The 124,132-nt window shown below is 35.7% G+C and overlaps 14 protein-coding genes, 3 long non-coding RNA genes and 1 pseudogene across 25 annotated transcripts in view; 10 read left to right on the top strand and 8 right to left on the bottom strand.

Moving 5' to 3' along the window:
* Positions 1 to 19,857: 19,857 nt before the first annotated feature.
* On the bottom strand, positions 19,858 to 21,908 carry LOC103967584 (putative pentatricopeptide repeat-containing protein At1g02420). Its single transcript, XM_009380857.3, has one exon. The coding sequence runs from the start codon at positions 21,662 to 21,664 to the stop codon at positions 20,144 to 20,146; it is 1,521 nt and encodes a 506-aa protein (XP_009379132.3). The 5' UTR covers positions 21,665 to 21,908; the 3' UTR covers positions 19,858 to 20,143.
* A 1,674-nt stretch (positions 21,909 to 23,582) lies between these two features.
* Positions 23,583 to 27,001, top strand: LOC103967577 (annotated as a pseudogene).
* A 536-nt stretch (positions 27,002 to 27,537) lies between these two features.
* LOC103947389 lies at positions 27,538 to 28,124 on the top strand. The gene is made up of 3 exons (XR_007257416.1): positions 27,538 to 27,668; positions 27,774 to 27,900; positions 28,011 to 28,124. It is a non-coding gene; the product is annotated as an uncharacterized LOC103947389 (long non-coding RNA).
* A 9,553-nt stretch (positions 28,125 to 37,677) lies between these two features.
* LOC103967564 (12-oxophytodienoate reductase 2) lies at positions 37,678 to 40,087 on the top strand. The gene is made up of 5 exons (XM_009380829.3): positions 37,678 to 38,162; positions 38,600 to 38,740; positions 38,851 to 38,981; positions 39,070 to 39,246; positions 39,401 to 40,087. Exons 1-5 carry the CDS (start codon positions 38,086 to 38,088, stop codon positions 39,991 to 39,993), a joined length of 1,119 nt encoding a protein of 372 aa, XP_009379104.2. The 5' UTR covers positions 37,678 to 38,085; the 3' UTR covers positions 39,994 to 40,087.
* A 5,720-nt stretch (positions 40,088 to 45,807) lies between these two features.
* LOC103967552 (agamous-like MADS-box protein AGL12) lies at positions 45,808 to 80,362 on the top strand. Of its 3 annotated transcripts, none has more exons than XM_048581566.1 (7): positions 45,808 to 46,199; positions 46,406 to 46,493; positions 49,057 to 49,118; positions 78,041 to 78,140; positions 78,234 to 78,275; positions 79,376 to 79,417; positions 80,059 to 80,362. In XM_048581566.1, the coding sequence occupies exons 1-7, from the start codon at positions 46,018 to 46,020 to the stop codon at positions 80,149 to 80,151; spliced, it is 609 nt and encodes a 202-aa protein (XP_048437523.1). In that variant the 5' UTR covers positions 45,808 to 46,017; the 3' UTR covers positions 80,152 to 80,362. The 3 variants fall into 3 exon arrangements, with proteins under 3 accessions (XP_048437523.1, XP_048437522.1, XP_048437521.1); XM_048581565.1 differs by lacking the exons at positions 78,041 to 78,140; positions 78,234 to 78,275; positions 79,376 to 79,417; positions 80,059 to 80,362 and adding exons at positions 49,880 to 49,979; positions 50,071 to 50,112; positions 51,369 to 51,410; positions 51,905 to 52,208 and having other exon boundaries at positions 45,814 to 46,199; XM_048581564.1 differs by lacking the exons at positions 78,041 to 78,140; positions 78,234 to 78,275; positions 79,376 to 79,417; positions 80,059 to 80,362 and adding exons at positions 49,874 to 49,979; positions 50,071 to 50,112; positions 51,369 to 51,410; positions 51,905 to 52,208 and having other exon boundaries at positions 45,818 to 46,199.
* LOC103967547 lies at positions 47,533 to 48,398 on the bottom strand. The gene is made up of 2 exons (XR_007257351.1): positions 47,954 to 48,398; positions 47,533 to 47,855 (listed from the first exon to the last, which is right to left on the bottom strand). It is a non-coding gene; the product is annotated as an uncharacterized LOC103967547 (long non-coding RNA).
* On the top strand, positions 52,947 to 55,019 carry LOC125468274 (12-oxophytodienoate reductase 2-like). Its single transcript, XM_048581562.1, has 5 exons — positions 52,947 to 53,139; positions 53,437 to 53,647; positions 53,806 to 53,936; positions 54,025 to 54,201; positions 54,356 to 55,019. The coding sequence occupies exons 2-5, from the start codon at positions 53,580 to 53,582 to the stop codon at positions 54,946 to 54,948; spliced, it is 969 nt and encodes a 322-aa protein (XP_048437519.1). The 5' UTR covers positions 52,947 to 53,139; positions 53,437 to 53,579; the 3' UTR covers positions 54,949 to 55,019.
* Positions 62,466 to 64,589, top strand: LOC125476000. The gene is made up of 5 exons (XM_048581563.1): positions 62,466 to 62,586; positions 63,338 to 63,579; positions 63,796 to 64,034; positions 64,165 to 64,383; positions 64,495 to 64,589. The coding sequence occupies exons 2-5, from the start codon at positions 63,345 to 63,347 to the stop codon at positions 64,549 to 64,551; spliced, it is 750 nt and encodes a 249-aa protein (XP_048437520.1). The 5' UTR covers positions 62,466 to 62,586; positions 63,338 to 63,344; the 3' UTR covers positions 64,552 to 64,589.
* LOC125476001 (cytochrome P450 724B1-like) lies at positions 70,388 to 71,351 on the bottom strand. Its single transcript, XM_048581567.1, has 2 exons — positions 71,075 to 71,351; positions 70,388 to 70,786 (listed from the first exon to the last, which is right to left on the bottom strand). The coding sequence occupies exons 1-2, from the start codon at positions 71,231 to 71,233 to the stop codon at positions 70,451 to 70,453; spliced, it is 495 nt and encodes a 164-aa protein (XP_048437524.1). The 5' UTR covers positions 71,234 to 71,351; the 3' UTR covers positions 70,388 to 70,450.
* LOC125476002 lies at positions 75,568 to 76,574 on the bottom strand. The gene is made up of 2 exons (XR_007257352.1): positions 75,944 to 76,574; positions 75,568 to 75,845 (listed from the first exon to the last, which is right to left on the bottom strand). It is a non-coding gene; the product is annotated as an uncharacterized LOC125476002 (long non-coding RNA).
* A 678-nt stretch (positions 80,363 to 81,040) lies between the features above and the next one.
* LOC103967538 (suppressor of mec-8 and unc-52 protein homolog 1) lies at positions 81,041 to 90,425 on the top strand. Its single transcript, XM_009380787.3, has 16 exons — positions 81,041 to 81,284; positions 81,582 to 81,792; positions 83,134 to 83,286; positions 83,685 to 83,733; positions 84,284 to 84,367; positions 85,125 to 85,228; positions 85,530 to 85,616; positions 85,705 to 85,758; positions 86,244 to 86,339; positions 87,383 to 87,510; positions 87,891 to 88,017; positions 88,108 to 88,167; positions 88,303 to 88,410; positions 88,593 to 88,693; positions 89,083 to 89,134; positions 90,075 to 90,425. The coding sequence occupies exons 1-16, from the start codon at positions 81,256 to 81,258 to the stop codon at positions 90,171 to 90,173; spliced, it is 1,542 nt and encodes a 513-aa protein (XP_009379062.1). The 5' UTR covers positions 81,041 to 81,255; the 3' UTR covers positions 90,174 to 90,425.
* A 3,507-nt stretch (positions 90,426 to 93,932) lies between these two features.
* LOC103926836 (GDSL esterase/lipase At1g71691-like) lies at positions 93,933 to 95,689 on the top strand. Its single transcript, XM_048581263.1, has 4 exons — positions 93,933 to 94,366; positions 94,548 to 94,787; positions 95,016 to 95,265; positions 95,363 to 95,689. The coding sequence occupies exons 1-4, from the start codon at positions 94,172 to 94,174 to the stop codon at positions 95,599 to 95,601; spliced, it is 924 nt and encodes a 307-aa protein (XP_048437220.1). The 5' UTR covers positions 93,933 to 94,171; the 3' UTR covers positions 95,602 to 95,689.
* A 385-nt stretch (positions 95,690 to 96,074) lies between these two features.
* Positions 96,075 to 98,253, bottom strand: LOC103967526 (GDSL esterase/lipase At1g33811). Its single transcript, XM_009380779.3, has 5 exons — positions 97,940 to 98,253; positions 97,676 to 97,800; positions 97,348 to 97,596; positions 96,855 to 97,113; positions 96,075 to 96,574 (listed from the first exon to the last, which is right to left on the bottom strand). The coding sequence occupies exons 1-5, from the start codon at positions 98,211 to 98,213 to the stop codon at positions 96,348 to 96,350; spliced, it is 1,134 nt and encodes a 377-aa protein (XP_009379054.2). The 5' UTR covers positions 98,214 to 98,253; the 3' UTR covers positions 96,075 to 96,347.
* Positions 98,254 to 99,621: 1,368 nt separating this feature from the next.
* Positions 99,622 to 102,243, bottom strand: LOC103967517. Its single transcript, XM_009380770.3, has 3 exons — positions 101,940 to 102,243; positions 100,272 to 100,386; positions 99,622 to 99,872 (listed from the first exon to the last, which is right to left on the bottom strand). Exons 1-3 carry the CDS (start codon positions 102,165 to 102,167, stop codon positions 99,799 to 99,801), a joined length of 417 nt encoding a protein of 138 aa, XP_009379045.2. The 5' UTR covers positions 102,168 to 102,243; the 3' UTR covers positions 99,622 to 99,798.
* Positions 102,244 to 103,972: 1,729 nt separating this feature from the next.
* Positions 103,973 to 108,556, top strand: LOC103967505 (pentatricopeptide repeat-containing protein At4g28010). Of its 3 annotated transcripts, none has more exons than XR_007257349.1 (3): positions 103,974 to 106,362; positions 106,741 to 106,800; positions 108,127 to 108,556. XR_007257349.1 is itself a non-coding variant. In XM_048581561.1 (2 exons), the coding sequence occupies exon 1, from the start codon at positions 104,138 to 104,140 to the stop codon at positions 106,337 to 106,339; it is 2,202 nt and encodes a 733-aa protein (XP_048437518.1). In that variant the 5' UTR covers positions 103,973 to 104,137; the 3' UTR covers positions 106,340 to 106,362; positions 108,127 to 108,556. The 3 variants fall into 3 exon arrangements, 1 of the variants encoding a protein (XP_048437518.1); XR_007257350.1 differs by having other exon boundaries at positions 106,741 to 106,804; XM_048581561.1 differs by lacking the exon at positions 106,741 to 106,800 and having other exon boundaries at positions 103,973 to 106,362.
* A 756-nt stretch (positions 108,557 to 109,312) lies between these two features.
* LOC103967497 (glucuronoxylan 4-O-methyltransferase 3) lies at positions 109,313 to 110,724 on the bottom strand. Its single transcript, XM_009380750.3, has one exon. It carries the CDS (start codon positions 110,593 to 110,595, stop codon positions 109,711 to 109,713), a length of 885 nt encoding a protein of 294 aa, XP_009379025.2. The 5' UTR covers positions 110,596 to 110,724; the 3' UTR covers positions 109,313 to 109,710.
* A 4,106-nt stretch (positions 110,725 to 114,830) lies between these two features.
* LOC103967483 (nuclear pore complex protein NUP96) lies at positions 114,831 to 121,181 on the bottom strand. The gene is made up of 6 exons (XM_009380744.3): positions 120,912 to 121,181; positions 117,975 to 120,563; positions 116,627 to 116,750; positions 116,174 to 116,322; positions 115,442 to 115,539; positions 114,831 to 115,282 (listed from the first exon to the last, which is right to left on the bottom strand). The coding sequence occupies exons 2-6, from the start codon at positions 120,501 to 120,503 to the stop codon at positions 115,087 to 115,089; spliced, it is 3,096 nt and encodes a 1,031-aa protein (XP_009379019.2). The 5' UTR covers positions 120,504 to 120,563; positions 120,912 to 121,181; the 3' UTR covers positions 114,831 to 115,086.
* A 232-nt stretch (positions 121,182 to 121,413) lies between these two features.
* The window catches only part of LOC103967471 (putative methyltransferase At1g22800, mitochondrial), a 6,173-nt gene continuing 3,454 nt past the window's right edge, over positions 121,414 to 124,132 (top strand). For 2 of the 5 annotated variants that reach the window (XR_007257348.1, XM_048581559.1), the window contains exons 1-5: positions 121,414 to 121,710; positions 121,900 to 121,980; positions 122,546 to 122,624; positions 123,219 to 123,360; positions 123,455 to 123,524. Coding sequence is in view for 4 of the 5 variants with exons in the window: in XM_048581559.1 (XP_048437516.1) it covers positions 121,552 to 121,710; positions 121,900 to 121,980; positions 122,546 to 122,624; positions 123,219 to 123,360; positions 123,455 to 123,524 (531 nt within the window). In the remaining variant the exon portion in view is untranslated. The remainder of the gene's footprint in view (positions 121,711 to 121,899; positions 121,981 to 122,545; positions 122,625 to 123,218; positions 123,361 to 123,454; positions 123,525 to 124,132) is intronic. The other 3 variants (XM_048581560.1, XM_048581558.1, XM_009380725.3) reach the window with 3 other exon arrangements.

Below are 124,132 nucleotides of genomic sequence, written 5' to 3'. Positions count from 1 at the left end.
TGACGTACGTCTCGTTTAAATAAAATAATAACATGTGTAAGTTTTCAATACAGAACATTGTATTTTTGAATCCAAACATTACATGACAGTGAATCCGTTATTTATAAGTTGTTCTTGACTATTATCGTAACGTACGTCTCGTTTAAATAAAATAATAACATGTGTAAGTTTTCAATACATAGCATTGTATTTTTGAATCCAAACATTACATGACAGTGAATCCGTTATTTATAAGTTGCTCTTCTTCAAGAATATCTTTCTATCAATCTATCTTAGCTATATATAGCTAGCTAATTAACAACTCATCACTTGTATCTAATGCTTGTGATGATGAGATTAAAGTATTTTCTGGCGATCGAAATATATGTGAGGGATTCCAGAATGTGCCAATGGAAATTTATTACCGTTTGGCAGATTAGGGTATGATGCTTTCCACGTACGTTTGCACTAGGCTTGTCAACAAATAGAAAGGGAAAAAGAAGTCATTTCGAATACCACAGCTTATTATTAATTTTGTCCCAAAAATCTGAAACCTCAAGTTGCGTAGTATTTATCGAGTTCAAATTCATGACAGAATAGTCAATTTCTCTCAACCATTTTGATTTTGTCCTTTATCGAGACTTAGTGGACAAGTTCATCAAATTATGTCTAAGTGTGTGGTAGGGCTATTCTCATTGCCTTCTTGCTATGATTTGCTGCAGGTCTTGGTCAAAACTGTAGGTTCTTGATGAGAATTGAAGATCAAGAAACTAGGGTTTAGATCTGATCAAGGAATTTTGGGTTCAAATTTCACGCAGCGTGACAAAAAAAAAAAAATCAAACGATAATGTTATAGAATAATAAAGTTGTAATCCACTAGAAACTATAGAAAAACCTCAAGGTTAATTGATAGAAATTATGAAAGAAACAAGCCTAGCACCCTAAAAGTGGTATTTTTAATGCATGTCACTCTTAAACATTACAGGAGTTCAAATAGGAAAAACATTATAAAAAATAACAAAATACTGAAACATCCTGATGAAATATTTTGACAAAAAAAATAATCCTAAAATCTTAGAATCCTAATAAAACATTATAAACAATAGAATGCGGCCGAAAAACCCCATGTCATGGCATAGCGCTTTGGGTCTATTTAGTGGGCTAGATGAGATTGAGTTTTTGAAAGAGAATTAATTGGCAGAAATATGTAAGACTGGACTTGTACTCATGTATAAGTATAGGTTAAATAACTCACTTTATTGTGGATTCATAACTCATTATGTCCAATTATATCATTATCTCATGTTGTCACAACAAACAATGGACTAATGATATTCTTCTTCTTAAATTTTGCATTTAATCAATGCAGAAATACTAGTAGTATTCTTATTCACTTGTAAATAAGAAAAATTTAAGTTTAATTACCGTCGAAACTGATTTCGAACCAAATCATTACACTTTGACATTCACTAGAAAATGCGCCGTACACTATGAAATGATTCTCGTGGTTTTTACGTCAAATCTAGTATGATGAGATTGCAGTATAAAACTCCATAATACACACACACACACACACACACACACACACACACACACACCATTTTACTTTGATCTACGAGCGAACACCCATATACCATTTTTGGTCGCAAGCTTCCAATTACTGTGGACTGCCTATATATCATTTTTGTTGAGCAGTTACTAACAGCTAGCTGATATATGCTGATTGGTATAAGATCCCTATCCTCCATAAATGCTGATCATCCATATATAATACATGATTGGTTGGTTTACTGCTCTTGATCATCTGCTTACTTCATACCTTCTAATATTTGATATATTATTATGTACTTTTAATTTCTACTCATACATACATACATATTAATCATTCAAGCACTTCATTTAAAAAAAAAAAAAAAACTATTTGTATGTATAAATTATTAACAAATTCGTGGTAATCAATTTTCACCATCTAATGATATAATGGCATGCGGACACTGAGAAGCCCTCATGATAAAATAGCCACTCGAATTGTCACCATCAAATGATATAATGGCATGCGGATTCTATTAGTCTAATTGACAAACACTTGAGAAAAAGGGGGAGGGTGTCCGTTAAAGGGCATCTGATGCAATGGTGAAGTCAAGAATTATTCAGTGGATGGGCTAAGCTAAAATTATTACTACAAATTAAATGCTCAAATTTTATTTATTTATTTGGAGTAAGAAATTATTTAGAGTAAGAACTTTGTAGTCTGTTTTCTAGGCTTAGAGTCTTCAAACTTTCTAATCAATAAAATGAGGAACCGTCAACCGTGTGTGGTACAGAAGTTTTAATTTATTAGTATTAAAGTTTAGCATTGGTTAATGAGTTTATTTAATACTTATTAACTCTTATTTTTCCTAAAAACAGTTCTAAGTTTCAGACTTTTCATTTGATAGGTGGGTTATGACAATTAAAATAAAATAGTTCAAATAATTAGTTATTTTAAGCTTAAGGAACTAAAACTCTCTCTAACTATAGTCCACTGGAGCCTTGTATTTGGCTCCGCGGGTACTCTGATGCCTAAGTTAGAGATAGTTTGTGAGAAACTAAGAACTTGAGAGTTCTGAACTACGCACGATACTATTTAATAAGAAGTAAAATACTTTATTAGTATTGACAAGTAAAAGGCTGGAGAGCAGTAACCTAACCAGTTATGGAAGGAAGTTCCACTTGCCAAGTGCAGGGCCACGTGAACATCTATACGTTTTAGGAAACCTTCAGCATCTGAATGTATGGAGCTTTCACGACCTTCATTTGTTGCTAGGGGTTCGTTTCTTGTGCCTCTTCTTCTCTCTGTCACTCTCTCGCCAGTTATACTGAAAACGACATGCACTCATATTCATAACATACCATTCGGATATGCGATTTTTCTACCGTGTTCTGGATAATTTGAACTTTTTAACTGTTAAATCTTAATTAAAAATAAAAAATTCAAGATCTAACGTTTATAAAATCCGAATTTTCGAAGCTGGGTATAACTTTTGTTATGTTGTAGATATAACGGAGTTACAAGCCTCTTATACGAATTTTTTTTTTCTTGATTCGGCTTTGGTTATGCTTTCTTCTTCCCTTCTATTTCTCCTTTCAAGTATTCTGATTTTTAAATGGAGAGTGTAACTGACTGAATGTGTCTAGCACCAATAGCCACACTACCAAAAAAAAAAAAAAAAAGGTCATTTGCAGCCAACTTTTTCCGAAGGCCTACAAATGCTCTCGGAAAAACCATGTTTCTGATAAAAAAATTATGCTTCGTCGGAAATATGTCAACAAGAGGTTTACTATTTTCAACACCCAAAATACCCACGAAAAAGAGTTACATCGCCATCGGAAATAGCTATTTTTTTTAGGGAAATTCTGAAAACAACTAAACAAGTGTGTTTTTCAACCACGAGTTGGTGGCCAGTGGTAAAGGTTGAATTACGAGGCCTTCTTAAAACTAAAAACTGGAGGTCTTGGGTTTGAAACCTGCTGCTAGTGTGGAAGCCAAACTTATGAATAGGAGAGGCTGAAATGCCTCTGTGAATCTTCCCAATCTCCTGAAGAAGTGGATAAGCCACCAATTGTCACCTTTAAAAAAAAAAAAAGGATAAAACACAAGTGTGTTTTTCAGGGGTTGATAATTTTTTTTTCATATGTTTATTTAAAAAGAAAAAAGGAATCCAATACTTGATATTGCGAACCCCATCGGTTTTGCTGCTTTATATTTTGGATCAAGTTCTTGCACATCTTCGTCCTCAATTTGTAGAATCAATGGTCAAGATGTACAACAACTTAATCGATCCAAAATTCAGTTTACAAGAGACTAGAGTTTCGGTTCGGTTCGGTTTTACCGATTCTTCGAATATTTGGAACCAATTTCGACTTCCGAAAGGATCGGTTACTAAAATTCTTCTGTTATTGAACTGTCGACTTTGAGCCAACTTAGAGGTGCAAGTTGAAATGGTGCTTCCGATTCCAATATTAAAAATTCCGAATTTGATCCCAAAATTCCAAATCTGAATATTTTCCAAAAATTTGGAATGCATGTAGAGATTCCGAGAATTCCGAATTTTTTATGCGAATTTTTCGAAAGTATTCTGAACTTATTATGATAAAAAAAACTTCCAAAAACTTCCCATTTTTTATAGTTACTTAAAAAAAATTATATATTTTATAATCAATTGTTTAAATTTTATTGTTAATTTTACGTACTAGTATACCTCAAAATTAATTGAATTTATATATAAGTATATATCAAATATTAAGAAAGACCATTAAATTGCACTGGCCTTCATGCCCGCGCTCACACACGTGTAGAAGACATTTTTTGAATCATGACGTACTATGCACGACTTACTCGTTTTAAATGTATTTATATGTGTAAATTGACAAAAGGAAAGTCAAATATTTGAAGTAAATGAATAATTTTAGAACATGTTAGAAGAAACCCCTCATAAACCAATTAAAGTAGCTGAATTCACATAATAAAATTGGTTTCTATAGAATTTACATTAAGAATAGAGAAAATAATATTTAATAAACAATTGATTGAATCACATTATTGCTAGTTCATTGTGAGGCTAAGCTCATCCCCTCCCCTTAGTGTAGATAATATCGTTAGTTAAAAAAAAAATCATTTGACAATTAATTTAATCACATTATTATCTGTGTGCGGAAGACCTTTTTTATAACCGGAATTACACGTTTCTTAAGATGTTTTGAACGTGTTTAAAAATATAGAAAATAATATTTAATGAACAACTTATTGAATCACATTATTGCTAGCCCATTGTGAGGCTAAGCATATGACACACCCCGACCCGAAAAGTCCACTAGGATTCTAAATTGAGCTGTGCTGGCCGACACCTGGAAGGTGACGAAGCCATAGAAGGTGATAATGTGTAAAATGTGAATAAATTTAAACTTAAAAGTGCATATATACACAATATGCGGTGAGTGGGTATGGACTCATTTCACGCGTGATACGGAGCATAAGTAAGCACATTAAGGTAAGATAATGATTATACTATCATAAGGAGCCACCTGAACTGGGAGTGTCACAAGTCCTCATCGATACAAAGCTTTGCTATTAGAACCTGGAGAGGTGCCAAAAATAGAAAACGTGAGTGGTCGAAACAAAGATTTTCAAAATCATTTCTGTTATCAAAGGTAGTAACCACTCGCAGTATAACATGTATAGTTTCCAACTAATCATACTACGCAAAAGTATGAAATTAAAAGTATACTAAAAGTAAACCCGAAAGTACACCACTATCCAACATCTCATTAGCAATATAAATAATCACGTGCTTAATAAACGATACTAGCATGCAAGTCAGAATCACCTATGGTGACTTGTACAACTGTACACATATATCACATCAATCAATGCTAGCACATAAGTTGGAGTCACCTATAGTGACCTGTACGACTTATCTGTATCTCATCACATATCTCATCATTTATAGTTAGCATATAAGTCGGAGTCACCTATATCGAAGTCACCTATAGTGACATGTACGACTTATCCATATCTCATCACATATCTCATCATTTATAGCTAGCATATAAGTCAGAGTCACCTCTTGTGACCTGTATGACTTATCCATATCTCATCACACATCTCATCATTTATAGCTAGCATATAAGTCGGAGTCACCTATAGTGACATGTACGACTTATCCATATCTCATCACATATCATTTATAGCTAGCATATAAGTCAGAGTCACCTATAGTGACATGTACGACTTATCCATATCTCATCACATATCTCATCAATCATGCTGGCTAATAACTCAATAACATGCTAGCCAATAGCTCAATAAGTATACATGCACACGAGTCAGAACCACCTAAAGTGGTCTGTACTACAAAACTGGGTGTAAATAAATACGCTTAAGTGCTACGATCACGTAAAGACTGTGCGAATAATCGCGGGTCACCTACGAGTCGGAACCACCTAAAGTGGTTTCTACGATAGGATTGTACACCTACCTTGGATCCAAGGTGAGCGTAAGGTGCGGGAGGTGAACATCACGTGAAGGACTGTGCCCTGGCTACAGGCGGAAGCACTAACACCGAGGTGCAGGTTTATAAGCTATAATATATCTCAACACAATCATACTCACTACCATCACTATCATCAACATGTACTCACCTGAAGCTTACCTGAGCCGTGGCATCATTTAGCACTTCAAAGCATTCACAATAGTTAGGTTCAGGTAATATACACATGAATATGCCATGATGTAAATCTGAAATTCAACTATATCATAGTACTTCCAGATATATAAACATATATACAAATGACATGAAATGCATAAACTGTAACACCTCCCTCTTGAACTATTTACTTTCAAGAGTAATCATCGATGATAAGTCCAATTAGACACTAGTTAGATTAACTATCATTACTTACCTTTCCTTACTTCAATTTCGTGATTCTTTACATCTTAATTTATGACCAACATTTAACTACCCAAACCCAAGGTTATATCTTGCATTTTCTACCAATCTCCTTCACACTAAACAAGGCTATTGTCTCAATTATTTAATCTCATTGACTGTATGACTGCATTTAACGTCTCGTTAGACTGCCTACATACCCTGAACAGGGATCAAGCCATTCCTAGTTCACATCCATTATTTGTAGGTGACATGCATAAATCAATTTAAAAGCGTTTGTGGAAATATTAATTATATGCCTATGATAAAAGGAAAAGACCCACTCATTTGGAGTCCATGCTATGATTCTCTAGCACGCGCATCGAGGGGTCCCGAATGATTGGCGCCTAGAACAATTATTGAATTATATCTCAGAACTCTTATTAGTAGAATACATAATTCACATAAAACACATCTTCAAGGATATTCTAAAATATTTTGAGACCTATTGATCATAAGTTCACCGTCGATCAAAGACCGACGGTAAGGTCTACAACCCTGCATAACTCGATTCGGAAGATCTGCATATCAGATTTTCAATCCGCAATTTCCAAAGATTCACATTATGCTTCTAGAATAACATATTAAAATTTCATTACAAACCAACAATCGGATCTTCTCCAATTGCCCAAAACCAAGTGGCAGTTAACATTTACTTTATAAACTTACAAATCCAATTTGGGAAGATCCGTACGACGGATTCCCGATCCATAAGTTTCTATGGTGCTCAAATGTTACGTACTATAACATATTAAAGTTTGGTGACGATCCAACGATTGGATCATCGATTCATATGAATACCTATTAACGTATCGTATCGAATTTTGGTTCCAATGATCAAACTACGTCATTCAAATATCAAAACTGAATTCAAGACATTTAATATAGCCTAAAAATAGCATTGGCGGCCCACTGACCATGTGCCACCGCACGTGCAGCCGCCGGTGGCGGTGGCGGTCGACCGCCCCGACTTGCCGGAAAATTCCACTATTTCCAAAATTTACAGAATTGTAGGTCACAGTGAGTATAGTAAACTTTATACCTGTGACCAAGTCTAATTTTGCCGAGAAACACTTCAATTTTACATAATTCCGCCAGAAACCCTAAAGAGGGTGTGCTTCGATTCGACCTCCATGCTCACTCCGACGCCTCCACAAGTGTTTGGGCTTTGTTCCTGAGGTTGAGGGAAACCTGGTTTCCCCCCTTTTCTTTTCTCCCTCCTTTTTCCTCCTTGCTATCTTCCCTGGTTGGTCCCTCAGTTCTTTTCTCTTCCTGATTGGGCAACAGCCCTTCCCTTCTCTCATTTCCTCTTCTCCCCCCATTCTTTTTCTTTTTCTTCCCCATTTCCGTCACATACACACGCACACACTCACACACACACACACCCATTGTCCTCCTTTTTAGCATATATCAAAATAATATAAATAGAATAGTTATTTCTTCAAAATATTTTCGATTCTTAATTCCAAATTCATTTCTACTTGTACTTACTCGTTCATATCGTCACGTACTTCAGGAATATACTAAAAGAATATTTAGTACGTCTCACAGCACGTTGGTCTATGAAAGTCAAAACCTTCACCTCTAGGGCATTTTTGTAAAATCACATTATAAAATAATAAAATTTGGAATGGTTTCTCAAAGCACACCCCATCTCTCTTAGTGTAAATAATATCATTTGTTAAAAAAAAAAAAAACAATCATTTGACAACTTGTTTAATCACATTATTATCCGTGTGCGAAATACCATTTTTATAAGCAGCATTACACACCTCTTAAGATATTTTGAACGTGTTTAAAAATAGAGAAATTGAATCACATTATTGCTAGCCTATTGTGATGTACTAAATATAAAAATAAAAAAAAAGTACCAAAAAAATTATTAAAAAAAACACTGTTAAAATAACAAAAATGCTCCTGACTTATTTGATGCATTATTTTGGAATGCCCTTGAAGTTTTTTGTCTTGGGGGCATTTTTGTTGAGGCTTGGTGACACCAAAATCACTGTTCACCTTTTGTGTTCTCTTTACATATAGATGTGCAAAAATATTAGAGGATATTCAAAATCTTATAAGATAAACAAATTTCTGAATTATATTCCAAAATTACTCCAATTACAAAATTTTCAAACTTGCCGAAAATTCCAAATTTGAAATTTATGATCTGATCCAATCTGGTTTCAAAATTTTGGAACGGAGATTGAACACGTTGTATCAAATCCGATCCTTCCAAAAAACACCCCTAAGCAGTCTAGTTTGGTATGTCAATTTTGGGTTTAAAATTTGTAGCCCTGATAAATACTCTTAGAGCTTGTTTTGAATGTGCTTTTAAAATGACCAAAAGCGTTTTTGGTGAAAATGTTTTTAGAATCAATTTTTAATAAACATGTAAGTAAATTTTGGAAAAGCACTTAAAGTGCTTCCTGGAAGAAGCACATAACTAGTGCTTCTTGCAAAAAGCACTTTAAGTGCTTTTTGAACCTAAAAATATTTTCTCTAAAAACGCTTTCAATCATTTTAAAAGTACATCTAAACGAGTCCTTAATTTTTTGGGTTACCACAGCTAAAGAATTAAAGAGACACAATTAAGCCTCTTTCTGATAAAAATCACAAAAACCGAACGTCCATCAGCTTCATTTGCTTGGCAATACTAATTTCTTGTATACTAGTCCCCGTTAACATTGTTCGAAATGTTCAAGGTACCTAGGCTAGCAATTACTAGTTTTAACAATGTTCTTTCATATCTCTTGCACAGAACAGAAGAATCCGAACATAGCGGAGGTTGAATCGAAAGCCATCTCTACCATCATCCCCACGCAGACCCCCCAACAAGAGCGCCAAATTCTTCGAATACAAACGATTTGAATATCCTTCTGCTCTTGAATCTTTGCAATCAACATCGATAACCAACATATAACATATTTGCTGTTATTCAGCACAGAAAATAGGTAACAGAACAAAAAAAAGACAATAGCCTAGCAAGAAAACTAATAGGTAAGTTGTCAAATTCTGAACAATGGATCGACCTCGAAACTCTATCTCAATACAATCGCGAGACATCAACGCTTCTGCAAAATGACCTCTATGTTAAACGTAACGCATAGTTAATCAACAGTTGACGATATCATATTACATCAATTCAAGCTGCTTTATTCTGCACTTTCAGAAGTACTTGACTCATAAACCTGCACTCCTTTTCTTCTTTTTACGGTGTACCCCAAGAAACTTTTTTTGAACAAATGATATTATTTACGCTAAGGGGAGGGGGTGGGCTTAGAATCACAATGGGCTAGCAATAATGTGGTTCAAAATTCGCCTTTGGTGAGAATCGAACTTAAGACCTCTCGCTCACAAGTGGAGGAATACCATTAGACCTTAGTACTAAGTGGCGTGTACCCCACGAAACTTTGTGATCAGTAATGCACTCAAACCCGAGAAGATGGACTTTGTAACAACCTATGTATTCCCTGTACAGTTTCCTTCTAAATTGAAAACAATATTAACAGTCTCACTCACCACAGTTCTCCCACTCAAGAATCTAAACACCTTCACGATAAAGGTCTCTGGGTATTGTAAAATGTTTTCGATACTCACAATAAAAAGGTCTAATAGAATCTATACATAAGTGTAAAGGAGGATGTTTAACTGATTCCCCTGCTTGCTTACACATGCAACACCAGTTTACAATAACATGCCGTCTCTTGATAAAATTATGAACATTCGAGATTCTCTAATGAGTGTCCAAAAGAAAATGAAAATCTACTCGAACAACCTCTGAACGACTACTCTCCAAAGAATAGTGATCAAGCCCAACAGAGAGACAAATAGTAACAATTGAAACCAAAGTTTAGCTACCCTCAAGATCATTACATCATCATCTCTCCCACATGATCTAGGGGTTCATGAAACCTTACAATAATAACATCTCTCGTCACCAGATCATTCATATTCTGAATGATAATAGGATGCAACTAACGTAATATTAAATCTCCAACCCAAACCCAACATATACAACAACTCACCATCACATGTTTATCAGTAGCCATATTGTAGACCAGATAAATGGACAAGACATTTCAAAAGAACATCAGCATGCAACATGCCAAAAGCAAACCACTCTACAATTACGGCATCACAGATTTTAAAGGCAATAAATCTAGAAAAATCTTCCCATCCCTCTCAAAATTCCATCCTAATGAGGGTCTCTAACCAAATCGTTTAAAACACACGATTGCTGTAACTTCAGTCGAAAAATTAAAACACTGGGAAAAAATAGGAAAGGCTTAGGAAGAGACCATCAACAGCTCCTGAAATCCCAGAGTGCAAAAAAGATACCAGCAACTTAAGTATCACATACGAAACAATTGACAAGAGAAAGAAATAACTTTAATTCACAAAAATACTCCATTGCTGATATTTCATAATGCCAAACATCACCAGTAGCTGCCACTAGAGACTTTTTCTTTACCTAGATTACAACAGTGTATGAGGTTATTATCGCATTCAGACCCAATCAATATTGTTATTACTCCGATTTCAGAAAAAGAGCATACCCCTCTTGATAGCAATTTCTCTACATAGAACACAACAGAATCGATCCACACCAGCTTATTTTCATTTATGTTACCTCTAGATTGAAAAATTACCTTGATTCTGTATTCGAAGACTCACAATCCACGACACCCTCCATTCCTGACATCCTGACCTAGACTTGCTCATTTCATTGACATGTTTTTGAAACACACGAAACGTTGTTTTATCCTTTATTCATACAACATCTATCTAACCTAGGAATAAACATTCTGAATTCTTCTTCACAAATGCAGGTTGACAGAAAAAATAAAAACTTCGTCTCGCATGCTTTAAGATGCTCAATGCTCACCATGCTCAGCTAATACCACAGATCTAAACTTTGAGAGTTAAACGTACAAGTGAAATGGTGTCAAACACATCAAGATCAGATAGATATTCGACATTCGGTCACTCAACGCTGCAATTCACAAGACAAATCCAGATCTAAGACTAGCCATTGTATTTGTGTGATATTATCTTCCTTTCCATATATTAGCAAATGTAAAAAAACAACACAATCAGGGCCGCTACAACACACAATCATATATTGTAAGATTTACAAACCAACCAACCAACCAACCTGGAGGGTGGATTGTGTTCATTGGGATCAATCATCAATCCCTAATGCCAAGCTCAACCTCGAGTTCATCGTCGTCTTCAAAGAGCTTAAGAAGACGGGCGTGTTGCTCTTCTCTCTTCTTCTTCTGCCATATCTTGAACAAGAAGACGCAGAAGCCGATGACGGCCGCCACCCCCAGCAGCCCAATCACTGCCTTGAGCGCCACCGACCCACTTGAAGCTTTGTCTCCGTTCTTGGGAGTGGGAGTTGAGGGCTCGTCTGCCGAACCTAAATCGAATAGGAGGCTAATGGACAAGAGGAGGAGAAATGGGATTTGCAGCTGCAGACATCGTTGGCAATGGCGGCTCCGAAGTCCATTCATGTCGTCTGTCGTGCTTCTCGCGGAACCCAAACAAAACAAAGACGGTGAAGATGAATTTTCAACTGCAATTTGTATTTAGTCGCCGAACCCAAATACAAAGACAACCTTGAATTTTCAACTGCAATTTGGAAGTGGAAGGGGAATGTTCTCCGTTGTTCCCTTCCAACGACTAAACTTCAAACGCTCATTCCAACCTAATGAATGTAACGGGTCACTTGCTGTGGTACAAATTTTCCTTCTACAATTGGGAGATATAAGTGCTAGGTTAGATTCTCATCAAATACGAGTTTTTTTTTTTTTTTTTTTTTTTTTGGATTCAAATTTGGAGGGCTAGAAATAGTGATATTATTCTTTGTTTGTAAGTGAGAAATCTTATATTCAATTCTCGTCAAAGAATAATTTGAACCATATTATTGTTGCCTCATTGTAAGGTTAAGCCCACCTGTAAATAATATCGTTTGTTCCAAAAAAAAAAATTATTGCTGACCCATTATGAGGCTAAACACCATCTTCTAGATAATATCATTTGTTTAAAATAAAACTATACAAATGTTAATATCGAAAATAATAAGAATTACTTGGTAAAGACAAAAAAGAGAAGGGAAAATAAAAAATTGCATCGCATCTAGAGTAAAACCTCTATATGCCTATTGCTAAATGAAATTAATTTATTGATGAATTAATAAATTATTATTATATGCTTATTGCTAATTCGTTGTGAGGTTAAGCTGAATCCCTCTCTTAATGTAGATAATATATTGTTTTTTCAAACAAAACTAAAGAATTAAAATAAAGATGAAAGTGGGGCGCCGAAAGCAAATAATTGGTGGGTGTGCATTATCTCACCTCATTATGTCTTTCAAGTAGGCCTGGCAATTTCTGATACGACCCGATAACCCGACACGACACGACACGAAATTAACAGGTGTTTGGGTCGAAACGATAACGAATCGGGTCGTTATCGGGTAACCCGATAAGCATCTGTTAAGATAACGGGTTGATTCGGGTATACACGTGGCTAACACGATACACGATAAGCAGAATATTATTTTTATAATTTTATAACCCTAAAAAAATACTGTAATAATTATATACATTAATTTTACAATTTTATACCCCTAAAAATTATAATAAATATATATATATATTAAATTAACTATAAAGTTTATAATAATTATAATAATTATATATACTAATAATTATACCCCAAAATATTAACTATCTATAATAATTATATATATATATATTAAATTTTATAAAAACTATAATAATTATTAATTAATAATTTAATATGCATGATGCATTGCATGATTTGCATCCATTGATGTGATTTATTTCCATTCAATTTCTTGCCGTTGCCGCCCTTTTGGAAAAAAAAAATGGAGGGAAAATGAAAATGTTAAGAAAAGTTGAAAATGAAACAAAAAAGTGAGGGAATTGGGGAAAGATGTTGGAGGAAAAAGTGAAAATGATAAGAAAAAGCTGCAAAAGGAAACAAAAAAGAGAGAGAAAAATGAAAATTAATAGAAGTGGTGAGAAATATTTTTCTTTTTTTAAGTTATTAACTTTTTATCACACACATGACATATCTCACTATTTTTAATAATGACACACATGATATATGTACTATTCCGTGTACCAGTCAATTATAATTTATACGTACAAAATAAATAGATTTAAATCTACTTAATAAATATATATATACACACACACACACGGAACTTGATTGATGGCATACGAATTCTCCAAAACTAATTTTAACGATCCCAACCGTCAAACTTGTTTGTATATGCTTTGAGATCACATCAATAAAAAATCGTAAAAAAAAAAATTCAGAGATCAAGAAACGGGACAAAGCTTTTCGACGGTTATAAACGAAAAATCACGACTTAACGGTTATTTTAACTTCGATTTTGATGATTTTTTATAGCTACACTCCTTGACCCTATATGAATACAATGAATGAATTCGATCTTCAATTTAAAATATTTACACAAGTGGATACCACAAAATCTTATGTTATACTTAATGAAAGTATAAATAAACTCTAAGAAGTGTTAGTTAATCTATTATTTTTATGGGATACGAATTCTCTTAAACTAATTTCAACGATCCAAACCATCAAACTTGTTTGTATATGCTTTGAGATCACATCAGTAAAAAATCACAAAAAACAAACATTCAGAGATCAAGTAACGGGACAAAGCTTTTCAACGGTTATAAACGAAAAATCACGATTTAACGGTTATTTTAACTCCTATTTTGATGATTTTTTACAGCTACACTCCTTAACCCTATATGAATATAATGAATGAATTAGATCTTCAATTTAAAATATTTACACAAATGCATACCACAAAATCTTATGTTATACTTAATGAAAATATAAATAAACTCTTAAGTGCTAGTCAATCTATCATTTTGATGGGATACGAATTCTCCAAAACTAATTTCAACGATCCAAACGGTCAAACTTGTTTGTATATGCTTGGAGATCACATCAGTAAAAAATCACAAAAAACAAACATTCAGAGATCAAGTAACAGGACAAAACTTTTCAACGGTTATAAACGAAAAATCATGATTTAACGGTTAGTTTAACTCCGATTTTGATGATTTTTTATAGCTACACTCCTTAACCCTATATGAATACAATGAATGAATTCGATCTTCAATTTAAAATATTTACACAAGTGGATACCACAAAATCTTATGTTATACTTAATGAAAGTATAAATAAACTCTAAGTGTTAGTCAATATATCGTTTTGATGGGATACGAATTCTCCAAAACTAATTTCAACGATCCAAACCGTCAAACTTGTTTGTATATGCTTGGAGATCACATCAGCAAAAAATACAAAAAAAAAAGAACATTCAGAGATAAAGTAATGGGACAAAGCTTTTCAACGGTTATAAACGAAAAATCAAGATTTAACGGTTATTTTAACTCCGATTTTGATGATTTTTTACACCTACACTCCTTGACCCTCTATGAATACAATGAATGAATTCGATCTTCAATTTAAAATATTTACACAAGTGGATACCACAAAATCTTATGTTATACTTAATGAAAGTATAAATAAACTCTAAGTGTTAGTCAATCTATCGTTTTGATGGGATACGAATTCTCCAAAACTAATTTCAACGATCCAAACCATCAAACTTGTTTGTATATGCTTGGAGATCACATCAGTAAAAAATCACAAAAAAAAAAAAAACATTCAGAGATCAAGTAATGGGACAAAACTTTTCAACGGTTATAAACGAAAAATCAAGATTTAACGGTTATTTTAACTCCGATTTTGATGATTTTTTACAGCTGCACTCCTTGACCCTTTATGAATACAATGAATAAATTCGATCTTCAATTTAAAATATTTACACAAGTGGATACCACAAAATCTTATGTTATACTTAATGAACGTATAAATAAACTCTAAGTGTTAGTCAATCTATCGTTTTGATGAGATACGAATTCTCCAAAACTAATTTCAACGATCCAAACCGTAACACTTGTTTGTATATGCTTAGAGATCACATCAGCAAAAAATCACAAAAAACAAATATTCAGAGATCAAGTAACGGGATAAAACTTTTCGACGGTTATAAACGAAAAATCAAGATTTAACGGTTATTTTAACTCCGATTTTGATGATTTTTTTACACCTACACTCCTTGATCCTCTATGAATACAATGAATGAATTCGATCTTCAATTTAAAATATTTACACTAGTGATGTGGATATCACAAAATCTTATGTTATAATTTATATACTTGATAAAAGTACGAATCAACTATAATATTAATAATTATATACATTAAATTAAGAATTTTATATCCCTAAAAAGTAAAAACTATAATAATTATATAATATAATTATATAATAAAAGTATGAATCGGCTGAGATTAAATCTCAGCCGTCCATTTCATAATTATATATATATATATATATATATATTTTTTTTTTTTTATTAAATTTAAAAAATTGATAACCATTGGATCGAATGAGATTTAATCTCAACCGTCCATTGTGTAGGCTATTACTCTTCTCTTCTCTCTCATTAACTCAGCTGAAAATTCAAATCACTCTCTGTCTGTCTCTCTCTCTCTCGAATCCTCGATCGACTTCGTCTTCGACTCCGAGACCCCATGCCGTCACGCGGACGCGGCGCCTCACGGGCCCTCTCACCTCACCTCAGTCTCAGATCAGTGACCTCACTCTCCTCGTCGTCCTTGAGTGTAGATATAGTACTTGAACGAGAAATGTTTTAATGTTTTGAAGTAGTATTTATGTGGCAATGTGTGGTATGTGTAAATTTTAAAAAAATATTTTTTTTTCTTAACGGGTCATAACGGGTCGGGTCACTTTACCTGTTGGGTAAAGTGACACGACCTGTTAAGGACCCGTTAAGATAACGGGTGTGACACGACACGATCTGTTAAAATAACAGATGTTACACGAAAGGGATACGAACACGATAGACACAACCCATTTGCCAGACCTACTTTCAAGTAATATAACTAACTAAATTAGGATCGTAAGTTTGCACCACTTACTAATTTACCAAGATATTTCTTATTTTCTTACATACTGTATATTAATTGGAACCTTTATAAATCCTCTATAATGTATTATCTTATAAACTTAGTGAATTACTAATTTTGCACGTTATCATCAAGTCGGAACCGGTCAAAAATATTATTTAATTAATTTGTCAAGTATTAAATTATCGAGGTTTTATTGTAGCCTAATTAATTGAATGGATTATTATAGAAGGAGGTTTTTTTTCCTTAATTTAAACACATGTAACCACTTAGTACTAAGGTCTAGTGATATTCCTCTTCACTTCACCTGTAAGAGATGTTTTAGGTTCGATTCTCGTCAAAGATAAATTTGAACTATATTATTGCTAATCCTTGTGAGGTTAAGCCCACTCCCTTAGTGGATTCAAAGATAAAAATAAATAAATAAATAACACACAACATTTAAACGACAGACTTGCAAAAAAAAAAAAAAAAAAAAAACATTTATCTGTTCATATGGGTCAAGTTTCCCATCTAGCCTAGCTCTCCCAATTCAGGAAGACGGAAATCACCGGTTGGCTGATGCCGCTCATCCATCCATGAAGGGCACGGGGCATTCCTTGCTCTGTCAGGTTCTAAGTACGTAGTGTCTCGCCCGCTCCCAATGGATGCAGGTACAAGTGCCTCGGCGACTCAGACACGCGGAAAGTCGTCTCACTGAGCTTTTGTACTGCTTCAATCATCACAGAAGAGCAGTTTTAGAAAATGACGCATAGCGAATGGGACAGAGGACCAGGCAGCTCACATGTTGATCTCCTATGTCTCAATACTTTCGTCTGAAGGTGCCTCTGGCATTCCGCTGCACATGCCGGAGGAATAACTGCTCGTGCCTAAACATCCAGAGTCGGCGAGTCCTTACCATCTCCCCAAGGGACATGGGTGGTGAAAAGCTTTGAAGGATTCTGTTAAACCTAGATTTCATACTCCTTAGTCCTTACTGACAAAGAAGAAGAATAGAGTCAAATATACGTACAAATTTATATCTTCGACGATATGAATACAAAATCAGAGTTCGGAATTCAACATAGGGATGGGAAACAAAAAAATATTTGATCGATCATTTTGGCACATCCTCTGTTCATGCCAATGCCATATAAAGCTAAGACTTTCTTGAACACAAACTTGTAGGATAAGCAAAGTTAGGATTTCAACTAAATCATGTTAATTACATTATGACACAGAAAAATGCAGGTTTCGCTGAGATTAATTTTGAGGAAATTAAGAATTACAAGCATGAAAAACTCAACTATGATTTTAAGATGATAGTCCACTAAATTGAATATATCGTGCGCAGAGAAGTGATCTGTTATCTGCCAGTTGTGGCAAGTTAGTGATAGACAAACCAAAAACCAGAAAGATAAAGACTTGTTATGTGGCAACGATGATGGTGGATATGTAATGAAAGCAATATGGGGCTAGGATTCATAAGGCAGGCGGGGCAAAAGCGAGAGCAGGTTAAGGGATGCATGAATAGACCAAAGTGTTGCCACAAAAATTCAGTTTCCAGTAACCGGACAATGGCATAATCTCTAGTTACATAATCAAAATCATTCGCCAAAAGACAAATCATGCATTTCAATCAATACTTATCCACAAAAACTCAACTATGATTTTAAGATGATAGTCCACTAAATTGAATATATCGTGTGCAGAGAAGTGATCTGTTATCTGCCAGTTGTGGCAAGTTGGTGATAGACAAACCAAAAACCAGAAAGATAAATACTTGTTATGTGGCAAAGATGATGGTGGATATGTAATGAAAGCAATATGGGGTTAGCATTCATAAGGCAGGCGGGGCAAAGCGACAGCAGGTTAAGGGATGCATGCCACAAAAATTCAGTTTCCAGTAACTGGACGACGGCATAATCTCTAGTTACATAATCAAAATCATTGGCCTTTCAACCAAAAAAAAAAAAAGAAAAATCAAAATCATTGGCCAAAAGACAAATCATGCATTTCAATCAATACTTATCCACAAAAACAGCATGAACAAAATAATTCCATCTTAAAAGGACAATTTCAAAGTGTGCAGAAGATAAGAAACTCATTTCACCATAAAAGGAAAACACTGGAGAGGGAGAAGGGAAGACTTGCCACAGTCAAAGGGATTTCCACTGTCATCTTTCCCATCTCCTCTAAATATCTGCAAACAAACCAAATCTTTTTAACCAAACCAACCCCAAAAGTCAGAAATAAAACTATGTGAATCTCTAATAATAAATCAGCAAAAAGATCAAATGGGTATACAGTGAAATGGATATGCCACGAGACGATAAAACAGTCCATTTCACTTTAGTTAGGGACATCAGGACTGCCATTTTTTTTCCGTCTGCATGTTAATTGACTAGCTAGCTGGATCTCAGATAAACCTTCTTCAACAAGCCTAGAGTTTCCATTTTCTCTACGACTTACAGCACTTCTAAGTTCTAACAGCCAGTGTCATAAGAACTTAACATATTTACTGCAAATTTTCAATTTTTTTAATAAGATCATGGACCAAAATGTAGACAACGAAAGAAAGGAACCATTACCCAATTAAATATTTACATAGATCATCCTCTAATTGACAGAATTGAAATTTAAGGAGTGAATGATGGAAAAATTTAAAATCAACAGCAAACCCTTAAAACTGATGAATGCTGCTAGCCTAATGAGTGCAACTGTGCAACAGCCAGAAAGAAAACATCAAAACAGAACCGAACCAGCAATAATATCAAATCCTCACCTGTCCGGACAAACATAGTCCAAAGATCTATTAATATTCACTTCAATGTTCCAACTTGAACCGCTCAGCCTCAATCAACTTCAACTTCAACTTCAGAATGCAGCAGCCAAACTCAAAATTAAACCAAAACAAAACCATCTGGAGCTACTCCAATTTGATAAGAAATCATTACCTACATTATTTAATCTATCTCCTCCACTGCCAAGCTTTTTATGCATCATCTTCATCGTAAATAGTAATAGGATTCTCTTCAACCTTGCGTCCTTGTAATGATATGGGTCACGATTTTGCCGGAGAAATGGTCGTACGCCCATTGCAAAAGAAAGAGAGCAGTTTTTGGCCTCTTTTAGGCTTGAAAGAACAGATGTTTTAGTGGTCCTGGGTTGTATCTGTGGCATATATATTTTAAGGACTCGTTTGCATTTGGCTAAAAACCAAGTTATATATCCAGATGCGGGCTTATTATATCCTACGTCGCACCTCCATAAAACCAATTCTCTATTGGATGAAAGGGCTTATTTTTCAGACAGGTAACATTGTGCGACTGACTTCTTTACTAAGTAAGAAAATTGCAGCATAAACAGGCTATAAACTGGCAACTTTACTCCTTTCAGACAAAAAAACCCTTCACAATCCACCTTCTGCGTACTGTAGCTAATGAATAACAGACATTACACAAATGTACCTGGACAAGGCCCAAGCAAACAAAAAAGTACGAATGCCTAATCCACATTCTTCGCCCTTGTTACTTCCCAGGGCAAGCCTCTGTATCCCAATCATGTAAATCACCTTTTTTGATAAATCAATCAGAAACATTTCTGCACCAATATAACACCGAACCCAAATCATGATTAGTTACCCACATACTTTTATATCGGATGTGATTGAAAACGCGAAGTATTCATTGAGCTCTTTGAATTCTCAGGAAGATGGATTGAAGCACCGAACACTGCCATTTTCTCGGTCAAGTTCTTGAGGGCCTCATGCTTGTTTGCCAGTTCCATAAGAACCTTGATCCTTCTGAAGGAAACGCTACTAGGCTTTTGCCCCTTTTCAACCATCTGCAAGAAGCACCTCTCTGCTTCCACTAGTTTTCCCAAATCACAAAGCAAATCAAACAGCACATCAGATACCAATATATAAGAACCGAAACCCTTCTCAATCATATCATTCCACAGCCGCAATGCCATATCCACCTTTTCCTGTCTCCGAAACAACCTGATCAGGAACATACAAGACTGTGTACTTGGTAAGCACCCAGCATGCATCATTCTCCCATACAAACTCCAAGAGCTTTGTAAGTCATTTGACCAGAAGAAAACCCTAAAGAACAAATTGTAAGTAGTTGCATTCGGACTCAAACCCTTACTCGCCATTGCATCCATCAACCCAGAAGCATCGCCAAGCCTCTTCGCGATGCAAAAATTCCTAATGGCCGCATTGTATGCAGCAGCATCTGGGTAGCACCCATACTCCGTCATTTCTTTCAATAGATCTCTGGCTTTATCGGGCTGACCAACCAACCCCAATCCACCAATGATACTAGTATAGGTGATCACATCAGGTGATATACCCTGTTCACGCATTTCCTCTACAATCTTAAACGCCTTGTCTACTTCTCTATTCTTACAATAAACATCAACCACACAATTGTAGGAAACGACATCAGGTTTCACACCCATCTCCCTCATCTCCTCAAAGAACCCCTCAGCTTCCTCGGATGTCTTCCACCCGGACAGCAGTATATTGAAAGTCTGCAAATTCGGCTTAAAATTATGCTTGAGACTGTGATACACGTTCCTAGCATCCGCCATACTCTTCTCCTGACAAAGAGTCCTCAACAAGGAATTGAAACACATTGTATCGAATTCAGGCACGAGCTTCTTGAACTTCCTAAAAGACTCAACGGTTTGCCTAACGGAGCAAACCTTAGCGATTCTAGCTAACACAACCATTACAGTGCGCGGGGTTATCAAATTTCGATCCTTATACTTAGTGTCAACTAAGACCTCCCAAGTTTTGTCGAACATTCGACTTCGTCCTAGAATGTAAAGCATTGTGTCCAAGGAAAACTGAGTGTGGTAAAACCCTCTTCTGTTGCCGGTGTAATTGAAAAATTCCAATGCCTGTGAAGGGTTTCCATGGCTGAACCGAACCCGTTTGAGAACCTTATCAATCAAATCATTGGAGAGAAAAACCCCACTCGAATTCAATGCCTGTTTCAAGTTTTTGGAACCAGTGGGGCAAGGGCAACTGAGTATGCGATAAACGGTCTCGACGTCGGCGGCGGTGGTTGAGCTGCCGCTTTCAGAGCAGAGAGAGCGAGAGAGAGACAAGACTAAAGGTGGGTACTTTCGGTTTTGCGAGGAGACGTACCTGAATAATGCCATCGTTCGACTTCCCTTGAAACGGCGCTGAACTGATTCAACCACCCACCCCCCACATCCGCGAGGAAGACGACTGAGCTAGCAGAATGTCGAGCTGTGTATGCTGGAAAGGAAGAGAAGCTCAGCCTCATGGACTCATTTATATGAAGGTTGTAAACGGAAGTCGGACAGGGAAGAGATGGAGAAAATGATACAAATCAGACGGAACAGAGACGCAGTGAGAGGGAAAAGGGTTTGCGTTCTGGACCTGGGCGCGCGGGGCTACAGTGATGGGCTTCTATATGGGGGTTCCTTTAACACCCGTCAGATTCATCTGACGGTCTAAGTTTGTTCACGTTATTCAGGTTGGTAAAGGTTAGGAATAAATCAAACTCATATTGTATTCAATTGAGTTTATGCCTTGGTCCAATTACCTTTTGATTTCGATCTCTTTTTTGGTAGAAACTGGGTCACTCTCTCAACAGCACAGAACTCTGCATCTGATGTTACTTTCGACTGGGATACGAAGATTGAAGTCCCGAGAGCATTCATAATTAGAAATGAGTATTATAGTGAGTTCTACTTGAAATCTGTTACACGTGAAGATGTTCCTGACACGAATCTACTTTGCAATTCATGAATCTACCATGCTAAAATGTACAAAATGACCGTGTTTTCTTTGCTAACAAGGTAAACAAATTGTGGGATGAAAGCATGCAGTTCTAACTTCAAATCCAATTTAAGAATCACTGTAAATTTTCGCAACGACCTACTCATTTAGTTGTATCTCATGCAAAAAATACTAAATGACCGTCCTTTCAATTGCTTGCCAGTTCACGATAATTAGCGCAAAGAGTAGCAAATTGATTCATGTACTTTGTGCAGACATATCTTTTAGCTAATACATCACGGCCACTAAAGAAATTTAGAAGCTCGATAACTTGAGAGGAGGTAAGAGAGCTCAAGGAATGGGACATGGTCCTCCAACTCTCTCTCTCTAAAAAGAGTCTTGCTTGCCAAGCACCACATGAATTCCTAATCACATCGCCAACTCTAGTAAAATTAAGTGGTCCTTTCCTACACCCATCCACATTCACTTTAAGCCAATCATCTGGAGGGGGATCCCAATGGAGGAAGGAAAGTAAGAGTTCTGGAGGTTTGTTGAGTAGTAGCCATATTACCCTGAAGCTATTCACAACCAGTAGCGCATAATAAAAGCTTTGGGGTTGCTTGGAATAACAAAATCTCAATAAAAAATACTCTTATTTCGCCAATGCCAAATAAACCAACATGATAGCAAGCACCAACCGCATTTCAAAAATCACGAATAACAATTTTTTATGTCATGTTCTTACGGATCAAAATAGAGAAGTTTATGGGTCCATAAAAAGGAGGGACGAATAGGCTTTGCCATGCCTTATAAGCAATAGCGCAATCCCTAAAAATATGAGTCCAAATCATAGCATCGTTCTGCAACGTTTTCCAAGCATTCTTTGCAAGAAGAGCCGAGTTCATCGTTTGCATTTGTGACTAGTAACTTAACAGTTTGCATGAAATAAACTGGCATAGATGACGTGACGGATTGAATCAAAGTAGTTCTACCAGCTAAGGAGCGCGAATGAGTTTTTTCTATAATTAAAGAAGAAAAATATGGTTATGATGAGTATTTTAGAGTGCTAATAACAATTTCATTTTAATAACCTGCACAATTTCATTAATTAATTGAAAAATATAATTCATCTATTTATGTATGATCTTAAAAACTAAACGATCAAATCATCTATTTGCTGAGATATTAACCTAATCAATAATCGATTCAAATCCTCACGTTTCCGTTATAAAAAAGCTAACGTCCAAATGGACATGTGGTAGGATTCCACCCACATTCCACGTAAGTTCTTTTCCACCACCACTTCCACTCCATAAAAGGAGAGGGGCGACGATGTGGGACAGTTTGATATTTTTGGAGGGGAGTTGCAGGGCTGACTTTTAAGCCCCTGTTGAGTCTTTGTATTCATTCATTCCAGAATCCAGTAAAAAGGGCCAAGGGCAAGATCAGGTGGCAGGCGACTCGAATTCTGATGTCTGCTGCTCAACCAGCACCTCCCACAAATTGGGAAACTTCAATCTTTCTCATAGGTACCTAGAACTTTCCAAATCGTATTTGTTTATTTTTCTAAATTTCTATGTCGGGCTTCTTATGAGATAGGTGTGTTTTATAATTTGACTCAATTAAAAAAAAAAAAAAAACTTAGTTTGGACCTACCATTTTATTTTATTTAATTCAAGCGATAATTTAATTTAATGTAAATTATGAACAATTTAATTTAATGTAAATTATGAACGGAAGATCCGAACTTGAGTGCAAAGAGTAACTAGCCAATTTGGCTACATCGGATCTGCAGATGGCTATTGGCTAACAAGAAGTAAAAAAGATATGAAATTACTAATTACCTATAATCAAGTTTAGTGCACTGTGTAGTTTATTCATGGATATGTTTTCAATTATGATTTACAAGTAAAAAGAATGATTTCTTGCAGGAAAGGAGCCAAACCGTATTCTTGTAACTATATCTTTGTTTATAAAATAATACAAATTTTACACACTAAAATAAACACAAAAGAGTTTAAGTACATAAATTAATTAATTGTTGATATAAAATAGTACAAATTCAAATAGTTTACAATTCGGCTTTTTATTTCACATATTTTCCTTCGTTTTTCTTAATTCCTTCTTTCTCCTTCGTTTCTCCTTTTTAACTAAGAAACAAAAACTAAAAGGCGAAACTGTTACCAAACGAGCGTTAGCAAACTATGTTTGTTGCTTGTGTTTATGGTTTATTATTTGGTTTTCCTCTTTAGAATTGTGTTCTCACTGTTAGCATACGGTAAACGGATAAAGTTCCCCGGTAACATTCTGTCTTGCATTACTTTGTATGATTGACAATTTTGTTATTCCTTGCCAAAATTGTTTTAGCACCATTGACCAGACAGAGATCATACAACAATGTTGCTCAACCACATTCTATCTTATATTACTCTCAGAGAACGTCGAACGGGGGTCTTCTCATAGCTGAAGCCACTGCAGTTTCCAGCACAGCTCTAGGGTAATTTAACAAGAGTAGCTTTATAGACTAACATACATTTGGCGGTGCTTCTTTCGTTTCAAAGTTTGATGACATTCTTGTTTCTTTAATATTCGAAGGTACCCGCGAACACACATGGTATATGGACAAGGGAGCAAGTTGAAGCATGGAGACCCATTGTTGACGCTGTTCATGCCAAAGGTGGCGTTTTCTTCTGCCAGATTTGGCATGCTGGGAGGGTTTCTAATACCGGTGCGTTTCTCACTTTTACGGTTTTACCATGGAATGCTTTGTCAACATGAGTGAATAATTAATAAACCGTTGACGAAGTTTGATGTATAACATAATGGTGTACGCATCGGAACGCGCGAGTGATTATCCTGACACTTCTCTGCTTATATTTTTTCTTCGAAAAAATGGTGCAACTCTTAATTGTATAGTAATTCGCAACAAGGGATTCCAAGTCGAAAGAGTATGCTGCTGTGGATGTTGGATACTTTCTTTAGACTTCAAGTTGTGATTCTATCTCTCCTTGCTTACAGGTTATCAACCAAATGGGCAAGCTCCAATATCTTCTACTGACAAGCCAATAAGATTAAATGACATTGATGTTTCTGAATTCACACCTCCAAGACGATTAAGGACCGATGAAATTGCACAAGTTGTCAATGATTTTAGACTTGCTGCGAAGAATTCTATTGAAGCTGGTAATTTCTCTTCACGTTTAATAAGAAATAGATTTTACAACAACTCAATTTGCTTCAAACTTATGCAAAACAAACCATATTTGAACAGAGAAATGTAGTAAGATATGGGAGGGGGATTCAAATTTCAAACTCTGGCCTTCAGGATGGAGTAAAAAGCTCACTGCCATCAGAGCTGCAAGCTCCCTCACGCCTGTTCTTTGAACTGCATGTTAACTAACCATTATTTACTTGGGAACTCAGCGACAATGCTTAAGATTCTAATACCATTGGTATGCTGAAATTGTTTATCTGCTATTTAGGCTTCGATGGAGTTGAAATTCATGGGGCGCATGGCTACCTTCTCGATCAGTTCATGAAGGATCATGTGAATGATCGAACAGACCAATATGGTGGATTTCTAGAGAATCGTTGCCGCTTTCCACTGGAAGTTGTCGAAGCTGTTGTTAACAAAATAGGAGCAGATAAAGTTGGAATTAGATTATCTCCAGTTGCGGACTGTATGGACTCAGGGGATTCAAATCCAAAAGAATTAGGCCTCCATATGGCCAATGCCTTGAACAAATATGGATTGGCGTACTGCCACATGGTTGAGCCGAGAATGAAGACAGTCTTCTTCCCATGAGAAAGGCTTTCCGCGGTACCTGCATTGCTGCGGGTGGTTAAGACAGGGAAGATGGGAACAATGCTGTGGCCGAGGGTCGTGCAGATCTTATTGCTTATGGTCGTATTTTCTTGGCGAATCCAGACTTACCGAAGAGATTTGAGCTTAACATTCCTCTAAACAAGTACAAAAGAGATACATTCTGTTGGAGTTTGTGGCCAAGTGGACAAATGTCCAAAATAACTTTCGGCTAAAGAAAGAAAGTTGGAATACATTTCCTTGTTTTGGGGAAGAAAAAAGGGAAAAGTAAAAGGGAAAAGTTTGGTTGTCTTCAACACCCGTGAGAGCTCTTTTTCGGTTTATAGGGAGAGTTGTAGAGAGAGAGGTAAAGTTGAAGAGAGCAAACGGAAGAAGAGATGTAGAGCATCCAAGGGGGAGAGCATTCGGCTCTCCCATGAAAAAGGTTGAACATGGGTTGAGAGAAAATCAAGAGAGCTAGAGTGAAAAGTATTCTAGTGAAAGAACTCTTGGGGTAGAGTGAGGCTCTTGGGAAAATTCTGTGAGTGGGTGTATAAGGGATATGAGATTGGGTTATGTCGATTTAACTCATGTATACTTGTACTGTTATTCTCATAGTGAAGAGCAATATCTCTCCGAGGACGTAGACAGTTTTTTTGCCGAACCTCGTAAATTTCTCTGTGTCTTTATTTCTTGTACTTTATTTTGTTCAACTGTGTGTGAAATTTGGTGAGGTTGTAATCTGAATCTCGGTTCTGCACTGACGAACGGGCCAAGGCACAACACATTCTACATATTTGATCCGGTCATTGATTATCCATTTCTTGAAGCCACTACTTAAGCTTACAGCAAAGCTTGAACGGTAGAGCTCGCTTGGTACACCGGATCGGTCTGTACTATTACAGTTGGATTGTTTTTGCACTGAATTGTAGTATTGCATTATTTAGTATTGTGTTGTCCAAGGTTTGGGAGGGTTCCGGACTAGAGAGGTCGGAAAAGTTTTACTCTTTGTTCACTGTTGTACCCTACACAATAGAGGTTGGTTTAAAAAAGTGAAAAACCGAACCAAATTACTTTAGTCTAAAGTAGGAGGGGAAATCGCACTATTCATATGAACAGTGTTTTGGACCACATTTCAGTTTATTTACGAAGCTGCCACTGTCTCTCTCTGCCGCTGATCTTGATGCCGTGTGTTGATGATCGTGGAAAGGCAGGGTGCGATCGTCACTTTACCATTCTCTTCCTCCCCTCTTTCTCCCTCAGATCCCATTCTCTTCATCATTCTCTTTCTCTCTCCTTCAGTTTCAATCTGCTCACCTAAAATCCCCAGATCGAACATCATCCATCTCAAATAAAAAAAACCTTCCCCCTTTAAAACCTATGGAATCAGCACTCATGGAATAATCATGGATTTTTGTTTAGGTAATTTGATTTTTTCCTCTTCTGTAATTTGTTTTTGTTAGTTTAGTGTTCCTGAATTTTAATTTTTCTGTTTTCTGACTTGGAAGAGTCAACCTTCAGGTGATAAAATCATGATGTCACCATCACATCTCAAAACGATGAAATCGCACAGGGCTTTGTTGATTTCTGTCAACTCCGACCACGACCAGTGTCGGGTAAGCTATCAACTACCCCCTCTTCATCTTCTTTTTCTTCTTCTGCTTCTCCATGCGCATTCCAGTTTGACTGTTTGTGTTTTGGATGCATCTTGATTTCCTTAGTATGTTTAGACGGTTCGGATGCGCCTAATAAACCAACCTAATTTGCCTCGCGCGTTTAGTCATCTCCTTCCTTCGTCTATAACCTCACGCAGAGACAGAGTTCCCCCAAAACCCTAAACGCCCAAAGGTAATTTTGTTTAATTTTTCAATTAGTTTTATTATCTGGCGAATCCCTAGCATAAATTCATTCTTTTTCTACTCTAAATGCATATAATTTTTTGTTTTAATTTTTTGTAGTATTGATCACAAAGCTACGGAGCTGAAATTGCAAACGTTATCCATGGCTCGCTTCAAAAATGTAAGCTTGAAATTTTTAGGTTCTGTTTGGTTGTTGAGAAAACTGAATCAAAGAGGGTTTCTTTTTTTGTTAATTTCTCGAAAACGTAGTTGATTGTTGTGTTTCTGAAAATTTGAAAATAGAAGAAGAAGGTGTTTGTGAAGTTGGTTTCGACGAAATGATGTTTGATATGGTTAAACATATATATTCAAGATTTTGATCTCTGTGTGATTTGGCAATACTACTTTTCACCTAATATTCCTCTCTCTCTCTCTCTCTCTCTCTCTCTCTCTCTCATGAAGTCGCTGATTGCATTAAAAAAAAGGTTCCCAGTTAATCAAGTATAGCCGGAAAGGGAAGCCAAAACTTTGTCCATTCAAAATTTCTACTATGAGTAATTTCCTTTACATTAGGATATTGGATTCATTTCATACTAATAAGTTTTTTATCTTACATCTTCTTCCAGCAGCGTATCTCCACGATCATTACTAGATATCTTAACCGCTTGAATGGCTTCATTTTTCGTATCTTTAACAGGATGAAACCACACTAATCTGGTTTAGGGATTTAGGGTTTTTGAGTTAGTTTTTGTGAAGGTCATTTTTTGATTTTAGGCACACTATAATCGATTACGGGCTTTGGGATCCTAAACACTTTGAAATGGTTTCCAGAAAAGACATCTTTCTAAAGGCGAGTAGTGACACTGTAAATTTCCTCAACCAATCTTCATTGGAATTTTCTCCGTCATCCTATATATTGCAGCATTAACACATTTGATAACAAATTTTCAGTTTCTGGCCACTTAAGATGGCAGGAAAATGGACACAATAAATTATCCATGGTCTTTATCATAGCTGAAAATTGGAAAGTGCCTGAAATTATTAGTTATTAAACTCTTCCTTTTTGTTTGAAATGCAGGTGGTGTTGGACAAATGGGATAAAAGAAATGGTTGTTGACTGGAAAGTTATCTGAAAATAATGGAAAGAAAATTTTCTGCATCGTTATTCTTTAATTGTATGATAATGTTTTCAATGTTTTAGATTACATTGATTTGTATTATTTTAAAGAATATATAAAGATTAGTTTATAGGTGTATGCACTTAATATTGGATATATGGTATTTTTCAGGTTATTTGACATACAATTGCATATAATCTCAATTTTCTCCTGCAGATTTTATCTGAGCTTCGGAATCGTTGAAAAATTTGTCTAAATAGTAAATTAATTGAAATGGTTATTAGTAATAAATGAGGTGTTTACTATGTTTTTTTGGTGTGTACAGAGCCAATGGTATGTTGCTAACGAAGGCAAAAACAAGATGCAGTTTGCTGCATATAGAAAACGGAGGTTAGTTTGATTCCAACTCCTTTTTTCAGTTTATTTGAATAGAAATTGGTAAGTTCGAGTCCAATTTGATTATTTCTTGCTTTTCTGCTGCCTGTCTGCTCTCCCCCTTTCTTGCTGCCGTCCATTGCTATTTAAAAAAAAAAAAAAAAAAAAAACCATTTGCCAAACCCACCAAAGCCACAAGAAAAGATAAGTAGAATTTTATATTCTCTGCCCACTTTTATTCATGATTGCTGTCGGCTTCCATTTTTTAGAAAGGAAAAGTCCCGCTCTTCTTGGACAGTACCATCTTTCTCAAAAAATGGATTCGGAAAGACATCTGACAGAATTTATTTTGAGTCTAAATTATTAAATTAGGAGAGCTAAGAAGATATTAATAACTCTGATTTTCTCTTTTGGCTACCATCTTGCTATCCATTTCTCTTTTTCCTCCTGCTCTGCTACTTTTTCAGTGTTACAACCTCTATGCAAAAAACACTGTTTTGCATGTTTTTGTTCATGCTTCTATTCTTTGTTGTCATTGTGGTGACTCTGAATGGAATTCTCAGTTATCTATTCCTCTACAATACATGATACATCTTATTTTTGTTCATTGACAAATGATGCCACATGCTTGAGATTTTTATGCCATCACTCTGTTGGTTCTTTTGTGATTGTTATTATTTGTTTTAAAATGCGTATGCTGTGTGTGCACAGATTAGAGCAGAGATCTATGATTTAAATTCAAAATAATCCTCACATCAAACTTAGTTAAGTTCAATGTTGTTTTTTGAAACTTTGTATGGTGTTACCAATAACGTTAAGTTTAAATCATTTTATCATAACATTATGTATTTAAATTTAACTAATAATGTTAAGTAATAAAACGACGTAACAAAACAACATTCATTAAGACACGCCAAAAACAAGAATCTTCATTAACGTTATTAATAAACCAATCAATATTCATAATTTTTTGCATGTAAGTGTACTAATATCGATCCAAAGCCGCATGGCCTACCTGTGTGGTCAAATCTTTTGATATAACAATCACTCGACGTTTTCAATGTACATAGCATTAATCTTTAGTACATTAATTCAAATAAAATTGTGGCTCAAGGGAACAGTTAATGATCCACATGGCATCAAAATATCTTACTCAATTGTATATTACACATGTGTATTGCATTATGTGTGTGCGAATACCTTTTTTCACCGTCAATCTATATTAGTTTTGAATTCTGAGTTGATTTAACTAACGGTTTCCAAAAAAGGTTGGTTCTTGAATATTTTCATTTATGCTTTTTCAGTTCTTTGAATGGACTTCCTATAATCCAAAATGAGCTATTGAACAACTCTTTTGCTACATTGTGTTTGCAAATCAATATTTAGGCTAATAATTGAAGGATGATTCTTTTTTGTTGAAAAATGTAATCTGGATTCTTAAACTGTGGCGGTTAATGTGGTTTTTAGGTGAATTTTTCGGGTGGGGGAGAAGGGGTGGGTGGGAGCTTTAAATTGTTATTCTCAATTGGTATATAAATATGTGCAAATCATGGATATCATGGAAGAATTCAAATGTTTTTTCTGCATTAGGTTGGAGAGCATGATCATTTTCTGTTTACACATCACAAAGTTTGTTTTGAGTACTTCTCACGCCATTAAGGCACAAATGTTCTTCCTGCATTAGTTAATGTTTTTTATATCAAAATTTAATATATGTATTAAAGTAATTGTGATTGAAGTTTGTTTATGTCTGCTTTCCAAGATTTATTTTTTGTTTACATGTCATACTCCGTTTATGAATGGTTTTTGATTAACTGAAAGAATGCTTTTCATTCTTGGTTTTCAAGACTTTATCTACCGTTTACAAGTCAACCCCATAATACCAAAGTACAAGAGAAGCAAAGATTTGAGGTGATTTTTGCTCTAACTTATTTAGATTTTATATTCTGGGTTAATTATCAGCCGGATTCTGTTGCTAGATTTAGAATTGTAATTTGGTACCACTGCTGCCACCTGCCGCTTCAGTTTTCACATCCAAATGCCACAAAATGCTAATTTTAAATTCTAGGTTATGGGTAAGCATTATTATTTGGAGGCACAAATTATTTTCAGCCGCTAAACCAAGTTCTAAATCTTTTTTTGTGTAGTTTACAGTAGGCTATCCAAGCCCTATTTTAAATGTATGATTGGTTTGCGTGAAATGAATGAAAAAGAGAGTCAGAATACCCTGTGAGATGACTGATTCCAGAAACCATTTGAAATAAAACATATCAAAAGTGTTGAACGGAGAGCTAAAAGATTATTTGGATGGAAAACAGATTTCACTTTGTTTTCTTTACTCAAAGTGCTTTTATTTAATCCATTTCTGTTTCGGTTGCGTAGTTCGTGGTTCGCAGGGACTAAGAATTGTTTCCTAAGAAATCTATTGAGCTAAGTTCTTTTGGTGGGAAATTAGGGTTGCTGATGTTAGCAATGGATTGAGTCTTTCTGTTTGGTATGATTATATCTCTGAACAAGCATTAATAAATAGAATGATTTTGATCAATAATTTTATTCGGTCAAGATTCAAACTCCCATTGTAGAGCAAACTATAACTCAAACTCCCATTGCAGAACAAACTAGAAGTCAAACTCCCATTCCAGATCAAACTATGAGTCACACCCCCATTTCAGAGCAAACTGGGAACGAGGAGAAGCAATAGGGCATGGCTATTTCCGGGGCATAGGTCGTTTTGAGATTCTAGTGTAATTAGGTTTGAACATTCTACTCCTCTGCTTCTTGATTTATATATATATCTCGAATTTCTCTCAATTGCTAATGGATTTATGTTCTTGGAAAATTTCAGAAAGTCGGGTCGTGTGAGGAAGAAGCTGGTTTGTTGCCATTTTTAGGTATATAATTATGTGCCCTGATAGCATATTCAAAGCCTATTTAGTTATATGGGTTTTTTTATTTATCTTTCTAAAGCTTTTGTGCCTGGATTTTAAATATGTGATTGATAATTATGTAGCACGATAATTGTCAAGCATTTGATCGTTATTCATGAATACAAAATCTTCATTCACAAATCACAAGTATATGATGAGCTATTTAGAAATTCAGCATTTCCGTCATCCAATTCAATAGCATTGGGGATACTATGCTAGAATTCTATTACAGCTCCAGTTAAGAGATGTGAAGCATGAAGAATATCTCTTTAGGAAGTGTTAGCTAATCCGGTTAATTGGTCAACGAAATTAGCCATTTCTGTCATCTAGATTGGATAAGCTAGGAAGAATGTTAGAATGATTGGTCATATTCGTTAGCCCTACGTTTTTTTATTGCATAATGATGGAATTGACACGTCATTTAGTCATAGTAATTGATGTAATAAGTACGTATCAACTGCCGCATTCACTCATCTATTCTTCTCTTCATTTAGGTAAAATGTATCTTATTCGTGCAGTTCAAGGTGATGCATTCAAGTCCCGCAGCAACGTGCGGGCACATTTTCTAGTGCAGAACTAAACCGTAAAAAACTGAACCGAATCAAAATTGGTTGGTTCGGTTTTGGTGGTTCAGATAGGTATATATGCGCTGGTATAGATCAGCTGACCAAGTTTGGATTTAGACCTTGGATTGTATGCAGGTCTTCCCTACTAGAATAAAATGTCTGTTGTTGGATTGAATTAAATGTAGCCAGTAAGTCAGAAAATGGTTTAAAATGTTTGCCTTCTTGTTCTATTGGTTTCAGATTCATTTAAAATAAATAAATTTCAAATAAAAGCAATTGAACCGAACTCATATCAAACTAGAAAAAGCCAATCAAAATTAACCAAACCAAATAAATATCGGAAAAAAAAAGAAAACCTAACTGAACAAAATAGTAATTTCAATTTGGTTTTCGATTTTGACAAAAAAAAGGAAATCGATTGGAACCGAACCCACCCTTAGTATACATGGGCCGAATGAACTGCAGTTAAAATGTTATTAACATATGTGAAAATATAAACTATGCTTATCCCTATATAAAGTACAACCAATTGATCCTAGTTGTTCCTATTGTTCTTAAGATGTAGAAGCCATTTGACCGCACTTTTCATCCACTGAGGATTAGAAACGATGGTACATTTTTTAAGCACGTGAAATACTTATTTAATGTATGATGTCATTATAACTATGTCTTAGTTGCAAGAGAGATTCTCTTATTTAAAAGGGAAATGAAACAAACGTACCCCTCCTTTTTTGTCAAACACCTTATCCCCCTAATCCTATCAATTTGAGAGGGATTATAGAAGTTCCCTTAATATACTATACTGCATAATAATCAACAATCAAGGACAAAAATATGTATATAGAAATAAACTTGAATAATAAACAATAAATTGCAACAAAGTATATTAGCATAGTATGAATAAAAAGAAACTATGTTAAACGGATAAAATAGCATTGGAAAACTTGACTTTGCGGTCCTCGGAAAACTTGACTTCTAACAAGGTTCTCAGAATTCTTTGAAAGGATGAGTTCTTTTAAAACCCAAATTTGCTCTTCATAGTCCATCTTCCCAATCACTCCGTAAGAAGGATTAAGTATTATAAAGTGTGAGAAACTACTGATGATGAGCAACGTGGGATAGTGAGATAGAATGAGATTTCTACTCAAAAAATCCAACATACTACCCAACTTCTACTTTTGAAGTTTGATATCTATTTTTTTATATATTTTTTTCTTCAACATGCTGTGGATATAATGAGGTTTCTATTCCAAACCAATCATAGACACCAAACCATGCATATGTAATTTTATTTATTTAAAAAAAAACCTAGCCTAATTTAAAAGCCTTTTTCACATGTAAGTTGCCGATGACCAAACACTTTAAAAGTGAAGAGTAATGCTAGAAAAACTAATTTGTAGACAAATAATGTGTTACTAATAAGAATAATAAATAATGTGTTACTAATAAGAATAAATACATTTATCAATGACTTAAGTCAAAATTCAATTATCAACTTTCATATTGCTTAGTTTATGAAATTTAGCCTACAAACCTTACTCATTTAAAAAAGAACAACTTATTCAAACTACTCTTATATTTGTCTAGACGTGATCTAGGTCAATGATGTCGAATCAACTTTTATAAGCCAATTTTATTACGGCATAAATGTTGTGACTATATGAAAAAGACCCCAAATTATATAGGATTACGGTTTTTGGTGTATAACTCCCCACGTGATTACAAACTTCACCAAAACCATCCATCATTGGTCTAGATAAACATTCTGCCATATCTATCCAACCACCAAAGCCAAGTGTTACCCTTTAATAATTTTCTTTAGGGTAAAAAACTGTTTACTATCCTCATATTTTGTGGTTTTCAACATTTAGTACATCAAGTTTTTTTCGTCTCGAAGTCATATTTAAAGTGTAAATTTTGGGATAGTCTCATACATCCGTTAGTCAAACTGTTAAGTCTTCCGTTACCTAATGACATGACACCAATGTAGACAATAATTGAGCGCTACGTGTCAATAAGATCCACGTGGATATTAAAAAAAAAATTAAAAAGAAAAAAGTTATCCTCCACCCTTCGCAGTGGACGAGCTGCTCCCTCTCCAACTCTCCGACCCACCTCTTCAGACGCCCCCATTCCTCCCTCTCCAACTTCCAGACCCACCTCTTCCTTTCCTCCACCCTCTTCACCTCCACTCCCTTCTCTCTCCCCAGATCAATCTCCAAGTCCTCGAAACGGGAAAATGGAATCGGAGCAGTTAATCTCGGGGACGGGTCCTGCTACCTCCAAATGCGATTGGAGTTGGCAATGCCGCCCTCTTCCTTTCTCTGCAGTCTGTCGTCCTTCAAGCCCGCTCAGATTTTCGAGGAGTTGCCGAGCGCCACTATTGTCTCGGTCTCCCGTCCCAACGCCGGCAATACCAGCCCCTCACCACCACCTCCTAACCCGACCCATCTCCCTCCACTAATCCTTCCATACATGACCCGGATCCCAACTAGATTCCCAATTCGAATTCTCCATCCACAAATCTTTCGAACCTTCCTCCACCTACTTTGAGGACTGGGACGAAGGCGAGATCGAAGGCCCCTCAAGGACCCATCAAGTTCGACGACCTGCAATTCCAGATTTTTAATTTTTTAGACCAGATTGAGGTCAGGGTTAGGAATCAGAGGGATGGGTGGGAGAGCTCCGTGTGGACTACAGAGGAGAGAATGGAGGGAGAAGGAGGGGAATGGGTGGGTGTGCCGGGGGGGGGGGGGGGTGGGGATGGATGGGTGCGCGGAAGAGAAGGGAGGGAGAATGAGGGAGGGGGTTGGGAGGGACAGAGGGGGTGAACGCCAGAATTTTTTTTTTTCTTTTTTTTTTTGTAAATTTTAAAATGTTAAATTTTAAATTTTTTTAATATCCATGTGGGATTCTTATTGACACGTGGCACCCGGTCATTGTCTACGTGGATGTCATGTCATCGGTTAATGGAAGACTTAACAGTTTGATTAACGGATGTATAAGACTGTCTCAAAATTTATATTTTATGTATGATTCTGGAATAAAAAAAACTGAATGTACTAAATGTTGAAAATCACGAAATATAAAAATAATAAACAATCTTTTGCCCTAAAAAAAATTATGAAAGGGTAACACTTGGCTTTGGTGGTTGGACAGATATGGCAGAATGTTTATCTAGACCAATGATGGAGGGTTTTGGTGACGTTTGCAATCACGTGGGGAGTTATACACCAAAAAAACGTAATCCTGAATAATTTGGGGTCTTTTTCATGTAAAGTCACAACATTTATGCCGTAATCAAATTGGCTTATAAAAGTTGGTTCCACATCATTGACCTAGATCACGTCCAGACAAATATAAGAGTAGTTTGAATAAGTTGTTCTTTTTTAAATGAGTACGGTTTGTAGGCTAAATTTTATAAATTAAACAATATGAAAGTTGATAATTGAATTTTAACTTAAGTCATTGATAAATATGTTTATTTTTATTAGTAACATATTATTTGTCTACAAATTAGTCTTCCTGGCATTACTTTTCACTTTGAAAGTATTTGGTCATCGGCAACTTACATGTGAAAAGGCTTTTAAATTAGGCTAGTTTTTTTTTTAATACGACACAGTAAAGAATACTCCAAAATTTTCGGCGTTAGATATTTGAATAAAATTAAAAATATTAAAATTTTAATGGTTAAAAATTCTGAAGTATCTGATGTTTTGAAAACAACATCGTAGAATTTTTGTATATAAATGATATGGTATTTAACGTGATATAATAATTATTAAAGACAATAATATAGGGATAAAAATTGTAATTTGGTAAAAGATATGGGAGTATACTTGCCATTTAAAAATTTCATTAAATAAGCACCGATTACTATATTGTGAAGGAAAAAACACTTTTTTTAGAAGCATGGTAGATCATGTTTTTGCTTTTTTTTATGCTTTTCTACTATTATTGATAATAGTGTTTTTTTTTTTTTTACTGAACACATTTAGTGTTCCAAATTTTTTTAATAAGCTACTTTTTTTATAAAAGCATCACAATTCCAAACCAGCCCTTAGTACTACAATATGGTGGTATTCCTCTTTTATTTGTAAGTGAGAGGTCTTAGGTTTGTGTCTCACCAACGGCAAATTTGAATTAAATTATTGATAGCTCATTATAAGACTAAGCTCATTCCCTCCCTTTAGGCCATCTCCAACCCTTAGTTAAAACCTAAAATTTTTAGCCCATAAAGTTTAGCTTTTAACCCAGAAACAACTTTTCTGTTCCAACCATTATGGCCTAAAATTTTAGCTCCAAATTATTAAAGAATGAATTTAGGCTAATTTTTTTTAAATTAACTTTATTTAAAAAAAATTATGTAAACTATCTTAAATTAATTTTATGAACATTTTAACTTAAAATATTTAAATTCAAATAAATATTGAAAAATCATAAAATTGACATATAAAACTCATGAATACTATGGAAGAATATGAAACACATGATAGAAAAATTTGGAAATGGGAAGAAATGGTTTTGGAAGATGATACAAAGAAAAATTGGCAGAATTGTAGGACAAAAGTGACTTTTGTGTGAATGTTTGAACAAATACATAAGTATTTATAGAGTTTTTGGGTGAATTTTGAGTTAAATAATTTTTTTTTAAAATTATTTTAGCCATTGGATTCAATAAATATATAAATATAAAACTAAAAAAAAAATTGAATGTGGACCGTTGGATCAACCAACAACCTATTTGATTGTGGCCACAAGATCACATAAAGAGCTGTTAGGCTCATCACTTCTATTAGACAACCAAAAGACAAGCCCGAGTGGGTGGGCTAGGAAAGCTGAGCAGGCCTAGTGTATATGGGCTTAGCGCGTACAGGCTGACGAGTCCAATTCACTCTCTTTAGTCCATTTTCACATGTGGGAGTCACCATTAGTTTTGGGCTAAATTTTGGCTGGTATTTGAGTTTTTTTTAAGTTCTAACACTTAACCCAATTTTAGCAGAAGGGTTGGAAAGAAATGGGGGAAGAATAGAAGAGAAATTTTAGGACCTACTCTAAGAGTTGAAGTTGATATGAAAGTAGATAATATCATCTGTTAAAAGAAAAGAAAAAATTAACTGGTGATGCGGGGTCTTCCATTCATTTGCAGCACAACCAAAAGCAAACGCAAAAACTAAGTGCAAGACCAAGATTAGGTCTGACAACGGATATGTCTGCTCAACCAGCACCTCCCACAATTCCTCTCCTTACTCCCTACAAACTGGGAAACTTCGATCTTTCTCACAGGTATTTTCTCTTTTTCTTCTAAATTTGTATATCGGGTTATTTTCTTGGTGGATGAATTTGCCATAGTATGGCACTCCTCTGCTTAAAGAAAGCCTAGCAGCGTTTGTGGAAATCCCCACTTGGCTAACAAGAAATAACTAAGAGCCGGTTCGATATCCCCCATATCGCTTTTAGTTTCGTATTTCACCTCTATCTCTAACTAGAACTAAAAACGAAATAGTAATCATACATGTCCTAATTTAGTTCGAGCGGTCATCGCTTTGTATAACAAGTTAACTGGTTGTTCATCAAATGAAGTTGTTTGTATGCATTTTGATCGTCGCAAAAACCTTCATATAGTCGCAAAAAGGCATCTTATAGTAAGTTGTTGAACTTGTGAATTGGCAATGTGTTGCAGTCTGCATTCATACTTCATGATTTCTGTCCTAAATTTCCAGGATTGTTTTAGCACCGCTGACTAGACAGAGATCGTACAACAATGTTCCTCAGCCACATGCCGTCTTATATTACTCGCAGAGAACGTCAAAAGGGGGTCTTCTCATAGCTGAAGCTGTCGAAGTTTCGGATACTGCTCGAGGGTGCGCAAACATATGATACATTTCGAGTAGTGCTATTGTCTGCTTTCTACATTAATATTTGCAACGTCTGATGGGATGACACTTTTGTTTCCTTAATATCTGATCTGAAGGTACGTGGATATGCCTGGTATTTGGACAAGGGAGCAAGTCGAAGCATGGAAACCAGTTGTTGACGCTGTTCACACTAAAGGCGGTATCTTCTTCTGTCAGATTTGGCATGCCGGCAGGGTTTCAAATAGCGGTGCGTTTCTCCCTGCACTTCACCTTCAATGATCCCACATATTGTGTTGTGTTCAGGTTGTGATTCTAACTCTCCTCTCTACTAACAGGTTTCCAGCCCAATGGGCAAGCTCCAATCTCTTGCACTGACAAGCCACTGACCCCCCAGCTACTGTCTAATGGTGTTGACGTTGCTGAATTCACGCCTCCAAGGCGATTAGAGACAAATGAAATTCCACAAATTGTGAATGATTTTAGACTTGCTGCACGGAATGCTATCGAAGCTGGTAATCAATCTTTTATTTAAACATGAAATGGTAAAATTTGCATAAACTTCAAATTGGATTAAGCTTAATCTGTTAAATGTAGTAAATTAAGGGAATACAAGAAGGTACTTGAAGAAATGCATGACGAAAATGCTTGTCTGATATGTATGTATAGGCTTTGACGGGGTTGAAATTCACGGGGCCAATGGCTACATTATTGATCAGTTTCTTAAAGACCAAGTGAACGATCGAACAGACCAATACGGTGGATCTCTAGAGAATCGTTGTCGATTTGCTCTGGAAATCGTTGAAGCTGTTGCTAATGAGATAGGAGCAGACAAAGTTGGACTTCGATTATCTCCATTTGCCGACTATATGGAGTCAGGGGATTCGAATCCTAACGCATTAGGCCTTTACATGGCGGAATCCTTGAACAAATACGGGATCCTGTACTGCCATGTGATTGAGCCAAGAATGATGACACCGGGAGATATAAGCGAAAGCTCCGATAGTCTTGCGCCAATGAGAGAAGCATTCAAGGGTGCCTTCATCGCTGCAGGTGGTTACGAAAGGGAAGATGGGAACAAGGCCATTGCTGAAGGCCGTGCAGATCTTATTGCTTATGGTCGTTGGTTCTTGGCTAATCCGGATTTGCCAAAGAGATTTGAGCTTAACGCTCCTCTAAACAAGTACAATCGAGATACGTTCTACACATCTGATCCGGTAATTGGTTACACTGATTATCCATTTCTTGAAACCACGGTTTAAGTATCCAATTAAATGTGGAAGCTTGAACACTTGTACTTTTATACCTGTATACCTGCACTGATGTTCTTAAATGTTTATCCTGTTGCATTGAACATTCTCAGTTGGTTAACTAGGTTTGGTGTATTATGACTCGGCAAAAATATACACGCTGTTTTATCAAGAACACGCAAAAATATACTTTAACAACAAAGTAAATTTAGAAACATGCATCAATCTCTTTAGACAAATCTAAATCCCACCCGATCTAAATCCCACCCGATTTTTTTCCTGCAATGTAACAGTAGCATTTGGTAATGTACATGGAATTTGTATATGTATACATATGCACTTACATTTTGAAACCTATTTACATTATAAACTAGTTTGACCCTTTGAACTATTATCTCAGTTAAAACTGACCCCTTGAATTATTTTTTTTGGTAAATTAACTCCTTGAACTATTTAAATTAGCCAATTAACTCCTCACCATCATATTCGATGAAATTTTATCCATTTTGCTGTTAAATATGGCACGTGATTGTGGATGCAAATTTCCGCCGTCTCTTTCTTTGACGAAAAATGCACATGCAAAATCATAAAACCTTTGATTATGGCCAAAGGTCTCACGTGCCCACGATGAATTTGGGGGAGCTTTAGCCAAAGAATCTCTAATGTTAAAGTTATAATTCTGAAAAGAATGTATTTAGGAGTTTGCGGGCTGCAAATGACTTAGTATTTTAGTGGGATAAGAGGGGTATTTATAAGAGAGTGGTCGGCCCTTAGGGTGAGGAGTGGTGGCCTTTTCTGGTGTATTTGGGTGATAATTGCAAAATATTATGCAAAATAATATCTTACAATTAACATGGCAAATATTCCTAATTTAAATAGAAAGTTTTGGGAGTTACCTTTTGAATAAAATCCGTAAGGGATTGATAAAGAGTAATGAGAGGAATGTGGAATAAATTTCATATTGATCACCTTTGACTCTTTCTTGATTGAGTCGTTATTGTTCGTTGCATGCACTTGGGAATCGCGGTGTACCTCAAGGTTAATCTTGTCTTTTTAACCCAAAAATCGACGTGTCATCTCCATATTTTTTGGATTATTTTTTGCTCCACAGTGATCAGCACATGATTCAATCTTGAGGGGTAAAGTGTGCTAGTATTTGACGGAAAAGTTAATGAAATTTCATCGAATTGTAAGAATTCTATGCGGACTCAACTAGTTATAGATAAAGGAGAAATAATATGTTGGTAATACAAATTAATAAGTGTTTGGATACGTAGAAAGCTACATCATATAATTGAGGGGTATACTTTCATTGTGCATTTGAAAGGAAGCACTAATCACAACCACCTCTACATGATAGGGATTTGAAGCAAAAAAAATAAATAAATAACCAACCCTCCATGATAGATGGGAGTTGGCTGCCATTGCTTCTATAAGTGCAAGAGTTCCCTGCTCACAGAGAAATACATTCAGCATTCTTGGCTCTATCACCATCTAAACATAAGGTCTCTTAGTGGTTAGAAGAAACTACTTGACATCCATGGCTTCTTCAGGTTTGAGACTAACGATCATTTGTAAATTTGAGACTAACGATGGATATATAAATATATACATATTGTGAATTGTGATTAGAGTTTCTGTTAATTTACTTAAATTCCAACATGAATTTGATAATGCGGGGTTAATTGACTGATTTCAAGTAGTTCAAAAAGTTAATTTACTAAAAAAATAATTTAAGAAGTCAGTTTCAACCAGAATAATAGTTCATGGGTTAAACGGACGGGTTGCTTATTTCAACAAAAGAGAATCAAAGAAGAAAAAGGCTAAAACCATGTTCAACACCTTCAGGAAATAGTACGTCAAAATCACTTATTACAGTTCATTCCGCAGTCTCTCCCGAGTTCCTGACGTATATTTCTTACCAACATTAATCGAAGACCATACCCTCTCTGCTGGTTTTGTTCCCGGGTCCTCCTGTACAACAAGTTCACGAGCACCTTATACTAATTAAAGTAGTTTCTGCATCAACCGAGGAGAACATAGCCTTCTACTTAAGGCAAGAAAAATTACGTTTACTGAGAAAACCCCGAACCGATAAAGCAAACTTGAAATGAAAACCCCTAACCAATAAAGCAAACTTGTAAATTTATTTTTCTCAAATAAGTTTGCGGCTTTGAATGGAGGAAGGTTAGCCAGTCATGAGGTGAGTCGGGCATGCTAGTACGAGGATACCAATATCAGTAGCCTGCATGAACTGGGCTCTAACAAAAAGTGTGGAATGTCTGTGCTGTTGTAACGGTGAAGGCACTTGGCTAGAGGTTGCCAGCTAATGTCGCAAGTCGAGCACCAATTTGGTCCTCAGATACAAGCTTAGCACTGTTGGAAGTGTGTGATATTTTCAGACATTTCACGTATTAAACTCATTTAGTTTAATCAAAAGGCAAATATTATTGTTTAAATCCGTCGTATTATATGTTATACGCCAAATAATAAGTCCACAGTTAGGAGAAAGTCTAAAAAGTATAATCAAAATTAGGAATTTGAGTTGCATGAGTGGCATGATCTATTTTGTGTTTAGGGTCAAGAATAGTAGGAGAAAAGAGAGAGAATGAGCCATCAACAAATTTCCACAGATCATGACTTACAAGAAAGAGCTTAAGCCGACGAAGCCGAAAAAGATAGTTGGAATCGGTTAATTTGAGGAAGTGAGCAATATTTGGGATTTATAGGCGAAGAGGACGACACAGACATGCAGAAGCTATTGTTTGAGGAATGATTGACTTTAATAAGGAAGACACAGACTACGATCTAGTGGTATTCCTCTTCGCATGTGAGTAAGGAGTCTTAGTGTAGATAATACATTTAGGATTTTGGAAATTATAGGAAAGTCTAAACTACATATACGATGTAGAAATTGTAATTCTCACTGCTACTAGTATGTAACTGTGTACAACATAGATAATTATAAAATTAGAATCTACAACTTATACACATTAAGGGGTAAAGCTTCTAGAATCATTCTTAAATTAACCTGTCTTGTCTAACGTAAAATCTAGCCAAAAGAGCTAAACAGTTGATATTCACGACTTTGGTTTTTACAGATATATAAACTTTTATGTTTATCCAATTTTGTGATAGAATGATTGTTGATAGGGCATGAACTTATAAGTAGCTGAGTTACTCTTTATATTTTCAATTAATTTTATGATGAAACTTCAACTTTCTTCATGATATCAAAGTCAAGTTGCCCTAACCCCACATATGAAGCCCAACGACCACAGTTCAAATGAAACTCCACGACACTTCATTTATGTTGTCCATATGCGAGAGGGCGTATTGAAATTTCACCACACGTGAGAGATGTTGAAATGTCCCACACTAACCAATGATAAAAGAAGAGTTTAAATATCCTAATCCCACTCCAACTAACGCCGATGCCTTTTGTGATAAAACCCCACACCTGACGGATTGTGCAGGTGGTAATTACCAAGTTGGGGACAATATCGGTATTGTTGGAGTGTGCTTTTAGTTCGCCTCTTTGATAATTCTACATGGTATCAGAGCCAGGGAATGGGTTCGTATTGTACTGCCATGTGATGGGTGGGTCCTCTTAGCCCCGCGCGATGATGGTGGGTTCCTTGGCCCCACGTGTAGGGTGAGTCTCCTTGACTCTACGTGGTTGTCGATGTGTGGATCTCTCACGTGTAATCCATTAATTGGGTCTCACGTGAGGAGGCATGTTGAAATGTCATACATCGACCGTATTAATGAGAAAAAAAGAGTTTAAATATTCTACTAACATCGAGATTTTTTGTGATAAAATCTCACACCTGATGGATTGTGCAGATGATAATTATCAAGTTGAGAACAATATAATGTTGTTGGAGTGGACCTTTAGCCCGGCTCTCTGATAATTCTACCAAAGAGCGTGGCATGTTAAAAATTCGCTACACATTATTTTCCCGCATCTTTCCATCTCTTTTCTCACCTTAGGCTCTAGCAGTTATAATATTTCAACTTGAAAATAACAGATCATAGAGCACGAGACGGACCGTACGTCCATGCGACTGTTTAAGGTTTCACCTGTATTCTTTTTCAAGCATTTCAAGTTAAGGCCGAAAATGATGATGGAATCTTGGCTTACTGGTTCATACGAATGGCACAAAGGTTTAGTTAATTGGAAAATTAAAAAGAAACTGCTTGTGCATAGTGGCATTTGTTTAGAGTCTTATACTTTCGAACTTTTGAAACCTAATAAGTGGCTAGGTGAGAGTGTTAGCAAAAGATTTCTGGAATCAAGCTTTACACTGCAAAAGAACAATATGCATCCACGCGGCGGCTATGTAAGCCACTTCATGCAGCCTATTTGATCGCAGATGTCAAAGAGAAATCTCTTTTGTATTGTATTGAACGTGAGGGATTTGACAGGATTATTCTTGGCTTCTAAGCTAAGATGAAGAAAAATAATAACAACTGAATTCTTTGAAATTAAAAAAGTTCTAGGGAGACAGTGGAGAAAGCTGACCTGACGTTTGGAGTGTTTTTTTTTTTTTTTCAAAAAAACTAAAGTTGATGGAAAAAGTAAAATGTTAAAGGGATTTTTACAATACCCCACATAATGAAATATTTCAATCTAACGATTAAAATACTCAGAACATAAAATATTTCAAGGCACTCTAATTTTTAAAGGATAATGCTATGTATTCACACACCGGTTTTTATTTTTCACACTCTTGTTAATTTGTGTTCATTCTCCATTGATCTACTTCACTTTATTTGATCTGATGATTACAATGAAGAGGCATGTGAGAGAAAAAAAAAAGTGTATGAAAGAAAAAAATTAATATTTGAATAGCAATCACTTTTTTAACTGTATAATAAGCTTGGAAGGCTTTAAACCATGCAATGGTTTGTCACAAAAACAAAGGCAAATGGGTGACGAGAAGGCCAAAGGGATGTGGAAAAAGAAGAGGCAAAAGCTAACAACCCAACATGGGCAGCTCATTGGATCATTAGAGAGATTGATGGGCATCACATGATAAAAAAAATAAAAAAATAAAAAAAATACAAAACAAAAGCTTACAAATTGCATGCTGACTAGACTTCAACCGTCCCACAAATACACTTTTCCTTCAGCTGAGAGACTGTTGAATGGTCATTGGTCACCGAGGATACCAAATCTAGTGCTGCAATGGCCATCCAATGAGCGTGACATGCTATATTTCACCTTTTTAATAGAGAGTGATTCTCGAATTTAGAGAATTGGATGATTTAGGATTTGACATGTTTGCAGAAGTTAGTGATTTAGAGTACAAATAAGTTCTTGGTTTACAAATCAACGAGATGAACAAGTAATTCTAATCTAACCCTAAAAGTTAACGGAATTCTTAGATGAATTCACCTAATTAGTGAACACACAAATTAATGTAGGAATAATCAGTTTTACTTTGGTAATTAAAGATCCAGCTTCCAAGTAACGTGATCCAATAAATGTAAGTAGCGAGAGATTTTATTAGTTTGCGTTTTACATATAAGTAGTAGAGAGCTTGCAGAGAGAAGTTTGATTTGTGCTGGATTCACATACTATATATTATAAGGTAATAACTAAATTAACCATTGATAAACAATGTGGGGTAATGTGATTAACTTTGTGAAATGGGGGGATTGAAATTCCGTTGGAGACAGAGAGCATGATAGAATAAAAAGAGATGATTATGTGTAAGGTTAAACTAATTAAATGATAAACAAAGCTAAGTGATTTGTGAAAGTAGGTGCGCATTATTCTTAATCATCGGTTGAAGATATAGATTGGAATCCACGTGAGGTTATATAAGGCACTAAGCTCTTGATATTTAGAGGCAAACCGTACGTCAGTTCTAAGTTCCGAGAGAGGAGGATTGCAACAACCTCGAAGCTAGTTCAAACTAGTGGGAGGTTGTCTGCAGAGGAAATTAAACAGCCACCAAATTTTTGTATCAGCCATATATATACTCATACATATATACAGTTCAACTTTTGATATATCGATTGCTCGATATGGCTCGCGGAAAGGTTCAGGTGAAGAGGATCGAGAACCCGGTGCACAGGCAAGTTACTTTCTGCAAGCGCCGAGCAGGGCTCCTGAAGAAGGCTAAGGAGCTGTCTGTGCTGTGTGATGCTGAGATTGGAGTTTTCATTTTCTCCTCCCAAGGAAAGCTCTTTGAACTAGCCACCAAAGGGTCTCAAGCTCTCTCTACCTTTTTCTGTACAATAATAATGTATCTGTATAATGTTTAGCAGATAGTTTCAAACGCCCTATAATTAAGTGGTGTGCATGTACTCTTACAAAAAATTAATAGAATTGGAACTAATATTGTATTAATTTTAAGAAATCTAGCTTTTAGATTAACTCTGATTGATATTGCTTTGTTTTTTATTATGGCAGAAGCATGCAAGGGCTTATTGAGAGGTACATGAAGATGAAGCCCACCCGAGCACCTCAGACAGAGCAAACCATGGAAACACAAACTCTGGTACAATACCTCTTGCTGTTTAATTTGTCGCTTCTTTTTCAATTTATGTCATTTATTTGTTTCATCACACTGAATAATTTCTCATATTTATTTTTATCAAAAAATAATTCTCATGTTATATACACATAGTTCTAAGGAAAACACACACACACGAAATTATTGTGCCATTCATTATTATTCCTAAAGCTAGTGCAGCATCAGATGCTGGTTATGAATGATTCTTACAAGATTACAAAAATTAATTAAATACACAACATACACGCTTAGCTAGAAAAATAAAAGAAAAACAAACAAACAAAATACCATATATACATGATAATGTTCCTCAAATCACAACTTCTTTTTGAAAGACCGAACAATGTCAGACACCTAATTGCAGGAATCTTGAATATACAAATAAATACAAACTAATATACACACATATATATGCGAGTACAGTAAACTCGAGTGTTAACTAGTATTTTAATACATAGCTAACCACTCATGTTCATGTATGCATGCATATATGACTTTACGTATGAATACATATTTCTAATTGGATAATGCTTGTGTTCCTTCGTGGGGAAACCTACTTGTTTCTTCACTTTTAATTAATATAAGTAGTAAAAACTTCATAATTGCAATTGTTCATACTCTTTACACTACAAGAATTGTAAGTATTAAAGGGAATTTTATTGGCATCTTAAACATTATTAGGGGCATTTATCATAGATTTTCGCCTCCAAAAAGGAGTGGCGAATAACATAATCGCCTCTAAAAGTGGCGTCACTAATACTATTTCCGCACTTAATCATGATTATTTCCGCTCCTACTGTTTTGATTGCAATAAGGACATTTAATTCTGCCCCTATTGTATTATTATAATATTATTAATATTATTAACAAATATTACAATTGAATGCTATAAATAAATAATTGGACCTGTTTTAATTGAATAACGTTTTCATTCCCCGTAAATGATATTATTACTAGGTTTCATTTCCTGTTAATTTTTTTGGTTCAAATATAATACATCATCTGGGATCAATACCATCAAAAGTAGAATCAAAATTTAATTTTCATTCAAAACTCTTTAGATATACAAGATTAAACTTCGATTGATAGTTACCAAAAAAAAAAAAAAAAAAACTTCGATCGACACATGATGGATAATTACAAATAAAAATCAGAAAGTAGTACATAAGGGACTATAGCAAAACTTATATCTAAGGAAAATTAATGAAAAAAGTTTGAAAACTTTCTTATATTTAATCAGCACCCGGTCTTTTGATTCCCAACAACAAAATGATGCGTCTTCCATGATCAATTTCTACAAATACACCAAAATGATGCATCTTCCATGATCCATTCTTTGATCTATTTCTGGGTAACAACATTTTCATACAAACAAGAAAAACAAAATCATATAAACAGATAAAATTAATGCAATATAATGAAAACAATGTTTGAGTAGAACTCACATGAAAAGAAACGAGGATAAACATCCACCCATCGCAATACGAATAGCATACAAAACCTGCAAAACAAACAGAAAAATCAAACCTAATTCATCCAATCTGGATTCATGATGAAATTCATCATCTAATGTATACAAAAATAAAACAGAAAAGATAAATAAAGAACACAACCAAGAGATTTATAACCAATTTCACTTCAAATTCTTCACACCCCGTCAAATATACCTGCTAAATAGCAGATCGAGAGAAAAAAAAAAAATTTAATCAAACGATACTGAAGGGTAGCAATATTAAGAAGCAATGGAGAAGGAAATAAGAGAAAAAATATCTCGGAAAGAAAGAGAGAGCAGGACAAGAAATATGAAGGAAAAGGGAGATGGGGAACTTTGTGCCGTGAAAGGAGGAGAAAATATGGGAGATTGATGTGCGGTTATCAAAGAAATAGGGTTTTGATAATTTCTTTTATTTATTACGTTAAGGAAATACACAAATAATTAAATATAAGTGTATAAATATTCACATCCGCTCCTAATGGAAATTATTAAATTTGGAAAATATATGTTGAATTTAGAAATGTATATTAAATTAAAAAAAATATATATTAGAGGCTTACTTATCCTCCTCTAATATCTAAATTTTAATAGAGGCATTTTTTTACGCATCTAAAAGTAGTAATAGAGGCAAATATTTATTTCTGCTCCTAATGAAGATTAATAGAGGCAAATCAACATATCCGCATCTAATCTAATGCCCCTAATAGTTACAATTTTTGTAGTGTTATCATCATTTAAAGATTTGAACGATTGTAATTATAAAGTTCTTATGGTAAAAAAAATACGTTAATCATAAGTGGGGGATAAATAGGTTTTTTTCATGAGTGTACGTAAGTATTATCCATTGTAATTAATTAATTATATTTCTTACTTTAATTATGTTATCTTTCATCTCATCTATTAGGGAAAGAGAAATGAAACCCTACATGGTGCATCTACGATAATTACAATCCTTTTGATTGACTTAGGGCATATTTACATGGATGCCATCTATGATTTTTTTCTTCTTCCTTCTAAACCTAATTTGAATTCCCTTATTGTATTGGTATATAGGATGCGAAAAAGGAGATTAACTTGATGAAACAGGAGATTGAAATACTACAAAAAGGTCTCAGGTATTACAAAGTAAAATTATATTATCCTATTTATTATCATGACATCAATATATATAGAACTTATATTTGCATGTGATTGTATCCATATATACTTCTAACAATTATATATGACAATAATATATATAGAGCTAAATCCATGTAATATAAAAAAAAATATGAAGGGGTAGGGGGAAAATTTGAAACTATTACATTAATTTAGAGAAGAAAGAGTTTTGAACCCAGAACGCTTGTGTAGAAACCCAACAACCTATCCACTAAGATATTAGACACATGTATAGTCTACTAATGTACCAAATTGTAATTATGACCCTTATATAAAGCACTCCATTTCTTGAACTATATCGAATAGGTTTTTTGGAGTACAGTTAAATCTAGCGAAGTCAAAAGTCTAGTTATTTTGCCACTCAATATTATGGTCTAGTGGTATTCCTCTTTACTTAGGAGTGAGAGGTCTTAGATTCAAATCTCTTGGATGGCGAATTCGATACCAAATTAGGCTACCCATTGTATAGCTTAGCCGAACTCCCCCTCCCCTAATGTAAAAATATCAATATACTCACAAAAAGTCTAGTTATTTTACCAAAAAAAAGGAAAAAGGCCTGTAGTTTAAATTAATTTAACTCAAAGATTATGAATTGAAGAAGTAAACTTTCAAACATATCATACGTAGTAACAGGTTAATTAGGTATGATTAGTTTGGTAATGGTTGTAATTTTGGTTTTAAGGGAATTGGATTACATATGAAAACATTATAGGTATAGGTATATGTTTGATGGAGGTGCCGGGACAATGACTTTGGATGAATTACAAGTGCTTGAAAAACATCTTGAAACGTGGATTTATCATGTCCGCTCAACAAAGGTATCGTTTTTATCCATCACTTACACTATTATTATTTATCACAATCCATAAATTACATCTAAGCAACACTTAATTCATGTTATGTATGCAGATGGACATTTTGTTCCAAGAGATCCAGCTGTTGAGGAACTCGGTAAGTTTGCTTTCCAAAGTCCCTACTTACTTTTTGATGAGATCATGCATTGGTGTTGTATTGTAGATAGAGGTGCGATATCCACACATCTCATTTTACTTCTCACATACATTTTGAATTTTCTACCGTCGGATCTGATGAATTGAAGAAGATCAACGGACAGAAATTATCAAGGGGTATGTGAGAAGTAAAATGAGGTGTGTGGATAGCACACCCCTTATATATAATGCTGGAGATGTTAGTACATACATCAACTTCATTAGATAAGATCCATCAATGTTCCAAAACAGTTTGGCACAATAGTTTTTTTCCATTATTTTTGCTAAGTTTTTAATATTATATCAATGAGAAGGGGAGCGAGCGGGGGTGCAATTGGAGATGTCTACCATAGTAGTTTATAAGTTTAATTGGATTGACAGTGTGATTTATGTTATTAGATTATAGCTCTCTGTTTAAATAGGAAAATAATAATCACATTGTTTAATCATATTAGTTGGTTCTGTTTGATTGTTTCAATTCAGTTATTATCAATATAAGAAGGTGCATAGAAGAAGAAATGTGCGTGGTTGTCATTTCTCTTTGAATAAGTAGAAGATGTTAGAGAGGATTTCAAAAAAATCAACTCCAACTATGCTCCTATCACCTCCTAAGATGGGATACCTCTAAGAGCTCCTAAATATGAGGGAGAAATGAGCTCCTAGTGGTTTTATGTAATTAAATGCTCCACGTTTCAGTTTTATTATTCATAAATAATTAAATTCCTATTGACTCATATTCATTGTGACTTTCTAAATTATGAAGTAAAACTTTTTTAGAGAGTTTCAAAAATAATTTTTCTCTCTTTTTAGTAAATTGAGCTATAAAAAATAGAGAACATAATTGGAGTTGCCCTCAAATCCCTATATCTAGCGTTTTAGAGTGTATTATTTCTTTTCACTAATGTTGCCTAACTCCCTTGGTACTTGAAAATCACTGGTCCAAATGCAACACCAAATTTTTTTGGAAGTGAGCTCTTCATGGCCTCCAAAGTTTTTGGCACTACAACTTGACTTCATTTGTTTTTTGTTACTTCATGAAGAATAAAGCTAGGAATCATTATCCTATCCATCAAATGCCACTTGACTGGGCACATTCATGGCCTTTATAAAATTTCAACTTTTAATTTTGGATAATGGATTGAAATTTTATGTTAATTGATAATATTGTTGCCTTGCTTTTTTTTAATCTTCTCAAATAATTAAATTGATATTTTGAAGGAAGGAATTCTGGCAGCTGCAAATAAGTATCTTCAAGATAAGGTAATCAACGTTCTTATTAAAGTTTATGGTAACTTGTAGCTATTATCGCTAATTATTAGCAAATTTTCAATTTGTCCGCCAATTCAATTTGTTGAAATTTGATAATCTGCCAATTACCCTTTTTTGGCAAGATTTATGGGTAAAAAGACCCATATAATGTATATACTTATCTAACTTTTTAACTGAAGTTCTATGTTTAATTTAGAACGAAATAAAAGAGGCTGATTAAGTAAATACATTGCGGGTGGTTATTTTTCCCCAAAATATAATAATAAAAAAATTTCAGATTTTGACGTCAAGATCAAAGTGACAAAGTGTTAAATGATTGGGTATAAATTCAAAGAGTAATATTTGAGAGACTAAAATTCAAAATACCAATCGAGGGGTCAAAGCTAGATATAATTAAAGCATTATTGTTACGATTACTTTTGTAAAAGTACTAAGTTTTACTTTCTAACTCATTGATGTTAAATATATTTATTTATTTTATGCAGATTGAAGTGAACACTGGAGCTAATGACTTTATGCCAATAGCAACTGACAACACATATCCACTAACCATACCAAATGATATATATGAGTTTTAGAGAAGTAACTATGCTTTATATAATGGTTTAGTATTCTTATTGCCAAGTGTGTGGTGTGGTTTAAAAATTTTCATAAATAAATGTTACTAAGAATCATCCAGCTATCTATGGCTGACAATATTGCATGCATATTGTTGTATTGTACAATATGGTATTGCTATTGAAGTGCATTGTAAGGTAATTTAATGATATGCATAATATTATGGTGTGATTTGTTATTGAGTCATCACTCTTTATTGAATGTATTTTATTTTGTGTTAATTAAATTTTACCCTCTAAGTTTGATGGTAATTTTGAGACTAATGGTCACAAGGTTTCAGAATTAGCATTTTACACAACAAGTTTTTAAAACTGTATTAATTTAAAACTTATATCTGATTAACCGTTAGGTTTGCTATTAAATAGATGATGTGAAAATTGTCTATAAGGACATGAAAAGCTTATTGACCATTATGTCGACTAATTGACCGCTAGGTCTGCTGTTAAATAGATGATGTGGAAGTTGTGATCAATCACAAAATGGCTCGATAATTCGCCAACAAAGTGTATTTATAATTTTATACGGAATATGGTATACATTCTTGCTTAATTCCAGTTAATCATGGTGATTCTTAATAGATAACAACTTTAATAACGAAAACTTTTCAATACTTTGGGCAAAACGAAAACAAAAAAAAATAATAATAAATTTTTAAGACGTGCATAATAAAAAAAAAGTCTCTCAATTTCACAATACATTACAACAATATCTTGAAAATCATAATAAAAAACAATTAACAAGACATTTTTAAGTGCGTTTAGCGTCTAGCGTCCATGATTAAAAAACCCACGCTCGCAAGTGTCCAAAAAGACATTTATGTCCATGTCTCTGTCAATTAACATAAATTAATTTTGGGGCCTAAACACAATTCCAAAAACTGTGTTTTACACTTTACTCCATCTCCCTCCCCTTCCCTTCCCTCCTCCGTCTTGAAGCAGCCCTCACCCGCCCGAACTACACCACTTTCTTTAGCCCACCCGACTTTCGCTTTCTTCTTCTTCTTCCCAGACGGCACTGCAAACCCTACGCCTGTCTCTCTCTGTTTCCTTCCCCACTGAAACTTCGTAGGCGAGATGTCCACCTTAGAAATTGAAGCTCGAGAGTACGTTTTCTTCTCAAATTGCTCGATTTTTTTTTCTTCACTTTAACGTTGTATTGCGCACACGTAAATCCTATGTTTATGTTTTTCTAGGGCCCAATATTCAAACTCTAGTGTTATTTTCTGGGCAGACAAATGGGGGAGTAGAGCATAGCAGGGTTAAGTTAGGGATATGTTGGCTTTCGGTAACAGGGGTAGAGACATGTCTGCTAAAGATTTAGTGAGACTACAACGTTGCACTGTTTGAGTGTACTAGAAAATTCGATGTCGTAAATCTGGTTTGTTTTTCTCCCTTTTCAGTGTCATCAAGATTGTGCTTCAATTTTGCAAAGAGAATTCTTTGCACCAAACGTTTCAAACATTGCAGAGTGAGTGCCAGTTATCTTTGAACACTGTCGACAGTGTTGAGACATTTGTTTCTGACATAAATAGTGGAAGGTGGGATGCAATTTTGCCTCAAGTGGCTCAACTTAAGCTTCCAAGGAACAAATTGGAGGATTTGTACGAGCAGGTGTGTAACAGCACTTACCTTTTTATATGTATATTTCAAGCCTGGTTTTAGTCCTTTCACTTTCCGATGTACGAGTAGTGCTATTGTCTGCTTTCTACATTAATATTTGCAACGTCTGATGGGATGACACTTTTGTTTCCTTAATATCTGATCTGAAGGTACGTGGATATGCCTGGTATTTGGACAAGGGAGCAAGTCGAAGCATGGAAACCAGTTGTTGACGCTGTTCACACTAAAGGCGGTATCTTCTTCTGTCAGATTTGGCATGCCGGCAGGGTTTCAAATAGCGGTGCGTTTCTCCCTGCCCTTCACCTTCAATGATCCCACATATTGTGCTGTGTTCAGGTTGTGATTCTAACTCTCGTCTCTACTAACAGGTTTCCAGCCCAATGGGCAAGCTCCAATCTCTTGCACTGACAAGCCACTGACCCCCCAGCTACTGTCTAATGGTGTTGACGTTGCTGAATTCACGCCTCCAAGGCGATTAGAGACAAATGAAATTCCACAAATTGTGAATGATTTTAGACTTGCTGCACGGAATGCTATCGAAGCTGGTAATCAATCTTTTATTTAAACATGAAATGGTAAAATTTGCATAAACTTCAAATTGGATTAAGCTTAATCTGCTAAATGTAGTAAATTAAGGGAATACAAGAAGGTACTTGAAGAAATGCATGACGAAAATGCTTGTCTGATATGTATGTATAGGCTTTGACGGGGTTGAAATTCACGGGGCCAATGGCTACATTATTGATCAGTTTCTTAAAGACCAAGTGAACGATCGAACAGACCAATACGGTGGATCTCTAGAGAATCGTTGTCGATTTGCTCTGGAAATCGTTGAAGCTGTTGCTAATGAGATAGGAGCAGACAAAGTTGGACTTCGATTATCTCCATTTGCCGACTATATGGAGTCAGGGGATTCGAATCCTAACGCATTAGGCCTTTACATGGCGGAATCCTTGAACAAATACGGGATCCTGTACTGCCATGTGATTGAGCCAAGAATGATGACACCGGGAGATATAAGTGAAAGCTCCGATAGTCTTGCGCCAATGAGAGAAGCATTCAAAGGTGCCTTCATCGCTGCAGGTGGTTACGATAGGGAAGATGGGAACAAGGCCATTGCTGAGGGCCGTGCAGATCTTATTGCTTATGGTCGTTGGTTCTTGGCTAATCCGGATTTGCCAAAGAGATTTGAGCTTAACGCTCCTCTAAACAAGTACAATCGAGATACGTTCTACACATCGGATCCGGTAATTGGTTACACTGATTATCCATTTCTTGAAACCACGGTTTAAGTATCCAATTAAATGTGGAAGCTTGAACACTTGTACGTTTATACCTGTATACCTGCACTGATGTTCTTGAATGTTTATCCTGTTACATTGAACATTCTCAGTTGGTTAACTAGGTTTGGTGTATTATGACTCGGCAAAAATATACATGCTGTTTTATCAAGAACACGCAAAAATATACTTTAACAACAAAGTAAATTTAGAAACATGCATCAATCTCTTTAGACAAATCTAAATCCCACCCGATCTAAATCCCACCCCATTTTTTTCCTGCAATGTAACAATAGCATTTGATAATGTACATGGAATTTGTATATGTATACATATGCACTTACATTTTGAAACCTATTTACATTATAAACTAGTTTAACCCTTTGAACTATTATCTCAGTTAAAACTGACCCCTTGAATTATTATTTTTGGTAAATGAACTCCTTGAACTATTTAAATTAGCCAATTAACTCCTCACCATCATATTCGATGAAATTTTATCCACTTTGCTGTTAAATATGGCACGTGATTGTGGATGCAAATTTCCGCCGTCTCTTCCTTTGACGAAAAATGCACATGCAAAATGCACATGCAAATTTCCGCCGTCTCTTCCTTTGGCCATAATCAAAGGTCACTAGTAGAAAAACATGTTTGCGCAACGGCATCTTGCGCGACGAAGAAAATTTTGTAGCGCAAAGTCCGTTTGCGCGACGTATAACACAAAACGTCGCGCAAACGTACTTTGCGCGACGGTACTTTGCGCGACGAATAAAGAGTTGTGCAAAACAGCTTTGCGCGACGCAGGTGGGCATACGTCGCGCAAAACTGCTTTGCGCGACGCCGTCATTCGTCGCCAAACTTTTGGCGCCAAACCAAGAAGGTTTACCGCGTTTTTCGTTGACTTTGCGCAACGTAGGTCCTTATGTGTCGCGCAAAACAGCTTTGCGCGACGTAGGATTATATGCGTCGCGCAAAACATCTTTGAGTGACGAAGACTGGCGTCGCGCAAAGCTGTTTTGCACGACGTATGCCCACCTGCGTCGCGCAAAGCCGTTTTGCACGACGCAGGGCATGAACGTCGTGCAAAGTCTTTTTTTTTTTTTTTTTTTTTTCTTTGGTGTTCTTGCATTGCCTTTTTCTTTGTGGTATCCACTTGTGTAAATGTTTTAAATTGATGATCGAATTAGTTCATTATATTTATATAGGGTTAAAGAGTGTAGTTGTAAAAAAATCATCAAAATCGGAGTTAAAATAACCGTTAAATCATGATTTTTCATTTATAGCCATCAAAAAGGTTTGTCCCTGTACCTAATTTCTGCATGTTTGTTTTTGTGATTTTTGGCGTACACGATCTCGAAGCATATACAAACAAGTTTGACGGTTGGATTATTGAAACTAGTTTCGTACAATGCATATCTGATCAAAACATTAGATTCACTAACAATTGGAGTTTATTTATACTTTCATTGAGTATAACATAAGATTTTGTGGTATTCACTTGTGTAAATATTTTAAATTGACGATCGACTTTGTTCATTGTATTCATATAGGATCAAGGAGTGTAGCTTTAAAAAATCATCAAAATCGGAGTTAAAATAACCGTTAAATCGTGCTTTTTCGTTTATAACCGTCGAAAAGGTTTGTCCCATTGCTTGACCTCTGCATCTTTGTTTTTTGGGATTTTTGGCATACACGATCTCGAAGCATATACAAACAAGTTTGACGGTTAGATTGTTGAAACTATTTCTGTACAATGCGTATCTGATCAAAACATTAGATACACTAACAATTGGAATTTATTTATACTTTCATTGAGTATAACATAAGATTTTGTGGTATCCACTTGTGTAAATATTTTAAATTGACGATCGACTTTGTTCATTGTATTCATATAGGATCAAGGAGTGTAGCTTTAAAAAATCATCAAAATCGGAGTTAATATAACCGTTAAATTGTGCTTTTTCATTTATAGTCGTCGAAAAGGTTTTTCCCGTTACTTGATCTCTGCATCTTTGTTTTTTACGATTTTTGGCGTACACGATCTCGAAGTATATACAAACAAGTTTGACGGTTAGATCGTTGAAACTAATTTCGTACAATGCGTTTTCCATCAAAACATTAGATTCACTAACACTAGGAGTTTTTTTATACTTTCATTAAGTATAACATAAGATTTTGTGGTATCCACTTATGTAAATATTTTAAATTGACGATCAAATTAGTTCATTGTATTCATACAGGATCAAGGAGTGTAGCTTTAAAAAATCATCAAAATCGGAGTTAAAATAACCGTTAAATTGTGCTTTTTTGTTTATAGCCGTCGAAAATGTTTGTCCCGTTACTTGATCTCTGCATCTTGGTTTTTTACAATTTTTGGCGTACACGATCTCGAAGTATATACAAACAAGTTTGACGGTTAGATCGTTGAAACTAATTTCGTACAATGCGTTTCCCACCAAAACATTAGATTCACTAACACTTGAAGTTTTTTTATATTTTCATTAAGTATAACATAAGATTTTGTGGTATCCACTTATGTAAATATTTTAAATTGACGATCGAATTAGTTCATTGTATTCATACAGGATAGAATTAGTTCATTGAATGATATATATGTAAAAGATATTATTGTGGATTTTTGTTAGAAAAATATATTACTGTGGGGTTTATCTAAAAAAAATTGAATTTGAAATGAAGAAAGTCACATTTTCAGTAATTTTTATATCTAAATAAAATATATCACAAGTCATCTTCTGTGAGGAAGCCAGAAAGGTATTTTTGAGTTATATATTATCATGGATTGGTATATATTTTTCTCTCTTTCTTTTATGTTGATCATATGGTTTAATTACACAAATATTAATTATTTTTGGTTCCACATGCATGCAGTTCACATTTAATGTAATAGTGAAGCAAGTGCTAGGTTTAACCCCAGATGAGCCACAGACTACACAAATTCTTGAAGATTTCCAGACTTTCATGAGAGGGCTCATTTCTCTTCCTCTCCATATTCCTGGAACTCCATATGCTAGAGCTGTTAAGGTACCTAATATACGAATAATGTTTTACGCGAACTTGTTTTGCAAAACAATGTTTATTTTGCCAAACTGTGAATCAGAATCATAAATTTAAATAAAAATCAACATAATTAATGATTGTAAGTATGTTTATATATATTGTTAAATAGTCTAACAAGAGAACATTTTCCTCCAAAATAAAAGTCTCTATATCTTTTTAATACAAAACCAGCTACGTGTATGGGCTCTCTTCTTGTTTATTACAAAAAAGCAGCTAGGCATGTAGTGTGAGAATTATTATTTCTCTTTACAGGCTAGAAAGAGGATATCTTCAACTGTGAAAGCAATCATAGAGGAAAGAAGAAGAAATGCAGATGGGAGCACTAATTATTGTACTAAAAGAAGTGATTTCCTTGAGATACTTCTGGAAGTTGATACCATATCTGAAGATGAGAAAGCGAGTTTTGTCTTGGATTCTCCATTGGGTGGCTATGAAACCACCTCTCTCTTGATGGCCATGGTAGTTTATTTTCTAGCCCAATCACCATCTGCTTTACAACGATTAAAGGTAATTAATTACCCAAAAACACTTATCTCCTCTTTCATACAAAGCTTAATTAATAAGTTACATTTGATTAACTTTCTTTAATATATCAATTATTTATAATTAATTTCTCGTTTTTGGCTTAGACAAAATGATATTAATTTTTTAATATTTTATTTTTTGATATACAAGTAGAGGATCAGAACATTAGAAGAGTGACATTTTTACCAGTTTTACCAGTTTTGTGCAACTTTCTGCAAATTATTTAATTCCATCTGGCTGGAAAGTTTTACCAGTTTTGATTTTATTTTATTCCTTGGATTGTTTTATTTTCGTTTGATTTTATTTTATTCCAGATTCTTAATCTTGTTTTGTTTCTTGTTTTAGGTACTAGTTTATGACTCGGAGTTCTCATCCGATTTGTGAACATATCCTGGAGTGATTGGGTTCTTCGTCCGGCTGCAAGACGTAAAAGAAAGCGCTACTTGGGAGGCAACCCAATGCATTGAATAAAACAAAGCATGTTCATTTATTTTCGAGAATTACAAGTGCGGAAAAAAAAAATAATGTATCTAACAAAGCATGTTCATGTTGGACACAGAGCCTGCGCACTGAACACTAAGAGCCAGGGACTCTTGAACGGCCAACTCATCGGACCGTCCTGAAAGCAGCTGACTATCTCTGGGAGTGAGGAGGTTCCGAGTTTAGGAATGCAAATCTGGTTATGGAGTGTAAATTCCATCTTCTCCTTGGTGATTGCAGTGAGGCTTCATCGTGAGTTTTTCCACAGGTTACTCTTGAAATGAGCTGGAGATTCTTTTGGTTTCATCCGATCGTTGATTTTCCTTTGTGCTACTCTTGAACTGGGCAGCAGGATTCTTTTGGTCTCCCCCGAAGGTCTGAGCTTACTCCTTTTATCTGTTTCTTTGTTCAATCTCTCCAATTCGTATTGAAGAGGGTTAGAGGATAGCTCAGCATATGCTTGTCTCCTCATGCTTCAATGTATCTTTTTCCTTTGCCTTACTTGCTCCCCTTTGCAGAAGTGGTCCCTTCTCTGGAAGTGTATCAACCGTTGAAGATGACTACTGAAGAGCAACGCTAGGTAAGCAACCAGGGAATAGAGTCCAGGTAGACTCCAAGTGCCGGCTGATTGCTTCTTTCACTTTGCCATGCAAGTAATATGTAGGACAAAGGAAAAGACAGGGAAAGAGCATGATATGAGATACCTTTGCTTTCGCCCTTGATGATATGAGATACCTTTGCTTTCGAAGAGGCAGCGAATGAATCTACATGCTTCGATCCACCGTTTCCTCTTGCCTCCTTTGTATTCCAGGCATTTGGTATCTTCTTTGGGGGATACATCCATGGTTGAAAATGTGTTCTCAAGAGAAGGAGAAAACTGAGCATGTTTGTGCGGGTTGGTTGCAGCTTACATTTTCGGCCGAGAAGGAAAGTTATGCGTTTGTGGGTGTATGCCTTGCCATGAATGTTGATGTATATAGGAATTGTAATGGCAAATGGCAGTGCGGATGCGGCAATGTCTTCCACGCGTCTTCTGAAAAGCCGGGAGCTTTTGACAAAGTGGCACGCGTCTTCTGAAAAGCCGGGAGCTTTTGACAAAGTTGCACTCGCTTTCTGGAAAGCCGGGAGCTTTCGGCTTTGTCACGCACGTTTGTCGGCTAAAGTGTGCAGCTGATTTCTCGCCTTCCACGCGTCTTCTGAAAAGCCGGGAGCTTTTGACAAAGTGGCACACGCTTTCTGAAAAGCCTGGATTGCGTCTGAAGAGCTGGCGATCTTTACGCCGGGAAATCCGGTTTTGAAGAGTGGTGTCTCTTCATTTCTGAATCGGTGAACGCCTCTTCTTTAATAGAGGTGATCGATCACCTCTATCATGCACACTCTGAAGATTGCCCAGAAATCATCTCCGGCCCGTCGAGATTTTATTCCATCCAACCTTCTCTTTTAACTTCTTGAAAAATGGCCAGCTCATCTAACCCATCGAACATTTGCTTAGATTTGAGTCTAAGCAGTGATCCTCTTACAGTTGAGGATAAGGTATGGTGCCCGTCTTTCTTATCTTCTCATGGCCCTCTTACAGTTGAGGACTCTGTGATGACGGATGCAACAACGGCCACGATAGTAGCTCGGAACCTCCTCACTCCCAAAGATAATCAGCTGCTTTCTGGACGGTCCGATGAGTTGGCCGTTCAAGAGTCCTTGGCTCTTAGCGTTCAGTGCGCTGGCTCTGTGTCCAACATAGGCCAACGCCTTCTTGCTCGCTCCCGTCAGGTTGAATCCTTGATGGCGGAGGTGGAGAGTCTTAAGCAGGAGATCAAACAGCTTAAGTACGAGAACCGAAGTTTGCACGTGCTTGCCAACAATTATTCGACAGGCATGAAGAGGAAGCTTGATGAGCTTGATGACCGTCAAAGGCTTGCAGCTTTCTTCCAGAGGCACCTTTTTCCTGGGTTATCCAGCGTTCCACCAAGGCTTGGGGCCTTGAATGATCTATCTTCGGTGCCTCCTGCTCCTATGCCTCCTGCTCCGATGCCTCCTGCTCCGATGCCTTACGCTCCGAGAGTGTTGCCACGTAGTGGGGCCTCACGTACACAACCCTTGTGAAGGCTCCATCTTTCTCTTTCTTTGTTAGATACAATTGTAATTTCTCGAAATAGACAGTGGGTAATATTTGGTTAAAGTCCACACGCAATAGACTACTATCACTTTCTATTTCTCTCCAATTGTCTTATCCTACAAATCCTAAAATTAATAAGCATCTTAATGGAAGAAGACTTACATCATCTTATTAATCAACTACATGCATATGCATGCATGCCTTTCTGATACATGCATGATGCATGTCCAACAACACGTTAATTTGTTTTGACAATGATATCAATTAATAGTCCTATTTAAAATGGTAATGAGTTACAAATCTATGATAATTATGTTCCTTTCTCTTCTGAACATCACCATATACTTCTTTGGTCAAATTCCGTTGATATTTTGTGTAGAAATTTTTAAAATGCTTTAATTGATTACCATATATAAAATGAGAGAGTGATGTGAACCTTTAATTGATTACCATATATAAAATGAGAGAGTGATGTGAACCTTTAATTGCTTTAATTGATTACCAACTACTTCCACCACGGACTAGTTAAAAGAATTAGTTTTTTTCCAAGTGTAGGGATTATACCTAAATGGAATTAGTTTTTTTCCAAGTGTAGGGATTATACCTAAATGGGATTATACCTAAATGGAATTAATTGCTTAACTATAATTTATGATTTCTAATCATTTCTAGTTGTTAGGGTAAAGTAATGACTAATTCAATCTTGCTAACTTTCTTCTGTCTTCTACTATTGTCAAAAGGGAGATTGTAAGTTTGAACCGCACACTATTTTTCTCCTTCTCACTTATCCACGTATCTCTATACTTTTTGTCATTGAATTATAAATCAAACAGACGATGAGAAGAAAAACTATATTGTTATCATTCTCCTTGTCAAAATCATCCCACTGCATATGGAACAAATAACGTTAACTCAACCAAAAACACAATGTTGATGCCTTATACAAATTAAGGGGAACTCTTTCTTAAAATAAAACATACACACTTGTAAAATTGAAAAAAAAAAAAAATTGCGTGCCTTAATGTAGATAAGCACTCATTACATTCAAGTTATGCAGTGATGCTCATCTCTTTTTTCTTCCCATTCATCATTGTTTTTACCGAATAAGAAATGGCAAAGCAAATAAAACAAAGAATGGGGTGGCAGATCACTCTCTGTCGGGTTGTATATCTTAATACTTTAATTAATTCCATTTAGGTATAATCCTCGAGCCATTGGAGTTTCTAAAAAAACTAATTATTGTTTTTACCCTTTAATTATAATCATTGTTCTTACAAAACTTGCGGATCTGGTTGACTCACAGTCACAGTGTATCTGCTTCGACCTCACCAAAACTTGAGAATTGCTCTCTCTCTCTCTCTCTCTCTCTCTCTCTCTCTCTCTCTCTCTCTCTCTCTCTCTCTCTCTCTCTCTCCTTCCACGCTCGCTCCGGCCTTCATTGTTGCTTTCATCTGGTATGCAAAAACTTTCCCTTTTTCTACTTTGTTCATCCGATTGCTCTGCAGCCAAAAGAGCATGATTTTTCTTTTCTAGCCCAGCACCAACTCTACATTCCTCCATATCACGTCTTTCTTCTCTGTTTCTATATCTGTGTTTTGTAATTTTTATTTTAAATTCATACATACAGATGGTTTCTATATCTCTGTTTCTATATCTGTTTCTATATCTGTGTTTTGTAATTTCTATATCTGTGTTTTGTAATTTCTCCTCTCCTCTCTTTCGGCTGCAAAGGCAACCATCAAAACATAAAGGACCAAAACCAAAGTTTCCTTTTCCCTTTTTTCTTCCCCAAAACAAGGAATGATGTCCACCTTTTTTCTTTTCCTTTGTTTACTAACCGAGAGTGGATGCCAAGTTGGCCATTAATTTGTCCAAAATTATAACTTTTCTTTTTACTTCTTGATTGAACATTGTTTTTAACGCGTATTCTGAGTGATCAGTTTCACATATTGGAGGTAAGCTAGGTTGAGAGTTCTTAGATATAAAACTTATAGTTAATGATATCCTTTAGCATATCAAGGGCGAAGTATATCAATGTTCCAAGTATGAAGCTGCTTGTTTAGTTTCTTGAACCATTGGTTTTTTAAATAATCTTGTATTGATATTATTGCTCTAATTACTTATATTACTTTGGTTGCTAATTTATTAGTTTGAAATGCAAGAAAGGATTAGTTTCTAATGTCATATTTTTTATGGTTCAAAAAGTGTATAGATGTCGCAGTTGATCACTCCTCGTTGGAGTGTGTCCAATGCGGCTCCTACATCATCAGCATCTACTCCAGGCGTGAGTGCTCCAGGCGTGAGTGCTCAGGTGCCCGTATCATCAACATCATCAGTGTCGGTTCAACCTCTCAGTGCACGGCGGCCTCACCGTCGCCGCCGCGAGCTGGAGCCTGGTGATCACGCTTCCTCCTCCTCCGGAGTCAATGGTGGGGCCTCCCAACCAGGTAGTTTTTTTTTTCTAATTCTCACTACATTGTATTTTTTTTTTCTATTTTAAAACTATTATTTTATGATTGTGAAAATTTGTTGGATTGTGAAAATGTGTTGCGGGTTGTGAATTACTGTTTTAAGGTTTTGGGAAATGATATACTATTAGGGGAGGTTTTGCCTAATTTTTTGTACAAATTTAAGCTTTTTACCATTTAAGTTTTTTTGGGCAGCTAAAAAAAACACCAGGGGGCCTAATCGAATGCTAAAGGAGGCACAGGCTGTACGTATGTCCGCCTCCTTGATCAAGATTGCATATGACTCGCAACATCGTGGAGCGGCTACCTCACAGCAGCATAGTAGCGTTGTTACTAGCTGTGGTTATGTTATTCGGAATTGTTGTCCTATGCGGTGGGAGTCTTGGGCACAAATTCCCGAGGAGACGAAGAAACTGGTGCGAGACAAGTTGTCGGTTAGTAAATTAATTTTTAGCCCTTATCATTTTTTTTTTAAATTTTGTTTACAAATATTATAAACCAAAGTATATTATCTTAATATTATTAAATTTCTTAATATTATTTTATTGTTTTTCATATTTGTAGGTCAATTTTGATGTTAAGGACTTATCCCCTGAGGTCAGTGCCTACTTAGAGGGGACCTTAGCAAACCGGTACAAAGATTGGAAGAGCGCTTTTCACATGCATTTTCAGCTATGGGATGATCCGGAGATTGCTCGCCTAGAGGGTTGCCCAAACGAGTTGAGGGACCGGCCAGAGGATTGGGAGTGGCTCTGTAAACATTTTATGGATCCAAAATTTGTGGTATGTACATAATACTTTAATAATAATTTACTGTTTTTGTTATCTTTTTAAGCTTTTTTTAATAATTTCATTCAAATAATCGCACTAACATGTATATTGTATGTTTAACAGAAGAAATCTATTGCTGGCAAGAAAGCTCGGGACTCAAAGACACTTCTCCACCAATAGATTTATTCTGTTAAACATACAATAGATTTCTTGCCAGCAATAGATTTCTTCTGTTAAACATACAATATACATGTTAGTGCGATTATTTGAATGAAATTATTAAAAAAAGCTTAAAAAGATAACAAAAACAGTAAATTATTATTAAAGTATTATGTACATACCACAAATTTTGGATCCATAAAATGTTTACAGAGCCACTCCCAATCCTCTGGCCGGTCCCTCAACTCGTTTGGGCAACCCTCTAGGCGAGCAATCTCCGGATCATCCCATAGCTGAAAATGCGTGTGAAAAGCGCTCTTCCAATCTTTGTACCGGTTTGCTAAGGTCCCCTCTAAGTAGGCACTGACCTCAGGGGATAAGTCCTTAACATCAAAATTGACCTACAAATATGAAAACAATAAAATAATATTAAGAAATTTAATAATATTAAGATAATATACTTTGGTTTATAATATTTGTAAACAAAATTTTAAAAAAAAATGATAAGGGCTAAAAATTAATTTACTAACCGACAACTTGTCTCGCACCAGTTTCTTCGTCTCCTCGGGAATTTGTGCCCAAGACTCCCACCGCATAGGACAACAATTCCGAATAACATAACCACAACTAGTAACAACGCTACTATGCTGCTGTGAGGTAGCCGCTCCACGATGTTGCGAGTCATATGCAATCTTGATCAAGGAGGCGGACATACGTACAGCCTGTGCCTCCTTTAGCATTCGATTAGGCCCCCTGGTGTTTTTTTTAGCTGCCCAAAAAAACTTAAATGGTAAAAAGCTTAAATTTGTACAAAAAATTAGGCAAAACCTCCCCTAATAGTATATCATTTCCCAAAACCTTAAAACAGTAATTCACAACCCGCAACACATTTTCACAATCCAACAAATTTTCACAATCATAAAATAATAGTTTTAAAATAGAAAAAAAAATACAATGTAGTGAGAATTAGAAAAAAAAACTACCTGGTTGGGAGGCCCCACCATTGACTCCGGAGGAGGAGGAAGCGTGATCACCAGGCTCCAGCTCGCGGCGGCGACGGTGAGGCCGCCGTGCACTGAGAGGTTGAACTGACACTGATGATGTTGATGATACGGGCACCTGAGCACTCACGCCTGGAGCACTCACGCCTGGAGTAGATGCTGATGATGTAGGAGCCGCATTGGACACACTCTAACGAGGAGTGATCAACTGCGACATCTATACACTTTTTGAACCATAAAAAATATGACATTAGAAACTAATCCTTTCTTGCATTTCAAACTAATAAATTAGCAACCAAAGTAATATAAGTAATTAGAGCAATAATATCAATACAAGATTATTTAAAAAACCAATGGTTCAAGAAACTAAACAAGCAGCTTCATACTTGGAACATTGATATACTTCGCCCTTGATATGGTAAAGGATATCATTAACTATAAGTTTTATATCTAAGAACTCTCAACCTAGCTTACCTCCAATATGTGAAACTGATCACTCAGAATACGCGTTAAAAACAATGTTCAATCAAGAAGTAAAAAGAAAAGTTATAATTTTGGACAAATTAATGGCCAACTTGGCATCCACTCTCGGTTAGTAAACAAAGGAAAAGAAAAAAGGTGGACATCATTCCTTGTTTTGGGGAAGAAAAAAGGGAAAAGGAAACTTTGGTTTTGGTTCTTTATGTTTTGATGGTTGCCTTTGCAGCCGAAAGAGAGGAGAGGAGAAATTACAAAACACAGATATAGAAATTACAAAACACAGATATAGAAACAGATATAGAAACAGAGATATAGAAACCATCTGTATGTATGAATTTAAAATAAAAATTACAAAACACAGATATAGAAACAGAGAAGAAAGACGTGATATGGAGGAATGTAGAGTTGGTGCTGGGCTAGAAAAGAAAAATCATGCTCTTTTGGCTGCAGAGCAATCGGATGAACAAAGTAGAAAAAGGGAAAGTTTTTGCATACCAGATGAAAGCAACAATGAAGGCCGGAGCGAGCGTGGAAGGAGAGAGAGAGAGAGAGAGAGAGAGAGAGCAATTCTCAAGTTTTGGTGAGGTCGAAGCAGATACACTGTGACTGTGAGTCAACCAGATCCGCAAGTTTTGTAAGAACAATGATTATAATTAAAGGGTAAAAACAATAATTAGTTTTTTTAGAAACTCCAATGGCTCGAGGATTATACCTAAATGGAATTAATTAAAGTATTAAGATATACAACCCGACAGAGAGTGATCTGCCACCCCATTCTTTGTTTTATTTGCTTTGCCATTTCTTATTCGGTAAAAACAATGATGAATGGGAAGAAAAAAGAGATGAGCATCACTGCATAACTTGAATGTAATGAGTGCTTATCTACATTAAGGCACGCAATTTTTTTTTTTTCAATTTTACAAGTGTGTATGTTTTATTTTAAGAAAGAGTTCCCCTTAATTTGTATAAGGCATCAACATTGTGTTTTTGGTTGAGTTAACGTTATTTGTTCCATATGCAGTGGGATGATTTTGACAAGGAGAATGATAACAATATAGTTTTTCTTCTCATCGTCTGTTTGATTTATAATTCAATGACAAAAAGTATAGAGATACGTGGATAAGTGAGAAGGAGAAAAATAGTGTGCGGTTCAAACTTACAATCTCCCTTTTGACAATAGTAGAAGACAGAAGAAAGTTAGCAAGATTGAATTAGTCATTACTTTACCCTAACAACTAGAAATGATTAGAAATCATAAATTATAGTTAAGCAATTAATTCCATTTAGGTATAATCCCATTTAGGTATAATCCCTACACTTGGAAAAAAACTAATTCCATTTAGGTATAATCCCTACACTTGGAAAAAAACTAATTCTTTTAACTAGTCCGTGGTGGAAGTAGTTGGTAATCAATTAAAGCAATTAAAGGTTCACATCACTCTCTCATTTTATATATGGTAATCAATTAAAGGTTCACATCACTCTCTCATTTTATATATGGTAATCAATTAAAGCATTTTAAAAATTTCTACACAAAATATCAACGGAATTTGACCAAAGAAGTATATGGTGATGTTCAGAAGAGAAAGGAACATAATTATCATAGATTTGTAACTCATTACCATTTTAAATAGGACTATTAATTGGTATCATTGTCAAAACAAATTAACGTGTTGTTGGACATGCATCATGCATGTATCAGAAAGACATGCATGCATATGCATGTAGTTGATTAATAAGATGATGTAAGTCTTCTTCCATTAAGATGCTTATTAATTTTAGGATTTGTAGGATAAGACAATTGGAGAGAAATAGAAAGTGATAGTAGTCTATTGCGTGTGGACTTTAACCAAATATTACCCACTGTCTATTTCGAGAAATTACAATTGTATCTAACAAAGAAAGAGAAAGATGGAGCCTTCACAAGGGTTGTGTACATGAGGCCCCACTACGTGGCAACACTCTCGGAGCATAAGGCATCGGAGCAGGAGGCATCGGAGCAGGAGGCATAGGAGCAGGAGGCACCGAAGATAGATCATTCAAGGCCCCAAGCCTTGGTGGAACGCTGGATAACCCAGGAAAAAGGTGCCTCTGGAAGAAAGCTGCAAGCCTTTGACGGTCATCAAGCTCATCAAGCTTCCTCTTCATGCCTGTCGAATAATTGTTGGCAAGCACGTGCAAACTTCGGTTCTCGTACTTAAGCTGTTTGATCTCCTGCTTAAGACTCTCCACCTCCGCCATCAAGGATTCAACCTGACGGGAGCGAGCAAGAAGGCGTTGGCCCATGTTGGACACAGAGCCAGCGCACTGAACGCTAAGAGCCAAGGACTCTTGAACGGCCAACTCATCGGACCGTCCAGAAAGCAGCTGACTATCTTTGGGAGTGAGGAGGTTCCGAGCTACTATCGTGGCCGTTGTTGCATCCGTCATCACAGAGTCCTCAACTGTAAGAGGGCCATGAGAAGATAAGAAAGACGGGCACCATACCTTATCCTCAACTGTAAGAGGATCACTGCTTAGACTCAAATCTAAGCAAATGTTCGATGGGTTAGATGAGCTGGCCATTTTTCAAGAAGTTAAAAGAGAAGGTTGGATGGAATAAAATCTCGACGGGCCGGAGATGATTTCTGGGCAATCTTCAGAGTGTGCATGATAGAGGTGATCGATCACCTCTATTAAAGAAGAGGCGTTCACCGATTCAGAAATGAAGAGACACCACTCTTCAAAACCGGATTTCCCGGCGTAAAGATCGCCAGCTCTTCAGACGCAATCCAGGCTTTTCAGAAAGCGTGTGCCACTTTGTCAAAAGCTCCAGGCTTTTCAGAAGACGCGTGGAAGGCGAGAAATCAGCTGCACACTTTAGCCGACAAACGTGCGTGACAAAGCCGAAAGCTCCCGGCTTTCCAGAAAGCGAGTGCAACTTTGTCAAAAGCTCCCGGCTTTTCAGAAGACGCGTGCCACTTTGTCAAAAGCTCCCGGCTTTTCAGAAGACGCGTGGAAGACATTGCCGCATCCGCACTGCCATTTGCCATTACAATTCCTATATACATCAACATTCATGGCAAGGCATACACCCACAAACGCATAACTTTCCTTCTCGGCCGAAAATGTAAGCTGCAACCAACCCGCACAAACATGCTCAGTTTTCTCCTTCTCTTGAGAACACATTTTCAACCATGGATGTATCCCCCAAAGAAGATACCAAATGCCTGGAATACAAAGGAGGCAAGAGGAAACGGTGGATCGAAGCATGTAGATTCATTCGCTGCCTCTTCGAAAGCAAAGGTATCTCATATCATCAAGGGCGAAAGCAAAGGTATCTCATATCATGCTCTTTCCCTGTCTTTTCCTTTGTCCTACATATTACTTGCATGGCAAAGTGAAAGAAGCAATCAGCCGGCACTTGGAGTCTACCTGGACTCTATTCCCTGGTTGCTTACCTAGCGTTGCTCTTCAGTAGTCATCTTCAACGGTTGATACACTTCCAGAGAAGGGACCACTTCTGCAAAGGGGAGCAAGTAAGGCAAAGGAAAAAGATACATTGAAGCATGAGGAGACAAGCATATGCTGAGCTATCCTCTAACCCTCTTCAATACGAATTGGAGAGATTGAACAAAGAAACAGATAAAAGGAGTAAGCTCAGACCTTCGGGGGAGACCAAAAGAATCCTGCTGCCCAGTTCAAGAGTAGCACAAAGGAAAATCAACGATCGGAGGAAACCAAAAGAATCTCCAGCTCATTTCAAGAGTAACCTGTGGAAAAACTCACGATGAAGCCTCACTGCAATCACCAAGGAGAAGATGGAATTTACACTCCATAACCAGATTTGCATTCCTAAACTCGGAACCTCCTCACTCCCAGAGATAGTCAGCTGCTTTCAGGACGGTCCGATGAGTTGGCCGTTCAAGAGTCCCTGGCTCTTAGTGTTCAGTGCGCAGGCTCTGTGTCCAACATGAACATGCTTTGTTAGATACATTATTTTTTTTTTTTCCGCACTTGTAATTCTCGAAAATAAATGAACATGCTTTGTTTTATTCAATGCATTGGGTTGCCTCCCAAGTAGCGCTTTCTTTTACGTCTTGCAGCCGGACGAAGAACCCAATCACTCCAGGATATGTTCACGAATCGGATGAGAACTCCGAGTCATAAACTAGTACCTAAAACAAGAAACAAAACAAGATTAAGAATCTGGAATAAAATAAAATCAAACGAAAATAAAACAATCCAAGGAATAAAATAAAATCAAAACTGGTAAAACTTTCCAGCCAGATGGAATTAAATAATTTGCAGAAAGTTGCACAAAACTGGTAAAACTGGTAAAAATGTCACTCTTCTAATGTTCTGATCCTCTACTTGTATATCAAAAAATAAAATATTAAAAAATTAATATCATTTTGTCTAAGCCAAAAACGAGAAATTAATTATAAATAATTGATATATTAAAGAAAGTTAATCAAATGTAACTTATTAATTAAGCTTTGTATGAAAGAGGAGATAAGTGTTTTTGGGTAATTAATTACCTTTAATCGTTGTAAAGCAGATGGTGATTGGGCTAGAAAATAAACTACCATGGCCATCAAGAGAGAGGTGGTTTCATAGCCACCCAATGGAGAATCCAAGACAAAACTCGCTTTCTCATCTTCAGATATGGTATCAACTTCCAGAAGTATCTCAAGGAAATCACTTCTTTTAGTACAATAATTAGTGCTCCCATCTGCATTTCTTCTTCTTTCCTCTATGATTGCTTTCACAGTTGAAGATATCCTCTTTCTAGCCTGTAAAGAGAAATAATAATTCTCACACTACATGCCTAGCTGCTTTTTTGTAATAAACAAGAAGAGAGCCCATACACGTAGCTGGTTTTGTATTAAAAAGATATAGAGACTTTTATTTTGGAGGAAAATGTTCTCTTGTTAGACTATTTAACAATATATATAAACATACTTACAATCATTAATTATGTTGATTTTTATTTAAATTTATGATTCTGATTCACAGTTTGGCAAAATAAACATTGTTTTGCAAAACAAGTTCGCGTAAAACATTATTCGTATATTAGGTACCTTAACAGCTCTAGCATATGGAGTTCCAGGAATATGGAGAGGAAGAGAAATGAGCCCTCTCATGAAAGTCAGGAAATCTTCAAGAATTTGTGTAGTCTGTGGCTCATCTGGGGTTAAACCTAGCACTTGCTTCACTATTACATTAAATGTGAACTGCATGCATGTGGAACCAAAAATAATTAATATTTGTGTAATTAAACCATATGATCAACATAAAAGAAAGAGAGAAAAATATATACCAATCCATGATAATATATAACTCAAAAATACCTTTCTGGCTTCCTCACAGAAGATGACTTGTGATATATTTTATTTAGATATAAAAATTACTGAAAATGTGACTTTCTTCATTTCAAATTCAATTTTTTTTAGATAAACCCCACAGTAATATATTTTTCTAACAAAAATCCACAATAATATCTTTTACATATATATCATTCAATGAACTAATTCTATCCTGTATGAATACAATGAACTAATTCGATCGTCAATTTAAAATATTTACATAAGTGGATACCACAAAATCTTATGTTATACTTAATGAAAATATAAAAAAACTTCAAGTGTTAGTGAATCTAATGTTTTGGTGGGAAACGCATTGTACGAAATTAGTTTCAACGATCTAACCGTCAAACTTGTTTGTATATACTTCGAGATCGTGTACGCCAAAAATTGTAAAAAACCAAGATGCAGAGATCAAGTAACGGGACAAACATTTTCGACGGCTATAAACAAAAAAGCACAATTTAACGGTTATTTTAACTCCGATTTTGATGATTTTTTAAAGCTACACTCCTTGATCCTGTATGAATACAATGAACTAATTTGATCGTCAATTTAAAATATTTACATAAGTGGATACCACAAAATCTTATGTTATACTTAATGAAAGTATAAAAAAACTCCTAGTGTTAGTGAATCTAATGTTTTGATGGAAAACGCATTGTACGAAATTAGTTTCAACGATCTAACCGTCAAACTTGTTTGTATATACTTCGAGATCGTGTACGCCAAAAATCGTAAAAAACAAAGATGCAGAGATCAAGTAACGGGAAAAAACCTTTTCGACGGCTATAAATGAAAAAGCACAATTTAACGGTTATATTAACTCCGATTTTGATGATTTTTTAAAGCTACACTCCTTGATCCTATATGAATACAATGAACAAAGTCGATCGTCAATTTAAAATATTTACACAAGTGGATACCACAAAATCTTATGTTATACTCAATGAAAGTATAAATAAATTCCAATTGTTAGTGTATCTAATGTTTTGATCAGATACGCATTGTACAGAAATAGTTTCAACAATCTAACCGTCAAACTTGTTTGTATATGCTTCGAGATCGTGTATGCCAAAAATCCCAAAAAACAAAGATGCAGAGGTCAAGCAATGGGACAAACCTTTTCGACGGTTATAAACGAAAAAGCACGATTTAACGGTTATTTTAACTCCGATTTTGATGATTTTTTAAAGCTACACTCCTTGATCCTATATGAATACAATGAACAAAGTCGATCGTCAATTTAAAATATTTACACAAGTGAATACCACAAAATCTTATGTTATACTCAATGAAAGTATAAATAAACTCCAATTGTTAGTGAATCTAATGTTTTGATCAGATATGCATTGTACGAAACTAGTTTCAATAATCCAACCGTCAAACTTGTTTGTATATGCTTCGAGATCGTGTACGCCAAAAATCACAAAAACAAACATGCAGAAATTAGGTAAGGGGACAAACCTTTTTTATGGCTATAAATGAAAAATCATGATTTAACGGTTATTTTAACTCCGATTTTGATGATTTTTTTACAACTACACTCTTTAACCCTATATAAATATAATGAACTAATTCGATCATCAATTTAAAACATTTACACAAGTGGATACCACAAAGAAAAAGGCAATGCAAGAACACCAAAGAAAAAAAAAAAAAAAAAAAAAAGACTTTGCACGACGTTCATGCCCTGCGTCGTGCAAAACGGCTTTGCGCGACGCAGGTGGGCATACGTCGTGCAAAACAGCTTTGCGCGACGCCAGTCTTCGTCACTCAAAGATGTTTTGCGCGACGCATATAATCCTACGTCGCGCAAAGCTGTTTTGCGCGACACATAAGGACCTACGTCGCGCAAAGTCAACGAAAAACGCGGTAAACCTTCTTGGTTTGGCGCCAAAAGTTTGGCAACGAATGACGGCGTCGCGCAAAGCAGTTTTGCGCGACGTATGCCCACCTGCGTCGCGCAAAGCTGTTTTGCACAACTCTTTATTCGTCGCGCAAAGTACCGTTGCGCAAAGTACGTTTGCGCGACGTTTTGTGTTATACGTCGCGCAAACGGACTTTGCGCTACAAAATTTTCTTCGTCGCGCAAACATGTTTTTCTACTAGTGGGTGTTATTATTTTGCATGTGCATTTTGGGGAAGCTTTAGCCAAAGAATCTCTAATGTTAAAGTTATAATTCTGAAAAGAATGTATTTAGGAGTTTGCGGGTTGCAAATGACTTAGTATTTTAGTGGGATAAGAGGGGTATTTATAAGAGAGTGGTCGGCCCTTAGGGTGAGGAGTGGTGGCCTTTTATGGTGTATTTGGGTGATAATTGCAAGATATTATGCAAAAATAATATCTTACAATTAACATAGCAAATATTCCTAATTTAAATAGAAAGTTTTGGGAGTTACCTTTTGAATAAAATCCGTAAGGGATTGATAAAGAGTGATGAGAGGAATGTGGAATAAATTTCATATTGATCACCTTTGACTCTTTCTTGATTGAGTCGTTATTGTTCGTTGCATGCGCTTGGGAATCGCAGTGTACCTCAAGGTTAATCTTGTCTTTTTAACCCAAAAATCGACGTGTCGTCTCCATATTTTTTGGATTATTTTTTGCTCCACAGTGATCAGCACATGATTCAATCAATAGGGGTAAAGTGTGCTAGTATTTGACGGAAAAGTTAATGAAATTTCATCGAATTGTAAGAATTCTATGTGGACTCAACTAGTTATAGATAAAGGAGAAATAATATGTTGGTAATACAAATTAATAAGAGTTTGGATACGTAGAAAGCTACATCATATAATTGAGGGGTATACTTTCATTGTGCATTTGAAAGGAAGCACTAATCACAACCACCTCTACATGATAGGGATTTGAAGCAAAAAAAAAAAAAAAATAATAACCAACCCTCCATGATAGATGGGAGTTGGCTGCCATTGCTTCTATAAGTGCAAGAGTTCCCTGCTCACAGAGAAATACGTTCAACATTCTTGGCTCTATCACCATCTGAACATAAGGTCTCTTAGTGGTAGAAGCATGCAAGGGCTTATTGAGAGGTATACATTGCTTTGTTTTTTTATTATGGCAGAAGCATGCAAGGGCTTATTGAGAGGTACATGAAGATGAAGCCCACCCGAGCACCTCAGACAGAGCAAACCATGGAAACACAAACTCTGGTACAATACCTCTTGCTGTTTAATTTGTCGCTTATTTTCCAATTTATGTCATTTATTTGTTTCATCAATGATTTCTCATATTTATTTTTATCAAAAAATAATTCTCATGCTATATACACATAGTTCTAAGGAAAACACACACACACACGAAATTGTTGTGCCATTCATTATTATTCCTAAAGCTAGTGCAGCATCAGATGCTGGTTATGAATGATTCTTACTAGATTACAAAAATTAATTAGATACACAACATACACGCTTAGCTAGAAAAATACAAGAAAAAAATAAACAAAATAGCACATATATACATGATAATGTTCCTCAAATCACAACTTCTTTTTGAAAGACCGAACAATATCAGACACCTAATTGCAGGAATCTTGAATATACAAATAAATACAAACTAAATATACACACACACATATATATATATATATGCGAGTACAGTAAACTCAAGTGTTAACTAGTATTTTAATACATAGCTAACCACTCATGTTCATGTATGCATGCATATATGACATTACGTATGAATACATATTTCTAATTGGATAATGCTTGTGTTCTTTTGTGGGGAAACCTACTTGTTTCTTCACTTTTAATTAATATAACTTGTAGAAACTTCATAATTGCAATCGTTCATACTCTTTACACTACAAGAATTGTAAGTATTAAAGGCAATTTTATTAGGGGCATTTATCATAGATTTTCGCCTCTAAAAAGGAGTGGCGAATAACATAATCGCCTCTAAAAGTGGCGTCACTAATACTATTTCCGCATTTAATCATGATTATTTCCGCTCCTACTGTTTTGCTGGCAATTAAGCAATAAAGACATTTAATTCTGCATCTATTGTATTATTATAATATTATTAATAATATTAACAAATATTACAATTTAATGCTATAAATAAATAATTGGACCTGTATCAATTGAAAAACGTTTTCATTCCCCGTAAATGATATTATTAATAGGTTTCTTTCCTGTTAAATTTTTTGGTTCAAATATAATGCATCATCTGGGATCAATACCATCAAAGGTAGAATCAAAATTCAATTTTCATTCAAAACTCTTTAGATATACAAGATTAAGCTTCGATCGATAGTTACCAAAAAAAAAAAAAAAAAACTTCGATCGACATGTGATGGAAAATACATATAAAAATCAGAAAGTAGTACATAAGGGACTTTAGCAAAACTTATATCTAATCAACACCCGGTCTTTTGATTCCCAACAACAAAATGATGCGTCTTCCATGATCAATTTCTACAAATACATCAAAATGATGCATCTTCCATGATCCATCTTTAATCTATTTCTGGGTAACAACATTTTCACACAAACAAGAAAAACAAAATCATATAAACAGATAAAATTAATGCAACATAATGAAAACAATGTTTGAGTAGAACTCACATGAAAAGAAACGAGGATAAACATCCACCCATCGCAATACGAATAGCAAACAAAACCTGCAAAACAAACAGAAAAATCAAACCTAATTCATCCAATCTGGATTCATGATGAAATTCATCATCTAATGTATACAAAAATAAAACAGAAAAGATAAATAAAGAACACAACCAAGAGATTTATAACCGATTTCACTTCAAATTCTTCACATCCCGTCAAATATACCTGCTAAATAGCAGATCGAGAGAAAAAAAAATTTAATCAAACGATACTGAAAGGTAGCAATATTAAGAAGCAATGAAGAAGGAAAAAAGAGAAAAAAATATCTCGGAAAGAAAGAGAGATCAGGACAAGAAATATGAAGGAAAAGGGAGATGGGGAAGTTTGTGCCGTGAAAGGAGGAGAAAATAGGGGAGATTGATGTGCGGTTATCAGAGAAATAGGGTTTTGATGATTTCTTTTATTTATTACGTTAAGGAAATATACAAAATAATTAAATATAAGTGCATACATAATCACATCCGCTCCTAATGGAAATTATTAAATTTGGAAAATATATGTTGAATTTAGAAATGTATATATTAAATTAAAGAAATATATATTAGAGGCTTACTTATCTGCCTCTAATATCTAAATTTTAATAGAGGTATTTTTTTATGCATCTAAAAGTAGTGATAGAGGCAAATATTTATTTCTGCTCCTAATGAAGATTAATAGAGGCAAATCCACATATCCGCATATAATCTAATGCCCCTAATAGTTACAATTTTTTTAGTGTTATCATCATCTAAAGATCATATTTGTAAAATATCATTCAATTTAGGGATTATTTAGATATTCATATGTATTTAACAAATGAATGGTTCATGATGAGGAATGCTACTTGGCATAAAAAATGTCGATTAGTTTGCCATGCATGGATGGTTAAACGATCTCCAAACTAAATAAGTTTTTGCAGATATAATTTTTAGATGATGATAAAGAGTTTGAATGATTGTAATTATGAAGTTCTTATGGTAAAAAATACGTTAATCATAAGTGGGGGACAAATAGGTTTTTTCTTGGGTGAACATAAGTATTATCCTTTGTAATTAATTAATTATATTTCTTACTTTATGTTATCTTTCATCTCATCTATTAGGCCAAGAGAAATGAAACCCTACATGGTGCATCTACGATAATTACAATCCTTTTGATTGACTTAGGGCATATTTACATGGATGCCATCTACGATTTTTTTTATTCTTCCTTCTAAACCTAATTTGAATTCCCTTATTGTATTGGTATATAGGATGCGAAAAAGGAGATTAACTTGATGAAACGGGAGATTGAAATACTACAAAAAGGTCTCAGGTATTACAAAGTAAAATTATGTTATCTTATTTATTATCGTGACATCAATATATGTAGAACTTATATTTGCATATTATTGTATCCATATATATTTCTAACAATTATATATGACAATTATATATGACAATAATATATATAGAGCTAAATCCATGTAATATAAAAAAAATATGAAGGGGTAGGGGAAAACTTTCAAACTATTACATTAATTTAGAAAAAAGGAAGTTTCGAATCCGAAACGCAAATACAATCAAATATCTGGTAAATTTCAATGTACCAAATTGTAATGATGACCCTTATATAAAGCACTTCATTTCTTGAACTACATCGAATAGGTTTTCAGGAGTACGTTTAAATCTAGTGAAGTCAAAAGTCTAGTTATTTTGCCACTCAGTACAACGGTCTGGGTCTAATGGTATTCCTCTTTGCTTAGAAGTAAGAAGTCTTAAGTTCGAATCTCGTGGAAATGGCGAATTCCATACCAAATTAGGTTGCTCATTGTATGACTTAGTCGAACTCCCTCTCCCACTAATGTAAAAATATTGATATACTCACAAAAAGTCTAGTTATTTTACCAAAAAAGGAAAGGGCCTGTGGTTTAAGTTAATTTAACTCAAAGATTATGAATTGGAGAAGTAAACTTTCAAGCATATCATACGTAGTAACAGGTTATTAATCAGGTATGATTAGTTTGGTAATGGTTGTAATTTTGGTTTTAAGGGAATTGGATTACATATGAAAACATTATAGGTATATATTTGATGGAGGTGCTGGGACAATGACTTTGGATGAACTACAAGTGCTTGAAAAACATCTTGAAACGTGGATTTATCATGTCCGCTCGGCAAAGGTATCGTTTTTATCCATCACTTACATTATTATTATTATTTATCGCAATCCATAAATTACATCTAAGCAACAGTTAATTATGTTATGTGTGCAGATGGACATATTGTTCCAAGAGATCCAGCTGTTGAGGAACTCGGTAAGTTTGCTCCCCAAAGTCCCTACTTACTTTTTGATGAGATCATGCATTGGTGTTGTATTGTATATAATGCGGGAGATGTTAGTACATACATCAACTTCATTAGATAAGATCCATCAATGTTCCAAAACAGTTTGGCACAATGGTTTTTTTCCATTCTTTTTGTTAAGTTTTTAATATTATATCAATGAGAAGGGGAGCGAGCGGGGGTGCAATTGGAGATGTCTACCATAGTAGTTTATAAGTTTAATTGGATCGACACTGTGATTTATGTTATTAGATTATAGCTCTCTGTTTATATAGGAAAATAATAATCACACTATTTAATCATGTTCGTTGGTTCTGCTTGATTGATTCAATTCAGTTATTATAAATAAAGAGGTGCATAGGAGAAAAAAAATGTGCGTGGTTGTCATTTCTCTTTGAATAAGTAGAAGATGTTAGAGAGGTTTTCAAAAAAATCAACTCCAATTATGCTCCTATCACCTCCTAAGATGGGATACCTCTAAGAGCTCCTAAATATGAGGGAGAAATGAGCTCCTAGTGGTTTTATGTAATTAAATGCTCCACGTTTCAGTGTTATTATTCATAAATAATTAAATTCCTATTGACTCATATTCATTGTGACTTTCTAAATTATGAAGTAAAACTTTTTTAGAGAGCTTCAAAAATAATTTTTCTCTCTTTTTAGTAAATTGAGCTATAAAAAATAGAAAACATGATTGGAGTTGCCCTCAAATCCCTATATCTAGCGTTTTAGAGTGTATTATTTCTTTTCACTAATGTTGCCTAACTCCCTTGGTACTTGAAAATCACTGGTCCAAATGCAACACCAAATTTTTTTGGAAGTGAGCTCTTCATGGCCTCCAAAGTTTTTGGCACTACAACTTGACTTCATTTGTTTTTTGTTACTTCATGAAGAATAAGGCTAGGAATCATTATCCTATCCATCAAATGCCACTTGAGTGGGCATATTCATGGCCTTTATAAAATTTCAACTTTTAATTTTGGATAATTGATTGAAATTTTATGTTAATTGATAATATTGTTGCCTTACTTTTTTTTTAATCTTCTCAAATAATTAAATTGATATTATGAAGGAAGGAATTCTGGCAGCTGCAAATAAGTATCTTCAAGATAAGGTAATCAACATTCTTATTAAAGTTTATGGTAAATTGTAGCTATTATCGCTAATTATTAGCAAATTTTCAATTTGTCCGCCAATTCAATTTGTTGAAATTTGATAATCTGCCAATTACCCTTTTTTGGCAAGATTTATGGGTAAAAAGACCCATATAATGTATATACTTATCTAACTCTTTAACTGAAGTTCTATGTTTAATTTAGAACGAAATAAAAGAGTATGATTAAGTAAATACATTGCGGGTGGTTATTTTTCCCCAAAATAATAATAAAAAAAAATTCAGACTTTGACGTTAAGGCCAAAGTGACAAAGTGTTAAATGATTGGGTATAAATTTAAAGAGCAATGTTAGGTAGACTAAACTTGCAGACAAAATTTACAAATTAAATGATATTTTACCAATAAAAAATGAGCACGTTTATCAGTACTTAAGTAATAATCTAATCATTAACTTTCATATCATTTAGTTTACAAATTTGTCTATAAATTTAGTCTTCCTACATTACTCATATTCAAAATACCAATGGAGGGGCCAAAGCTAGATATAATTAAAGCATTATTGTTACAATTACTTTTGTAAAAGTACTAAGTTTTACTTTCTAACTCATTGATCTTAAATATATTTATTTATTTTATGCAGATTGAAGTGAACACTGGAGCTAATGACTTTATGCCAATAGCAACTGACAACACATATCCACTAACCATACCAAATGATATATATGAGTTTTAGAGAAGTAACTATGCTTTATATAATGGTTTAGTATTCTTATTGCCAAGTGTGTGGTGTGGTTTAAAAATTTTCATAAATAAATGTTACTAAGAATCATCCAGCTATCTATGGCTGACAATATTGCATGCATATTGTTGTATTGTACAATATGGTATTGCTATTGAAGTGCATTGTAAGGTAATTTAATGATATGCATAATATTATGGTGTGATTTGTTATTGAGTCATCACTCTTTATTGAATGTATTTTATTTTGTGTTAATTAAATTTTACCCTCTAAGTTTGATGGTAATTTTGAGACTAATGGTCACAAGGTTTCAGAATTAGCATTTTACACAACAAGTTTTTAAAACTGTATTAATTTAAAACTTATATCTGATTAACCGTTAGGTTTGCTATTAAATAGATGATGTGAAAATTGTCTATAAGGACATGAAAAGCTTATTGACCATTATGTCGACTAATTGACCGCTAGGTCTGCTGTTAAATAGATGATGTGGAAGTTGTGATCAATCACAAAATGGCTCGATAATTCGCCAACAAAGTGTATTTATAATTTTATACGGAATGTGGTATACATTCTTGCTTAATTCCAGTGAATCATGGTGATTTTTAATAGATAACAACTTTAATAACGAAAACTTTTCAATACTTTGGGCAAAATGAAAACAAAAAAAAAATGATAAATTTTTAAGACGTGCATAATAAAAAAAAAGTCTCTCAATTTCACAATACATTACAACAATATCTTGAAAATCATAATAAAAAACAATTAACAAGACATTTTTAAGTGCGTTTAGCGTCCATGATTAAAAAACCCACGCTCGCAAGTGTCCAAAAAGACATTTATGTCCATGTCTCTGTCAATTAACATAAATTAATTTTGGGGCCTAAACACAATTCCAAAAACTGTGTTTTACACTTTACTCCATCTCCCTCCCCTTCCCTTCCCTCCTCCGTCTTGAAGCAGCCCTCACCCGCCCGAACTACACCAGTTTCTTTAGCCCACCCGACTTTCGCTTTCTTCTTCTTCTTCCCAGACGGCACTGCAAACCCTACTCCTGTCTCTCTCTGTTTCCTTCCCCACTGAAACTTCGTAGGCGAGATGTCCACCTTAGAAATTGAAGCTCGAGAGTACGTTTTCTTCTCAAATTGCTCGATTTTTTTTTCTTCACTTTAACGTTGTATTGCGCACACGTAAATCCTATGTTTATGTTTTTCTAGGGCGCAATATTCAAACTCTAGTGTTATTTTCTGGGCAGACAAATGGGGGAGTAGAGCATAGCAGGGTTAAGTTAGGGATATGTTGGCTTTCGGTAACAGGGGTAGAGACATGTCTGCTAAAGATTTAGTGAGACTACAACGTTGTACTGTTTGAGTGTACTAGAAAATTCGATGTCGTAAATCTGGTTTGTTTTTCTCCCTTTTCAGTGTCATCAAGATTGTGCTTCAATTTTGCAAAGAGAATTCTTTGCACCAAACGTTTCAAACATTGCAGAGTGAGTGCCAGGTATCTTTGAACACTGTCGACAGTGTTGAGACATTTGTTTCTGACATAAATAGTGGAAGGTGGGATGCAATTTTGCCTCAAGTGGCTCAACTTAAGCTTCCAAGGAACAAATTGGAGGATTTGTACGAGCAGGTGTGTAACAGCACTTACCTTTTTATATGTATATTTCAAGCCTGGTTTTAGTCCTTTCACTTTCCGATGTTTACACAACTGTTCAACTTTTGCTGCTGTGACATATGAACAATGTTGCTTTGCATATTCTTCAACTTAGAAGCTCAGTCATGATATATAATGCTTGATATCGGCGTTATTTCTTTTGAATATGATTCATGTAGGGCTAATCTTTTTTGTCTGTGTGTGTTTATATACTTTCTAATATATTTATGGTTTATGAGGGTGAGCCTTGGTGCAATGGAATGGTTGTTCCTTTGTGACCAAAATGTCATGGGTTCGAGTCATGGAAATAGTCTCTTTGCAAAGCAAAGGTAAGGTTGTATACGATAGATGTTCCTCCCCCCACCCTTAGAAAGCGGGGAGCCTTGTTGGCTTGGGGTCGCCTTCTTATACATTATGTTTTATGTCTGATGTGTCAATACTATATGAGAGAACTTCTCCTTGTAGGATGCATTATATTGCTACCGAGATTAGAGTGATCAAAGGCTCAAAGTGTAGGATATAAGCGACAATGCACGTTTTGTTTAGTTGTAGAGAAAAGAGAGTATATATCTGATATAGGAAAGTGTTTCAAGTGTCACTTCCCATGTATAAAGGTGTATTAGTGAGGAAATAGTTATGATCCATTTGAGAAGAGAAAGTAGCTTAAGGTATTCTGAAGTCAGCAATAGAATTGTATTGATAGTGTAGGGTGGAAACATATTCTGTTTAATTTGAAATATTGAATATGAAAATTGTCCCAACAAAAATGTGTGCACGCATAGAAACATACCAAACCAAGCCATTGTCTAGATGCTCAAATAACATTGTCAAGTTCTTATTTCTAGAACCCTTTGCATGACAGATGGATCAGATCAGTAGTGATGTAAGACGAGCCAACAATTTTAAAATTTCTACTACTGTTGGGACAAGTAGCGTCTAATTCTGTTGGTTATAAACAGCTTCATTGTCATGAGAATGAATGACACTAAGGGAATTCAGATCATTTTCCATAAACCAAAGTTGTGTTTGTACTTGTTTTATTTGTTCATAGTGGGGTTGATACTTTTTTCTCCTATATCAGCGCTGTCTTTTTACTTCCTACATATGGATTTTTCAGTTGGTGTTAATATGGGTTGCAGAGTTGTGTCTTCTTTAGCCCTAAATGTTAGTATGATCGCTGTGATACCTCTGCCAGGTTCAGTTTGCTACTTCGCTTTACTTCTGTGAAAGTTAAATTGAATGGACTGACAATGAAGTAATTTTTGTATGTTTTCTTCTGCTCATGGTATGATCTTTCCTTTCTTATGAATCGTGTAGATTGTACTGGAAATGATTGAACTTCGAGAATTGGATACTGCTCGTGCTATCTTAAGACAGACTCAGGTAATGGGTGTAGTGAAGCAAGAACAACCTGAAAGATTCTTGCGACTTGAGCACCTCCTTGTCAGAACATATTTTGATCCAAATGAGGTATGAAAATAGCTTTGGTATAATCATATGACTCATTAGTTACTGTATTATTGGTCATAGTAAGAAAAAATTTCTACTTTTCTTTCTTTATTGCGGTCTACTATGGGAATTTATGCCATGAATTCCTACCAAAAACATGTTAGTCAGTTGAAGGTTCCCAAACACCTGATGGTCCCAAAAACCTGAAGATCACAAACACCTGAAGGTTGCAAAGCTGAAGGTCTCAAACAACATTCAGCACTCCAGAACTAATGATGCACCACATTATTGGTCTCTGTAATGCCATCAAATTAGATTTTTTGCTTCTAGCTCATTCCACTGTCTTGGAGTATGTTGTGCTTTCACTTCAATCAGTATGATGCTTTATCAGAAACTTAAAGGTTTGTTATCTATAACAGGCTTATCAAGAGTCAACCAAAGAAAAGCGGCGTGCTCAAATTGCTCAAGGTTTCACTCCATCTCTCTTCTATAATTGAACTTTTTATTATTTCCAGTAGGTTTTTAATCTCAATGAATACATCAGGTATTCTCTTCTCTATCATTAGAGATAAAATTTATCACTGAAGGAACATAATTACCAGACAAAAAAAAAAAAAAACTGCACAATTTGGATTGGCTTCAATCTTCAGAAAACGGTTCAATTCATAGTTTGGGGAGAAAAAGTTTGATATGCTTGCCGTCTGAAGACTTCTAGGAACTGAAATATGCTCGTATGGTCATACAATGGCATAATGCATAAGAAAAGCAAAGATTTCTTGTTACTGAATTTCTGTTCAGCATTTCCTTTGGATTATTTTTTATTGTTCCTGTTTATAGATTTAGACCAGGCCCTAGGTATGGAGAGTTTAAATGTGAGATACAGTCAGAGGTGTCAGACTTTGAAATCTGACAAAAAATGTAGATAGCAAAGGAAAAAATCTTAGTAGTTGTTATTGAATTTTATTCTTTGAAATTTCTGTTGTCTTTGACGACTTCTATTTTCTTTTGAATTTCTCAGCACTTGCTGCGGAAGTTACCGTGGTGCCACCATCAAGATTGACGGCTTTAATTGGTCAGGCTCTAAAGTGGCAGCAACACCAAGGTGAACTTTTGCATCTGTTATTTTGTTTTGTTGGTTATTTGGTATGAGGTTCTCTTTGAAAATTATCCTCTTGTGGATATGTTGCATACCATTCATTTGTCCTTTACTATTTTTCCCTCCCTCCCTTCTATTTTCTTCCTTACCATAGATGGGTACTTTTTATTTGTTATAGATACCCTTTATGGCTGTAAAATTCATATTCAATTTTATGCATGGTGAATTTTTCGTGCCTCTGAAACCAAGTTTTATCTGTTCACAAGAAGTTTTATCCGTATATGTTAGGTGAGGAAACAGAGATTTTTGTTGTCGATCTAGGTTCGGCATTTTGCCATTCCATGGAATAGAAATCCCAGCTGCATGAATCAGATGGAATCCCACATATATATCCATGTAATATATACGTTGTAGGATGGTACTTTTCAATATTACATTCCTTAGAAGTATGGAATAGAAATCCCAGCCTCCCATCTGTAATTCTATTCCACCTAGTCAAAGGAGTTGATTCCAGTTAGTTCCATAACTCTATTTCTATTCCAAGCTAACTAAACATCCAATTTTGATGGAAAAGGAAACAAATTCCTATTCCTACTGCCAAACAAACGAGGCTTAAGTTATCAGTCTTCTATTGAAGCAGTGGACTTCTGGTTCACTTCATATTGGTTCTTTCTCTATCAATATATTCTAATTAGATTCCCTTTTTTATAACAGGAATGGTCACTTATGTGGTTAAGTTTTTTTTTTTTTTTTTATTATCCAGGATTGCTTCCCCCAGGAACACAGTTTGACTTATTTCGAGGAACAGCTGCTATGAAACAAGATGTGGATGACTTGTATCCAACAACTCTTTCACACACAATAAAGGCAAGGAATTTATATGTAGCTAACTAGCTATATATCATTTTGATACATTGTTCAGTATGCTTTATTGGTTTGGGGTTCAGGGTTCTTAATGCTGGATACTGAACTTCGTTTTAAATCAGAATTTAGGAACTGAGACTACAGTAACATCAATCTTCCATGGTAGTTATTTTAGCCATGCATTGGCCTATGAAGAAATTTAAATAGATTACAAAGATCTTACTGACATATATAAAGTAGTGGCCTGATTATTTGTAACAATTTCTTTCTGAATTTCTGAGTTTTTGGTGGAGTTTTGCTGCAGTTTGGGACAAAAAGTCATGCAGAATGTGCCCGGTTCTCACCAGATGGGCAGTTTCTTGTCTCTTGCTCGGTTGATGGATTTATTGAGGTATATATGATTAAGATGCTTTTGTTAACATGAAATTATTTGGTGTAATTTGAATGCCTTTTTTTTCCAATGCTTGTGTCAATTCTAGGTGTGGGATTACTTAAGCGGGAAACTCAAGAAGGATCTTCAGTACCAGGCTGATGTGAGCATTTATTTTCTTTTCGGAGTTTTATGCATTCTACAACAACAACAATATATATATATATATATATATATATATATAACCTGGGCATTGACCTGCTTGTCGTGTCCTTATAACAAACATAAAAATATATTTTTCATTGCAATGGTATGGTTCTTTAATCGTAAAGTTGGAACATTATGACATTTCATTGGTTCTGAACAAGAAACATGCTATTGGAAGTGGGGATAATGTTGTGTTTTTTACCCTCTAAAAAATTCTGGATGAATGCAATTTGGGAACTGGCCTGCTTGTCATGTCCTTTTACACACATGCGTGCCTACACACATGCGTGCCTACACACATGGACCGTCACTCAGTTGTTTTTTTTGGAACTTGGATTTAGTTGTTAATGTTCTGCACCTCGTATGACAACGTTTTATTGTATCATTCATCTAAGCGGACTGTTTTCTTCTGCATTTTCTGATGTGCTGTCAATATTGCAGGAAACTTTCATGATGCACGACGATGCTGTCCTCTGTCTTGAATTTAGCCGAGATTCAGAGATGATTGCATCCGGGTCACAAGATGGAAAGATCAAAGTAAATTAAGCTCATGTTTTCTTGGATGCAAGAGTCCTTTTCTTGTTTTTACTACTAGAAGTCTAGAAGTTGAATTCGCATACATTTTTCTTATGTTTTTTCTCCCCATTAGAAACCATCGTATGACCATATATATCTCCAAATAATCAGAGTCCTTCAATCTCTACCTGAAATTTACTCCCACACCCGTCTGCAAATACTTTTCACAGTCCAAACCAGTGCCCTCTAGTACTTATTGGAGCAAATCTTGCCATCTGAATATGGGGACAGCTTCTCTATTGATTTTTAAAACTGATGTTAGTTACCTTTCTATCAGAGAGTCCTTCATATGATTCTCCCACTACTTTGTAACCATTTATTACTGGGTAACCTTATTTTCACATGTCAGCGACCAATTTGGTGTGAATACGACACTCTTAGGAGTTCCGGAAATTGTAGTGAGTGACAAATGGAGTTTCTAATGTCGGATTCTGGCTCTAATTATAGTTCTATTAGTGGATCTCCAAGTTGTAGGTTAAAGTGCATTATTATGTCGTTGCTAGGAAAGATTGATCAACCGCCAAACATTTGTTTACTTGATTCATCTCTTGTTATGATCAGATGTTGGTAATTGTTTCACATGGGTGTTCTATGTGTGGTATTGCTCACTCTATTTAATTATCTGTTTTGTTTTGTGTTATTACATTTTTTGTATGGGGTGTTTGTGGAGAGTTAGCTCATGTCAAACAAATGTTTTGTGATTATATTTGCGTGTGGTTCCCCCAGGTCAGATTTTATTGTATATGATGACATAACTCATGCTTGTTTTTGTTGAGGTTTCGAAGTATGCTTCCTTTTTCTTGTTCAAGATAAGGCTCAAGTTCAGTAATTATGATTTGGCATCTTACTTGAAGCTAGAAGATAGTTAGCAGTATTTTATTGTAATTTTTTTTGTTCCTGTCCATATTGCTATTTAGCATGTGTTGATTAAATTGAATTTTGATATGTTGTACAATTTTATTGAATTTGTTTCTGATCTTAATTTATCTAAATTCTTCTTACAGGTTTGGCGTATTAGGACTGGGCAGTGCTTGCGCCGTCTTGAACGTGCACATTCACGGGGTGTCACCAGTGTTTCCTTCTCTCGGGATGGAAGCCAGTTACTTAGTACATCATTTGACAGCACTGCAAAGTATTTTTTCACATCTCTTGTTGGATATGTTTCCTAGATTGGTACATTAGTTATTACTTTATATGTCAAAAATTTACTCTTATCACTAATATTGTTTCTTCAACTTCAAGTTTTGACTGTTCCTACGTTTTCATTATCAAGACATCCATTGAGGTGTATTAGTTATGTAACAGTTATGCATCACTCATTGTAACATGCATCTTCTTGGTTTTTACATTTATGTTTTGGTTACTATGATTTAATGTAAAAAAGTGCATTATTGGCTCCCACACACACCTCCTTTTTTTGTTTATATATATATATATATATATATAGGAAACCTTTTATTTATTTATTTTCTTTGCTATTATTTTAAAGACATCTGTTTATGACTGATGCAGAATCCATGGCCTAAAATCTGGGAAGATGTTGAAAGAATTTCGTGGGCATACATCTTATGTAAATGATGGAATCTTTACTAGTGATGGAGCTCGTGTAATTACTGCATCTAGCGATTGCACAGTCAAGGTAAGTTTCTCGTGATATTTATTTGTATCTCATTGACGCTGTTGTTGTGCAACGCGTATCCATTTTCTGAGGCGTAGATGTTTTTTTTAGGTCTGGGATTTGAAGACTACAGACTGTCTACAGACATTCAAGCCACCTCCTCCTTTAAGGGTATTCCTTTTTATTACTTTAATTAATATTTTATATATCATGAGCTAGAGGAACCTAGCTATATTTCCTTTGAAATATTGCCTTTTCTTTTATTGTTTTGGTGTCTAATTTGTGGGTTTTTGTTTTAACTTTTAGGGAGGTGATGCTTCTGTGAATTCTGTTCATCTTTACCCAAAAAATACTGATCACATCATTGTATGTAATAAGACGTCATCTATTTATGTCATGACACTTCAAGGACAGGTATATATTTTTCACTTGAACAGAACTTAGTTTTTACATATTTTTGTTCAACGTGCTGCAATGTATTTAACAATCCATTTCTTAAAGTTTGTTTGGATATTTTCATGTTTTAAAGCCAAAATCTTTTGTTTCATTGTTAAGTGGTTGTGAATATTGAGCTTTGTCTGATTATTATGGCTTAGGTTGTGAAGAGCTTTTCATCTGGTAAAAAAGAAGGCGGAGATTTTTTGTCAGCTTGTGTGTCACCAAAAGGGGAATGGATTTACTGTGTTGGTGAAGACAGGTAAATAAAATATCAAATTTTCATCATGCTCATATTTCACTTGGTTATGTTAGTATACATTCTTAATATGCATGTTTCCGTGTCTGTTATGTGTGTAATCTTGCCAAATTCAAAAGATCTCTTATACGCTATGCGGTGTTTATCCTCTTCTTCAAGGGAACTATTCTGTTTTCGTAACATCATTGGATGGATGAAGTTTTTCTTTTCTAAAATGGCATCTCAGAGATGCTTTGGCCTCCTCACTACAGTCAGAGCCATTATGTGTTATTTGTTTTTCCGCCAATGGGTACCTGCCAGTTGGAACAGTTAAACTACAAAGACTGTGCTACCTGCTTTGTTCTTTTGATCATCAGCATGAGGATGCTTACCAATACTTCATCTATGTGCAGGAATATGTACTGTTTCAGTCACCAATCTGGTAATTTAGAGCATCTAATGAAGGTATGTATTTTGTTGATAAAGATTGAGTTGGTACTGAATTAGGGCTTTATAATGCTATACGTGTTGCATATCTGGAATCAAAATAAATATTGACAATTTTGTTAGTTGTGGTATTTATCTTGGTGGAGATTGAGATGGTACGGAACGAGGGCTTTAGATGTAAATACTTGTTGCACATCTGGAATCACAGTAATCAAGATCTAGTGATGATTTTGAAAAGACAACTGACATGATCTAGTGATGATTTTTCCTTGGTTGAGTTAAATTGGTGTTTTCAAACTTCATTGAGACATGGATCTTCTAGTGTTTTTAACCAGTTTTGGTTGCTTCACTGATCGAGATCTGATCGCTCAAAGTGTTGCAAACATCTTATTTGATTCCTTCTGCTTGGCATGAAACCCTATATTCCAAGGTCGACATTGATTAAGTTGCATACCTTTTTACAAATATGGTGTGAAGGAGAAATCCAGTGTATGTTCGCTTAGATAAATATCAGTTCACTAGTTGATGACCCTTTCTATGCCCGTCTCATTTAAAAGACTAATAAAGGTATCTGGTGACATCTTTGTTCTATATACCTGTAAGCATACATGACATCTTTCTGAAGGTCTATTCGTCCTAAACATGGCAAATTTAAGACGGTCTGTTTTGGTCCCTGAATGGCTCGTATGTTAAAATGAGTGATAGGATAATTGCAATTCTTGCCACATTCTAATTCCAGCTATTCTGGTCACGAGACCTGCACGATTCACATCCGTAGGTGTGTGCATGTGTGGACGTCTGGGATTGCGCTGTTGGTTGTTTGCCAAGATCTGGCTGCACATGGATAACGCTCTCTATTACGTGTTTACAAAATGCTCTTTTGATGGTGGTTTGATTAAAACTAAAATTGCATACATGAATGCCGAAGAGTTATAAAGTTCTCTCTTGTGATGTGCAGGTCCACGAAAAGGAGGTAATTGGCATCAGCCATCATCCTCACAGGAATATTGTCGCTACATACGGCGAAGACTGCACACTGAAGTTATGGAAGCCTTGAAGCTCTGTTGACCTGTATGTACTGTATGTAATTTTGTTTCTGGGTGAAGTTTGGATGTTGAGATGCATATTTGGGTGGTATTTGAGAAACGGAATGTGGGCTGCATTGTATGCAAGTGTGGTGTCTGCAAAAACTCACTAAGACGTAGAGCCGATTAGGGCATTGGATTCGAACATTTACCTCGTCGATCAATCATGCTTGGAGATATTGTATAGCTTTTTACTAAGCAATGTCAGTAATTTTGATTCATAACGTGTACCTCTAGATTCTCTGTGCAACTGCCATTGATTCAACGCCAAGGGAGCTTGAGCTGCCGTTTCTTCATATCGTTCTTCAGCTTAAATTAGAGACAGTGGGAGATCGTGATTCATGAGAGGACGGAGGGCGGAGTGGCCCAGAGAGGGTGAGAGGGCGGAAGGCAGAATCGCAGTGGCGGAGTGGCAGAGGTTAGAGGGCGGGGAGAGAGAATAGGGCAGAGTGAGTCGGCAGAGTAAGAGGGAATAAACTATAAACTCTCTCAGTATCTCAGATAGGGGTTTGAAGATTAAGAAATTAACCCTCTTTAATGGGTGATTATGGGTTTCGTGGGTTCACCCAAAATCAACAGGTTGCTAACGGGTTCTCTCGTTATGACTCCAGCACCTTAAGGCTTCACTTGTTAATTGAAATTTTGTGAGCAAATTGAGTCGCCTTAACGGCTTAGGTACATTTTGCGAGCATATGTAAAATGCTCAAATATGAAGGAAAATCACCACCCGTTAATTAATCCAGCCGATTAAGTCTTCGTCCGTTAATAGAAATTTTGCGAGCAAATTGAATCGTGTTAATTTACGGGCTCTATTCCTAGATTGGAAGCTTGGTTTAGGTTAAAGTATAGATGGATAGTAACGTGAGTTGTAGTAGGGGAACAACAAAGTTCATGTTGACCGTGCAGTCAAATGACATACATGAAGAAAGAAACGTCAACTTTATTCTCCCCAAGAGAATCAAATTTTTTTTCTTTGTTTCTTGGGATAAAAGTCAGGTACCGTTTGGTATGTGGGACGGGACAGAACATAATGGGACAAAGCGTTCCGTCCCACGTTTGGTGCGCCTAAAACGGGTGGAACAAGCTGTTCCACGGGACGAGTTTTGGGTGAATTTTCGTTCCACCTCACCCTCCTGGAACGACTCATTCCACATCCGTGGAACACAAAATTATAACCTCTCCGTCTCCTTCTTCTTCCTCCTTGTTTCCATCCGAGGGCATCTTTGCTCCCGCTCCATTCCGTTCCATCCTGTCCCGTCCCGTCCCGTCCCGTCTGCATACCAAACGATACCTCAAAGCACAGATGAATGCAGCCCTGCCCTGCCCTGCATGCATAACCACCAATTGTCCCACAACAAACTTGGAGTTAGGAGTTGCATGGGAACCTGCCAACCTCTGAATCCGCTTTCAACACCACCAATCGATCAGCTCTCCTTTCCTCTCCCTTTTAAGACTCACACACAGAGCTTAGTTGTGAAACTATTTAATCTAGTGCGGTTGAAACACTCAGAATATCGGATACCCTAGAGCACTCCAAAAAAAAATCCAACTTAATTCCAAGTTTCTTTGAAAAATAAAGTAAAATAAGGAGAGAGGATTCTTGCCAGATCCTCTTTGTGAGGATCTTGGGAATCCTCCAATCACATCCGTTCATCGTACATTATGCGGTCAATTTTTGTTAAGTACTGTTTATATTCAATTTTAAATAAAAAAATTTACAATAATTTTTTTACCACACAATCAGGTGATTGGAGGATCCAGCGAGGATCGTTGTATTTCTTGTGTGACTGCGTACGTCTTGGTTGGTCCTTTGCTTTGTGCGCTAGGTTTTAGGAGTCTTGCATTCCGCAAGTGCTAGTGCACTAGCTCAGTTTAGAAAAATAGTTTTACATTGAAGAGTAATGCTAGGGAGATCACATAATACGATGGTATTATATTAGTATATCATCTAAAGTGACAAATGATTTATAATATTAACTTTCAAACAGATAAATTTATTAGTTGACGAAGGATAATACACATCACTTGGCATATCAGTACACTAATATGATACAAATATAGGCATCCCTAACATTTTTCATTTCGAAAGATTTGACGTGTTAGTGGGAGATTTTAAACTTTAATATGAAAATATTTTAGAATCAAGAACTGTTATTGGCATTCTAAAAATCTCATTTTGCGTTCCTCATAAGTTTATTTTTATTTCGGATTGCCAATAACGATTCCTTGTCATTTGCATCCTCAGTTTTACGTCTTCAAAGTAAAATACTCTAATCGAACGCAATGAACGTAATTTGCTGTACAAAGAGAATTCGTGCTGTCTTGAACTTAAGCAAGAACTTACGTGCACTACAATACATAATTAATATCTAACCTACCAATTTATAAGACGGAGATATCATCGTAACGATGGCAAGCTCAAATCCTTAAGCTTAATTAGTTAAAAAGTTGTTAACATGTTATCAAATATCAATCCGGTGAGTACAAGATATATATCAGAATAGTAACAAAAAAATAACGCCCAAACTACTACCTTAACTTAGCCAATTATTTACGTGTTAATTTGTGCACCACCTGTCACTTAGTCTTACGATCTAGTGGTATTCGTCTTTACTTGTAAGTGAAATGTCTTATGTTTGATTTTCGTCAAATGCGAATTTGAACCAAATTATTGCTAATCTATTGTGAGGCGAAACTCACCCTCTCTCATTCAGTGTAGATAATATCGCTTGTTAAAAAAATAAAATTAAATAAAAAAATTTGTGCACCACCTAATTAGGCTTGGATATTAATTCGTTGCATAGAAATGGCTATCAAATTATGAGAAATGTTAATGAAAATTTCTCAAAAGTGGGACTCTTTATAACTCTTTGCTGTCTCATAGTTTTGGTGCAATGTTTTATAATGTTAGCACGAGAATTAACGTTACATTGTGAGGTGACAAAGAGCCCATAAAAAATCCCACTTTGAGAGAGTCTCGTTAGCATTTCTCTCAAATTATGTGAGAGAGAGAGGTAGAAAATTTTCAAGAATTTAGAACAGGGTTAGGATATTAAATTTGGAAAATGAGAAGGATGCTTGGGAGAGTAAATTTGTATTTAATCACTGCAGACGTGCCATGCCTATTAAATCATCACTGCATGCTATCTCCTCTTGCAAATTCAACACCACAATCATCTCTCGAGATCTCTCTGTGTTCCCTACATTACCATCTCAACATCAATATTCAGTCATTGATGGCTAGACACCTTCTAAGTAGCTTGGTGCCAAGACGTGAACTCATCATCACCATCACCATCAGCAGCTGACGGTGGCGGTCGGAGGAGATCCTCGTCAGAAACAGTGCCAGCCATGTTTGTATTTGGAGACTCACTGAAAATGGCAATAACAACGACCTTCCGTCATTTGCCAAGGCCAACTATTTCCCTTATGGCATTGATTTCAATGGCGGTCCTACTGGTCGTTTTTCCAATGGTTACACCATGGTTGATGAAATAGATCTCTCTCTCTCTCTCTTAATGTTATGTTTTGCTATGATCAGTTCAGCATATTAAGATTGACATATATTTCAGTCAAAAAGTGTATTTATTTTTTGCTTTTATTTTATTTAAGGTAGAGTTTACTTGATTTACTTAAAATAGACCAATTGGGTTGGTACAAAGCTCTATTTTTTGCATAAGTTTGTTATGTGTAAATATTTACTAATATAGAATTGACCAATTGGGTTGCTCTATGTTCTTAATCTCTGAAATAATTTAGTAATCTACTCGTTAATTACACATAAATTAAAATGATAAGAGAGCCAAGCTTATAATTTATGTATATTATGAGAAATAACATGAATCGTCCCATGTATGTGATCCAATATCCTAATGGACAAGGTGGTATGTTTTTATATATCCATACTTTCTGAGTTTGAAACTTCCTTACATTCCTCATTAGGGCATAAACCAGGCAGTATTTCCATTATATGAAAAACAACTTAAACATTATTGTCATTTTTCTATCATTTAAAAAAAAAAAAAAATTTGTTCCTCCTGCAGCTGACCTGCTAGTACTTCCCTTGATTCCTGCTCACTCTGAAGCTTCTGGAGATCAAATGCTTCATGGAGTCAACTATGCATCTGCAGCTGCTGGAATCTTTGATGCCACTGGCAGAAACTTTGTAATTAATTAACCATTTCATGCTTCATAGTTTATTAATTACCTAACTCAATATTTATTTATTTATCTTAAACTTTGCATGGATTTAGCAGAACCATAAATTTGCATGCAATTGTTTCACAGAAAATCTTAAATTTGTAGCTAAAGGACTTGAATTATTTTGTCACAATTGTTTTCTGCGGGTGGGAAGAATACCTTTTGGTCAACAAATAAGGAACTTTCAGAATACACTTGATCAGATAACAGACAATCTTGGTGCCGATGATGCTGCTCGATCGATTGCCAAGTGCATCTTCTTCGTCGGAATGGGCAGCAATGACTACCTAAATAATTACCTTATGCCCAACTATCCAACTATGAATCATTACAATGCCCAACAATATGCTGATCTCTTGGCTCAAGAATATACACGGCAGCTCACTGTAAGAACTTCACCTCCTAAACTAGAACCTCCATATGGTTAGATTGTATGACAAACTTACATTGCGTATTTGAAGCGTTATCAATCATATATAGCTGGTACAAGTTAGGGGCACTCCGCCTACTGTAAATTGGTTTTGCGTTGGATACTCTAACTTTATTAACATCACATGCATAAACTTCTCCTACAATTACCTAAGCATCCTACTAATATATGTGATACGTTAGAGAGACTTTACAATCTGGGTGCCCGAAAATTTGTTATTGCTGGATTAGGGAGACTGGGTTGCATTCCAAGTATTTTAGCCCGAAATCCAAGTGGAACCTGCTCAGACGAAGTTAATTGCCTTGTTCTACCTTTTAATGCTAATGTGAAGACAATGATCAACAATCAAAATACCAACTTACCTGGTTCGAAGTTCATTTACATTGACATTGCTCGTATGTTCGAAGACATGCTTCTCGATCCTAGAACATATGGTATGCCTTGCTACTATTTACCTTCGGGTCATTCCTTACTGAAATTGAAGTTCAATTATATTAGCGATTACAATATTTTGTGAAATTTTGTTTGGAGGATTCATTGTTGCAAACCGTGGATGCTGCGGTCTTGGGCGTAACAGAGGCCAAGTTACATTTCTTCCTCTCCAAACATCATGCCGAAATCGAGACCAATATATCTTCTGGGATGCATTCCACCCGACCGCAGCAGTGAACATCATAATTGGGAGGAAAGCTTTCACCGGGGACCGTACGGAGGTTTATCCCATGAACATACAGCAGCTTGCCACTCTTGACATCGAAAGGAACCAGTAGAAAATGTGGTCGTTTAAGTTTACAGAAAAATGTTACACGTCAAAGAGTTGATGCATGTACTTCTAATACCACTATTGGTTTAAAACGTTAGGTAGTTGTTTTGGAACTGGCTAGTAGTGGTAGATTATCCTTCTCCTCTCATTTATTATACATTTATCCTTTTTTTTTGTTTTTCATTTTTTGTTTCACCTTTCATGGAGATTTGTTAGATTTCTTACCATGTCCTTTTGAGATCAATAAAATAGTCAATGGGCCCTAGGGTTAGTCTAACAAATATAATTTCAGGTTTTAACAAATAACCTTCTCAAAATTCTCCTCATTGTTAAAAAGCACTTAAAGCACGATTTTCAACGAGAAAAATAAAAATTATGAATCCGATTGTTATTGCACTTAGACATTAACAATTGACAACGATGATTTGTAAAGAGTTCCGCACCAACTTTAGCAAGAGGGCTACACTAATTATTAATTTGATTGAACATGAACATAGTTAATCTTCTAGACTACATTTATTGAATATATCGAAGTTGTAAAAGATAATTCAAGGAATCCTTCCTAGCTTCAGAAGATAATTCAATTATATATTTCCGCTAATGGTGATATAGCCACATGAATTGACAACACTTTCACATTATTTAATTAGCAATCAGCTGGAAAGCATCAAAGAAATTGATAATTCATGAAATTAATCAGTGATGTGGTTGTTGCATGGATGAAGTTCCAAAAGCCTTATATTGGCTTGGCTTTCAAAGCATTGCCAGTTGTTGAATATTGATTGGGTAAGCATATGATTGTTGATTGGAACCACTGAATGATGCCTTGCCCAGCAAAATGTTTGCTACCTCTGTTGGATGGAAGGCATCCCAAAACAAGTACTTTGTGCGATCCGTACAAGCTTGCTGAAGAGGTAGACAAGTTATCTGCCCATTGTTCTTTCCTACTCCACAACAACCCTTATCCATCACTTCAAACCCTGCACCATTGTTTAAAAATTGCAGCAGCGTTAATCTCCACATAGGCAATTTGACCGAATACATTACTGCTTATGAATGAATGGTTCCGCTACTAATACACGAAAACCTTTTTTCGTAAAAACTAACACTATCGGGTTGTGCATGTGATTAAGTTGGGGCAATACTGGTGTGTTAGTAGTGGTCAGTTGGCCAGACTTTGAAATCTTGACACATGCAGCATAAATTTTTGATATGGTGTGAAGCGAAAGAGATGGGATTTTATAGTAGAGAAGATATTACCAGTAGCAGTGGCATTTTGAAACAGATCAAAGGTGCTTTGATAAGCATCGAGGTAGACAAATTTGGCCCCACGCAATTGACCACCATTGAAGTTGTCAACCAGTTTTTTGAGGCCTGAGTTGAAAATAAGGATAGCCTTGTTGATGTTTTCATTGCAGCGGCTGCTGTTGCTATTGAACCTTGCTAGTTGATATGGTATGCAACCGATTTGGCCAACAGCAGTTACAATCACCTTCCGAGCTCCCAGTGAATATAATTGCTGTAACCAAAAGAATACATAACAACAATAGTTTATAAGTTTAGTATTAAACTTGTTTTCTACGTAAACGTAGGTCATTGAAATTAAGTTTTATCATATCAGTTTGTGATTAGGGTTTAGGCGCATTAGTTAAATGCTACTCTCTTTCTTGGTGTCCAAGTTAAAATGTAGGACAATTATGTAGGAAGCTATAGGAACACTGTAGATAGAAAACGGATCCACCAGGTTAATTACCGTGAGTTGGCGCGAGTAGTCCTGAAGGAGTACAGCAGCATACGCTTGCGTGGTGTAATTGGAGCTAGATGTATAGAAGCTGGGCATAAAATAGTTGTTAAGATAGTCATTACTTCCCATCCCAGAATAGAAGATGCATCTGCTAAGATAGGTGTTGAGTGCAATGGCATCTCCTCTAAAGAGTCTTCTCATTTCTAGCACTGCATTCCCAAAGTTTGCAACTTGTTGGTTCATGGACATGTGAGCACCCTGCAAAATCTCTCTCTCAGTTTATCATTCATAATTTTGCGTTTGACAATTTGTAAGGTTAGTAAAAAAGTGTTCTTACTAGATTGTCTCCCGTTTCATCTCGGATACCAGCTGCACCGGATGCAAAATTGGCTCCCCTCAGCAGTGCAGCTCCGCGTGTTCTTGAATAGGGCGGAATATAAGTTGGAAATCCAAGAAGCTGAGCTGCAAGTGCAATTGCCACCGGAATATATAAACATACATTAGCTTATAGTTTGATGTAAACTAAACGAAGTACGTACGTATAGTAGTTTGTTATATACGAATGAATATATATATATATGTATGTATGTATGTATATTACCTAGGACATCAACATAGGTTCTACCATTGGTGAAGCGGCCAGTGACACCAAGAGGGAAGTCGATGCCATAAGGTCTATAATTTGCCCTAGAAAGTGTTATTATCTCATTGTTGTTCCCATTGTCAACCAACGAGTCACCAAAAATGAAGAAACCAGGCACTTGGGCTGTCGACTGCGGCTGCGACCAAACTCTGCCACTCAAGCCCTGCAGCCACACAACTACTATAACTATTGCAAACAAACCCAAGTCGCAGAATTTTCTAGCCCTGCTCATGTTTTGATATATCAGTTGGAACCCTAACTTCTGAGATACTAATTATACAATTGGTGCATGCAGTTTTGTATATATAGAGAGTCATTTTTTGGGGGGACTTTTGACTTTTTGGTTTGGCTATTATGCAATTCATGCAATATACGGTTCGTGGTTGTGAGAGTGAGCAACTTCGAGCTGGAACAAGTAAGGAAGGATCAACTTTTAGTTGGGGTCATGTTTATGCTTCTATTTTTAACTCTGAATCAGCGGTGATGATCATGATCATGGTCACTAGTATCTCGTGACCGATCGGTTGCTTGCTAACAATCCATCGTGGCAACTTCATCTTGTTCGATTTTTATTCTTGAATTTGACCTATGGCCATAAAGAGTGATGTTATTTAGATGTACCAACAATATTGACAATATACAAGACTGTTGATTATTTTTTCGAACTATTTTTACACGACAAACAAATACTTTTCTCCCGTTAGATTTTAGAGAATTTCATATGAATTTTTGTTAAGTGGTGTAAATGTAATTGTTCTGGATGATGAAGAACTTTTTGAAGCACAAGTTGACGGTGTGGAACAAGATGAGAGTTCCAAATATATTAGTGCCTAAATTCATGGACGTGGTGAGATAGAAAGACAAGTTTGTCCTTAAAAATGTGTCACGTGTAGCTCACATGATACCACTTAACGAACTCTCAAATCTAATGGGAAGGGGGTATTAAGTTGTCTTTTAATCTCCATGAAAAATAGTTCGGATGGTGGGGATGAGGAACTTCGGTGGTATTTGGTAGTTTATTCTCGACTGTTAAAAAACTACTCACTACCAAAATAAAAGATGATTGAATCTCTACCTAACATGGTAATTAATTCCCTTAATGTTGAATGATTGTAATGATAATCAATTGGTTAAACCAATTATATGTTATGTTAATATAACTTATTATGATGATCTTTAAATAAGAATATAGACGATTTGGACCATTGAACGATGTTTCAAAGTCGCTCCAATCATCTTTAACAAACGACAGATTCTCCAATGTGATATCAAGTTGTATATATGAAGCAACACTTGTACTTTAAATGGAACCCAACAAAAGGATATTGCATGAGTAGTGTGACTCCTTATATATACAAAAGGATACTGTGCATCAAAAACTAAAATGCCTTGTCGCTGTACTACAATGTCGGGCCCTTTTTTTGCTTGAAATTTACTTGTAAAAAGCAGATGATCAATTGGAGACATGAGATGAGTGGCTAGGTTGGCAAACGGGTCGTGTTTGTTGTGTTTATGTCAAACCTATTATTCTAACGATTGTCCTGGCACCCAACTTATCTTAAAGGGCTTTAAAAATTAACGAGTTCAAGATTCTTGTGTTACCAGACTATTTAACATAAAACATTATCCCACATACATAATTGTATACAAGAGACTCTTATAAGAAGGATATCATCGATACTACAAGGAAATTCATACCATTAGTGTTGCCCTTTTTTTAACCAAACTGCTGCCATTTAAATTGTGAGATCAAATTAAACAGATTCAAAACTAGATTACAAAATGTTATAGCTCAACTCCAGATTCCTCGGCATGCATCAACGAACTTTACGAACTTTTTCTTCCTGTCCTAGCCCAAGTGACTTTTGCGCATTTGCAATACCTTCAGGATCTGCAATAAAAGAAACCAAATTAACTGGATGTTACAATGCCAAAGTTTTATCGTATGCACAAGTTTTCAATTAACCGGCTTCCGAGCAAAGAATCAGGCGTAATGTGACTCATAATTTGGGTCAGAAGTATTGTTCGCCAATCATGAGCACGAAAGTTTACCCTCCCGTATTATAATGAAACTGAACCACAATGAAAGAAAACTACTCTCACTTAGTTTAATAAGATATAAACAGTTTAACTCTACATATCACCCTTCTAGTACTAGTAGTATATAAGCATAGCTACAGCATTGCCACCTCATTGCCACTTCTGAACCAAATTATGAGTCGAACTTTTTGTTATCTATGCTTAATGCTTCATCAACTTGGGATCCACACGGTGAAGCAGATATACGTACCAAAGAACTGTGTGAAGATACGAGTGAAGAAGTTCAAGTTGCGGGAGACATTGTATGCCATGGCAGGCGGAAGAGGTTTCACGACAGTGTCAATGCTAAACACCCGTTGAAGGAACTGCAAACCGAGTTTGTCATGCTTAAACTTGTCAAAGAACAGATTCATAAGCAAACTAATAAGATATAAAGTAAAATGAGATGGAACCATGGAAATTATGTCTAAGAGATCCAACATGGAGAACCAAGAAAATATTGATGTAAGGGCAGATAATCTAAAACACGTAACTGAGCAGCTGCTAGATCATCAATTCAATACAGAATCCACAGTTTCTTGGACTGTATTTTAAATCACTGAAATAGACGAGAAACACTGTCAAAGTCATTTTTTGGCCTAATGTGGGGGAAGGAGAATTTGAACTGGGGACCTCTTCTACCAAAGTGGAGAGAAATGCCGCTAGACTAATAGCAAGTTTGTTCCAATGAGTCCAAGTTTTTTACCATCCTACTCATATTCTATTGCCATGGCTCGCTTCCAGATTTATCTAGAGCTTGTGCTCCTTCACTAATTGCAATTAAATAGGGAAAAAAACAACGTTTCTGAAACACTACCAGAAGGGTTTACTGAAATCTGGTTTCGGTATTCATGTTTCGGTTAATAGTCCCTACCACCCACTCTTAAGCATGTGTTGCAGCCTTGAAGCATGAGAGCCAACAAATTCAAACATAAGAGGACTCATTTCATGTGAATATATATATGTAAATAAAGTTCCTTAAACTGCCGATATTATTTTTTTGGGCTAAAACATCACTACTATTATTACTATATATCTATTATGACAGAATGACTTAATGAGCTATGAGCCAAGTCTTTAATAATGAGCTATGAGCTAAGTCTTTAATCTAGGAAAGATATGCAATCCTGCCCACTTCAAGATTTGCAACACGAGACTTGATTCTTCTAACAGACTTCCTGCATACCTGAAGCATTTGAAGCTTACAACTTCAAAATTTGTCAATAGCATTATGACTCTAATACGCACAAATCCTCATGCATTAGGTACAGAAAGATCGTAACACAACGGCTGGTTATAGAATAACCCAAGTCCTGAATTGTAAACTACTGACAACCAAATTTATGCACAAACAAAGCAGCAGGCGCGGACCTGGGCGTAGCCGCTACAATAGTGAATCCCCCGTGCACCCGAGTTTGAATGCCCCTCCCGTAGTTTAAATTAGACCAATTTAGGATATCACTCGATAAAAAGGCAACCCCAAGCCAAGGAGGCTCCCCATTTTGCGAGAGTGAGGGGAACGTCTATCGGACAAAGCCTTACTCTTGCTTTGTGAAGAGGGTGTTTACACGACTCTAACCCCGTTTCATTTTGATCACAAAGAAGCAACATTTCCATTGCGCCACCGCTCCCCTCAATATCTCTCGAATAAAAATAGGCAGCACACAATAATCACGCACAACCCAGAAAAGTAGAAAACTAAAAGGTTCCAGAAATTACTACAAAATTGAAAATTTCAGAATACCCAAACAATTTTCAAATTTTCAATTGAAATACAGTTTCTGTCCATAATTCAAAGCAGCTAAATAAACAAAACCAACCAAATTAACAGATAGTTTGAGTATAAATGAAATTGCGAATTGGGATAACTTGAAAGGACCTGAAAGTTGCGCTGGAAGCTGTATCGGAGCTCAGGGTCAATCTCAGTGAGAGAATCTTGATCGTCTTGGTCTTGAGAGCGCTTGGTTTTCTTGCGAGGGACGTGCATGGTTGGAGTCGACCCTGGCTGGCTCGTCACTTTTAGCTTCCCTTCGGGGAATTCAACTTCCGCCTCTTCTTCCACCCTCCACGGAGCTGATGACATCAATTGCTTCTTGGTCTTCGACATGGTCGGCACTCTCTCCGTATTGCCTTGGCGGACAGCCTGAGGGGAAGGAGAAGACTTTGATTAATGGAAGAGGGGAGGGAGCGTGTGTTTTGGATAGGGGTCGCGTTTGGGTGTGGGCGGACTTGTGCTCTCTGTTCGACCACCAAAAATACCTTATACTCGTTATAAATACTTTTAAAATGGTTAAAAACGAATTTTTTAATAAAAGTATTTTTTAAACTAATACTTAATAAACATACAAGTAAATTTTAAAAAAGTATTCAAAATGTTTCTTAAAAGAGGCACTAGATGCTTTTGAAACCCAAAACTACTCTCTAAAAGCATGAAGTGATTTCAAAACCAAAATTATTTTCTCTAAAAATGTTTTCTGTCGTGAACACTTATAAACAAGGCTACGTTCATGCTTGTGTAGGTAGTTTTCGTTTGATATATAATATAATCGGGTGGCTTACATTGTACATAAAACTTTTAAAGCTTTAAAGAGCTTAAAAGTGTCTAGATAAGATCATCTTCAAGAGATTTTTTAAAGGGAATTTTAACGAAAAACTTCTGGTACTGTTCATTTTAACGAAAAATCACATTTTTACATTAAAAAGTCGATCTGGTACTATCCACTTTACCCTTTATTTTGTACTTATCTTTAAAACTCAAAGTTTTCAAACCTTTTTTCATTAGTTTTCTTTTCTTTTCACTAGTTTAAAGAGCTAAACTCATAAAAGTCATCTTCAAGAGACTCTCTAACTTCAACTTTAAGCATAACTTAACAAAATTTAGTTAAATTTATGCTATATAGCAGTTTTGTTAAAGAAAAATAATATATAATAACTGTGACGTGCGCTTTAATTCGGCATATCGTGTGAGAGAAGTGAGTGAGCAAAACCTAAACACAAACACCAAATAGCCATGGCAAGATCCAGCAACTCAAGTGGTTCTACAAGTCTCCAAACTCCTATCTTCGGTGGAGAAAATTCCCATTTTTGGGTAGTGAAGATGAAAACCATCTTCATATCCTTTGGTCTATAGAGCTATGCACAATGAGGCTTTGAAGTTGGTGTCTAATTATCTAGGAAGACTTAATGAAATTGTTAATCAAATGAAATCGTTCCTCTTTGTTTGCGAACGCTGAAATTTTTATTTATTTTTAAGTACATCGATATTCTACATTATGGGGAGGGAGAGTTCGGCTAAGTCACACAATAAACAGCCTAATTTGGTATCGAATTCATCATCCATGAGATTCGAACCTAAAATCTCTTACTTTCAAACGAACGTTGAAACTTAGATGAAAAAAAACATACCACTTCCTTTTCTCTCTAAAATTCTTAAATTTATACAAAGTGTAGTTTTACAAAACCCCCTCACTTTTGACAATTGATTATTATTATTTTTTGGCTTTTTTAACAAGGACATTTTTGGAGTTTTAAGAAAATTTAACCATAAGGGCTTCTCCCTTGGTAATATAGGATAAATTTTTAGTTGTGACGAGAACACGAATGATAACCCACCATAACCTACCATTTTTAAGTTATTAACCTTTTAACACACATAACCTACCATTTATATAAGAACACGTGATGTATTAGCTCGTGTAACGGTCATACTGAAAAAATCCCTCGGTAATATAGATAGATAGATAACAGGAAAGGTTATGATAGAGAAAATCACACCAATAAAAAGGTTTAATCCTACTGCAGCTGCTCCTATGAATCAAAAGCCCAGCCCAAATAAGGCCCAATCGTTCTATATGAAAGCCCACCCAAAAACTCACATGCCCTGCTCCACTCAATAACAAAAATCAGAGACAAAAAATGTCCAACTTTTCAGCGTCTCTCTCTCTCTCTCAAGAGCTCGGCATGCTTGCTTTAACTCCATCAACAACATCTTTGGTGTGCGGCGGCGGCGGCGGCGGCGGAGGCGGAGGCGTCGGTTAAGGTACCACCGTCACCAATCCTCCGAGTTACATATTCAAAATGATGATAAAGCAACTTCTTAAACTGCACCCTAGCTGTAACTTCCCCTCCCATGGCTTCTGGGTTTACTCAAGGCACTTCTCTTCACTCCCATCTATCACTTCTACCTCTGATATCGAAACCCAATTGAGGTTTCACTGTGAGAAGTCCGACCCTCAGGTTTCCGAGGCGGTTTCGGGTTTCCTCCGCGCCGTCGATACGAACCGCTTGCCTTCTGGGGCAGCCTGTAATTTGCTCGTGCACACTCTCACAAAGTCGAAAAATTATGAATTGGCGTTTTCTGTTTATAGTAAGATGACCAATGTTGGTCTTCGTCCGAGTTTTATATCATTGAGTTGTTTAGTAGCTTGTTTTGTTAACTCCCATCACCCTGAATTCGCAGCCGGGGTGTTGGGATTGTTGTTAAAGCGTGGATTTCAGTTAAATGCGTTTGTTCTGAATCTTACATTGAAGGGTTTGTGCGCTAACGATGAGATTGACAAGGCGATTGAGTTGTTTCGTGTAACGGGAAGAAATTATGTAATCCCGGATATTGTTAGTTACAACATTCTTATAAACGGATTGTGCAGGGTGAAAAATTTGAAAGAAGCAACTGAGTTGCTGGTTGATATGGAGTTGTCTGGTTCTGAGCCGAATGTGACGACATACAGCACTTTGATCAATGGATTCTGCAAGGATGGTCGAGTGGATGAGGCGATGGGTTTGTTGGAGGAATTGAAGCAAAAGGGTTTGGAAGCGGATGTTGTAGTGTACAGTACCATTATAAGTGCTTTTTGTGATAAAGGGGGTTTCGATAGAGCCAAAGAAATTTTTGATGAGATGTTAAAGAAGGGTATTCCTCCGAATGTGGTTACATATAGTTGTTTCATAAATAATCTCTCCAAGATAGGGAAATGGAAAGAAGCCACCGCGATGTTAAATGATATGATAGAGTGTGGAGTTCTCCCTGATGTTATTACTTATACAGGCTTAATTGACGGGCTTTTCAAAAGTGGAAGGGCTACAAAAGCCATGGAGCTATTCAGTCTAATACTATCGAGGGGTGAAGAGCCTAACACTGTAACATACAATGTTATGATTGATGGACTGTGCAAGCAAGGCTTGGTGGATGAGGCTTTTAAGATTTTTGAAATGATGAAGGGTAAGGGTAAACAGCCTGATGTAATTACATACAACGTGTTACTGATGGGGCTTTCATGTCGCGGGAAGGTAGATGAGGCAATGGAACTTTTCAGTATGATATCAAAAGATGAGAACTTTCTTGAGCCAGATGTTATCACATATAACATGCTAATTATTGGACTCTGCAAGGAAGGCAATCTCGATAAAGCTAGGGATATTTATAATACTATGGTTGAAAGGGGCATTGCAGGTAACTTAGTTACTTATAATGCTTTGATAGGTGCATGTCTAGAGGAAGGATTTGTGGGTGAGGCCATCAAATTCTGGAGACGTGCACTTGACTTGGGATTGGTTCCGAATGAAATTACTTACGGTGTCTTGATCAGTGGATTTTGTAAGACTCATCTGCTTAGGTTTGCAAAAGGACTCTTTAGTCAAATGAGAGCTTCTGGGGTTAGTCCTACTTTGATTGACTACAACATTTTGATGCTATCCTTGTGCAAGGAGAGTAGTGTGGAGCAAGCTAGGATGCTATTTGAGGAGATGAGGCGTTCAAATTGTGTGCCAAATCTAGTCTCATTTAATACAATAATTGATGGAACTCTAAAAGCAGGAGATGTTGAATCTGCTAAGGGCTTGCTGCAGGACATGTGTAAAATGGATTTAACTCCTGATGCCTTTACCTTTTCCATATTAGTAAGCCGGTTCTCGAAACTTGGGCTTTTGGATGAGGCTAAAATGGTTCTCAAGAAGATGATTGATTGTGGTGTTGAACCTGATGCCTTTGTTTTCGATTCTTTACTAAAGGGCTATTGTTTAAAGGGTGAAACAGAAGAAATCATTAATTTGCTTCATCAGATGGCAGACAAGGGTGTCGTTCTCGACTCAGAAATAACTTCTACCATCTTGGAATGCCTATGTGAAATCTCAGACGATGTTGATGTGATGAAGATTCTCCCAACTTTTTCCCAAGAAACATCAAAAGGAGCAAGCATTACCTGCAATGAGCTGTTGGTGAAACTCAGTAACTCTCATCCAGAACTTAAATTGTCCCAAGAGAGACATCCAGTGCCCGGATAAATCTGCTGCTTGTTCTATCTTATGTAAGTCTTGTAGTCTTTGGTTGTCGAGTTCTGTAGAATGAACTGTTTATGCCACTTAGGGTTCAGTGCCTACGGATATCTTGTTTTTATTACATTCTAGATTTTCCTCCTCCTGTCTTGTCCGTAATATGCTATACAAAGTAACATATACTTGTTTATTCATCGTTGGTTTAGTTTTTTTATTTTTAAAGGATACGGTCTAGTAGATTTAGGGATACGGGTAGGGTTAGAAGGAGGAAAAAGAATGTCGGGGTTTTGGCATTAGGGCAGCATGCATCTTTGTAACCTCTAAATGTTGTTTTGGAGAGAGAAAATTCTCAAATTAGGTGATGTATAATGAACCTTGGTTGATGATTTCTTTTGATTATGTATGTGCAGGATTAGTTAGCTGGGAAACTAGAATTGGGAAATCCCGAGCAGATCTGCCACATCTTACAAGTAGGTATTCAAAAGGATTTCGTTCGATTCTTGGAACTGAAATATCAGGAATTGTTAATTTAGCTTTATCATAGTTAAACAACATAAATACAGTAAAGCTAATTAATTAATGATGTAAACAGAATCTGATAGATAAGAAACCCAACTTATAGGGTGTGAGTTAAACCTTATTAGCTAGGTGAGAATCGCTCCAATCCCCGTTAGGGCCTAGATTTCTAAAGGGAAATACTTCAAATAAGATACATCCAGCCTAACTAGACCTACAGGACTAGACCTTTTATAATAGTAAAGACTACCGATATTGCATTAATAATCCATTAGACAAACAATTTTTTTTCCATATTCCGGTGAGATTTAAATTTATTATTTCAAATTTCTGGTGTGCTGGAGTTGGAATTCGATTTTAAAGCTATAAAACACACATTTCAATCATTCTACCTCTCCCAATGGAGATGCTCTGATTACTTTGGTTGTTGGTGCCACTTGATTGCACTTTTTTGGTTGTTGCTGCCATTTGGCAAAAAGGAATGTCTGCATGATCATGTCAGTTGTGCGTCTTCCTGATTGTTCGCACGATGTGGAGCATAGATACTCTTGGAAAAAAAAATATGTTTTCTTTAATTTGTAGTGTATACACAGTTGAAGAACATTTTGTTTCTTCGCTTTTCCTAGGTTTTCTACTTAGTCAAACTTTATGCCAATTTCTTGACAAAAGAAAATGAGAGAGAAATTATGTGAATTTCAAATTGATGCTGCTTGCGAATGAGTTTGAGGGGCAATCCAATTAGAAATTAGGTATTTATCCTTCTGTTTGTCCAAATCCCTTTGTGAAACCATACGGTACGATTCTTGAGGATTTGCCCCGTGTGGTATATTATCAACCAAAGAGAAAATGGCACTTAGTTCTCTTATTGTAAACCCAGATTTAGTTATAATTCAATTAGTGTTGGATGCGATAAAGTGCCTTGATAGCCATCATAATTCACCAAGTGCCTTGCTGAAGTATACGTAAGTCTTGCTTGCATTTTGCAAATCTCTTGGACTTTTTCTTTTGATGCTTATGATACTCGATGCTCATTAACGAGAATAAAAGCCACATATTGTCACCAACATTTCATCATTGTTTCTTATCTACCCCCGGCTGGTACTCCTCTTTATAACTCAGTTGGAATTCAAGCTTTGGTGTGGTACGAAATTAAATCATGTGAACAAATTGACTACAATGGCTTCAAGAATTCACTATTCTGTTTCTGTGTGCTAAGAGTTTTCTGTCCATTTTTTTGTAATCATTTTCATATAATTCCCCTCCATTTCCTATGACTGCAGTTTTAACCGTGTAGCATGGAATTCATTGGTAAAACTGAAGCTGCAAGGTGTGATGAGATTCTGATAACGGTGTTATCTGGGACTCAAGCCATTGCTGGAGATCTCGATGGAGTCATCTTCCTTGTCCCTTCACGTTACAGAAGTTGTGAAATTTGTTTGAGGAAGCTCATGCAGGTTGCGCAATCCAGAATTTTGTTACGAAGTAAATACTAAGCATCCAGAGCGCCGGAACTCTTTGTGGTTATATGTTTTGGCTTATAAAATCCTGACTTCTATGATCAAGGTAGTTTTGGGCTCGATCTTCGGCCATGGTCTCTGTAGAATCGAGGGTGTCTTCCTTCTCCAGGTTGTTGCTGGATTGGAAAACTGCACCGAGTTGATTGTTGTTACGATTTTTTGTTTTCATTTATTTTAGGTGTAATTAGGCATATTACAAAGTTTTTTTTTTTTTTTTTTTTTTTTTTTTTTTTTGTAATTTCAAACTGGACGCCTCATCACTGAGGCCATAGAATTGCTGAGTTAAAGAGGTTGCTTCTTAATTCGTTCCTCGCCAGAAATTAGGGGATTTCCTAACACATTTGAGCGAATTAAGAAATATGTAGCGGAAATATAAAATTTTGCACGCAGAATTCCTCAAACTCTTCTCTCTTCGACGTTATTTCCCTCTCTCTCTAGTCTTCCAGATATTATTTTTACACCACCCGATTTTGGTTGGAACCTTTTGTTTTTTATTTATCCTTATTTAATGACACACCCCTTTTTAAATGACATATTTACCTTTACTTTTAACATCCTCGATGGAGATTCAAAAACTTAAGGATAGGGGTCAAAATTGGCCAATTTAAAATAGTTCATGAAGTAAATTAACTGACAGAATAGTTTTAGTAGTAAATTGACGCTCACATTCTAACGTAAAGCAACATTTTATCCTTTTTATTTTATTACAATCTATTTGATAAAATTACTTTAATCTACAAGGGAAGGATTTAAACTCCGGTTGCAAGCAGTACTGCACCAATCAAATAGACTAATTCGCGTCTCTTAAAATACAGACCTAATTGTTACGAAGACAAAAAATAGTAATAATAAGTACTTATTTTTATAGTCACTTACACACTCTTATTTAATTTGATCATTTTTTTCGTTTGGTTATTTATTCAGTTTAATGAAAATAAAAGTATGTGTATAAGAAGATAAAACATGTGTAAAAGTCATCTCCCAAACATAAGGCCAAAAAAACACATACACACCAAGGAAATGAACACATGTCTAGGGAAAGAGATCCTCTCCTAATCTATTCTACTAAGGTCACCTAATCAAGTGATCTGAATCCTTGAAATTTAATCTAACGACTAAAGTTATTATAACTTTTAAAGAAGCTTCTGTTTTTAACCATTAAATCAAATTTCAAGTATTCGGATGACTTGATTAAATGTCTTTAGTGGAAGAGTTTATGAGAGCATCTCTTTCCCATGTCTAGCATGTCGGGACTACTTTTTGTTTTGCATTAATTTAAGACAAAAATATTTAAAAAGAAGAACACTAGTAAAACTTTGTGAGAGATTTGTTCGAGAAGATCATCATCTAAGGGCAGAACGGTCTACCTAATCGAGCCCTGTGACTGGGAATAGTGAAGTGCCTGATCCTGCCCTCCTGCTCCGTCAAGTACCCCTCACAGAGGAATGCCTTGGAGAAGCTGTCCTCAACCACTCTATCCACATCATGCACAAACACATGAGTTTCCCCATCCTCCCTGTTCCTCCCCATCAGCCCCGCCGTGTATATGGCGCTCATTCTTCCCGGAGCTCCGTCGAAGTACCCCGTCGGCGCATCCACCATGATCAAATCCCACTCTATATCGTACACATCGCTCGGCAAGTTCTTGAGCGCCAACTCGCACTTTGAAAGCCTTGGATCCCCGACAGCCCTGCACTCTTCCTTCCTTCCCATCTCCATGAGCTTGTCCGCTTCGTGAACCTTGGTGTCGTACGTCACGTGGTAGGCCTCCAACCCCGGCAGCTTCTGTTTGATCTGCTCGATCCATGAACTGTCTTCTTCGAGGAAGACGGTTCTTCCGCCGTGGTTGAGAGCCGTCCACATGAGGCTGTCGAAGCCGAGGCCGAAGACTAGAAAGTTGCAGGGTGCTTTTTGGGAAAGGACCGCGGCGGAGACGGAGACTTCGTTGATGGTTTGTTGTGGGGTGACGTTTGTGGTCGCGTAGTGGATGATGGCGTGGGCGAGGGATGGTGGGGTTTTGGTGCATGTTGGGATGAAGGGCTGATCGCACGGTTGTTGTTGTTGGGGTTCAGAGGTTGAGATGAGATGGGATTGCGAGGAATTGGTGGATGAAGATGGTGGTGATGATGAAGAGAAGGTTGATCTGGTTATGAAGATGGTGAGGAGGAAGATGAGGAAGCAGCAGAGGAGGATGACCTTCAGATTGATGCCACATTGAAGTTTGGACCTCATGGTGCTTGATATGAGAGAGGAGGAGGAGGAGGCGCCGGCGGGTGGGGGTGGTTATTGGAGGAGATAAAATTGATATGGCGGTCTGAGGTTGTGTTGCTGAAGTTGGGGAAGAAAGAGAGGGGGAGGCGGGGGCTATATTGTTTGTTTCTGCTTTTCAGGGAAAGGTTAGCAAAGTAAGTATGCTTCAGCAAAACAAGAAAAGTTGGTATACATTAAATTAGGAATAATACTTTGTAGATCTTCATTTAAAAATTATTTTTGTAAAAAATTGAATATCGTTTTATCATTTAAATTTATCAAATAAATCAACATTTTATCATTGATATATTACTCAATACTTACATTGTTTTTTTGTTTAATGCTAGCATTTGCTTACATACTTTTTGTGTATGAACATATTTTTTTAGAAAATAAGAGGGAGAGAGAGAGAACATTGGGGAAGTGAAAGGTTTTTTTTTTTATTTTAAATATTAGAAATATTTTAATATCACATGTATGTACGTGAGATTTCAATAAAAAATAGTAAAATTTGGACATGTAAAATTATATAATTGTCCATCATTTTTTTTTGTGCAATAAAATATTAAGTTATCCTTTTATCATCTTTTTATTGACAAAAAAAATTCCATTGATTAATAGAGATATTTAGATAACTAAATGATATTTGAATAATTTTTTTTAAGAAATATCTTCAAATGACAGTGGTACCCTGGTACTTGAGAATTACTTGTCTCTTTGCGCCCAGCAACAGAAGTAATGATGCATATGAGAAGATCCAAAGGAACGAGAGATTTTTTAATATGACCGTCATACGAGGTGATACATCATATGTCTTTATATAAATGGTGTGTTATATATGTTAAAAGGTTAAAACTTAAATTAAAATTTTTCATCACTTACATAAAAACGCGTGGTGTACCATCCATATTCCCATCACAACTAAAAATTTCTCTAAAGGAACGTAGTGTGTACCTTCAAAGATGTCCCTAAAAACAAATTAGGTTACCCATTGTATTGCTTAGCCGAACTCTTCCTTTCTTTAGTGTAAAAAAATATCGATGTATTAAAAAAAATTAAAAAAAAACTTCACTTGTTTTTAATTTTCAATTAAAAACAAAAAATAAAAAATAAAAAATTGAAAGTTATTTTGTCTAGTTTTCAAAATTTGAAAATTTTAGTTTTTTTTTTTTGTCAATAATTAAGTGAGATTCTAAAACCTAACATTTTTAAACCCAAAAAATATAGGTTTTAATCCAAAAACAGTTTTTATCCTGTAACTTTTATGGGTTAAATTTTTAGCACGTGATTATTAAAGAATGAATTTACAATAATTTTTTCTTAAAGTAATAGAAAAAAATAGGTAGACTATCCTAATTTAATTTTATGAATATTTTAACCTAAAAATATTTAGATTTTGATAAATATTGAAAAATCACTAAACCGACACCATGAAACTCGTGAAACACTGTGAAAGAATATGAAACACATGAAAAAAAATTAATTACTTTAGCCATTGAATTTAAAATTTGGACTGTTAGATCTTTTTTTTACCATTAGATTTGATCATATTAAATCTTAGTTGTTGGATTCAATAAATTTATAAATATAAAACTTAATAAAATACACATATATAGTGGGTCAGCCCCACTAGCCCATGAAGAATTCGGACCTAAATTTGCCCCATAAATAAGTTTTAGGTTAAAACTCATATTTACTCCAAGAGTTAGATCAAGTCAGGAGGTACCTTTAAAACATAAAATTTGAGCCTTACTGAAGTAGGTCTAAAGGGTAAGGGGTGGGGAAGGCTCAAACCCGGATGAGAAGGGCCACAACGGTGCTTAATTTCTACTGTGGCTCTAGCTCTCCTCATACTAAATAAGTTTACAATTTTTTATTTTTTATTTTTAAACATCCAAAATTTAAAACTAAAAACTAAAATGCTGTCAAACAAGCTCCCGAGTTTTATTTTTATCACCACTCCAACTATTTTTCAACATAAGTCCCCCACACTATTATCATTGTTGTGGAGTTTGACCACCAAGCTTGGCTACACTCCTCTTTAAAAGGCTAAAAGTGTTTTCTAAATTTAAAAACTTACTAGTGTTTTTTAAATCATGAAAGTGACGTTATTAAGAAATTGATAAATACTTCTTCATAAAACACTTTCTAAGTCTTTCCAGCATTTCATTCTTTCATAATTCCATAACTTTTGTGAAGAAAAATTTCTAGAGTCGATAATCATGGATATAATTGCATGAATGGGACCCGGGTCATATATGTATTATGTACCGTCATTTTAAAGAGTAATGCTAAATTGATCACATATTTGTGTTATTTGTATAGATTTCTAATAGAGGTAAGAGTCCACCAATACATATGAGTCCTAATTTTATTAGATTAAATAATACAAATATGCAGTAGGAGTAGCATTTTTTTTAGTAAATTGATATTTTTACACTAAGGGGAGTGAGAGTTCGGATAAACCACACAATGGGCAACCTAATTTGGTATTGAATTCGTTATTCACGAGATTCGAACCTAAGACCCCTCACTTCTAAGTGAATAAGAATATCACCAGATCGTAGTAATGGAGAGAGAGAGAGAGAGAGAGAGAGAGAGAGAGAGAGAGAGAGAGAGAGAGAGAGAGAGAGAGAGAGGCAATGATTAGTTATTATCTTGCTCTCTAATTGAAATATTCATCTTAGAAGTGAAGCAAGTTGGGTTGGAGGCTTAATCTAGACGCAAAGGCCACCACTGCTATTTTGGTTGGTAGAAATAACATGGTTGGTGTATGGATGATTGCTGTTTGCTTATATATTTCTGACTTTTTTTTCTTTTATATAGGGGAACATGTGATGCTTTTGATTATCAATGTAGTAGTTATAACAACTTTGTCTAATTGCGACAAATATTGAATAGATGTAAGATTGAGAGATTTTTTGGTGTACTCGAAACATGAGTTGGTACATTACGTATTATTATGACATATGGTTTATCGATTTGTGTTTTGAGTATAAGAAAAAAAATTTAGTCCATTTAATTTAGTTAGTGATATTCTAGATTGAGATTTAGACGTCTGTGTGAATAATAGAAAATGGATGTGCTATTTACACATCATCTTTACGTCTCTTATATCCTTGTTAACTTTTGGTTATTGATTTTTTAGAATTTATTCGATTCAACTTTATTTAGTATTAATTTATTTTTTGGATAATGCATTGCTCTTTGCACTTTTTTTTTTTGGTAACAACATATTTGTATTTGTACACTAAGAGAATGAAAATAATAAATTATTATCAAACTCGACGCTATAAAAGTCATACTTAAGATCACTCATTTACAAATTAATAAAATATTATTAAACAGTAGTACTGAGTAACCACATTATTAATAAGAGACTTAGTAAATCCACGCATAATACACATGCGTATGTTAAAAACTATTTTTGTTTCCTGTACACTTTTTCTTGTTCTCAATGATACAAAGAAAATAGATGGTTTTAAACAATTTGAACCACAAAGACCTTGGAAATATTATTGTTCTCAAGGCTCTTTGATATTTTCAATCTTGCGTAAGAAATGGGATTGCCTAGCAGTTAAGACTAGTGGTAGATTTAGGCATTTTCTTTCAAGAGTTACTTGTAAGCAATCACGCTCTATATTCCGAGTACATTGAAAATCTCTCCAATGTTTGGAGCCAACAAGCATTCCACAAAACAAGAAGGCAGCAATATTACTGAGAATTATATTATTGATCTATTCCTCCTTTCATGTTTATGTACGAGACCAATTTAGATTTATATTACTTACTCTTGATCTATTCCTCCTCTCATGATCATGTACGAGAACAAATGGACATACACAACCCCATCAATTCATTTGATCAGACGGCCTTAAATTAAAAAGGATGGAGAATGTAACAAACAAATATCATACCTTAAAATATGATGGAAGGCTTTGGCGGCAGGGGTGGAGAATAGGGGCATGTATTTGATAATTTTTTAAAAGGAAAATTAATGAAAATAATTTGAAAACTTTGAATTTTAAAAATAAGGACCAAAAAAAGTAAAATAATTAGTACCAGGATTGATTTTTCTGTGTAAAAATATGATTTGTCGTTAAAGTGAACAGTATCAAAAGCTTTTCGTTAAAATTCCTTTTTTTAAATTTAAATGCATCTCACCTTGACGGTAATTGTGTAATAAGGTAGAAAAGACAATACGCATTACAAAATTATGAGTTTGAACAAAATTTTCCTGTTGCTTTTGTACTATAACATTAATACATGTATATCCAGAATAGACCACCTAGAGTGAGTGAAGACTGCTGCTGAAGCAAAAATAACAAAATAATCACGCTTACAATAAGGCCCCCGTGAGGAAAACAAAAATAAACCAGACTCGAACTTCCCTTTTGACAGTTTCAGCGAACAAGCGCCATGAAAAAGCACTCAAGCGCTCAATTTTCGGATGCCATGCGAATAGGGGAAAACCTACGTAGTAGCCTCTGAAAGAAAACATGTAAAGAGAGACACTGCCTCTTGCAAATGACTCGAGCGTTTGTCTTCAGGAATGGGAGCACTAAAAACGGTGTCAAAGCAACTTAACTGAACATCTCGTGTTGGTCCCTCGCCAATGTCGGATAAAAGCAAACTGCATATCTCGTCCGCCATCTTCGAATACACTACCCTGTTTGGTAAATATGTAAATCTCAAGATAACTGTAGAGCTAGCTACGAACAAAAATTAAAAATATCACAGAGTACTAACAAGCATGAGTTGGCTTAATAAAACCAAACAATTTTGCCTCAATCCATGCAAAAGCTCAGTCAAGGGTTGTTGAACGTACCTCACGTCAATTGGTAACCTGACACCCCAAACAGCCAAAGACTGGTTTAACTGACCAAGAAATTCCCTACAAGCAGAATTTCTGCTTTCAAGTGAATCCTGCAGCAAACATAACATGGTGCTGAGCATTCATTGAGAAAAGAAAGCAGAACTTCTGCTTTCTGACATGATAAACATCCTGTTGCATTTTTTCAATTACAGAAAGATTTAGCAATAAAAACGTTCTTCTTCTGCAGTCGCAAGTCACAACAATGGGGCTATATATCGTCTTTAAGCTATTTCCTAATCCTACCTCATGCTTATCTTGTTAGCTTCCTACTACCAAGATAAGTGCAATAGAAGATCCAGAAGTGCATCAGTAACTAGCACAATATCCATACTAAAGTCCTAAGCTATCAAGGCATGGATAACATTTCTCTCGCTTTAGATATATGCAATATTTTCATTTAGGATGCTTTTACTTTATTTTCTGACTCTGAGCGAAATGTAGAAAACCTTTTTAGGTCAATCAAATGTGAAAAACCTTAACCAAGTATATCGGTCAAACTTCAGTATAACTGTACGACATATCTTGTTCAAGCCGCTGAATTATGAGAAAGTGAAATGTCGAAATAGGGAAAACCAAGCTTTGGTGCTTGAAACAATGCAATCAGTATTACTATAATGCAGGGTTGACTATCACGCAGATCCACAAAACATTTAGAATCTTATCATGTAGGATAAGCTGTCATACCAATTCATTCATGGTATCGTTCACTTCCTGCAATGAACTTATAATTGAATAGAATGAAATATAAATCCCAGCTCCATGGTCCCAATTTTCAATTTCTGATTTGTGGTCCTCCATGGAAGTTGCAAGCCTCCATATTTCTGAGTGTTCGACTGCATTCAGAAAGGAAAAAGAAAATTACATATCCATATTAACTAGAGCAAAATCGAGGCCCAAATTTAAATTTTGGAAACAAAATCAGTTAAAAGTACATTGTCTCTAAACCAATCAACTACCTGCTTATAAATCCAAAAGGTTACAGAGATAATTGTTCTACTATATACATACACTTAACAGCAGAATGAAAAGTATTCTTTGCTATGACAGATTCCTCATCAGGGATCCTACTAGAGTACATCCTGAAACTTAAGAAACACATAATGAAACTAGATGGAAATAGAAGTTATTAAATCATACCAGACAAGAATAATTTGTGAGCAACAGAAGTTACGAAAATAGTATGCGCTCTCTGCCAATTTGCACATTCAAGAAAGTGTTCAAGAGCCTTCGCAAGTTCCCCATAGTAATTGAAATAAACAGCCTGCAATCCAGGAAAAATAAATTCATTCAAACAACAGAATAATTAAGTCGGAAGACTGAATTCCAATTCCATTTCCAAGACTTTCAGATAAGCAACCAACCATAGACAAATTAAAGGAAAACACCAGACATCAAATTTTTTGGGTTTTTATTTTTATTTTTATTTTTTTAGTATTTACCAACTGCTGTCCATAAGATTTGAACTCAGTGCACATCAAATTTTTGGTTAGAAACTTATATAGTGATCTTCTGATGAGAATGAACATAGGGAACTCCAAACCCTTGGATTCAGAAACTGGAAATTGAGAATGTCTAACCTTGTATGCATTGTAATTATGACAGTGATCATTTTATTGCCTGTCAGAAATTTAGAGCACCCTACGATTTTTAATTTAGAATTTGTGCCATGATAAAGGACAGACCTCCTACAGCCTCTATCAGCAATTCAGAACACTTGTATGATTTGTGTTGTATGATTTCTTGAGCATTACCTAGTGTATAGAAGTAGAAAAGGGGATGCTTAGATAAACAGTATCCCCAAACAGAATAACCGTGTGTTTGTCTTACTCTGTTACATGCCTGGTGAATCATAAAGAAACTAGAAGTCAATAACAGCAGACTGGTAGCCAATAGATTTCTTCTCAAAGAAAGGCTGAAGCAGGGCATTTGAAAATCTTGTCTCATATTTTTTTGGTTTGTAAATTTAGGGTCTATTTGGATGGATGAAATTAAAAGAGGAATTTAGATTTATTTATTTATTTATTTGAATTTCTTGGTAGAAGTTCAGAAATATTAATTTCTGATTGTTAGTAAAATTCATATATGCATTTACTTATTTAACAAAAAAAAAATGGTTTTGAAATATTCAAGAGAAAAGGATTGTTTGCAATCCCACATTTTTTGACATGATCAAATTTATATGTAAAGATCATGGCCATAAGAGAATTAATACTTTTAAACTCTTGCATCCAAATGGATCCTTATAAAATTTCAAATAAGACAAAAAAGACAATGAAAAAAAATATACAAGGAATAACAAACCATTTCAAAATCGAATAGGGTTTCAAACTGAATATATGGTTAGTCATTGTCAACAAGCTACTAAGGTCATTGTTTATTGGTAAACATCATTTATGTTCCAAGTATGATAATATAGAGGGCATCATAATAAATTTTGGTCATACAACTATACAGTGTATCAGTAAAATGAGAAAATATGACATACCATAGCCTCATGAAGCCATGCCTTAGGAATACCCAAGTCCTCAATGGCTTGGCGTTGTGATTCTTGTGAACTCCAGGATTCACAGTATTGGAACAAGATTTCCCGAATAAGATTAGAATGAAGATATGGAAAATCTTCAGAATGGGCCATGTGCAGGACTACATAGATCGCCCAATGACATTGCCCAAGACACAACAGCTGGGAAACAAATCCCATGTCAAGAACATGAAGTTCCTTAGAACTGATAGCCCCAACTGATTCCAACACTGCACACTGATGCCAGATCATATGGTAATCAAGTGGATCATGTGTTGACGAGAAGGCACTAAACATGGACTTCAGAAGGCCAACTTCACTTTCTTCACTGGCATGAAGCAGCATCAGATAATACGATAGGTCATAACGTTTCACCGCATTTGAATCCTCAGCCTCTTCTACCAGTCCTTCATCAATGTAGACAGGAACAGGGTATGGAGCCTTAAAATCATCAAGAAGATGTTGATAAGTGCGAAATATTGTGGGTAATGAAGTGCTAGGTTCTAATTGATACCACATCAACAACCCTAGAAACCTTTTCCAATCAATGTTAACATCGTGAAAAGCACCATGGATATTACCAGCAAGCAACTCATAAAGCCTTATCCTGTCTTTCTCAATGAAGTTGAAATCGAGCCCATTGATCCTCCAACAATCAAGTTGTTGAGCAACATCAGTACAATTGACTATGGACCCACTGGCCTGACTCAACAAACAAGCCAATCTTACATCTCCCCGAGAAGCAGCAATTTCCACAGCAGCATCCAGCTGACGCCCACTCAAAAGTAATAATATATATTCCAGATAGCTGGACTCATTCAAGGAGCTTATCTTTTCTTGTACTCGATGGGAAACATTCTCTTGCAACCAACAGCTAAACTCTGCCCTCCGAATAAGAGGTAAAGCTTCCAGGTCGACTTGTTGAGAAGCCTCCTTCACATCCTGCACCATTTCTTCCTCACTATCAGCACCCATGGATTTTGATCTTCCAACATTTTCCCTATCAGAAAAGAGAATTTTAATCAATTCCCAAATCATTATTTGGTGTGTCAGAACCAAACGGGAAGATGAAGATAGGCCGGGGACTTCCAGCTGCTTCTCAATAATATCTACATAGCTCCTGCAAATCTGTGTAAGCATCAAGCGGTTGGAGACAAGCTTTTGAAACCTCAGGTTGAATGGTCCAAATTCAATTTCCTTTGTCTGATGAGATATTCTCTTGTGAAGATCTAACGGAGAATCAATAGCCATGTCAACAAGTTCCTCCCTAACTTTGTTGTTTTCATCTCGAACAACACTGTCAATAGCAACCTTCTCTATATTGATTATGGATGACAGCATCTTTGGAGAACCGTTACTCCCTACTGGTGTTCCAGCATGCACAAGGATTCCATTTGGGCCCCATCCTACTCGAAATGACCTACCCATAAATAGACCTGCATCAACTATGTTGTGAGAATGTTTTCTGGTTACTGGTGTTTCATGCTTGAGATCAAGCTGAAAACCTTCTTTCAATGTCTTAAGGGGCATGGCCTTATTTTCCTGGGCCATTAGAATGGCTCCAGGAGAATTTGAGTCAAAACTACCATGCTTGTACTCAAGTAATGCCAGCGGGGTTTTTCGCACAGCTGGTGGAGTAGATCTCTGACTCATCCTCTGAGAAGCAAAGGATGGATTATAATGTGCAGGGATATGATTCAAATCCTCAGCCTCCGCTTCCTCATCATGAAACATCAACATTCTCATTTCTTTCATCTTTACTGGGTCAAGCCCAAGATGAGCAGGAAGAGAATGTGAAAGCACAACTCCAGTGGGATCTATTTGATTTTCTTCCTCAACATCAGAAATATCACCATTGTTCATTTCCACAAAATCTTGAGCTGAAGCAGTATCTTCCATCATGATGTCTTCTTCATCATCTTCATTCAACCCAAATCTGCTGAAATGGTGAACAAAGAATTTCCATTCCCCGCTTTCTGGATTAAACGAAATAAAGCGAGCTCCTTGTCCCTCCACACTCTTCCTCAACTTTTTCACAATATTATATTTCTGTCTCTTGTCAATATTTGACAGTCTTGTTTGTAGCACCAAGGTTACTTCCGCAGGCTTGTTAAGGCCTTGGCCAACCAAAGGCTTGACAGCTTCATCTTCATACACGATTACCTCATGTCTGTGGAACTTGACAATATTATCTAACTTCAAACACCTAATATCAGTCTTCCCAGGATACTTGACAGATCCATAACCAAGTCTCCCAACCGTGAAGTCCAACACTCGGCTACAAAAACCAGGATCTGCGTATTCTCGAGCAGCCAAATCCTTCAAAGAGGGATGCGTATAGTAATCAGCTGCTTCTAAAGTTGGTAAATAAGTTAAGGATCCTTCAAGGTAACTAAAAGTCTCAGACAAAGAAATGCCAGCATCCCGAGAGACCCTTCGTTTCTTGTGTTGACATGCTACTTGTGAATTAGGAGTTCCAGAATCAATGCCCATTCTGCAGGGTTGTAACAATCGATACGATGCTTCAAGTATAATAAAGTTCACAATAATTCCCTGAAAATGTGGAACATAAATCGAACTTTAACCACGAATATTAAAAATTAGTACTCTCAATAGCACAGCATCCATGAAATATTGCTTATAATTCTTCCCCAAATAATGGGAGAAATCGTTACATCGACACCGTAAGGGTGCCCAGAACTACAAATTGACATGATGAAGGGGAAGAAACCTCAAAATTTTAAACCAAATTGGGCTTCTGCAAAACCCTACTAACACACAGTTGCAAGACTAAATTACCAAAAAAAAAGGCCCCAACTTCACTGACACAGTAAAAAACTAACACCATCAAATCAAAACGAATCAAAAGCAATCATCAGTGAGCTCTGAGTAAACACTTACACTGCATTCAGCTCCTGTTCCGCTCGGTTTTAGCCAAGTCAAGCATTTGAGACTACTTTCAGTTCCTCCATAATTTTGTCGGCTACCATTTCAGAGCACAACCCTAAAAAATCAAAGGCCTGCAACTTCAATGGAGCACAGCAAAGAGAACAATTAGTGGTGTCCTCCTAAGCGTTTGAAATAAAAGACGGAGCAGAAGTAAGGGGTTCTGCGGCGTCGGAGGGGATGGGCTTACCCTTTATCGCGCGCTTTGTCCAAACTAAATATGAGTGTTCTAATTTCATGTTTTTTTATTTTATTTAAATTTTGTTTCTAATTCCTCAATTTCTTAAATTTTTTAAAATTAATTTTAACTGAACATACTTAGGATGTTATAAATTTCTTTAAAATTTTAATTAAATAAATTCAAATTCCTAAAAATTTTAATAAATTATCTTAAAATATTAATTGAATATACTTAAAATTTTAAAAAATCACATACACTTCTGATCAGATACCTCTCAATTTATTAAAAAATTAAAAACACTTCAAATCCCAAATGAATACATCCTAAATTTTCGATGCACTTCGGTGATAATCGAGGGGGTAAAAACGGACGTTGCATGTGAGAAAAACAAAAAGGTGGAGTGGAGAGCAAAAAATGAGAGGCTTGTACCGGAGGAGCTCGCTATGGAAGACAAGAAGAGAAGCTCCGCACTCACTCTTCTTCTTCTCAAATGCTCTCTGTACCGACGCCAACATTGATGGGGTTCAAAGCTCCAGGATCAAGGTCTTCGATCGCCACTTCAGACGCAAACAGGTTCTAATTTACTCTCTCTTTTTTTTCCCACAAATTTCAGTAAAAGCATCGAACTTTAGCAATTTCCAATTGGGTTGAGAGATGGGCATTCTGATAAATTATTGGATTAATTAAAGTTCATTTTTTTTGCTTTCTCAGAAATGAAAATAATAATAAACATTGTTATTTGTTATTGTTGTTTGTGTGCAGCTTGATCGAGCTACTTGGTTGATGCGTTCCAAGGATTCTTTTGTTGATACTGTGGCTGAGAATCTATTAGATCGTTTGGAGGTAAAAACCCAGTTTCCTTTTTAATTTACTTTAACTTTTCATGTTTAAATCTATTTGTTCTACTTAAGGAATGAATTATGATCAGAACAGAGAATTTTGCCACTATAATTTGTTGGCTTCATCACTGTTTAAATCTATTTCTGATGGTAAGAACACTGCTCGTGACGATTTATTTAGTTCGGCATCTGTATGACATTGCATATCTTGAGGCTTGAGCTGTTCTATAGCCGATGAGCCGATACCTCATCATGCTGTTCTCTGTGGTTTTCATAGGACTCTGGTGATTTGTAGAATGCCATTTCCGTGAGTGCCTCAGTGCTTTCGAAAGTCCCTGTGTGCATCTTTCTGAAAGGCTTTTTTATGTTTCTGTCTGTGGTGCTCAATATTCAAAGAGAAATATTTCACTTTGTACTTAAGAATATGTATTTTTTATAAGAGAAATGATAACTTCCATTGCAATGTTTGGGCTTATGCAAAATGTTAAAACCCCATTATATCATTGCATTTACACTGCTAGTATTTTCTTCCCTTTTGTGTATAAATTTCCATGTGTATCATATTGAAGGACTGCAAGAAAACATTTCCAGCGGCATTATGTTTAGGGGGTCAATTGGAAGCTGTCAGGCGCTTGTTACGTGGTCGTGGTAAGAAATTAGTTTTGTAATACCTTTCTCCTTTAGGCTTTCTTTTAGCTTTAACATATTGTCTAATGTGTAATTTTCATAGTTAATGAGATAAAATGGCTATTTCAAGCCTTATTGATGAAAATTATCTTATTACAAATGATGCTATTCAGGAAGTGAGTGAAAAGATTTTGTGTTGCCAGAGAGGTCCCGGTTGTTCCATGTTCTACATTTTCCACAATAAGGTTCTATGTAGTCTCGAATCTGTGTTTTGTGCTGGTGATTGTCTAACTTAGCTTCCCCAGTGATGTTTAATAAGAAATAACGGTATGATTGTTATTGAATTGGTACCACTCACCAATCATCAATTTCCTACCATGTACCACAGTAGCATCCATAAGTAGAGCCTTAACAGAAATGGTCTCTGTGTGTGTGCGTGTGTGACACAAGTGGACAAGTGGGAACAAAACAACCCAATCACACTAGTAGTTTCCAAGATAAGCTGACTAAGGCAAAAGCAGGGATGTATATATGGTGGCATAATGTGATTCCTTAGGTACAGTCTTACTTAGCTTTTTTTGTTTTTGTTTTTATCTTTATTTTCGCCAATGCTAGGTGCCATTGAAAAGCTCATTATGATGTCTGCATCATCTGACATGGTAGAACTGTGTAGAAATGCTGAGCGTGAGTTACAAACTGAAAACATTGAAACATCCTTTATGGTTGGTGACGAAGAGTTTTTGCCCGTTAAGGAAAAGTATCTCTCTACATTTAATTTCTTGGTTTTGGTTATGTTCTATCTTGAGTGATTTTTAATTTTGATAAAATATCCTCTAATTTTATGTGTCAAGTTCTGTGGATCTGGTATTAAGCTGCTTGGGACTTCACTGGACAAATGATCTTCCAGGAGCCATGATACAGGTTTTTTTACCCTTTCATTGTTGTGTGCCTGAACATTCAAGTTCAATGATAGTTTTGGTATTTGGATCTGTTATAACTCATGTGAGGGTGATGCAAAGAATTCATGGAGGAGAATATAACAAAACACTTGTTAAAACTTGCATGTTTTACACACACACACACACACTGTGCTCTGAAAAATGGTTATTTATGTTATGGCTCTTCATTTCATATATGTACCTTCAAAACTATATAGATGATTTTAAATTTAAGCTGTTAAAAAATTATGCTTTTTTCTTTTACTTTACAAAAGATTTAATAGCTTTTAGTCAAATTCCTAAATCATATTGAAAAATCAAATTCAGAACTTTGCAACTTTCAAAGTAGAACTACATAAGCTCGCATTTGCTGAGAAAATACGAATTTATGAGACATACTCGTACATCGACCGAGACATGAGAATAAAAATCTGCACGATTTGAATGAAATAGTATTTTTCAATATATCAAATACTTAACTTATAAAAACATGTACAAAAACTCTTTCGTAATTGTTAACACCTTATTGAAAAGTTATATCAGTTACTTTTAAAGGGAGATATTCTGCTTGTAGTTTTGTTGGTTGATGAT

This window comes from the organism of the source record quoted next, unplaced genomic scaffold (genome assembly GCF_019419815.1).
Source record: "Pyrus x bretschneideri cultivar Hongxiangsu unplaced genomic scaffold, Pyrus_bretschneideri_v1 Contig17, whole genome shotgun sequence".
NCBI lineage: Eukaryota > Viridiplantae > Streptophyta > Magnoliopsida > Rosales > Rosaceae > Pyrus > Pyrus x bretschneideri.
Note: the sequence above shows the minus strand (reverse complement) of the source record. Positions and strands in the feature narration are given on the sequence as shown.

Bases quoted from the DNA above. Each gene is read 5' to 3' on its own strand.
- LOC103967584 (XM_009380857.3), bottom strand. From the start codon at position 21,664: ATGGCATTATTCAGGTACGTCTCCTCGCAAAACCGAAAGTACCCACCT.
- LOC103967564 (XM_009380829.3), top strand. From the start codon at position 38,086: ATGTCTGCTCAACCAGCACCTCCCACAATTCCTCTCCTTACTCCCTAC. The intron at 38,741-38,850 runs GTGCGCAAACAT...TCTGATCTGAAG, and splicing joins GTTTCGGATACTGCTCGAGG to GTACGTGGATATGCCTGGTA. The intron at 38,982-39,069 runs GTGCGTTTCTCC...CTCTACTAACAG, and splicing joins CGGCAGGGTTTCAAATAGCG to GTTTCCAGCCCAATGGGCAA.
- LOC103967552 (XM_048581564.1), top strand. From the start codon at position 46,018: ATGGCTCGCGGAAAGGTTCAGGTGAAGAGGATCGAGAACCCGGTGCAC. The intron at 49,119-49,873 runs GTATTACAAAGT...AAAACATTATAG, and splicing joins ATACTACAAAAAGGTCTCAG to GTATAGGTATATGTTTGATG. The intron at 49,980-50,070 runs GTATCGTTTTTA...TTATGTATGCAG, and splicing joins ATCATGTCCGCTCAACAAAG to ATGGACATTTTGTTCCAAGA.
- LOC125468274 (XM_048581562.1), top strand. From the start codon at position 53,580: ATGCAATTTTGCCTCAAGTGGCTCAACTTAAGCTTCCAAGGAACAAAT. The intron at 53,648-53,805 runs GTGTGTAACAGC...TCTGATCTGAAG, and splicing joins TGGAGGATTTGTACGAGCAG to GTACGTGGATATGCCTGGTA. The intron at 54,202-54,355 runs GTAATCAATCTT...ATGTATGTATAG, and splicing joins ACGGAATGCTATCGAAGCTG to GCTTTGACGGGGTTGAAATT.
- LOC125476000 (XM_048581563.1), top strand. From the start codon at position 63,345: ATGTCGCAGTTGATCACTCCTCGTTGGAGTGTGTCCAATGCGGCTCCT. The intron at 63,580-63,795 runs GTAGTTTTTTTT...TTTTTTGGGCAG, and splicing joins TGGTGGGGCCTCCCAACCAG to CTAAAAAAAACACCAGGGGG. The intron at 64,035-64,164 runs GTTAGTAAATTA...TCATATTTGTAG, and splicing joins TGGTGCGAGACAAGTTGTCG to GTCAATTTTGATGTTAAGGA.
- LOC125476001 (XM_048581567.1), bottom strand. From the start codon at position 71,233: ATGCAGTTCACATTTAATGTAATAGTGAAGCAAGTGCTAGGTTTAACC. The intron at 70,787-71,074 runs GTACCTAATATA...TTCTCTTTACAG, and splicing joins CATATGCTAGAGCTGTTAAG to GCTAGAAAGAGGATATCTTC.
- LOC103967538 (XM_009380787.3), top strand. From the start codon at position 81,256: ATGTCCACCTTAGAAATTGAAGCTCGAGA. The intron at 88,018-88,107 runs GTAAGTTTCTCG...TGTTTTTTTTAG, and splicing joins CTAGCGATTGCACAGTCAAG to GTCTGGGATTTGAAGACTAC. The intron at 88,694-89,082 runs GTAAATAAAATA...ATCTATGTGCAG, and splicing joins TACTGTGTTGGTGAAGACAG to GAATATGTACTGTTTCAGTC.
- LOC103926836 (XM_048581263.1), top strand. From the start codon at position 94,172: ATGAAAAACAACTTAAACATTATTGTCATTTTTCTATCATTTAAAAAA. The intron at 94,788-95,015 runs GTAAGAACTTCA...GATACGTTAGAG, and splicing joins AATATACACGGCAGCTCACT to AGACTTTACAATCTGGGTGC. The intron at 95,266-95,362 runs GTATGCCTTGCT...TTTTGTTTGGAG, and splicing joins TCTCGATCCTAGAACATATG to GATTCATTGTTGCAAACCGT.
- LOC103967526 (XM_009380779.3), bottom strand. From the start codon at position 98,213: ATGAGCAGGGCTAGAAAATTCTGCGACTTGGGTTTGTTTGCAATAGTT. The intron at 97,801-97,939 runs GTAATATACATA...TTGCACTTGCAG, and splicing joins AACCTATGTTGATGTCCTAG to CTCAGCTTCTTGGATTTCCA. The intron at 96,575-96,854 runs GTAATATCTTCT...ACAATGGTGCAG, and splicing joins TCAAAATGCCACTGCTACTG to GGTTTGAAGTGATGGATAAG.
- LOC103967517 (XM_009380770.3), bottom strand. From the start codon at position 102,167: ATGTCGAAGACCAAGAAGCAATTGATGTCATCAGCTCCGTGGAGGGTG. The intron at 100,387-101,939 runs GTCCTTTCAAGT...CTCGGTTTGCAG, and splicing joins GCTTCCAGCGCAACTTTCAG to TTCCTTCAACGGGTGTTTAG. The intron at 99,873-100,271 runs GTACGTATATCT...CTTTTATTGCAG, and splicing joins TATCTTCACACAGTTCTTTG to ATCCTGAAGGTATTGCAAAT.
- LOC103967505 (XM_048581561.1), top strand. From the start codon at position 104,138: ATGATGATAAAGCAACTTCTTAAACTGCACCCTAGCTGTAACTTCCCC.
- LOC103967497 (XM_009380750.3), bottom strand. From the start codon at position 110,595: ATGAGGTCCAAACTTCAATGTGGCATCAATCTGAAGGTCATCCTCCTC.
- LOC103967483 (XM_009380744.3), bottom strand. From the start codon at position 120,503: ATGGGCATTGATTCTGGAACTCCTAATTCACAAGTAGCATGTCAACAC. The intron at 115,540-116,173 runs GTATGACAGCTT...TGTTTGCTGCAG, and splicing joins ACGATACCATGAATGAATTG to GATTCACTTGAAAGCAGAAA. The intron at 115,283-115,441 runs GTACGTTCAACA...TTTACCAAACAG, and splicing joins AGGTTACCAATTGACGTGAG to GGTAGTGTATTCGAAGATGG.